The sequence below is a fragment of the Carassius gibelio genome, chromosome A17 (assembly GCF_023724105.1).
Source record: "Carassius gibelio isolate Cgi1373 ecotype wild population from Czech Republic chromosome A17, carGib1.2-hapl.c, whole genome shotgun sequence".
Classification (NCBI taxonomy): Eukaryota; Metazoa; Chordata; class Actinopteri; order Cypriniformes; family Cyprinidae; genus Carassius; species Carassius gibelio.
Genome location: NC_068387.1, coordinates 2,562,985 through 2,684,801, shown reverse-complemented (window position 1 = coordinate 2,684,801; position 121,817 = coordinate 2,562,985). Strand labels below are relative to the sequence as shown.

The 121,817-nt window shown below is 38.5% G+C and overlaps 3 protein-coding genes across 11 annotated transcripts; 2 read left to right on the top strand and 1 right to left on the bottom strand.

Moving 5' to 3' along the window:
* Positions 1 to 2,421: 2,421 nt before the first annotated feature.
* LOC127933333 (vam6/Vps39-like protein) lies at positions 2,422 to 20,711 on the bottom strand. 2 transcript variants are annotated; one of them, XM_052530252.1, is made up of 24 exons: positions 20,149 to 20,711; positions 19,240 to 19,305; positions 19,085 to 19,149; positions 18,708 to 18,750; positions 18,228 to 18,322; positions 16,267 to 16,365; positions 16,092 to 16,184; positions 15,640 to 15,823; positions 14,046 to 14,166; positions 13,597 to 13,717; positions 13,371 to 13,500; positions 12,113 to 12,255; positions 11,892 to 12,032; positions 10,837 to 10,978; positions 10,231 to 10,317; positions 9,182 to 9,255; positions 8,894 to 9,110; positions 8,397 to 8,525; positions 6,561 to 6,663; positions 6,114 to 6,159; positions 5,092 to 5,241; positions 4,787 to 4,921; positions 4,370 to 4,461; positions 2,422 to 3,749 (listed from the first exon to the last, which is right to left on the bottom strand). In XM_052530252.1, the coding sequence occupies exons 1-24, from the start codon at positions 20,219 to 20,221 to the stop codon at positions 3,671 to 3,673; spliced, it is 2,628 nt and encodes an 875-aa protein (XP_052386212.1). In that variant the 5' UTR covers positions 20,222 to 20,711; the 3' UTR covers positions 2,422 to 3,670. The 2 variants fall into 2 exon arrangements, with proteins under 2 accessions (XP_052386212.1, XP_052386213.1); XM_052530253.1 differs by having other exon boundaries at positions 16,267 to 16,362.
* Positions 20,712 to 22,625: 1,914 nt separating this feature from the next.
* Positions 22,626 to 25,129, top strand: LOC128031368 (cytochrome c oxidase subunit 7A2, mitochondrial-like). Its single transcript, XM_052619584.1, has 4 exons — positions 22,626 to 22,785; positions 23,380 to 23,469; positions 23,984 to 24,068; positions 24,916 to 25,129. Exons 1-4 carry the CDS (start codon positions 22,768 to 22,770, stop codon positions 24,972 to 24,974), a joined length of 252 nt encoding a protein of 83 aa, XP_052475544.1. The 5' UTR covers positions 22,626 to 22,767; the 3' UTR covers positions 24,975 to 25,129.
* A 992-nt stretch (positions 25,130 to 26,121) lies between these two features.
* LOC127933343 (collagen alpha-1(XII) chain-like) lies at positions 26,122 to 101,037 on the top strand. 8 transcript variants are annotated; one of them, XM_052530274.1, is made up of 66 exons: positions 26,122 to 26,253; positions 26,860 to 26,961; positions 31,010 to 31,126; positions 31,210 to 31,350; positions 31,774 to 31,824; positions 32,548 to 32,811; positions 33,156 to 33,320; positions 33,413 to 33,586; positions 33,708 to 33,998; positions 35,771 to 36,373; positions 36,978 to 37,256; positions 37,345 to 37,617; positions 37,701 to 37,970; positions 43,900 to 44,169; positions 45,885 to 46,151; positions 46,265 to 46,457; positions 47,528 to 47,652; positions 49,623 to 49,772; positions 50,247 to 50,366; positions 51,016 to 51,180; positions 51,283 to 51,429; positions 52,769 to 52,911; positions 53,242 to 53,371; positions 54,885 to 55,030; positions 56,090 to 56,219; positions 56,335 to 56,471; positions 63,722 to 63,851; positions 63,965 to 64,104; positions 65,483 to 65,615; positions 65,729 to 65,749; positions 65,844 to 65,983; positions 66,953 to 67,082; positions 67,195 to 67,334; positions 68,234 to 68,363; positions 69,980 to 70,122; positions 72,279 to 72,408; positions 72,831 to 72,973; positions 73,129 to 73,258; positions 73,444 to 73,563; positions 73,672 to 73,818; positions 73,911 to 74,027; positions 74,820 to 74,972; positions 75,048 to 75,122; positions 75,319 to 75,458; positions 75,544 to 75,667; positions 75,770 to 75,913; positions 77,529 to 77,693; positions 77,783 to 77,821; positions 77,925 to 78,063; positions 78,901 to 79,043; positions 79,362 to 79,471; positions 89,253 to 89,411; positions 89,692 to 89,769; positions 90,985 to 91,071; positions 91,521 to 91,574; positions 91,770 to 91,865; positions 92,822 to 92,875; positions 93,352 to 93,405; positions 93,564 to 93,617; positions 94,727 to 94,798; positions 94,966 to 95,001; positions 95,221 to 95,287; positions 95,391 to 95,573; positions 95,891 to 95,968; positions 98,699 to 98,869; positions 100,274 to 101,037. In XM_052530274.1, the coding sequence occupies exons 2-66, from the start codon at positions 26,892 to 26,894 to the stop codon at positions 100,417 to 100,419; spliced, it is 9,336 nt and encodes a 3,111-aa protein (XP_052386234.1). In that variant the 5' UTR covers positions 26,122 to 26,253; positions 26,860 to 26,891; the 3' UTR covers positions 100,420 to 101,037. The 8 variants fall into 8 exon arrangements, with proteins under 8 accessions (XP_052386234.1, XP_052386233.1, XP_052386235.1 ...); XM_052530273.1 differs by having other exon boundaries at positions 100,271 to 101,037; XM_052530275.1 differs by having other exon boundaries at positions 99,517 to 101,037.
* The last annotated feature ends 20,780 nt before the right edge of the window (positions 101,038 to 121,817 follow it).

Below are 121,817 nucleotides of genomic sequence, written 5' to 3'. Positions count from 1 at the left end.
GACAAAATAAGACAAAATGTCTAAAATGTAAAGAAAATATATATGCAAAAATGGGTCATATTATAGCGTTGCAAGTTTTAGCTTAATATTAAGAGTCAGTTAAAATGTTAATGATAAACTTAGATTTTTTAACATATTCTAAAATAATGGAATAATTTAATTGGTGTTTTTTTTTTCATTATGTGTACATACACTAGGCCTGCCCTGTATTAAATCCATATTAATGCCATCAAGAAACAATAAAGCTTAATAGATCAGTATTTCAAATGTACAGTAAAATTCAAGATTTTCACAGATGCTGTATTTAAGTGATACAGTAAAAACTGTACTATTATGAAATGTTATATTCTATTTAAAAAGCAGGTTGTTGTTGCGCATCAGCATCAAACTCCAGACAGCTGCTCCATGCAGGTGTCTTTAACAGCTCTGATTGTGAGCCACAGATGTTTTACAGATGAAATTAACATTGCATAATTACAAAGGCAAAACAGTAAATAAACAAATAACCAGGTATCTGAGTCAAGGAAACCTTTTAAAGAGGGATATACAATACTAATATATAAAAATGACAAGAAAAGTGGAAACACAATAAATTAAATCCCTGGAAAAATTGATTCAATGCATTTTCAAATCAAAGACAATCTGCTCCATTTGTTGCTTTTTCTACATCAGCACCATGCTCTCCAACTAACTATATTATAGCCATTAAAATATTGTGTATTTAAGCACAACTAATGCTGTATTATCAAATCAACATTCAGAAACAGAACTATTTATTTGAAATGTTAACATCTGCTAGATTAGACTGATATATGCAGTTGAAAGATTGATTATTTCAGAGCAGAATTTAGATTTTTTTTTGTGGTGATGTTGAGTCTGCTGGAGCTCATCTCTTTACATCAGCTCTGTGCATTTTTACAATGTATTCTGATGAGTGTAACATCTGTGTTTTCTCTGCTGTTCTCCACTCTTCAGAAGCTGATCCTGCAGTCTCCAGAATGAAGCGCATGAAGCTCCTACTCACTCTCAGAGCCACAGCTGACATTCACAGTCCGTCAGTGTTTCTTTCTCTTCTGCTGCCTCAAGTGTGCAGAAATTACGGTCTTCTGTTTCTGAAAAAAAAAAGCCAAGCAACCACCCACAACACCCTAGTAACCGTATCGCAATGTGCATCATTTGATGAATCAAAGTTTCATTCATCACAGAACTTTTCTACAAGCTGAAGTGAATACTAATATATGGAAGGTGCAAGGTGTCATACAAGAAATGAATGCACTATATAATATATATTCATATATACTAAGAGGAAGTGTTTTATTTTTTTTCAGTGAAAGGCCATTCATTGAAAGGTGTCATGCAGGGAATTCTGGGAATGTCAAATTACAGGTTTCAATTCAATTCACATTTATTTGTATAGTGCTTGTCATGAAACACTGTAAGTTTTATATATATATAAATATATAATTTAGTATTTACTGTAACATTTCATGAAATGTCCCATTTTTATAATATAAAGTAAGGGAAATTTACCATTAATCAGTTAAGAGGTTTTGACAGTTCCTGACTACAGTCAGCTTCTAGTATCCTAGTATTATATCTGCTGGACTTTTCTGACTGCTGCACTGCAAAGATAACATTCCTCCAAACACAATAAACACTGAGAGAGGACTTGATGGTGCAGTCAAAAGTTCACGCTCAGTAGAAGTGCCAAGGTTTGGTGTGAGATGACTGGCTCGTCCTCGGCGTGACTCGTGTAGTGAAGCAGATCTTGGGAGAGCGGAGGCTCAGAGTATCTTCTGCTGGTTCTGCTGCTCAAGCCAGTGTTGTGTTGTGAGCTTGTCCTTGGCTTCTGAGCTGAGCATGTGCCAACTGCACAACATGTTTGTCCAAATCATAATTGTTCTCAGAATCAGGGTTATTAAAGTTAACTGAAGCTAAAACTAACTACATATAACTTCAATGTACTAACAAACTTAAACAGAAATAAAAAACAATACAAATTGCACATAAACACACACACACACACACACACACATATATTTGTATGACTAAAACCTTCAAATTAAAATATAAAATATATATTTTTTCAAAATGCATAAAACTTTTGTTCCTTGAAATAAAGTATTACATTAAATTGTTTATAATATATATACATATTTCATTAAGTTGATCTACTAAAATAACTAAAACTGAAATAAGAATAAAAAACTAATTAATAACCATATTATAGGCTATATACAGTAGGTGGCCAGCCTGTCTGGGCCTTACCGCCGCGGCAGCTGTAATTCAGTTGCGTGTTCAAATTGCGTGTTTAAATCATTCGCAAAACTACCGCCAGGTGTATATACACACAGGCAATAATTCCAAAACGAAATATACCATAAAAACTAGCAGAAATAGTTTAAACAAACCTCACTTCGCTTAATAGAAGATGCATGTTTATTAGATTTGTCTTTCACCTCAGATTCAATGTACAATCTCCACATTCACATCCATATCAACCGATACACTTCAGGCCTGTTACAAAGGATTCGATGTAAGAGAGCGTGTCTTTGTTTGAGCAACAGTTCAGGTCGTGGTTTACAGTTCACTCAAAGAACAAGCATCTGACAACAGTGTTAAGTGGACAGATGGAATAGGAAGCCAGAAAAACACTGTGACATGATTGCACACATAGGTGAAACATTCCTTACAGTAAAGACATTGTGTTAATAATAAATTAAAACCACTCAAGTTACCAAGAGAGAAAAAGTGGCATGCTACAGTGATTGTAGAGTCATCGCTCCGCTCTCTGAAACCTCATACAACCCAAACCACTCGAAACATTAAACACAATGACTTTGTTAAAAAAACACACACACACATCCAGACGTCTAGCCGTAAACAAGTCATCTTAGAAACTAGAGGAAGCATTCTTCTTTCCATCTGACAGCCCATAGCAGAAAAACACAGTCAAATTTACAGTAAAACACAGGTACGCCAGAATTTGCCAGACAGTAACTAATTCAATTATTTCAGAATGCAGAAAAATGCTTTATTTAATAATTCAGTAATTTACCAGATTGCAATTTAGTGGAAAAGAATTACAGTATTGCATTGATAAATGCATTTGGTAAACTACCGGATTACTAAAAATACCGTATTTAGTTTAGAAGTAGCTTGTAATTAAATAAGACTGAGGACAAGCCTGTCCAGTATTTGACTGTAAATGATCTGCGGTGTGTGTGTGCCAGTGCTGGCCTTTCTGTAGAGGGCCCACATTAAGGTTTATATCTGGAGTCTGATTTCATCTCAGACTAACAGAGCGAAGCAGAGCAGCTCGGAGTAACAGTCCTGAGCACCTGAAGGGGCACACAAACACAGGCCTTTACTCGCCACTAAAGGCACGGGACAAAGCGTCATGTTGAATGAAAAGGTACACTGTACGCGAAGAAGAAAAGGTGGGATGTGAGGGAATAAGTGCTTCTCTGGGGCCGTGTCGTGCATCTAGATCAAGCTTTCAAAGTAATCTGAATTTAGTCTCACTGTCCAGAGTTTTCTTTTTTACTTTGGAAGTTGATTTATTTTTATCAGTCAGACGTGCCGGCTTTTCCATTCCACTGGAAAGAGTGGGAGAGAAATCGAGAGAGACTGGTTTCCTTCGGACGCTCTCTGTGCCCGGCGTGTTTGACTACTCCACCGGACACACGCTGCGGTCTTTACAGCAGAAGTAGTGGACCACCACACCGTTTGGATACCTGGCAAAGGCACTGCATATGAAGAGGACACAGAGACGTAAATATTCACACAGTGAATCCCTCAAACAGTCCCTACATCATACTAAACACTAACAGAGCGGCTTGTTTTTCAGACTTATTCTTTAATAAAGAGTGACAAGCTAGAAGAGGTGAAGATAAAAAAAAAAAAATTTAAATTCATGACTCCGTGTTATTAATTACTACCCCTATGGTAACACTATCTCTTCTCTGATTGGTGGAAACCTCTTCAGAATTACAGAAGGTAACAGTCATGGTCTGGAAGCAAAAAGCTCCATTCGTTTTATCCATAGTGAAATAGATTATTAACAATAACAATAAATCAGAGTTATTAAAAAATAATAATAATAATGTTCTGGCTCTTCCAGGCTTTATAATGGCAGTGAATGGGGGTCGAGATTTTGACTTATCTGTTATTTTCTTCTCTCAATATGGAAACATTCTCTATTAAAATGCAGTTTACTCTGTTATGTCTGTGGTATTCATGATGTGGTTATAAGGTCAGATTACTTGTACAATCTTTGGCTACACACTCGAGGATGCATGACGCAGACAGGTGAATGTGTTACAGAACAGAATACTGCAATAACGTGAGATATTAAGACGAAGCGCACCTGTTTCCGATCTTCTTCTTGCACACCCTGCAGGTTTTTTCATCTGTGATGACACACTTCACCTGCTGGTGAAAGATACGTTCCTCCTGCACCTGCACACAAGCATTAAAACATTATTAAGTTTCATTAAATTAAACATATGGGCCATTTTGGAGAGTAATTAGTTCAAATCAGTGATGCTTTTAAAGCCCAAAGTACTCTTAGCTTTATGCCATCATACAGCTTTGGCCATAATTGAACATTTTCTAGTAGGATTACAGAAGCTCAGCTGTGTTTAAACATTGCATCTTTTCAAGTAACAAGCTTCTTAATCTGACAAAATGATGCATTCACCAGAACCTTGTTTTAAAACAATGAATACAGCTTCAAAAGTAAGTCTATAGCGGACTGAGTCAAACTGTCGTGCAGTAGTCGTACCCGCAGGAACTCGGCCTGAAGGAGGCTCTTCAGGACCTGGTCGAAGCGCTTCCTCCCAGCCTTCTCCTCCAGCACACTCTCCAGAAACACCTGGATCTCTCGGATCTGAGTGTTGGCTGGCAGCAGGTTTATAGCCTTATGAGAGACAGAAAAGAAACACAATGAAAGAACACGCCATGGAATCTGTCTGCGGTCAGTATTTCACTCTCAGACAGGTGAGGAAAGGAAACGGTCACGGTTTGGTGAAAATGTCTTAAATTCCAGACTCAAATGTATATTTTCATGTGTTCTCGATGGATGCTCACTTTGGTGGTGTTTAGTTTGCTGTGGTGCAGCTGAAGGACTCTCAGGGCCGCCTGGAGGTTCGGCTGTGGCTCACATAACTCCATCTTAATGGGCCCGAGGAAGTGCACATCTGGAGGAGACAGATACATGCGCAGCAGGGACAGATACACCTACAGACAGACACAGACACACGGCAGCGCTGTTAACGGTAAACAAGGAGCTTCAGCACAAGAGGTTGACCACATTTACACAGTGTTTGGGATGGACATCTGTATTTACTAACCCTCAGACTTCAAGCCTCACGCATCTGTGTGATAGTGACTACAGTAAATATTAAAAGGCGACTTGACCGTAAAGTCTCATCACAACTGACAACACAATCTGAAAACACCTCGATTGAACGCACTGGGTCAGCTGGCCAATCAGAGCGCACTGCTCTTTTAGAAGGAGGGGCTATGTAGGAATCAATGTGTTTGCTATTAATAACCCTAATAGCTCTCTCTCTAATAACATACTCTATTACACCATGTACACAATCGATCTTTAAAAATAGCATCATATGACTCTATAATGTTTTTGCATTCAGTCTCTCCAGACAGCTTGAATGTTTATCTTAGTTCCTAATTTTAAAGATTTAAATTTAAGTAAAGATTACATTTAAATAAGTACAGCTTTTATTGGATATTTTAATATTTTGAGAGAATGCAATTACTGATAAAACTATACATAAATTTAAAAAATGCAACAACAATTTTAAAACAAATGATAATGATATAACGGTTAAAACTGTAAAAACATGAATAACATGAATAAATCATTTAAAATGTACAGTATATAATGTATCAATAACTAAATACTGTAATGATTTAGTGACAGTATGCAATCTATTATTCTGTATATTCAGCAAAGAAGAAATCCTTGTGGGACTGTAGCTTTGTAAAAGATATAGTACAAGCCAGACTGCAGTGACTACACAACTTCTACTGTACAGTTAGATTGTGACAATGAAAACAATTCAAATAAGACTGGTGAAAGCACTCACATCTTTATTGCCGTTTGCTGATGGATCATAATGACCGTGGCAGTACCTGAGGAAGATCAGAAACACAAAGATCAGAGTCATAAACATAACAGGAGAAAAGTCTAAATGTTATAAATTATGGAGTTAAACGTCAGTTTCCCTTTCATGGAACAGTTAACATGAAATGCACTGAAATTGGTTTCATACATTACATCACTGTTTACCTACCAAAGCAGCATAAAACAATGACTTAACTTTTTGGCTAATGGTAAACATAAACAACAGTGCAGCCTTGGTAGAGGAACTTATTTGACTTCCAACACAGACAAACATTTATCTTTTCGAATAATGTACACTGATGAATAAGGACAGGAATGTGTATTAAAAAAGTAAACAGTGTCCATTTTGATTTCATGCTGACTCTGTGATGGAGAGCAGGGTTAGGGATGAGTAAAGAGCGACACTCACTCTTCAGCCATACGTGTGTCTTTGAGAATGTGAACGTAGATGAAGAGAGCCTGCTCATGTTTCCCCATACGACCCAGAAGAAGAGCCCTCTCCTCCAACAGACCTGAACGAAGAAGAGAGAAGAGGAACACTAGAACAGTCTTTCTCATTGTTGTTCTAGATTTTAGTGCCCAAGCCACTAGAGGCGCAGGGGCAGGGCCCTATTGTTTTTCTAAGGACTCATTTTATTATTATTTTTTTTTTATCCAGGGCATTTTGTGGTCCTTAACATATTCAAGAAAAAAAAAAAAAATTGCACACATGTTGGAATCTACGGCCTAAAAGCGAGGCAGAAGGTCACGGAGGGGTCACCGGCAAGCTCTGTAGCACACACCATTTCACAGTCACCGAAATTAATACATATAAAGATCTTATCAGAAAATCCCAAACAACTTTCTTGCTGACAGTCAGCACTCTTCCTTACAGGAAGTCAGCCATATAACATTGTTTGTAAAATGCAGGCTCTGGATTTTGGTATACTCATCCTAGGGTTTTTATCCAATCACCCCCAAACTTGCTCAATATGGTCTAAAGACATTGAGGATGCAAAATGTTTATCTCTCAAAACAGTTTGGCCATAACGAGGCGACATATTTATTGCAAAAAAAGGGAAACAGGAAATGTTTTTGCTCAAATTTCAGAGGTGAAATCACAATGTTATTTTTACCTGATTGCATCAAACTTCATCAAAATAATGTCAAAATACGGCTGACATAAAACTGCAAAGGGCTTCTTGATATCTTTAAAATACTGTTGCCATGGCAACACTTCAAACTTTAAAATACTTATTTTTTTATACTCCTCCAAACGCTGTCATACAATTTACACCAAACTTCAGCATGATCCATGAGATGATGAGATGAGCATGAAAATCGCATTCGATTTTTTTGTACAGCCCAATTGAAATTTCATTCACCCGTGGCAGGCAAAGAAGACATTTCAGCCGATAAGAATCTCCCTTGACTTCAGTGAATTCAAACATATCCTTGAGATATGGCCATGGGTGATCCCTGTCGGGAGTCTCGGGATCGTTGCGGGCAGCAAGAGCTGCACTATCACCTATTTAAGCGGTCATCTTCCACCTCGAACTAACTGCTGCGTGAGCGTATGTTAGCAAAGAACTCGTGAAGTCGCGCATTCTTTTTTTTTAGAAAACCAAATTTTTCATTGGTTTGTAAAATCAGTGTAATAAATACTTGAAGCGGGCATGGGGAAATGTATCGGAGTAAAAAGTAAACTTTGTCTTTAATAAAGTAGTGGAGTAAGAGTGAAAGTAGATGCAAATAAAACCTACTCAAGTAAAGTACAGATCCCCGAAAAAAATACTTAAGTAAAGTAGCAAAGTATTTTTACTTCGTTACTTACCACCACTGTGGACATTTCAGCTGACAAAAGAAGGCTGTAATACAAAGACTGTCCACTACATGGAGTCACAGAATAAGAATTATTTTAACCCTCATCATTCTCCTGTCTGTTTCCATCCATTATAATAACATATAAGTGCATAGATTCAGTCGAAATGTACTGTTCTGTGAATACAGCTTTATATAATTACTTTACAAATGATACAGATCATCAGAATCATTTAAAAATTATTTTAGATCATTAAAGGTTTTATATATTCTTCCCTCTATGTGTATGTATTTGTTAAGTAACCCTTTCATTGGTGTAACTCAACATCCAGACTGCCAGAGTTTTAAATGCATATTGCCAGCTCCTTTATGCCACCGGGGGCTTGGGCCCGTCATCGCTGCTTGCAGCTATATTTGTTGTAATGTCTCTGACCTGTGGACTCACCATCAAATGGGAAATCACTGATGAGTCTCTCTGGTTCATAGCTGATGGAAACATCCAGAAATGACAGAAGCTTGTTCCTATACTCTCCCAGCTCTCCTGCCTCCTTTCCTGCAGCTACAGCTGGAACACCTGGATATAGTCAACAAAAGGTGTTCGGCCTTTATTTCATCTAGATGGAAAGTTTTAGTTTTAGACATGTTTATGGATAATTTGTGTCACAAATGTAAACTACCATTTATTTTTAGGCAAAACTGAAATGATGATACTATTCAACTACTAGTCAAAACAGATTATGGTTCAGTGTTTATGACCTCTGTATAGTTTCATAGACTGCTGCATATAGACACTGAATTTCACTTTTAATGAGAAATTGTCCCAAGACTGTTTTCCTGTTGCATCATTATTGTGTTAGTTGAGCAGGAATTATATTATTGTTACCAGCAGCACTCCAAGAGCAGCTCGGATAAAGCAGTGTGAGTGACAGCTGCGCGTCTGACCTTCAGGCAGTGAGTTGAGGTACACCTTCATGAGGCCTTGCACCTTCTCCAGGTAGAGCTGGATCAGAACATTGTGGAACTCGGGCCGTGTCTCGTCCCACATGTAAATGATGTGCTCCAGGTACGGGACGGCCAGCTCCTTGAAGCCCTCCTTCAGGAAGTTCAACACCTTATCTCTGGGCAGAGTCTCCACCTCCGTCAGGTCCTCAGTGAAGATCTGAAAACAGAAAAACCAAACTCAAGATCTTCAAAATGACAACAGAGTACATATAAATACAACCATCTCACCTTCAGTCCATCCTCTGGACAGATCTTCAGAACCCACGGTGAAAACTCAAATATGAAGTCCAGGTTCTCAACACCTGTAGAAAGAGACCAATGCATGCAAGTGGTGAGCTGGATCATTTGTCTCACAAATCAACATATTGTTGATCTAGTCAGAAAAGATGAAAGTTACTTATCAATCAGAATCAGTTGACGGGCTATGCATTTACTGCATTTTTGGGAAAATCTGTGAAATAGAAAGCTGGGTAGCACTTTATTTTACAGTCCTGTTCCTCATGTACATACCATGTACTTATTATAGTAATTACAATAACTATGTAATAACTAGGTACTAACCCTGAACCTACCCCTAAACCTAACTCTACCCCATGTAGTTACCTTGTATTACCAGTACCTTATATTACACGTACTGTAAAATAAAGTGCAACCGAAAGCTGAGAGTACTACACTTTTATTGGTAGCTGAAAGAATTTAATTGGTGAGAATATTTACTAAACAATGTTTTCTTATATATATTTTTTTTTTGTAAAAATAATTATATATCAAATAGGGCTATTCTTACTAAAAAACAATGACTAAAATAAAACATTACTACTAATACTATTGTAATATTTTGCTGTAAAACAACATACTGAAAATAAATATTTATGAAAATTATTTAATTAAAAAAAATGTACATTACATTTATAAACTTGCAATACTAGCATTTATGGATGTCTTACTTTCTTTTCTTTCCAAACATTAAACCATCAAATTTTATTTTGCCGACTGGTGCATGTTTACAGATGCATGTTATAAGGAACCCAGAATCAGAGCAGATGGATTTTGTGTGGAGCAGCATTAACCATGACGTTCTGAAATGCTGAAAACATGCATGGATCATGAGCTGAACACAGTAAAGGAACACAGCGAACATGTTTAAAATTCTGGCTCACTTCTTGACCCTCAGGCAAAAAAAATAAATCCTAAGCTTTAATGTGTGCAATCTTAATACACAGTGTGCTTATTTTATTAAATTGTATGCATGCAGTAGTAGAGTGTGGTCATCTCACCCAGCCTCTGAAGATACTGAACAGTCCTCTCATGACCCTTCAGAGGAGAGTTGGCTTTGGTGGACTGATCCAGCAGAACCTGCAGAGCTGGACAATCACACTTCTGTAAATCTACTGAACTGAATGAGGAAGATTATTAGACACAAGACTATTCAGAGAACATACAGTGCCAAACGGCATCCAATTCATTCAAATAATCATTCGGTTTGCATGGACTTCCTCAATAAGCATTCATAAGTTTTGAAATACTGTTCACAAATACTGTTTACAAATACTGTTGCTAATAAAACAACTGCATGAGAATGCTTGCATTAAATGTGTATATTCATGATAGTGATGTTTAAATAATTTAAGTTTGTTTGACTGCAGAGAGGGTTTATGAGGCAGTATGGACACGGCCTGGTCCTCATCATCTCTGCTGTCAGACATGACATCAACAAAACCAGCTCAGGACCTGATTAGAGCATCTCTGTAAACAAGAGCCCTGCTTGAGGACACCCACAGAGATTAGACTCCTAATGGAGATTACTCAAGGACGCATTAACGCTCAAATGATCAGCCTGAAGCATGTTCTCAGCGAGCAGGAGTTGAGAAGACGGAGCGCACCTTTCTGGTGAAGGCCTTTTTTCTCATAGAGGATGATGAGTTCGCTGTATTTGTGGGCTTTCTTCAGCACATACTCGCTCTCCTCTATGTGACAGTGGTTGTTCTCCAGACGCAGGAGAGGCGACACTAGAGCTACATTGGTCTGCGGATCAAAACAAAACAAAAACCATTCTCTACATTCACACCTTTACAGTAAATCGATAAAAACTAGCTGTAACTGTAGAGATCTGTCTCCTTAGACAAGAGCTTCAGGCATCACAACCAGGTGCTTATACATTCATATCTCATCTCTCTCATACAGACGTGTTTAAGTAATCATTGACTGAAATAATAACAGCGTTATGGTTATGAGAATTTACGGAGAACAATTAAAAGCAAGAAGCATTTCAAAAACAAAGAAAGAGAATTTGAAAATTGTTTGATACATTGTAATTTTTTTAAGTAAAATATTTTTTGAGTTTTGAAATCACACCTTACAATCTTTTGCTTTGGTTTATTGTAGTAAATTTTATATAAAAAATGGATAAGTAAGCTATCAGAAAACTAGCAATCTTGCAGCATCCAATTGATCACAGATATATTCTGTGATTGGGTTTATTATTTTATTTTCTGACATGTTGGTGTTATATCTTTCACTTGGATGTTATAAGTTGCACTGAATAAATCCAGCTGGATAAAACACAAACTGTGTCTGTTTTCATTTCAGGCTGCAAAGCAACAAAATGTGATTCTTTTCTATACTCACTGTATGTAACAGTTCAAGAATTTAAGGTTCGCAAGATTTTTTAATCTTTTTGAAATACAGTATCTTATGCCCACCAAGGCTGCAATTACTTGGTCAAAAAAAAGAAAGAAAGGAAAGAGAAAAATAATTAAGCATGCAAACAGTAACATTGTGTAATATAAGAATAATTACAAAAAAACTGTTTAAATATATTTTAAAATGTAATTTCTTAATGTTATAAAAAAAGCTGAATTTTCAAAAGAACGTTCAAAAGAACAGCATTTTATTTAAAAAGGAAGTATTTAGTAAGAGGACGCTCTGAAGGCCTTACGTGGAGGTAACACTTGAGCAGCGTGGTGTCGATGATCTGAAGCAGCTTCTTGCGGCTCTTGATGGTGGGGGTCCCCTCCACGAGAGGAGAGGTGGTGGAGGGGTCCGAGTCGTTCAGCTGCTTCACCAGATGACTGCGTTTCTATCAAAAACATAAGAGGGAAAACTGTAACAAGATCAATTAAAAAAACAAAAAACACTCCGTGTGAAACTGCTGAATACCTGCGTCAGGTAGTCGATGAGGGCCAGGTGGGCTTTCTCCAGCTCGGCTCCAGACAGCGCGGGCAGAGGGTTGGGGTAGTGCAGCTGTTTGCGGTAGTCAGTGGGAAGGAGGTCTGGATACAGGCCAATAACATGCGTGGGATCTAGAAAAGAGACGAGAAAAACAGCTTTTTATCATCCTGAATCAATAGGGTTTTGTTTAAATGTCTGACATGAGGTCCGTTTAGCACAAGCTCAAGATATTTTCACATTTTATTCTGACATAAAATACATCAGTAATACCAACTTGTGATTTTACTTGTGTTGAAAAGCAAGGCTGCTAACAAGTGTCTAAATGGGAGGTTGTCAGGACATTAAAACGTTACAAAACCAAACAGGTAAACTATTTAAACTACTTCAAACTCAAACCTTCAGGGAAAATGACATTTCTATCATCATTTACTCATCTCATGTTGTTCCAAACCTTCCACTGTGGAAGTCTATGGCTACCAACAACTTTGTGAGTGCAACCAATCTTTTGCGCTCAACAGAAGAAAGAATCTCATTCAGGATTGATGACAGAATTAAAAAATTTTTGGAGATAACTATACCTTTAATGGTGAAGTCATGTGACCATGGTGTAGTTCATTTATAGTCTATGTTTGGCATTTTACTTTTGGAGATTGTATTTAGTTGTGTTTGTTTGTGAAGATCATCACGATGAACAAAACATGCGAGAATCATAAACCTTTGTTGGCCACAGAGTTTATTTTCTGCAATAATCCATACACCAAAACTACTGTTTTTTTTTTTTTTTGGAAGGAATCAGGGTGATGTGATGCACACAAAGTTTGGCCTCCAAACACACATCCCCACTGCAGGACTCTCTGACGCACACTTCTTTCTTTCCTGGTCCAGTGGCACTCTCTAGTGGACTGTATGATGCACCGCAGCCTCAGACAGTTCAAGCACTTTTTAATAAAGGAAATACATTACAACTCAATTTATTTACTTGGTATGCCACTAATGAACTAAATATATATATATGATAAGAGATTGAAAATAGGTGGATTTATTGATGCAAAATATAGAAACCTTCAAAACATACTATTACAGAAATTTTACTTTTTAAATTTAAAACGGTGTAAGAAAAACGGATGGATAATGTATACGGATTTCAAAAACATAAATCTTAAATTTAGTCCTACATATGTATTTATTTATGTATTTGTTTCCACGTCCTCATTGGTGGTGCATCATCGCAGCTGTACGAACTCACCTGTGCCTAACTTAGCAAACACCTGCATGGAGTCGTCGAAGCGTTTCTGACAGAACAAGTTGAAGGCGAACAGGTTCTGAATGTGATGGATCTGCTGTCTCTTGTCTGCATCTGAATCATCCTTCATTTTCTGAGGAAAGACGAGAAAAAACCAAGGTCAGTGTATGAGCTGAGAACACAGTGTACTCTGCGCTCAGTCTTTAGGAGATGTTAAAAAGTGTCCCACCGCTAGCTGAAGCGCCAGCTCAAACTGTTTGTCCTGCAGCAGCTGTCGTATCTGGCTGGCTATAGAGATGGGCACCAGACGCCAGACAAAGTGATTGCTGGCGACGTACACCACATTTGATCTGTGGAATTACAGAGGGAAAGAAGGAAGATGTAAACATACCTTAAATAAATCCTTAACATTTCATCATTTATTTCACTTTCAAGTCGTTTCAAATTAAAGAAGATACTTAGATTTTTTCCTCCATACAATTAAAGTTATTGAGCTCAAATCTAGTTTGATAAATAATATCTTCTTTTGAGGTCCTGCAGACAAAATGCATACAGGTCTGGAACGACACAGCGGTGAGCAAACACGCTCATCCTTTAAATCAAGACCGTCTTCTCATATAGTATGCATCAGTGGGTCTAACTCATTGATAGGAAAATGTTTAGGTGTAGAGGTCTGACCCGGCGGAGGTGAGGAAGCGCGGTCTCTGCAGCTCTATGCTCTGCACCAGCAGTCTGGGCTCAAGGGTGCGGATCTCCACATAGCGGGGCAGCACTGCGATGATGTACGGCGGCTGGTGCTCTGATGAAAGACACGTCAACACAGACTCAGACATGACTTGAAAAATCAGTTTAAAAAGGAAAATGTGTTCAAAAGTGCTGACAGTGACTGTACTCTCTCGGGTGATCTTAGTTTGTGGAAATCTGTGGATTTTTCTCCAGGCACAGATTCAATAATCGATATTAAAGCAGCACTTGCTTTCATTCGTTTCTATTAATCAGTTCAGATTAACTCAATTTTGTTTGTATCATCGCTCAGAAAAGGTTTGTGGAAGTTTTGAAAATGTTTTAATGCAAATATATGTAGGTACATATTGCTGCTATTACACTGGAGTAACTTTATATCATGGTAACACAATGTACGTCATGACATTGTTATTTTTTTCGGGAAACAAGGTTATTATCTATGGAAGCCCGTTTCTGCTCCTGAATAAGAAAATAAAACAAGGTAATTGGAACTTTTTATCTCACAATTCTGACTTTTTTAACACTCAATTGCAAGTTATAAAGTCAAAATTGCGTGTACCATATTTTTCGGACTATAAGTCGCACCTGAATATAAGTCGCATCAGTCCAAAAACACGTCATGATGAGGAAAAAAACATATATAAGTCGCACTGGACTGTAAGACGCATAGCATAGAGCGCCCTCTTGTGGCTGGAGGCGGTAATGTTTTCTCTTGGTTCATTTCTCTCGGTTCATGTCAAATTAATTTTGATAAATAAGTCGCACCTGACTATAAGTCGCAGGACCAGCCAAACTATGAAAAAAGTGCGACTTACAGTCCGGAAAATATGGTAATAAAGTAAGAATTGTGTGATATAAAAACTAGCAATTTTGACATTTTGTCCTCGGAATTGCAAGTTTATATATCGAAATTCTGACTTTCTTTTTTTTCTCATAATTAAGAGTTCATATCTCATAATTTTGACTTTGTAACTTGCAACTGAGAGTTAGAAATTCAGAATTGCAAGATATAAGCTCGCATTTCAGAGAAAAAAAAGACACAATTACCTTGTTCTATTTTTTTGTTTAGTTGCAGAAAAGGGCTTCCATAGTTATGAGACCAAAATATTAGATAGCGGGGAAATTTCACAATTCTCGATTTATTTTCCTTTATTAAAAAAAGAAATGTCATTCAATCATTGAATAATTTTATTATTGCTATTATTATTATTATTATTATTATTAACAAACAGTCTATCAGGTGAAAGAAATTATATTATGTCAGGTGTGTTTTGCCACCAATTTGTTTTTGTTGAGCTGTAAATAGTAAGCTTGTGGATACTCGATTGTATGTGACATTCAAAGTAAAAGTGAATGAGATTTTCAACCTCTTTTGCTCATTATTTGAGCAGGTTGATACATTTTAACACAAATGTGAATTAAAAATAGCCATGTCGTTCACATGGTTTTATCAGAGACTGAACTCAAGAACAAACATGCTTGGCAAGCTGCTAATGAGTACCTGAGAAACATGTGCCATCATACTGACCCATAGCAACAGGAATGTCCGTCCAGTTAAGGGCACATTTCTGAGTGCAGACGCCTTCTTCGTTCAAGACAACCGTGAGGTCATCCTGACCCACTGCCACCTTCCCATCGGCCAGCGGGGCCACCAGCGGTTCCAGCTGTTTCCCTGTGGGGAACAGTTCTTTGACTGTGCCACGTCCGTCCATCTGAAGAGAAAAGACACAAGATTAATCCCCAAAAAACTCTAATGTGAGTGAATCTCCATATAATGATTCATTCGGGAGAGAATCTGGTCTCAGCATCAGATGGCTCTCCCAGTCTGCTCACTGTCCATCTGATATACATTGTAAATAAAACCAGAAAGCAGTGAGCTTCAATTTGGTTTTTATCAGTCTAAGAAGAGACAAAACTTCTGACAAAACTGCAATGCAATCTACAATATTCATGAGAAGAACTAATTTTAGTTTTACTGACCCGGATCAGATAGTAGTCTCGTTTGAAGCCCACACATATGGAGTTTTCACACCAAGCCATGGACTTGGGAACGTCTGGGGCGGTGACATCCCCCTGCAAAAGTGACCAAACATGATTTAGGCTAATATCATGGTTAGCTACCAATATTTCACTTCTGTGTTTCCAAGCTCAAGACCTGTAGTTCATGGAAATCTCTGTCCTTCCAGTAATACAGCTGGATTTTCCTCTTGACTGCGACACACATGCGCAGTTTGGCCTCGCCTGAGCTGGACTGCTGAAGAGGAACAGAAACAAAACTGGGGTTCAGAGCATTAATGGACAATTACATCCATCAAAGTGGGCCAAAAGGTTTTGGACCCCTCAAATCACACTCGGGGCCCTGATTTACTGTTCTTCAAAATCAAGGGCAATCAGAGAACATAATTAAACTAAAACATGATTCAACAAGTTCTCTCCAGCTGTTAAACACCTTCAAACTACCACTGGGGCCCGTTCTTCATACGTTGATTATCAGTTAGCTGGATTTTACTGTTGACAATTTGACAAGATCCAGGATTGTTTGGTTCTTAGTAGTAGTAGAAGAACTTTATTGTCCCCGTGGGGCAATTGGGTTTGCGGCGCAGTCTCAAGGCACTACATGACAACATATAACAAAAACAATACGATGCATTACAAAACACTAAAATACATAAATACAAATAAAAATACCATTGGGTCTAACCCTGCCAGCTGGACAGATAGCTTATTTTAATTGATTTAACGCCTTAATGGCTTGTGGTACAAAAGAAAATTTTTATCTTCGAAGCTTATCCTGGAGTTGCTGTCATTGCCACAGGTACGTAAACTTAAAATGAATTGGGAGCAGGTTTATTTCACGTAAAGAGGAACAGATTGCATCTTTTTTAGGCGGCGATGATTACTTAAAGTCTGTCTGAGCCACTACTACTTTTTTTTCTTTTCTAAGAGTACCCTATAATGATTTAAAATACTAAGTTAATTGAAAATATGTTATGTACAAACAATGTTATGTAGTCTATAATAATATAGACACAGGCAGTTTTACTCATTAAGAGATTTATTCCTGTGGGAGTGATTATTACCTTGTAATTTTATTGGAGTCTGAGCCATGCATTAATCTGAATGGAGACAGCTATTATGAGAGTGGCAAATCTGCTTCACAGGTAAAATTAAATTAATTGCTCATTACAACCTTGAAATAATAATGTAAAGCCTGTACAAAGCCTGTAGAAATCATGAAATAATGGAAATAAATGGAAATCATATTAAAAAAATATATATATATGCACATTTACATTCAACTTTATTGTCTTTGCTCATGTAAAGTACAAGGCAACGAAATGCAGTTAGGATTTAATCACTGTCTTGACACCAGCCAATCACTGCCACAATCATGGTTGAAATTAATCCTTTTTTTTTTTATTCAAATCTGTAAATTAGTTTAAAGAAGCAGATTAACCAGAGATCAGTTATCACGATTAGATCGCACATCTGTCAAATCATCTCAGATGTATTAAGCAAGGTGCAAAGAATGATTATGTCATAGGTGGGTGTGGCTCTGTGGCTCCGCCTTCTGTTCAGTCTGTCATGGTCAGACGCGAGTAAAAACATGAACTCTCTGAAGAACTGTTTTATAATACAAACTGAACTTGTAAAACTAATCGAAAGCTACATGGACACTGTTTTTCATGTTAAATACTTTTAAGCGGCTTGCTTTAAATTAATCTATTGCATAAAGTGCTATAAAAATGAATGTGAACTGACTTGACTGGAATGCTGGATTGCAGAGCTGGAGCCAAAATATCCACAACGTTTATATCCATAATATCCACTTTCTTAACTTCGGTTTTCTCACCATTGTCATTTTTGTTGTAAAAGGTTGTTGTTTATTGTGTTATTGAGAGGAGAAGTGTGCACACACACATTCATATAAACTCAGCTCAAAGCAGCATCAGTGTTGTGAAGAGTTTTTTTTTAGCTTTTTTGGGGGAATATACTTTAAGCAACTGTGTGATTTTTGGTTGATATATGAATTTCTCTTCACATTCACACAGGCATCAACATTTCCCAAACCCAAGTGCCATCAAATAAACAGGCCAGAGTGATTGTTTCACCTACCTGCAGGTCACAGGCAAACAGTGTGGCTCCTCTGGCTTTGGACAGCACAGTTATCTGCTGGAACGTGAGCAGGTCGTGAACGTGGATGTTATTCTCTGAAACAAAAGAGAGATACTACTGACACCAAAACTACACAGTTCCTTAATGATACATTACACTACACCACATCACTTTGATCTTTGATAGAAGTTCCTTAAATGCCAGCCACCAAGAAAGAATATGACAACACATAATGACAATAACTATGTTTAGGCAATACTGCGATTATCCTTATGTAAACCCAATATTGATATGATTGAGCTCAAAAATACATTATATGTGGCATATGGCGATGTCAATTACAATAAACAGGCATGTAAACACCTCCAATCAAATCTGATCAAAGTGTGTATGTGCTTGCGCTTGAATCAAACTTTGCTAAATTATTGGTGCACATGTAAAGGTAGTCATTGAATAAATAACTCTGGTAAAAACACTTACCCAACAGACTAACCAAAATCTTGTACTGTGACACCACAAAAAGCTGAGAGAGGAAACAGAAAAACCAATGTTAGAAGCAGCACATTCTAATTCTAAAATGATTCTTCCATGTACAAAAAGGACATTTCTGAAGAAGCTTCATGCAGTTTGCACATAAAATCAGTTTAATGTGACCATAGATGTCAAACTCCAAAAAGGACCCAAGAACACCATAAAATAGTCAACGAGACTTCGCCAATACATTTGAAGTCGTACAGTAGCTTTGTGTGAGAATCAGGCCTAAAGTTAAGTATTATTCATGGATGTCGCAGTGGAAAAACATAATGTTGTGTAAGTAATAACAGAGTTTGGGTCGACAAATAACCATGGACTTATACCTGCTGAATCTTCTTTGAGAAGTTCTTATTGGATTTCTCTAAAGTAACTTCAAACCTGTTTGTACCTGTGTTTAGAAAAAAAAAAGATGATCACTTAAACTTGAATAATCACTTTAATGCTAGACATAAGCAAAGTTGTAACAAAAACTACGCACATGCATCTTTCTTGATCCTGTACAGAAGGAGATGGCCTGGTTTGGTCCCCACAAGGAGCCAGTCATCTGCAAACACAGGATGATTATCACACACTGAAGACACATGGAGAAGTTTTACAAATGAGCTCTTGGAGCTAGTTTTACAGTAGAATTCAGAATTAAGAGGGTCGGTTTTATTATTTAATTTTGTGTGTTTATGTCATGGCCCACAAACAAACGTTGGTTGGACGTTAACAGAAACCTTAATATAACTAAGGACGGTCCAATCCAAGCTCTTTGGGACAAACACTGATCTCTAGAGCACATTTCAGGACATAAAAACTATTTTGCACATTCAAATGTCATGATAAAGATTGCTCAAAGTTTCACTTGAAATGGATTGACCTAAGAGACCTTAAGACAATCCTTGTTTAATCTAGACTAGAAGACATTGATTGGTTTTAAAAATCGCACACCTGCTAAATGTCATGACCTTTGTGTCATTAACACTTGGTTTAACTGTACTTCACTGATCTTTCAGTTCCCTGCTGGAATCTAAACACCTACAACGATACTATGTTTTCAACACCTTGACAGCTGCCTAATTATTAAAACATCTGTTGTTCAGACAGTGGAATAGTTGTGCTTTCGCTGGCCGTGACTCAAAACCTGATATTCTGTCAAACTAGACAGAGAAATGACATCTGACCAACAAATATTCAACAACTAGATCCATATTGCCCAATAAAATCTGTCTAGATTGAAATACTAGACGCTCATAGCATATAGGCGGCTAAAGAAAACTTGACACACAGCCAGTTTGCAACTCACAAGGTTTTGAGATACAGTCATTATGAACAAATGAAACGGTGCAAGCAGCGATACTCAATATACGAGTGTAAAAGTGTCTAAATGAGGAGCAGAACTGACCCCAGGCCGCCACACAGTCGATCTGGAGGGGTAACTTCTCCAGGATAGGAACTGGTTCGTATGCGTCATGCATACTGGAGCTCTTATGGTCGACCAAACACGCGTAGATAAATCACCCAGAATAAGACACCCTGACAACTGTATAATCTGCCGGCAGTTGACAGAACAATAGTTAACAAACCGAATATAAGAAAACCATTGCTGCACAACAGTTATTTAGATGCTCGACTCTTGTCAAATGTCCCAGAATTGTCCCACTCCATCCCTCTTGAGTCCCGTGTCCAAACTGAAACTCTTGTGTTTTGTTGTGTTGTTAAAGAGTCATGAGCAGTTGGCTAGTGTGTAGCTTTCATATCTCGCCAAACACAGATCCACGATGCTCAGATTCAAGGTGTGTTTCATCCCATTGCCCTGCGCGATGCTGTGGTCTGTTTCAGCTTTTTCTATCCGTTGTTTTGAGCTGATATCCCGCAGGATTCGGTGTTTGACAGCTAGCAGCGAGCTAGCTGCCTGTGCTGCGGGAGCTTCATGCAGCCGTGACGACTGGCGAGCACGTGACTGCGAGAGCTCGCGAGAGTTCCATAAAAACAACACACGTGAACGGGACTGCACTCGGATTCCACAGATGAATCATACTTACTTTAAAATGCTCTGAAAGGAAGTGTAATGTAAATATATTGTGTATTAATATATTTATTTAATTTAAAATATTTATTCATTTAATTTTTTAATAGGATCACAGTTTTCTCAGTTTCCCACAGTGAGTGTGTTTGGAACCCACTGGTGTAAAGTCCTCGAGTTAATGTACTTAAGCATGTTTTTGGCTGCTTTGTAGTTTTACTGTGTATCAAAGATATTCGTAGCTTTCACTTTCTAAGTCGTTGACTTCTAAGGTTGTGGGCTCGAGTCTTGGGCTGGCAATACCACGACTGAGGTGTCCTTGAGCAAGGCATCGAACCCCCAACTGCTCCCCGGACCCTCAGCATAAATGGCTGCCCACTGCTCCGGGTGTGTGTTCACAGTGTGTGTGTGTGTGTTCACTGCTGTGTGTGTGTACTTTGGATGGGTTAAATGCAGAGCACAAATTCTGAGTATGGGTCACCATACTTGGCTGTATGTCATGTCACTTTTTCTACATTTTTTAATAAGTATGTAAGCTTTACTCCACTACATTTATGATGAGTAATGCCATTACTTGACATCCAGACTGCTGTAAGCAGTAGATCACTGCAGGACAGATGAGAGTTGGCTGGAAAACTCTTGGTTTGCCATTGAAATGTAATTTACTACTATTTTTACTATTTTTTTTTTAGATTGTCAATGACTGCTCATACTGTTGTACCCACCAAAATCTGTGGACAGAATGACAAGGCAGATGTTGGGAATTTATTTTATATTTTTCAAAGATTTCAGTTACTCTAAAGACTCAGTATTTAATGAAGTGTTTTTTGAGAAAATGGTGCATTCAGAAGGAAAACATGAAAAAAAAAAAAACTCTGAACAACCCAGTGTATAAATTTATTCTTAATTTGCACTGGCATTGCAATAAAATGTGGTTTCAGTGGAAAATATTTTGTCATAAGATCTTTTTTGTAGGGCTACCTTATGTAAAACAGATTTATGAAAGGTAATGTGAAAATGAAAAATTGTGACAAAATGTATGCTGTTGGCACTAACACTGCACAAACATTCAAAGAAAAACACGACAGAAATGTTATTGCCTAAGGATTGACCAAGGGGCAAGGAACTCGACCGGAAGTTGAAGTCGGGTGAGGGCTGCCATCTTTTAGCAGAACTTCACTTGCGTTAGCATTCCCATTGACTCCCATTCATTTTGGCGTCACTTTGACAGCGAATAACTTTACATCTGAGGCGTTTAAAGACTCTGTTTGTCCATTATTTATTTCTAAAGATACACGACAATGTATAAAGGGCTCCATTACCTTCTATGTTACATTATGGCCCCATATAAACAGTTTTTGTAAAAATAGGCTAACGATTGCGTCATAACCACTCGGCTCTCTGTCACATTACCGTACAGACAGGAGGAGAAGCTCGCAGGCAAATAACTTAATATGGCGTACTGGCGTTACATTTTAAAATACTACACAAAATAATGAATCAGAATACTTACTCCTGCTCACTCACAACAAAGAACTCCCCGCTCAAGCTCGCCGTCTCTGCAAGATTAACGATGGCAGTTTGCACGCACAGCTACTAAAAGATTTACATCTGTCAGACAGGTTGCTGACGTCGTCAAGCTTCGTTTGAGTCTGCGCGTCAGAAACGGAAGTGCTATAAAACGCTAAAACTGGGCTTCATTTGTCTCAATTGAGTTCCAATGGGGTCGCTGTGTCCATTTCTTTTACTGTCTATGGGATTGACACACCAGAAAATGAATGAATTTTTTTGTCGAGTCATTTAAATGAACTTGAATCTGTCCGAACGAACCGATTCTCTGAAGAACCGGACCTCCCAAACGGTTCTGTCCGCTAGGCGGCAGTAACGCGCCTCTCGCGCCTTATTCTGCGTCAGAACTGAGCTGAAGAAGGAAGTGACATTTTCAAGTGTCCTTGTGCGGCTTCCTGAATTCAGCGGGCTAAAGAAGAAATTATCACCATGTTTAGGCACTTAAGGGTGAGATTTAAGCTCGTTATGCCTGTCATCGTTGCATTTATACGAAGAAAGCGATCGATTGTCTTTTCATAACGCAGCTTGATTAGATTTGAGCAGAATTAGCAGCTCTTTTTTTTTTTTTTTTTTTTTGCTCAGAATTAGCAGCTCGGTTAGCCTAGCAGCAGCGCTCGTGACATGACCTCCTGCTCATAACCAGGATATTGAGTGTTTATTATTTTTTTTAATGTATATTTTAGTTTAGCTGATGTAATAAATATACAAACACTCTAATAGTACATCGGTATGTAAATTCTTGTAATTATTTTAACCAATATCTTTCAAGGTCGATGCATAGCAGTTTCCAGGAAACTTTAACGTTACAGTGTTTTTTTTTTTTTTTTTTTTTTTTTTTTTTTTTTTTTTTGGCGTTTATTGACATTATTATATACGTGTAGGTTGTTTTATAGCATTTGAGGCCTTATGAAGGCATTATATATAATCGTATATAGGTCCAATGTGAACAGGTTTAATACTGCACATTAATTTCTGAATTGAGTGTTTTCTGTTATGAAGCTGAAATGTGTTAAACTCGTAGATGTGTTTTTGTGTTTGCAGACCCTGCAGCAGGTCTCCAGGAGGACCCTGTCCAGCTCTGCACCCAGACAGCTGGAGAATAAAGTCCCTGTCAAGCAGAAGATGTTTCAGGTTAGTCCTCTTCACTAGTCCAGCCACAGATCTCTCTGATTCAGTTCCTCTTTGACACTCGAATGGTGCTGTTAAAGTTAAGACTGCAGTTTGTTCCCAGGTTCTGGACTGATGGTCCAGTGTGGATGAACAGATAAGTATGAGATGATTTGCTCCTAGGGTTCACTTGAATAGTAAGCTGTAATGACTAATCTCTGCACGTGCTGTCATGCTGATCATAGATTCTGATTAAACCAGTAAAGCTTCACTTATAACTGCGATAGCACTGGCTTTGACGCTGGCACACTCTGCTCTGGCGATAAATGGAGGGTGTCTGTTATATTGTGCTATGTTTTCGTGGTCCCATCCATATGAGTAAAACTGACCCAAACAAGTGTTTGCTAAAAACATAGAGTCTGCGTACTTTTAGTCCTTTTATTATGCAAATGCAGTTTTTATGCTTTACACTTGTGGCCACCCAGAAGTGCGTTGTGTGTTGAATTAAATGCTAAGATGCTGTTTCTGTTTGTTTCAGGAGGACAATGGCATGCCGGTTCATTTGAAGGGAGGCGCCACAGATGCTCTCTTGTACAGGGCTACGATGGCTCTTACTGTCTTTGGTAAGCTAGAGATGTTTAGCTTGCCGTTTTGGCGTCCATTTATAGCATTTTTACTTTAACTGACTTTAATTTTATTTATCTGGAATCTTGGGAATGAACAGTGTGGTTCATAGTAGACTGATTAATAACTTAATACATATTATTAAATAATATTACATAACATTTGCTTTGTTAATCTCTCTTGATCTCTTTAGGGCCTTGTGAAATTGTTTAAATTAATTAAAATAACAAATAAAGTTTTAATCTTTCTCGATTGCCCCCCCCCCCTTAACTTTTCCTTGATTCTGTTTTAATTATTACATTTTAATATTAAATTTATATTATATATAAATAATATATATATTATTATTAATGGTTTTGCATTATTAAGTTGAAAAAAAAAATATATAAATATAATATTTTTTATTATTATTTTAAGAATCAAATTAAAGTTTAACAATTTTATTTTTGGAAAAGAAAGTGAATCCCAAAAAATGGAAGAAAAATTGCAATATTCCTTAAATTTGTAATGTTATTATTATAATAATTATTATTCTTGGAGAATGTTTTTGTGGGTCCTGCCATACAACTATGAACAGAAAAGAAACCCTAGAAGTAGTTCATGCATGTTGTGTGTTATATAACAAATGATACCTGTTCTCTGCAGTGCTGCTATATAGTGTACAGCTGTATTTGCAGATATAATGGAGAATGTATTTGCAGTTGCTTATAGTTACTCATCCCAGTGAATACGAGTAAATCCAAGTTAAAAGTCTTTAGGAGTGTTCAAAGGTCGTATTGTTTTCTACTCCGTACTCTTTTCAGTGTAAAGGTGTAGTGAATGTGTACTTGTCCCATCTCTCCTCAGGGTCTGGTTATGTGCTGTATACACTGATCGATGCAGCGCTGCCCAAGAAGAAGAACTGAACATGCCTCTCTATTCATGTGTCTGAGCTGTAAAGACCTCTGATCCTCAGAAAGATATCCTGCCTGTCAGTTATTTTCATTACAATGGATTCATATTTATTGATTGTAATGTAAAGCGCAATCATTGTGTAATAAAACTTTCCACTGTACTGGCAGTCTGTGTTTGAAGTTTTCTTCTTAAATGTGTTTTCATTTCATTTATTTCTATTTAAAGTCACGATTCAGCTCAGATTGTTTCCATCTTGTGCATCCAACTGAAACTTGTTATGGGAAATATGTAAAATGGATTGGTTCTATGCACTGGTTGTTGGTTGGATGTTGAAATGTGGGCGTGGCACTTGAAGGGGCGGGGCTTATGTGACCTCTACATCATCTGGTTATGACACTGATTAAACAGTTCAACAAATAAATGAACATATTTATTTAAACATGTTCATGGATGAATCAGCACAGTAAGATCTATGAAGTGCATTTAGAGTGCAGTGAATCTTCATGTTGACTTTAAAATACAAGTACCTTTCAAACCAGCATCTTGTCTTGATCATTTTCTCAACTTTTTCTTGAACTGAAGAAGGAATCCTGAGTATTTAACTGTTTCTATGTATATGAGCTCCATAATGTGGTGGATAATCGTTCAGCTGTGTGTGTGACAATTATGTTCGAAACTATTTTCTGTTTTATACCGAAGAATAGTAGCCGACAAATAGGCCAAATATTCCTAGTATTGTTAGAAATAATGAATTTTAGAAAAACTGATCTTCTCTAAAAAAAAAAAGAAGCCCCAATGTCTTTTGGAATAATTTCCCCTCAGAAATTGCTGGTACATTTTATAAACAGTTATAAAGAGACAGTATTCGTCTAAAGTGTAGCCAGCGATCAAGCGGTCACGTGTCCTACACAATAAAACTATTTTCTAATTATTTAAACACGAGGGTTTAATACCATTACGCCAAATCGTTCTTTAAAGGAACTTAGCCTGCATTTCACAAATAAGTATATTTTATTCATTCTAATCATTCCTCGAGTTAGTAATTTTGCCAATCTTTTCTAAACACAATCGATCTCGTGTAAAAGAGTATTAAATCTAATCGCCACAGCGCATCTGCATCCTCTGATTTAAAAGAGGGAGCTCCATTCTTGAGGAGTTTCGTAAGGGTGTAGGGATTGGGAACAACCCCCTATTTAGAGTCAGGTTGAGCTCCGATTCCTCCCATTCACACCGAGGTTCCCTCACTGCTGGCTCCGTCGGTCTGCGGGGGACACTGACGGACTGTTACAGGTCTGAATAAGATTTCTGCACTTCCCTCAAACATTCAGAAGATTTATTTAGATTTTGTGCATGTTTTTGATGAACGTGTTCTGGGAGCTAAATCCACGTTAAATTAATAGCTATTACTCGGGAAGTTTTAATGTCTGAAATTTCTCTCTTGAGTTTGAGGTGATGTATATATGACGTTTAGAGGATTTCATCACAATTTTGTGATTTATTAATGCATGTTTCTTTAGCTGTGCCAGATCTTTTCTTTTTATAGTTTTGATAAATACAACGTTTTTTTAGACGTTTTGTTTATGTCTAGCAGAAATCACACTGAACTGATGATTAGGTTGGTCTATAGATGAATGGTTAGCATTTTGACTGCGCTTGTATCAGACTGCACGAGGAGGCGCTCGCGAGCCGTCACGCGGATCACCGAGAACTTATTGTAGATATTAATTTTGTTAAGTATCTAAGTGCCATTTACATGTTCAGTTGTTAAAATGATTTACACGTATTGAGTACAAAAAAAAAAAAAAAAAAAAAACGGCACACCATGAATGCATTGGCATACTATGCAATTAGGCCTACTTCAGAAATAATGTTTTTTTCTTTCTTTTCTCTATGTAGATTTATTAATGAAGTGCTGACTGTCTGTAAACATGAAGATCAGGCTGTCTTTGGCTGCCGCTGCACTCTTTGCTATATTACTGAGTTCAGTAGAGGCTCAAGGTATAGTCCATTCTGTCTGTCTCTCTTTTATTCTTAAAATGTACAATTATTATTATTATTTTTAATATGTTGTTATTAATTGGACACCAATTATTTCATCATTTATTTTTTGAATATCTTATATTAAACCGTGTTTACTACTTCTAGGCTAGCTCAACTTATAATTGACTTCTACAGTCTTTATAATTATGGAAAGTATGAAATAGTTCTAATAAGTTGTTAAATTAAAATGATGTGCTCTGTTTTTGTATAAATGTTACTGTTCACTTTGTTTGTGATTCCATAGAGGTGTGTGCTTCTGCACATTCAGAGAATTACAAAAGACAAATCTATTCATACTTAAAACGTTTAGCATGAAAAGCAGTCACACAATCTGCCATTTGTTGCGAGGCATGCCTCAGCAGCTCTGCAGACATGAGACACAGCTGTCTGGGACAGTCATCGCCTCTTCTATGAGTCAGTTATTGCCTAATGAATACCATTAGTGCTGGTTTATTACAGGAGCCGGAATGAAAACTTTGTTACAAAGACATCAAAAAAAGGTTAAACTGCAAATTTTGCAGTAAGTTAATTAAATTTTTTTCCTGCTCATAAGTGTTCTTGCAGGGATTTAATCTCTCAAGTTAAACTCAATTGTGCAGTTATCAAGAGTCAAAAGACATGCAACAGAACCACTGAGTTTGCAACCTTTTTGAGTTGCTAGATCAGGGTTGCCAGATTGCATTTTTTTTCTATTCAGCTGGAAGCAGACTCAAAACCCACACAGAGGGAACTAAATCTAGCCTAATTGTTCCCCACGTCCAATCATAGTTGACAGCTGCTGGATTAAAACACTTAAATGCATATTGTCATACATGAATTACATGAAATTAAATCTCTGATATTCTCATTCAAGATGTATTATCAAAACAACCTTGGCAACCCTGAGCTAGATATACACACATAAAACATTCTTAAAATATAAAAAAATACTTAAAAAATGTATTTTATAATTAACTAAATGGGTTCCACTAGTAAAACGGCTTAGTGTTTCCTACCACATGATATAAAGTTGTCTTAGTTTAAGACGGATCTGTAATTAAAGTCCCCACACAGCATCAGTTTAACCCACCGACAGCTGTCTCGAGCGAAAGGGATGTGATGTGAGAACGTGAGGATGGAGCTTGATTCAACTGCAAAACCAAATGGAAACACTCATTTTTTTCTTTGTTTTGCGTGTTGTAACAGAATGGAAAGATGTAACACGAGAGGGCTAAATTAATGTAGTCCGCAGACAGCACAAAGACAAAGAGCCTTTTTAGGTTTCACGAAAACGCTGAGTTGCAATCCATACGGAAAGTTCATCTGCAGTAATGTTTAATGTCAGCACATGTTGTGGAATTACTTTGGCATCTGCTCGGCTTCTCCGGGAGACTCCAACCTCTTTTCCCAACTGCCTGGCAACGGCGCTAGCCAGAACGAATGCCTGACTGGCTGGAGGTTATTGACACGGGGCAGACTTCTCTCCGGGGGATGAGAGAAGTGCTCTCCTGATGGGCCTCCTCATCCTGAAGTTTCCAGAATCTCAACACGAGCCGACGTTTGTGTCACTTTCGTTATTAAACTGTCAACAGAGTCAACAAAGCTGTCAGGCTCCATTATTATAACATTATTATAACTGAGCTCAGTGGTAGGTAGCGTTTCACACATGGTTTGCGTGCGCTGGGGCCGTGACACAAGATGAAGACTCATGGGTCAGGCCTGTTCGGACACATGAAGGGAATCGGCTCAGACCACTTGAGTTTGACGCGTCAGGTTGGTGAGCAATCTTTCTCCAGCAGGTCGTGTTGTGTGTCGTCTTCCTGGTGTGCTTCCTCCACCGTTTATTTTTGAATGATATACTGCTGCTCTGGCCTCCACTCGATCCACTCACACTTCTTTCCACCCAAAACTTTCCTTTTCCTAAGCGCATGTGACATTTTGCCACGTCCTCGTTATTTATCTGGCCCATCTATAGAATTAAGAACAGTAGTGCATGGAAAAAGATGATCAAGGTTTCTTCAGTGAAGATCTGCTCTTATAGATGATCATAAATCTATAGCAGACACTGTGGATCTTCATCGCCTTGTTGATAAAGAGAAGTAATACATATTCTAGTTTAAAAAACTCTTAAAAATAAAGGTTTGATTTCTTGATGAAAATTCATATTCTGATGCTCAAACCACACAAAATACTGATTCGGAGAACCTGGAATGTATCGTAGCATCAAGAACTTTTTAAATCAAGAGAACGACAAAGTTTCAAGTGACCTTGACTTTTAATAGTGTGCTTAACACTATCTGAACTCTTAAACATAAAGGTTATTTATTGGCATTGATGATTCAACATTCTTGGAACTTTTTTTAATTGCACAAAAGGTTCTTTTTTGTGGAAAAAGTGTTCTTTAAATCAAATGCAAATTTGATTTAAATTTAAATTCAAAGTAAATAAATCGGTTCCTTTAAGAACTGTTCACTGCAAGGTTCTTTGGGGAACCAGATATGGTGGTTCTATGGGCATTTAGGAACCCTTATATTTAAGAGAGTAATATTGCGGTCGCCTTGATTTTGAAATGTGTTTTTTTTCTTCTGATGATCCTGGATCAACATTATTGTCCAAAAATATAGACTTAACCCAATCCCTACCCCTAAACCTAACCCTACTCATAATTTATTCCTAAAATCAGTGGAAAATGATGGCTGATTAACAAGAGTGTAGAAGCACCTAACTCTGATTTTAAGCCTAAAAAATATATTTTGTCTGTGTTCTGATTGGTTGATTGGAATGTTGTTCCAGGATGAACAAGGAAGTTGATCCAGGAACATGATGTACTTGGTGAAATCACGCTCGCCTAATATTGCTTGCTGCATTCTGCTGGTTAAATATTCTAATTCATTTCTGTAATATTACACATGTTTAATATCATCTCCATTCTGGATGACGTTTCCTGTTTTTCCTATCCATTCTTTGCATTCAAGACATTATTCTGACAGCAGAGATTTACATCAGTCATCAGCATTCATGCATGCAGATGTAACATGGATGTTGAGTAGGTTAGTGGACATCTTATCATCTTAGATCCCGCCTTCTGAGATGTGATCCACGACGGTTCGATGTAGATTGCGTGTCAGGAATGTCTATGACAGAATATCATTTAGAAATACATTTGTTGTGTTGTCCTTTGTGTTGTACATGGAAACAGTGTAAGAAGTTGTTCACCCATGTACATGTGCATGACACTTTGACAACCAGACGAATGTGAATCGGTTTCCTCATATACATGCGTGATTTAAAAAAAAAAAAATATTATTTATTTTGAGTGTGTGTGTGTGTGTTGTACATTTTCCTTCATACCTCTTAATTAGAAGTTTTGTCTTGTCACATACACCTTCTGTGTGAAAAGGAACTACACAAAAGTCTGTCACGACAAGTTGTGTATTCTTTTTTTGAGATTTGCAATGGATACGTGCCTTCAGTAAAACTTGTTAGTGCTCAAGCCTCGTTGGAATATATGCATATATACAAAGCGTATATATAACATATATGTATTTTTCTCTACTCCGGACAGAGCCATCTGGACATCGAAAACTTGATTCCATTGTATAATCAATATTTTGGGAATGGAAACATATGATTTATTTTTGTCACCAGACTTCCAGTGACCGGGCATGCCTTGTATTGAACACATTCAGCATGTATTGGATGGTTTGTCGATGACATTTTGTGTGTGATAGGTCTTGAAATGCATTTAGTTCTGTGCTTGAGCTGCAGACCGTGAGATTCCAGGTTTTGCAACTCAAGAAAGGGCCATTTGAACCGAAATGGCTTCCGTCACTCTCTTACGTCGTGTTTTGTCACCTTTACTGTTGGATCTGTTTGTCTCGCCCAACAATAAACAACTAAACTTCAGTCCTGAAGTGTTTGTCGTTGGGGTTGTTGAAAATCATCTAACGATTCTTTGCTAAATTTACTATTAATTCAAATATTGCCATTTCTGGTGATCGTGACTCTATTAACCCTTTGTTTGCAGTGGAGCCTCCTTCAGACTTGAAATTTAAAATCCTGAATGAAAACACAGTGCATATGTCATGGAGGAGGCCTTCGTCTCAGATACAGGGCTACAGAATACAAGTCATATCAGACACAGGTGCGTGATGTCAACAGCTGCATGTGTTTTGAGCGGCTTCGAGGGACTTATCTTCTGACTCGATATGTTGTTATCTGTTCCAGATGATTTGAAAGATTTCAGTCTCCCTTCCTCGGCCTCAGACACATCAATCACAGATTTAACTCCAGATGTAGACTATTCAGTGTCAATCAGTTCATACGATGGGGCTGAAGAAAGTATCCCTATCCTTGGACAAATAACAAGCAAGTGCACACAAGACATCCTCAATGTCTTTTTTTATTATTAGTTTTGTATTTTAAAACAAGCAACTATTAGCACTGCAAGTATGCATGGTAAGGGGTTTGTTCATGTATTCAATTTTGGCATGAAACTTGGACACAAGTGAAATATCGAATCATGTGACTTATGTGATAAAGAAAAGATACAGACTTTTAGGAATGTAATTTTGCTTTTGAATGCACTTTCAAAAAATGTTTACATTTAATGTCTTAAAAAGATCAACTGGTTTAGCTATCAAGTAAAAACTAGTAACGTGTTCCTTTGTGATCTTCTGAGCAAAATTACAATACATTAGGTGTTGTTTGATTATCAGTTTTGATAAATCCATTTGCCAAAAGCAGCTGTGAGCTTCCAAGACATAGGCCTAATTTATTCTCCTGTTACAGTTCAATCCAGCAACACAAGTGGAACAAGGAAGACCCCGTCAGAGGCTATCAGTGAGTACTGTATATTCATCAAACCATTTCTTCTTCATTCCAGATATTAAATTTTTCTTGCTGTTTGTCATCTGTGAAATGAAATTTAATTTTCAGTGTATTAGATCAAATTCATCCTTTTAAACTTTCTTTGCCTGACCACTGTAGACTTGTTATTAGTTGCAAAAAGAAAGAACACTCAAGGTTGTGATTGTCAATGTAAAAATTGCCTTATTAAAAATTGCCTAATTAAAAGCATTAAAATAGAATCAGAGCTCATAAAACATTAACTTTGTACTGATAGAAGTGGCTGGTATAATACAAAGAGAGGGCTCAGGGGTCTTTTCTGTCCTCATTCATTGACCCTCATACACTCAGACATCACATTTTAAACTAGTGGACCTGATACACTTTCACTTCTTGTGAATCCAAATAGTGAGTAGCGCTGCCAAAACAAATCCAATTGAAATTCCAGAAAACCAGTTCTCAAGATATTCATTTCACAATAAAGTTTTGGAGTCATCTAAAGACACGGAAATAAGTTTATTGAAGGTTTCAATTGCTTTTGGACTTTTTTGTGTAGTTGCAAAATAAACAAATGCATAAATAGTCTATTTTTTTTTTTAAAAATGTCCATTAATGTGTCAAAACAAATAAGTAAAATGACAAAGACTGTAGTAGATCATATGCTGTCGTACTATTATATGACTTTCTCTAATGCTTCTTCATTTCCTCGTCATGCAGAGTGTTCAGTGAGTGCTATAGCGGATCTGGTTTTCCTGGTGGATGGCTCTTGGAGCGTGGGAAGAGAAAACTTTAAATACATCCGGAGTTTCATCTGGGCTATGGCGGGAGCTTTTGACATAGAAGAGGATAAGACCAGAGTGGCTGTGGTACAGTACAGCTCAGATACCAGGACAGAGTTCAACCTGAACCAGTATTACAGACGGCCTGATGTCCTGCGAGCCATTAAAAATCTGCCCTACAAGGGGGGTAATACCATGACAGGTGTGTAAAAGATTTACGATTTACCATACCATAATTTGGACTTGTTTCTGTATCGACATCCTTGTTGGTCCCGGAAGAACCCTACTCAACATTACACATCCAATCAGAGTTTGGCCATTGTGAAAGTTGTATGGATATGGTTTGGCTTGGAACCAAATAGTGTGAACAACATTCTTATCAATCTATCATGCAGTAACATGAAGACGATATAGGAACATGTCCTACTTGAAAAAAAAACTGCTCAGAAATAGCTAATTACCTAATTAAACATAAAAATTACAATAACACCAACACTTCCAAAATAATCGCTTCTTTGAATCTTGGACTCTTACATGCTCAAGCAGGTGATGCAATGGACTATCTGGTGAAAAACACTTTCACTGCGTCGGCTGGAGCCAGGGAAGGGTACCCAAAAGTAGCCATGATCATCACTGATGGAAAATCACAAGACCCAGTTGGGGAGTACGCCGAACGGCTGAGAAACACTGGAGTAGAGATCTTTGTCCTGGGTAAATGTCTACACATCTGTTGAACATGTTTTTGATATTTGTAATCGTAAACTGCATGGGACACTATTTCAAGCCACCCTTCATGTCTTCAGGTATCAAAGGAGCAGATGAGGATGAGTTAAAGGAGATGGCCTCCGCTCCCCACAGCAAGCATGTCTATAATGTCCCAAACTTTGACATGATCAATCAGGTGCAGAAGGAGCTCATCACTCAGGTGTGCTCCGGTGTGGAGGAGCAGCTCAATTTCCTTGCAAGCGGTCAGGAAGGTACTGTCCATGCACACATTATCCCACTAAATTCACAGAGAATTGACCAGTTATTGGAAGATTTATAAATCATCAATATCTTTAAATGATAAGTATCTTTTATGTCCTTTTTTTACCCCAGTTGTTGAGCCAGCTACAGAACTCAGAGTAACTGACATCTCCTCCAAATCCATGAGGATCACGTGGCATTCGTCTCCTGGGGACATCACAGGCTATAAGCTGCAGGTCTTCCCCATGATTACTGCGGCTAAGAAGCAGGAGCTCTACATGGGGCCCACATTCACCGTGGCCAACGTCAGGGACCTGTCTCCTGAGACAGAGTATGAGATCAGTCTGTTTGCCCTCAAAGGTCTGACCCCTAGTAAGCCACAAGTGGTCAATGAGAAAACACAGCCTGTGAAGGTGTCTACAGGTAAGATGCTACTGTAACAACTCATTTCGAACATGTTTCCAAGGCCCTGTCTATACCTGGTATTTAGAAGCATTCTGGTCAGTTTGATCGCAAGTAGATAAGGGAAACACATTCCCATTTACACCTGGGTCCCTATTTTAACGATCTGAAACGCAAGTGTCAAAGCGCGAAGCGCGAATCACAAGTAACTTTGTGGGCGGGTCTCGGCGCTGTTGCTATTTTCCCGGCGGGATAAATGGCTCTTGCGCCCGGCGCAAATCTAAAATGGGTTGGTCTGAAGTAGCTTCATTATTCATAGGTGTGGTTTGGGCGTAACGTGAAATAAACCAATCAGAGCGTCATCCAACATTCCCTTTAAAAGCAGGTGCGCAAGTTCCATTATGGATTGCTATTATTATGGCGTATTTACCAGGTGCACACCAGGAGCGGTTCACAGCCGAGGGGAGCAGTGAAAGACAGAGAAGTTGTGTTGTATGGGGATGGGAGAAACCCACCCAAAATAGCGTCGGTTAAACAGGCGTGGGAGGAAATAGCCACAATTGTTTCATCAGCTGGCATCCCCAGGACGTCGCACCAGTGCCGCAAGCGCTACAATGACATCAGAAGACGGGGAAAGTCCAAGCTTGCCAGCATCAATCGGCATCAATGTGCACGCTATACATTATGGTCAAGCATGCGCCCTAAAAATAGCATAATGAACAACGCGCAACGCGCCACTGACTTTAGACTAGGTTTTTTCTGGTCAGTGGCGCAATTGTTTAATGGAACAGCAAAATAGCACCAGGGATTGTTTGCGCTGGAACACGCCTCCTTTTTTGGGCTGAACCGCCCAGGGAGCGCAAGTTCATCCACTAGTTTAGCGACGTGCTTCTGTGGAGGGAAAAGCGCGCTTTGCGCGGGTGCAAAATAGGAATGACACATGCGTCGGTGTACAAAGTCAATTGCGCTGGGTGCAAGATAGGGCCCCTGGTGTTTTAATCCAAAACTTTTTTCCTCTTTCAACCATTCCTGTCCTGATTTTGAGGGGAGGATTATGGGCAAGTGCATATATATTGTCTTTCTCTGATCTTTTGATCTAATATTGTGTAGTAAACTTGCACAATTTACAAAAGAACTCCAAAGATCAACAGCTTTAAAATCACTACTGGTACGACAGCATTGAGCTTTTGTTGCCTTAAAACCAAACGTATGATTTCAGATGTCAAAGTTATATCCTGTCTGGCTAACACATCCTGCAGTGTTGTAGAAATTAGGTCAGCAGGCAGAGAAGACAGTCTTTTGTGGCTGTTTGATGGTATTCGACCAAATAAGTGTCCAGTATAAGACCAATCCCGTCTAATGTGCTTTTTACTACCTCTGGAAGTGGTCAAAAGTTGACAAGCTCAAAACAATAAGTTTGAGTGCAGAGAGGAATGAAAGAGATCTGAGCACTACAAGATATTCCTTGAATTGTGTTGATCAAGGATGTAATTGTTCATGTATCACCTTCTTATGGGGACTGAATCAACAACCTTTGTGTTGCCAGCCTAAATCTGTAGCGATCTTATTATAGGTTGGAATATACTACATGACTTATCTGAGTTAGTGTTGAGTCCCCCAGACTGTAAACTGTTGCAAAAATAATGGCAAAAGTTGTGTAGTGTGTCACCGTATCCATAGTTTATCTATGTACTGGTACTTGTTGATATCTGTTTACCCTCAAAATGTAAAATAATCACATTTTAAATTTCCAAACAGACAGGATGTTAAGTCTCGTGCTTTCTTCCCTATAGAGTGCTCCCTAGAGGTCGAGGTCCAAGCTGATATTGTCCTCCTGGTTGATGGCTCGTACAGTATAGGACTGGCTAACTTTGCTAAAGTTAGATCCTTCCTTGAAGTGCTCGTCAATTCTTTTGACATTGGACTCGACAAAGTGCAGATCAGCTTGGTTCAGTACAGCCGGGATCCTCACACTGAGTTCGCCCTGAACAAGCACCGTGACAATGCAGCTGTGCTCAGTGCGGTCCGCACCTTCCCCTACCGTGGGGGCTCCACCAACACTGGCAAGGCCATGTCCTACGTAAGGGAAAAGATCTTCATTCCGGCCCGTGGCGCTCGTGATAACGTGCCCCGAGTCATGGTGCTCATCACAGACGGCAAGTCCTCTGATTCCTTCAAAAACCCTGCCAACAAACTTAGGGATGCAGATGTGGAGATTTTCGCCGTGGGAGTCAAGGATGCTGTGCGCTCCGAGCTGGAGGCGATTGCCAACGCTCCTGCTGATAGCCATGTGTTTGAGGTGGAAGACTTTGACTCTTTTCAGCGGATCTCCAAGGAACTAACCACATCCATCTGCCTAAGAATTGAGCAGGAGCTCCATAACATCAAGAAAAGAAGTATGTGCTAGCTTCAATTATATTCTTTTATTGCATTTTCTGTCATTTCTCTTCATTTTTATGTGAGGGAGATTTATGGATAGCTTAAAATGCTTTCCAAGTAGGACATGTTTCTGGATCAAGAGCCTTGATGGACCTGGAATCCAGCAATAACATTTTATGAATGAAGAAAGGTTAGGGCCAGGGTTAGGAACTTTAACAAGTTCAGTCTTATCAGCCCATCTATTCCCTATGATAAGCAGTTTACTCTGGGTAGTTAGTTAAGGATAGGGTTCAGACTATGTTTTATTTGATGGGAATGTTGTTCCAGGATCAACAAAAATTCATATCACACACAGGCTCTGGAAGCATCTGTTGAGGACAGATTATATATAATAAACAATAAATATCAACATCATCATAATCAATACTAAATTGTTGGTATACACCACATATTTCAATTGTATTATTGTGTTAACTCCTGTATATTTAGAATGTATTGCTAAAGGTTCTCTTGGAGCAAATCTGCAAGCAAGATCAAACATCTTTATTGAAAGCCAGATGATACACTTTCAAGAAAATAAACATTGGAAATGTGATTATAGTGATGTGTTCTGTAATACAGGTTTGGTTCCCCCAAAGTCGCTAAGCTTCTCTGAGGTCACCTCCAGAAGCTTCAGGACCTCGTGGATTTCTGACGGAGAGGATATCCTGTCTTTTCTGGTGCGTTTCAGGCCAGCGGCTGACATAACTGGAGACTACATCTCTTTGGTGGTTCCTCATGACACCTCCTCTACGATTTTGCCCAATCTCACGCCCCTGACCACTTATGAGGTTAATGTCATCGCCCAGTATGATAAAGGAGACAGTTTTCCCTTAACAGGGGAGGAGACGACTTTAGAAGGTATTTAATCATAGTCAAAGTTGATTATCAGTGAGAAGTGCAGCTTTTTTGCATGCGGCTGATAACACTCACTGCTCTCGCATTTCAGAATTAGGCTCTGTCCGTAACCTCGTGGTGAGTGAAGAGACCGTAGACAGTTTCCGTGTGTCGTGGAGAGCCGCTCCAGGAGCAGTGCTGAGGTACAGACTGTTGTATGAGCCAGTGGGTGGAGGAGATAAACTGGAAGCACAGACTGATGGGAGTCAGGTCACCATTGTGCTCCATGAACTGCTTCCCGTCACAACCTACCATGTCACAGTTTACCCTGAGTATGCCAGCGGAGCGGGTTCCTCCATGGACACTGAGGGCACCACCAAAGAAGGTCAGCACTGTCGGCAGGCACTGTTTTGTTGTTTTTACTTCAAAAACGAGTTAATTAATGGCATATTTATTATTCTTTCTAAGTTCGGGGCTCTCCACGTGACCTGAGGGTCTTCAACGAGACCGTGTCCAGCATGAGGGTCTCATGGCAGGCAGCTCCAGGCAATGTGCTTCAATATCATGTGGCCTACAAACCTGATGGTGGGGAAAGGAAAGAAATGTTTGTTAAAGGAGACACAACAACTGCTTTGCTGAGAAATCTGTCACCGGACACCGAGTATGAGCTCTTCGTTAGTGCTCGTTACACCTCTGGACTTGGAGCGCCACTGATGGGAACAGGCACCACTCTGGAAGGTAAGAGAATACTGTATTACAGTCGTTTTTAACCTGTGGTGGTATTGCAGGTGGGCCGCCAATTACTATAAAAAGAAATATTGTTAATTTATGTAAAAATGTCTAAGTCATAACATAATAGCATCATTTCATATATATATATATATATATATATATATATATATATATATATATATATATATTTTTTTTTTTTTTTTTTTTTTTTTCACAAACAACGCATAACATTTATATTCTCAAAAACACAATCATGTACATACCTGCTCACATATTATTATAGCCAAGTTTGTGCTGATTACAGTGAGATTAGACTTTTAGCCATTTAGATGTGTATAAGAAACTGAAAAAAGCACAAATATAAGGGCATGACAAAACTTCTCCAGGTCCCAAAATACCCTTAGACTCCAGAGGGTTAAGAATAAACCACCAATTTATATTTTTGCTGCATATGCTATAGAAGAACAAGTTCAAACATGCATAAATGGCTGTCAACAAGGTCAACAAAGATTTGCGCTCATGCATTATTTTAATGTGCTTTCGCGTTACATTAATGTGCTCTTGCTGCGGCTTCTGCACTGCAAACATACTGTATACACACTGCAAACGGAGTAGGCCTATGTGTGAACCTGTATAATGTATAACAAATCTATTTCAACCTGAGGCACCACTACAATTAATGAGCTCTTTGAACAATGGATGGCAAAAAAGAAAAAAAGTCCCTGCACAAGGCATTTATTTATTTATATTTTTTTTCCCATAAGTCTAGAAATTGTTACACCGTTACTATAGTGATTATTTTGACTTATGTCTGTTCTAGAGACGTTACAACTTTTTGATAAAGCTCTAATTGGTTTTCTTTTGAAAATATGTTTCAAATTCAGCTAAATGAATAAATGTAATCTACATGTAAATTCATCCTGAATGCATTTATGACTGTAAAGTATATCTGTGTATGTCAATATCATGATTAAAATCGAAATCGCTAAATTGATCAAAGAAATCGCGATAGGTTTATTTATTTTTTGTCCATATCACACAGCCCTATTCATTCAATAAATACAGTTAACAGTCTAGCTTCTGATTAATAAGTTATTAACCCAACAATAGCGGGGTCAGTTAATTTTTTTGCAGTGGGCCGCATAAACATATGTGTTTGGTTGTGTGGGCCGCGAGTTGAAAAAGGTTGGGAACTACTGCTGTATTACATTTGAAGTTTTCTACAAAGGAATTCATTTGTCTGCAGTACATTGTGTAATATGAAAATACAAACTAATGGGTGATGGGTGGTTTAAGACACAATGATGGCAGTCTGGAGCAGTGGTTGACCTACTGTACACTGCTTTTTCAATAATAGATGCAGATAACCTAAAGGCAGTTTGGCTACTATGAGAATGCCGATCTGTATAATATAATACACATATTGCTGACACAATATTTTATCAAAAGTCACTCAAAATGGTTTAAAAAAAAAGGGCTGTCAGAAAATGCTATTAAACTCTCAAAATATGATCATTCACAAATATTGTCAGATACAGAACTTTATGGCAAAGTGTTAAAGGGAAACCCTAATACTAACTGCTACCCTAATTGTTTTCTGCACACTTCTATAACACACTCTTAACAGAGTACAGACATACCTAAAATACTTGATGTCGTCAGTGTGAAGTGAACTCTGTAAGTTTAGGGACCAAATGGATGACCTTCTGGATGTGTCATCTAATGACTGATCTCACTGTGTGGATTCCCACATGCTCTGGGTTTATACATTTGGTGTGTGGGCAGCAGACAAATCAGCTGAGTTTGTACAAATGTCCTCACTCATGCTTGGCATTGCAAGAAGAGTGAATGGAAACAAAACCTTGAAAGATATTGGTTTGGATTCATCTTTTCTAGTGTCTAATTGTGGTCTAGTAATCAGAATTTGGGGTTTTAAACTTAAATCATAGAGTGTATAGTTCTGTTCTGTTCTAACTTTTCTAAAGTTACTAATTTAAAAACCACATCATGTCGATATATAGATTATATACTCTTTGGAGACTGTGCTGGATTTTTAGTGATTGCTAGTTATTTGTGTCCTGTTGCTGTCTGGCTTACACAAACCACTAAGAGACAATTTCTTTAACATAAAAAAATGCTTCCTTTTTTGTGAAGTGCATGTCTCTCTCAGTATTCTCTTGATAAAAAGCATATCAGAACTATCATTAACGTGTGGGCTTGTTGAATATTAGCCACCGCCAGACAATTTCATCCAAGATTTTTAGCTTGAAAATAAATGCCCAAAACTTACTGCACGTCTTTCTTCGGAAGTATTTCAAGCAGTGTCGTATTAAAATGACCGATTACAGCATCTAACCGGGACCGCTAATGACTGTCCTCCTCTCATTATACAAAAGCACATATTTCAGAGGCTTGTCATTATGTATGCTGACTCAAGCCGCCTTTTGATGAAGAGTTAAAGGAAACGTGACACATTTTTGGCCGATGACAAGGAGTTTCCAAACTGAGCTGCGTTAAACTCCATATCCTGGAGCATAACACAGCTTTCTTTGTTTTAGCCCCCAGAAAAGTGCACTGTGGGGCCAAACTCAGTCAAGGCAATTAGGAAGTGACCTTAAACGAGGGCTTTAGGGACCGACCAGCTCACACTGCATCTCCTCTTTAGCCTATTAAACGGAATTGTTAAAAATGCTATTACAAATGTTGGCTCACATATCTTCTTAATTCAAAAATGTAAACTTATTTTTCTAAATCTGCCAGTTTTGTCTGGGGGTCTCACAGCGTCTTTGTGTTTTAACATCTGGTGAATGTGGTTGCAGTCAGCATGAGTTTTGTCTCATGATAGTTTTTGTGGAAAAATGGGCTTGGGCTGTGAGATCTTTGTCAGCACCAGATTAAGTCTCTCAACCAAGACTTCTGCCCTGTTTTACTGAATATGAGCTGAATTCTGTGAGAAGAGAGAGAACAGACCTCATTTTCTCATCAAGCGCTGTCAAGTTAGATCCCAGGCAAATTTAGCAAATCTTAATCAGTGTGCTATTTGACATTATCCAAGTGTTAGTCATGCAAGATAGTTTGAGATGTTTTCGTCCATTCTGTATGGCAGCTGTTGAAAAGGACGTTCAAAATGTTCGTTACAAATGTATTCTCAGTTTTTGACCACCCCACTGGTTCATTACCTCTTAAAGATTGATTTCTTAGACTGTTTGCTTTTTCTGAATGTGGCCACGGATGAGAAGATCCAGAAATTAGCTCTACATGAAGTCCATACGAAACAGATACAAAGAAGAAATCAATAGAAATTGGTGCTAAATTGTTTGCCCTTGCAGGCAAGTGGGCAAGTTCAAGTCACAGCTCTTTTCCTGACCCTGTTCTCCCCTGTCTACTGTGTAGCCTGGCATCCCTCTAAAAAATAGGTAGGTAGTCAGACCTTCTGTCAAGAGAATGTGAATGTGCAGAAGGACATAGCATTGGAGAATTTGTCTTGCTTCCAGGCACTCCAAACTTTTCCAAAGTGAAATAATTCAGGATGACAGTCGCCTTAGTGCTAAAACTCCTTTTCCCAGTTAACATCAACATTTTGCTTGGATGGAATGCTAAAACAAGGATCAAAGAAGGAAAAATAGCATGTGTGAAGGTCCGAAAGAAGTCTGGGATTAATCTAGCCTCAACATATAACAATATCAGGACAGCATTAAAAAACTCATTCATGGTACTGCACTGTTGCATCTCTGTTTAGTGGCTTTATTTTTTTTTTATCAGTGCAAAACCACAAATGAATAGCCATTAAAAGCATGTGTTTTCTGAGTAGAGGTGCACTTGGCATTGGCAGTTAATCTGCATTTTAACAATCAAAACCAGCCTGCAGAATACATTAACATACGATCTGCTCTTTTCTGTGCTCTGTCAGTGAAATCAGACCTCTATGGTGGACGTAGAAACAAGTTCAGATCCAGTCAACCTGGCACAGACTCCTAAATTCTCTGTCTAATTCATCTTGAATTAGTTGTTGTAACAATGAGTCAGAGGCGTTCGGATCCATGTGCAGAATTTTATTAAGAGAATGGTCATACAGGCAGAAATCAGGAACGGCGTCAGGTGTGTTAGGGATATCCAGAATCATTAACGGTAACAGATCGGGGCAGGCAGCAGAGAATCAGAGTCGTTTACACAATCCAAGATCAGACACGGGAAAAACAAACACAAGGGAAACCGCTCGGAAATGCTAGACAGGCTAAACAAGACTTCGCATTGAGTGAGAGTGATTGTGCTGCTTTTATGTGTGTGTAAATGAGGTGCAGGTGTGGCAAGGAAATTGGCTGATGAATGAGGTGCAGGTGTGGCAGGGTGATTGTGATGCAGTGACTCATGGGGAATGTAGTGGTGCAACAGATGAGAGGTGCTAGAGTCCAAGTGACATCTGGTGGTTGATGGGTGGAATGGTCCTGAGTGGAGTGCCCTCTACTGAAGTTCATGGGCACTCCATCTAATGATTGTGACAGTTGTAGGTGTTTGCTAAGGCATGCATCATTGTTGACTTAGTGATTTAAACAAGCACTTTTCACAAATTTCAGTCCATAAATTGGTGTTACAAATATGAAAGTGTGTGTTGCTGCTTTACTAAGTAATTATGTTTTTCTCCTGGTGGGTAATAAAATGACCGAACCAATCATTGGCAAACACCTCTCGCATATAACTGGAACATTAAAAAATCTAGCTTTTTTTTATTGTCCCTTTTTAACCCTTTTCTGAACTGTCTAAAATATTCCAACGTAAAACAAAAACCTGTACAGATATTTAAGAAGAATTCGATTTCAGAGCACCTCTCCGGAAAGAAACTGGGATATAATTTTCCTCAGTAGTTATCCTCCTGTCATTGCAGTCCCTAACCTCCCATGTCTATGAGCTATCTAGTCCCTGTTTGAGATATGACCAAGAGCCTGGTAATTGCCCTTTTACTTGGGCTGTTGTTCTAGATTAAAAAATGGCCTGTTTAGTTTGTTTTAGACCAGCAGAGCTCAATGTCTGGGAGACAGGTGACTATCCAAAAGTCAGAAGAACCTGAGGCTGGGTGGTGAGAGAGAGAGAGAGGTATTCCCGTGGAAGTTTTACACTGCAGTTTATTCTAGTTCACTATGCTGTCAGCAAAATAGCATATCATTTCAAGTCCCTCTCCTCTCTTTTGCATCGGGCCATTCAATTTAGAACTGAGAGAAAGGGAGAGAAGATAGGTAGGTGGTATGGCACAGAACAAAAAGCGAGCTACATCTGCAGTTTTAGCAGTCTGTGTTTAATGGATCGGGTTTCGTGTTCAATGGAAAGTAGATGTGATGACAGATGTGTGGCAGCAGGGAGATAGATTATTTTTGCAGAGCTGTTTTCCAGGCTATGCATTACTTACAGAGTAAATCAAAGCAATCGCAAGCTACCCGCGTTTTTATACAGAAGATCAATTTAACCAAAGAGTTCACTCAAATTTCTCAGATTTATTTTGTTCTAAACTATATAGTTTTCTTACTTTCGGGGAACACTGAAAGAGACCACTGCTCTTTTTTCATCTTCAGTGAAAGTAAACTGTCAACCTCCAAAAAGTACAAAAGCCTTTTGTCCATTTTCCAATCCAGTTCCAAATCAAATTCAAAAAGTGCTATTGTAAAATTATGTCAAGCAGTTTTTAATAACCCCCAAAATCTGGTCTTATTTGGTCTAATCAGTCTCTAAACTTGGCCAAACTGGTGTTAAATGTTTTAGGTGATTAGTAAGTCCTTTCTGAAAATCCAGCACTGGTGGTCACAAGCATAGGTATGTTTTGCATGCTGCGACCATCATGGGATGCTGATTTTTGGTTTACTAGTCCCAAGTAAGGGAAGCAGGAGTGCTGGTGAATCAGCTACTCAGTCTCTGTTTTACTTGTCTTTTTTTCTCAATCATTCAGAGCTTGGTTCACCTACGAATCTGGTTACTTCAGATGTCACTGAGAATAGTTTCGTAGCATCCTGGACTGCTGCCCCTGGCAATGTCCGCCTTTATCGGGTCACCTGGAAATCCCTCTTTTCGGAGGAAGCTGGCGAGAAGACCGTCTCCGGGGACATAACCACCACTGTTCTGGATGGACTGACACCGGAGACCCGCTACAAGGTTTCTGTCCACGCTGCCTACAGCAGTAAGGAGGGGGAGCCGCTGCATGGAGAGGAGACCACAGATGGTAAGACCATTCCCACCTGCGAAATGAATGCCGCATATGACCAAACGCTCTTTACCTCACTCTGTTTGTCTGAAGTAGGCCTCTCGTCCAGAGGTAACCTATCCCAGAGAGGGAAAACAAACTTGAAATGCTGTATATAATATCAGCATATTTCACGGACATGCACATAAACCGCAGTGAAGTATTTGCTGAACTTATCCAAATCTGAATAAGTCCGCGGAAGGTTTGAAATTAATTTAAAATAAAAGAAATGTGTTGTGCTTGGTAAACTGCGTAAAGTGTTCAGCCATTTTTTTTCAGAATTGGATGCCTTAACAATGAATGAACACATTTTTTACCTAAATGATGACAAAATCCAAAGACTTAACCCAAGCCAACAAGCAACCACTTAAGGTGCAGTCAAATCGAAGATTGCTTATCGAAATTCCTTAGGCGAAATTTAGTAATGATCAAAAGAAATCTATGTGTGAGGGTTAAAAGTTTACCCAAGCAAATTTCACTCATGTTCAAGTTGGTCCATGAGCTGGTGAAACAGAAAGCTGCATGGTTAGACTTCTTTGGCTGTGTATCATACATTGCTAGACAATACACACAAAGGCACTTTTCTGTCTGTTAAATTATGCCAACATTTTGCAAATGACTCTGCGCCTTTACAACACCCAAGCAATCATACAGAAATATGCAACGTGGGCATCTGCTCTCCCAGTTTGCCTTCAACCTAGTTTTGGATTTTGGGGAAAGCATCACTTACATTTTCTTCAGAAAATGACAAAATCATTTCTTGAATTTAATGTCTGTTTTAAGAACACTCTGCAACTTAATGACATGCTCCCAGAAGTATGCTGGAGACAAAAGCTCTATAACAGAAACGTCTCAGTGTTCATTCTGATGTGGAAAAAGTGAAAGAGTGACCTCCATATCCTTTCATGAGCTCAACACCAGGCGCGGACAGGACGTCATTGCCATAGGTTTGCGTCATTGCCACTGTTTCCTCTAAAATACCTTCGCTGTGGGCTATTGTAACAAATGGTGTAGTGTATGGAGTGTGTGTAGTGGTGGATTTAATCATTTACACATGCTCGTTATTATCAAGTGATGCAGGATTTCAACACAATCTACAGCACTTGCTTCACCCTCTTACTTATTCAGTGGGACAACTCACTATTTAGAACTGGTTAAGCGTGCTGTAAATCTGTAATTGGTTTATCTTGCTGTCTGGTGCTTTATTTATTGTCTGTCATCTAAAAAGTTCAGCATTTGAGCTGTTAACAGTCTTCTGTTTTAGGCGGCTCCATTTTATGTGTGTTGCTATCACTCTTTATTGTACCTCCTTAAATACCAACATTAACACACATTCTGCTTTTGGACCAGGGATTCTTTGTGTCATTTTCCATCCATAAAACTCCTAATTTCTAAAAGGTCTCTCCATCTGAAAGTGTTCTGTAGGCCTGTTAAAAGCAGACAATTCATTCCTTTCCCTCTTGCGTAAAAACACTCCTGTCACCGCAGAACATTACAGACAGTCTGCGTTATGCATCACGTACAACATGTCTGGATTCACCCGGTTTGGAGATCTGCGGTCTGTGTTGGATCAAGATTATCTTGGCAGACAAACTTTCATTATTTAGTTGGTTTGCTTTCCCTGAACCCTAGGGAATGTGGTTGAATCAATCCAACATTTAATGGACATTGCCATTCATTTATCTCCCCGACAGTGTCCGCCGCTGCCAGAGTTGTTACGGTTTCAGAAGAAACAGAGAGGACCATGCGAGTGACATGGCAGCCAGCACCCGGCAATGTTGTCAATTACAGGGTATCATATAAACCTCAGGGTGAGACACGCCAGTTGGTCTCCAAAGCACCAGGGGGCACTAACACTTTAGTCCTGAGACGACTGCAGCCACGAACCCCTTACGATATCACAGTGGTTCCCGTATACAAGTTTGGTGATGGAAGACAAAGACAAGGAGAAGGCACCACGTGTAAGTTAATAGCAGATATGTGACAACTTGAGCTGAGCTAGAAGTTGTTATTTGACTGTGAACAGGTTCATCCTCTTTGCTGTCTAATTTGACACCCTTTATTTTCTCTGTAGTGTCTCAGTATAAAGCTCCCAGAAACCTGCAAACTTCAGAGCCCACTAAAACCAGTTTCAGGGTGACCTGGGATCATGCACCTGGGGATGTGAAGGGCTACAAGGTCACCTTCCATCCCACCGGGGAGGAAAGGGACCTGGGAGAGTTGCTAGTTGGCCCCTATGACAACACAGTGGTTCTGGAGGAGCTAAGGTACGAGACGCCAATGTAGACACATGAAAAACTTAACAGACATCTGTTGAACACTGAAGATATGCCCTATAAACACCTTCAAAGTCAGTGTGAAATCAAGTGGACAACATGTACCTTCTTAAAACATGTCAATGCTAGTTTTCAGTCACAAAGACCTGTAGGGATAAACATACAAAGAACAAAGCACAGGCCTATACATTTTCCATCTGTTTCAAACCACAGATATTTAGATTGAACACTGGAAAAGCTGCAATATCCACACTGTTATTGAACTATCAACAATTATCTCAATTGAGCTCAACAATGACACTACTGCTGAATTACAGTAAATTTATTACAGTAAATTTGTTTCATATTTAAAAAAAAGTAATACAGTGATATTAAAATATCAAATTGCAGTTGAGCTCTGAATAGGAATGCAATGCACTAAATTGCACATTTTTTATATTTTCTATGGGAAAATGCTTAACATGTAACTTTGTTGCTTTTATATTCTGCTTTTAATTACCGTATTTTTCGGCCTATAAGTCGCACCTGAGTATAAGTCGCATCAGTCCAAAAATATGTCATGATGAGGAAAAAAACATATATAAGCCGCACTGGACTATAAGTCGCATTTATTTAGAACCAAGAACCAAGAGAAAACATTACCGTCTCCAGCTGCGAGAGGGCGCTCTGTGTCTTCAGTGTAGACTACAGGAGAACTGAGCAGCATAGAGCGCCCTCTCGCGGCTGGAGACGGTAATGTTTTCTCTTGGTTCATTTCTCTCGGTTCATGTCAAATTAATTTTGATAAATAAGTCGCACCTGACTATAAGTCGCAGGACCAGTCAAACTATGAAAAAAAGTGTGATTTATAGTCCGGAAAACACGGTAATAAACTGTATACTTTGGTCCTCTAATATAACTGACTTAATGCATTAAGCTACATAAAGTATTTCCTTTATAAAAGTTTTCTATCGATGAATACTAAGGGTGTGATTTCATGTGAAAACCATGAAATGTGATCTATTAGCCTTTTAAGGTTGATGAATAAGATCGTTGACTGTTTTGTGTTCCTCTCATCTCAGGGCCGGCACAAAGTATACAGTGAGTGTGCTTGGTATGTTTGATGGAGGAGAGAGTATGCCACTGGCTGGAGAGGAGAAGACCACCCTCTCTGACGCTCCTGAACCCCCAACCTTTGAAACTCAAGGTGTGTTTAATAACAAAACAAAAAGACTTCTCTTTCTGAGAAACCCACCAATCAGATCTCGTGTTACTGCAGAGTATTCAGCTCAGTAGAGAGTTACTTGAGTTCCAAAACAATGAGCATACAGAGGATAGATGGAACAAATCCACTGCGTCTGCTCTCCATCCATATATAACAAAGCGTAGGTCAGTCTTGAATTGGAAAAGTAGGCTGCAGTCTAGTGCTTTGAGTAATGGGAAATATCTTTCAGCACAGCTAATTGTGTTGTGAAAGAGCAGACAGGGTGACTGCACCACATGGTAGCCATGTCTCTGCCTTTGCATGGAAGGACTCTTGAATTTCAAGAGTGAGAAAGATTATCTGCTCACAATTACTAATGCTTTACAACTTGGTTGAATGAAAGCTCTCATGGTCGGTTGACCTTGGTCTGGTATGTTGCTCCTAATTGGAAACAGGTCCGATGATGAGGGTCGGCCGACTGACATCGACAGGAGAGGGAAAAGCATATATTCCCAGACTAGAGCTCTGAGGTGTAACACTCAGCTTGTAATTTGCATGCGATGCACTAACAAGAAAATAAAATACATAAATAACATAACAACCCAACAATACAGACTTTTTGGACTAGTTTTATGGAAATATTGGTACATAGTTTACAGTTGTTCCCAAAGTCATGGATAAAATGCTTCTCTCTTGCATTTTTCTCATTATATATATATATATATATATATATATATATATATATATATATATATATATATATATAAATTTGAATTGTTTAATTTCTAAGATATTCAGGTTATTTTCTAAAGCAGATTTTCAGTATTATATTTTGGCTCCAAAATATGTATAAACACATAAGCTAGCATTCAAAGTTTGGGGTCAGTATTATTCTTTTTTTATTATTATTAAATGAATAATTTTATTTAGCAAATGCACATTAAATTGATTAAAATATATTTATAATATTACATACGATTTATATTTCTTTTTGACTTTGTATCATGAAAATAGTCTATCACAAACATTTGATACATACCATATTGAACCATATTAGAATGATTTCTGAAGAATCATGTGACACTGAATACTTGATACCTTTCAGTTATTCACAGATATTTTATTCATCTTGCATTACAAAGAGCATTTCATTGTATCTTTATAATAATACAGAGAGGGGAGTTTGCTGGATATTGATTGATATCATTAGCTGTTAAAAGTGAAGTCTTTATTTTAAGGAACATTTTTAATTACCTAGTATTTTATTTTGCCGTGTGACGATGAATGACCGATTTGCATTGGTATTTGCTGACTTGCCTAAGGTATGTTCCTGGCTTCAGTGTTTAGGAAACAAGGGGTCATAATTTAGATGTGAGAATTCCATATTACAACTGAGAATGAGCACCTGTTTGGCTAATAAATCTCTTTTAAATCCTTAGATAATTAATTTTATTACTATTAAGCAATTTCCACACAGATATGTCTAGATAACACATTTTATAAACATAATAACCACAGCGTTTTAAAATATTAGCTGGCTGTATCCATTAAACATATCTTTTTTTTTCTTTTTCGCTTTAGGGAATGATCTATAAATCTGACAATTATGCAACATGTTCTTTTTGAGCAGGGCCAGATGGGCGGCACTTTCCCCTCTTTTCCCTTCATTCAGGTTTCTGGAGAGACAGCAAGATGGGACGCAGACAAAGACATATCTTGAAATGGATTTTATGGTTTAAAATATGTTATTTTAGACTAAAATGTAAAAAAAAAAACTGTCTTTCCAAAATGCCAAATAAATGGTTTTGTCCTGCTTTGCATGACTGTGTGAATGTCTTGTGTGTTGAAGTATGTCTAATCTCTACATCCTTTATTGCAAATCACAATCAATTATGATGTTTACATCTGCTTGCAAGTTTTAATTATTTGTATCACTTTATGATAACTGACTGAATTGTTCTCTGGTCAAATAGATATAATGTGCAAAACCACAGCCCAGGCTGATATTGTCCTGCTTGTTGATGGATCTTGGAGCATTGGTCGTCTGAACTTCAAGACCATAAGGTCTTTCATCGGTCGCATGGTGGGTGCCTTTGACATCGGGCCGGATCGTGTCCAGATTGGTAAGAGAAATTTATCCTGTATCCAAAGTGAGAAGATCCACAACTAAGTGCCATGCACAGGAGAGAAAAATCACAAAACATCTTGATTCTCAGTCTACGTCTCAGTTTTCTCAGATGTTATTTCTCCTGAGAAAAAGATCCATATGTGTGATTTAGAAGTTCAGAAAACATCTAAAAAATTTCGAAATCTGTGATTGAGTAATCAGGATACTACATTCTGTGATCAAAATGAGATCTCAGTAGATCCTCCAAAATCAAATGGTCTGCCAAATGATATATTATAGCTGTGTACTCATACTGGATGTCAAATATTCTCTCTTTTGTTTCTTATAAATGTTTTACTCTTCTACAAACATTTTAGGATAAATATCTGAGAACAAAATATATATTAGGTCTTTTAAACTATAAAAGAGAAACTTGTGAGGAATGGCATCTTCTCATGTGTTTAATTACACTGTATTTGTCCGTTTGTAGGTCTGGCCCAGTACAGTGGAGACCCAAAGACTGAGTGGCACCTGAACTCTCACAGAACCAGAGAAGACCTTCTGGAAGCCGTGGCCAGTCTACCCTACAAAGGAGGAAACACTCTGACTGGTACATCATCTCTATCTCAGACCAAACACACTTGATTTGAGGTCAAATCCTCCAGTTTGTGTGGAATCTTTGTTTAAAAGTTTGACCAATTTAAAAAAATGGAGCAGTTTATTGAATCTTTAGAAAATATCTATAGAAAAAAAAAACTTAGCATTTATTTTGTTGAGTATTATATTGGATACATCAAGATTTATGGCTCTCGAAGTAAAATAGAATGAGAATAATGGAGCTCAAACTTGTGATGGAAAAACACTTATTCAGAGACACAAACTGAGCATGTGATCAAAAAATAAGATGAATTGAAAGCTTGTATGTAAATCAATGAGATCTTTATAACAGTAGAGTAGACTACTGACAATGATACAATGATGATTGAGAGATGAAACAAATGTCCACCAAGTTATTCTTATGTGTGCTTTATAAAAATTTGCAAAGATTTCACAGCAACATGACAAGTGAAGCACAAGCCAAAGGTGGAAGGCATTTTTTTTTCAGTAAGGTTTTTATGATGTCAATCCTTTAGAGGCCATAGAAATTTGCATATCAATCATGATACAGTAGCTTTATAGGGTTAATACTGGTCTGCAGTAGGTTTGCTGCTTGTGTCGTGTATTTAGACTAATATTACCACTATTCTCCTATCTCACAGGCCTTGCTTTAAACTACATCCTTCAGAACAATTTCAAGGCTAATGTTGGAATGCGTCCGAACTCTCGGAAGATCGGCGTCCTGGTTACTGACGGCAAGTCCCAGGATGACATCACGGTCAACTCTCAGAACCTACGCGATCAGGGCATTGAGCTGTATGCCATTGGTAGGAACTGTTTTCCCTTTTTGGTCAATAAGACTTGGTCTGATAGGAATAGTCAGTGTTTTTGGGCATTAACATGACTTTTTTTGTGGTTTTGATCTCCAGGTGTGAAGAACGCAGACGAGAATGAGCTGAGAACCATTGCTTCCGATCCCGATGAGATCCACATGTACAACGTGGCTGACTTCTCCTTCCTGCTGGACATCGTGGACGACCTGACAAACAACCTGTGTAACAGTGTCAAGGGTCCAGGTATTACTGAAGTCACACTCGAAAAAAGTGGGTGATCTATATGAGAATGAAGGTATAATGCCTAATAATTTACACTGCTAATAATGCATTTAAGAGTTTCTGATGTGGCATTTAGGCATCTTAAAAAAAAAGATTGTTTAATGCTTCTCAGAGGTGGCATGAATGCATTTACACAAACATTACAGTTGGATACTTTAATACTAGAGGTGGAACTGGGTCAGAGCAGGCATAATTGAATCTGGCATTTATGTTGCCTTACATCTGTATATTATATTACATTACATCAGACAGTTTGCTAATATTCTATTGTTTGCAAAGTTACTTACTGTTGGTAGAATGTCTAAATTGTACTATCCAAATAAATTGTTACCTGTATTTTTGATCAACCTCGTTTTAGGCCTTAGGCTAAAAATACACACTATTGAAATGAGGTGAATGGTGGATAAATGCATTGTCATTATGTCAGCGATGGGGTTGATGGGGTGCCATCCAAAGCTACGTCCTAAAAGGTTCCAGAATTAGTTTTACCTTTACTCTTCCTTTTCGTGAAATGTAAATACCTGAAGGCTTCGACCTTTCCTTGATGAAAGTTTAACATGCTGAAACTCGATCAATGCACAGACAAAACGTTCCAGGCTCCACCAAAAAAAAAAAAAAAAAAAAAAAAAAAACCCTAGAGGTTGCCCAGTCTAGAAATAAGCTGGAATAAAAGACATGAGAATGTTAATATTCTCCATACTTGAACTTTAGACTTATTCGTTTTATCTTCAGCCGTTTCAAGACACATTAGAGCATTGTTAGAGCTGCTACAATGACTTGGCTCCGGTATCTCTTGAGGACATTCTTCTCCTCTTCTTTCAGTGTAGCAAAGTTAAATATGAGTCCTGCCATGAGCCAAAACAACCAGCTCTGAGATGATCATAATATTACAAAATTCCGAATTTGATTTGAAGCAAAAAAGTTTTTGACAATCAGAAAAAAGGACAAAGGTGTCTGGAAAATCAGCAAAAAAGACCCAAACTCTCAGAGCAACAGTCTCATTGTGAATGTAAGTGTAAAAAAAAAAAAAAAAAAACATTTACAAAACAAAAACCTTATTAAAAATAAATTCTTACTCGATCTACACAAATATAACTTAAATTAAATGTATCACAATCAACTCTGTGTTCTGTGTAATGCTGCATTGTGCTCTTCATGGTAACACTGACTTCTGTTAGCTGTGTTGTGTATGTTTACCAAATTTCAATTTGCTCAGAAACAGCCCTGATGTGACAGTCTAATGTTGGAGTATGTGAAGGGTCAAAGGTTAAACTCTAATCACCATCATTACCCTTTACAGGAGCAGGCCCCGAGCCACCCACTGATCTAACGACCTCAGACGTGACCCATTACTCCTTCCGTGTCAGCTGGGTCGGCCCCGATGGCCCCGTGGAGAAGTACAGCATAGAGTATGTGAGCACTGCAGGAGGAGAGCCACAAAACGTAGGAACACTTCACTTGTTTGAAAAGCATCATGATTACTATTGCTTATTATTAGGCTTAGCCTAAGGATTTGAACCAACCCTAAGTATTAAACTTTATTGTGCAACTCATCTAAGGCTCTTAATGCAATGCACATTAACAAAAAGAAAGAGCAAAGAAAGACAAAGTGAGGCTTTATGCATGTCATGTTGAGCCAGAACTATTTCTTCAGAAATCTGGAAGTCCAGAGATAAGTTGGAAAGGCTAACATTAATTAACGTGTCTTCTTTGCAAACACAGTCATGTTCTATTCTTGTGAGCTCTCACATGTATTCTGTTCCTCTGTTGCAGTTGTTTGTCGACGGGACGGTGACGACCGTGGTCTTGGAGAATCTCACTCCGCTGACGGAGTACATCGTGAAGGTTCACTCAGTGGTGGGAGAGGACAGCAGTGACCCCCTCAAAGGATCAGAGACCACATGTAAGTGTGCATTTACCCACAATTCACTCAACACCACAACAGACAGAGCCAATTCCTCAACAATATGTTTCTGAACACCAAAAAAGGCTGAAAATCATTCATTATTTGCAAAATTGACAAATGCAATTGTTGTTTTAGAAGTACATATTAATGAGGATGTGGTTCTGCACTTCTATTACCATGGTAATATAGTTTACTGCATTGTAATACCTTGTTTTTGTACATTTTACACAGAAATACTATGATATTCTTAAAAGTAGCTTGGAGTACCATGGGAATACCATGACAATTGAATGCAGTAATCATTCAATATTACAGTCTCACACCATTACTTTACCATGGTACTGCCACAAAACAAAGATAGACACTTTGATATGTATTATATCATAAAATACTTGGGCGAATAATAAAATAATAATTATAAATTAAGTGATACTTTTACTCAGCAAGGATGCATTAAATTGATCAAAAGTGACAGTAAAGACATTCATAATTTTTCTATTTAAAATATTTATATTTCCAATAAATGCTGTTCTTTTGAAATATCTATTCATCACAGAATCCTGAAAAATAAAATAAATGTGTCATGACTTCTACAAAAATATGAAGCAGCACGTTTTTCAACACTGATTATACGAAAGTTTCTGAAACATCAAATCAGCATATTCTAATGAATTCTGAAGATCAAGTGACACAGAAGACTGAAGTAGTGATGCTGAGAATACAGCTTTGATCACAGGAATAAACTACATTTTAAAATATTGTAGTATTTCACAATATTTCTGTTTTACTGTGTTTTCGATGTTTTTAATGCAGCCTTGGTTAGTATCAGACTCTTCTTTGAAAAACATGAAACAATCTTACCAACAAATGAAACTGTGATTAGTAATATGTCAATACCAGAACAGTAATGGAACTGAAAATGCTCTTATTTTTTATCTGCAAAGTGTAATTTCCTATATATTTTTTTTCAATGTAAGTCAGTTCTTGTCAGGTTTTGTGAGATATTTATATTTTAGAAGCATCTTTGCTGTTTAAAAATGATTTTGTGATGTTTAGCCAGTTACTGCAGATACAATGCTATTCATTGTATATGTGCTTATATTGCTGTATCCTTTTTTGCAACATTAATTTTTTTTTTTACATTTACATTATGACTTAACCCATGCGTCATCATTCCTTTCACAGCGCTCTGAATGTAACCATGTTTCATACGGCATGATGCTGCTTTGCACCGCAAAGTGTCAGGGAATTATTTCATTTCTTGTCTGTGTATCATCATTTGCATATCTGTTTGTCTGTCCTTCTGTCATTCATTTCCATCACATGAGTATCCCATGATTGTTCTCATACAATCATTGTCTCTCATGGCATTCCATTCCACCTTGTCACACATCCATCATTCCATCCGGAATGCTTCCATGTTGTCATTTAAGCTTCATTCCGCTTATATGGATAGTCAGGGATCAAATTGCACAAGAGAAAGAAAGAAAAGTCATGTCCCCTTCTATAGTGCCTCTCAGTGCTGTGAGGAACATGAACATCTACAAAGTGCGCTCCACCACCATGAATGTGAGATGGGACGCGGCCGAAGGGGCCACAGGCTACATGCTTCTCTACAGCGCCCTTAATGCCACTGAGCCCTCTGTGGAGCAGGAGGTACGGTGACGCCACACATTTCAACCACTGCCCAGTCTGCTGTCCCGTCACATCTAGTCAGCCAGCCTTTTGGAAAGTCCAGTCTTGAAGCTGAATATAAAAAAATAATATAAAAAAAATAAACACATAACGTGCTAATAACTTTCATCAGGACTTACTGGAACAGACTTAATGTTCTAATGGGAACCCAATGGTGCTATGTAGCTCAAATCTGTCAACAACTGTGACATACTGTAGCAGAAAGAGGAAATGCGAAGCATTTTTGGAGATATTATAGATACCACAGGTAGTGGGTCTACATTTATTGGGTTCAGAAACATCTTTTATATTGCAACATTTAGAAAATAATGGCTCATTAGTGCCTTTTGGGCTTGTTAGCACAGTTTCTCTTTCAAGTATTTCTCATATTGAGAAGATCCAGAAGTCTCAATGTCAGTTCTGTCTTGGATCTGATGTCCTCAGGGCCTCAGGGTTGGGTTACACATTCTTAGAGTTTTGTTCTAGTTTGTAGACATAGAGACAAAATTAAGTCCAAAAGTTGCTTTAGAACCAGAACAAATGTCTGCCAGTAGGGTATGGACAACTAAGTTTTAATAGCAAAAAACAACTAAGTTTTAATATATAAAATATATTTGGATATTTATCGCCTGCATTTCTGCACCCGTGTCTTGAATAGCTTTACCTCAACATGAAATCAAAATGAAGCCTATTCACTTTTTGCTTATTTTTCTTCATGGTAACTTTATAACTCTTTGTTAAAATGTAACTTTCTTCTTCTCTGAAATGATTTTTTGAATTTTGGTTGACATCATCATGGCTACTAGAACTGAGTTCAGCCTGTTAGTTATTTTAGTACAGCTGATATTTGTTTGTAATAGTTGTAGTTTTAGTTAGTGGTAATAACCCTGCTTCAGCATCCATATCGATTCATAATCTTACTTAGAAATTCATACTGGTTCAACCTGGTCTTTTCAAACATTGGTGTAAATCATTTTTCCATCATGTTCCCTTGAACAAGTTCACCATCCCTTTCATGTGTGATGTGATTAACATTCACAGATACGTGTGAAAGGGACAGTTACTGACGTCCAGCTGAAGAAGCTTCGTCCCAACACAGCCTACAGCGTTTCGGTCTTCAGCCTGTTCGGCGATTACGCCAGTGACCCCCTCTCTGATCAGGGGGTGACCCGTAGGTGGCACTAGGGCTGTCTTCCCCTCAGCAGGGATGTTTAGCTGGCCTGTCTGTTTCTCATCGTTTGTTTGTCTGTTTTTTTTTTTTTTTTGTATCTCACCCTTCTCTTCAGTGCCTGTTCCTCCATCTGGTGAGTTGAGGATCACAGATATTACCCACAGCACCATGATGCTGGACTGGGATGCTGCACCCGGGGCCGTTCGTAAATACATCATCACTTACAAGCCAGAGGACGGAGAGGCGAAAGAGGTTAGGACAAACATGTCAGCTTTCTAAGAAATGTGTCCTTTCTGACATTAAAAAGGCCATATACGTGATTTGCGAATTAATATCTTACTGGTTTAACAAATGTTTCAATAGCTTTTTCTTTAAAATGAGTTTTTATAAGTGAAGCGCTGCTTTACGTATGATGCATTTCTGCTTTTCCAAAATCACCACTTAGATTTGCGTTTTCATTCAGCCCATCTTTAGTTTTTGTTCAGACCAATTACATCTAGCATACATAATCGCTGATTAGGCAAAAATGACGTTTATCATTTCATAAAACTGTCAAGTCTTATATTACTTGAACTGTAAAGTTGTTGGAATAAAAGCTCTAAATGATTTTATACATTTTTAAGAGTTTTTCCACAAGATTTAGTTATATTCTAATATCAGAATCATCCTAATTGACTGCTGATTCCAGTACATTTTTAGAAAATTTGCTGGTCTGGACTTTGACCGTATAGTATAATGACCACTGAAAGATCTCAAAGCATAATACGATCACAAGAGAGTGTGGTAGGTCTAATAGAAAAAGGAATTTGATCACGTAATATTTACATTTGTCCACATGTTGAGTTTGCTGCACTTAAGATTAATTGAAAATGAAAGTGATGTGTGGCCAAGTATTGTGACCAATACTCAGAATTTGTGCCCATCAAAGTGCATAGACAGAAGTGAACACACCTGGAGCAGTGGGCAGCCATATTGAGCAGTTGGGGGTTCGTGTCTTGCTCAAGGGTCTCACCTCAGTCATGGTATTGAGGGTGGAAAAGAGCACTGGTTATTCACCCCCCCAATCCCTGCCAGACATGAGACTCAAACCCACAACCTTCAGGTTACAAGTCCGACTCTCTAACCATTAGGCCACGACTGCCCAATGGCCAGTAGCAATGACTTCTGTGTGCACATCTTATCAGCTGTTGAACAACAGTCTTGTTTTCAAATGTGCAAAGCCTTCCTGGGTCACTGTGGAAGCCTTCCTGTGGAAAGATTCCTGTCTGTTTATACAAAGCATTCAGGCAGAAAACCAAGAAGAGACACATGTTGATGAATTTGGGACCTTTTAACATATCAGCAATTAGATTGCACAAGTAAGTGGAGACAGCAGCTGCCGAAAGAGAATACAGCTGCTCTCCAGAGCTTTGGCTACGGCGATCTACCAAAGATAGCAAGAACAGACAGACGATAAAAAAAGATGGAGTTTTGAGTGGCACTCAGCAATCCAGTGCTTTGGGATGTGTTTTTTATGGGTGGGATTTTTTTCCCTATGATCCTATGAGTCTCAGTGGCAGTTTTGGCCTCAGCTGTGCTCCACATCCTGAGACATTAATCATAACACAGTGCTGCTCATAACTCTTCGTTATGGGATGAAAAGATGAAACAAACAGGTGGATGTAAGCCTGAGAAGCCCGACAGATGGCAGCAGCGCCTGTTACCTGACACTAGATCAACGATCAGGTTATATTCTATAGGAACTTAAAGTTATTTTATATATATATATTGAGGCTCCATTGCTCCAATCAATTTCAACCTTTCTCTAGCAAAAATAAAAAATAAAAAATAAAAAAAAAGCTTCATAAGGTTGCTGTCACTCTGATTTTAAGTAGAACTGTCTAGTTTTTATATATCATGTTTCGTCCTGAATTATTGTGGCGATCGTGCACCAGAGAGACACAGGGAGATAGAGAGATCCAAATGCAGATGTCTTTAATGAGGGATAATCCAAATCGTAGTCAACACGCCAAGGTCAAAAGGTTATTTAAAACCAAAAACACAAAGAGACCAGGAGGGAGGTGGACCGGCGGAGGATCAGGGGGAGGGATGGAGGGCCAGGTCCTTAGAGGGAAACAGAACGACATACACAGACAAGAAACCCAGGAGGGAGGTGGACCGGCGGAGGATAAGGGGGAGGGACGGAGGGCCAGGTCCATAGGAGGAAACAGAAAGAAAGACACAGACAGAAGTACCCAAAAAATAAAAATAAACACAAAAACACAAGTCCAAGAAGGACATCACGTGACGCCCACCAGGGCGGAGCAGAAGACCATCACATCCGTGCGACTTTAAGCAGACAGAAGGTCAATGGTGACTAGCCCTGATTCTGGAAGGTCAAAGGTGACTAACCCTGACTCTGGAAGGTCAACGGTGACTAACCCTGACTCTGGAGGGTCCACGAGCACCTGACTCGACTCTGGAGGATCCACGAGCACCTGACTCGACTCTGGAAGGTCAACAGGAACTAACCCTGACTCTGGAAGGTCAACAGTGACTGACCCTGTCTCTGGAAAGTCGATGGTGACTAGCCCTGACTCTGGAAGGTCGACGGTGACTAACCCTGACTCTGGAGGGTCCAGGAGCATCTGACTCAACTTTGGAGGGTCAACCGGAAACTTACTCAACTCTGGAAATTCAATGGGCACCTGACTCGACTCTGGAAGGTCAACAGGAATCTGACTTGATTCTGGAGGATCAACTGGAATGTGACTCGACTCTGGATAGTCAACTGGAACCTCACTCAACTCTGGAGGGTCAACTGGAACCTGACTCAACTCTAGAGGGTCAACTGGAACCTGACTCAACTCTGGATGATCGACGGAAATACGACTCGACTCTGGAGGGTCCTGAGAAGCCCGACAGATGGCAGCAGCGCCTGTTACCTGACACTAGATCAACGATCAGGTTATATTCTATAGGAACTTAAAGTGATTTTATATATATATATATTGAGGCTCCATTGCTCCAATCAATTTCAACCTTTCTCTAGCAAAAAAAAAAAAAAAAAAAAAAGAAAAAAAGCTTCATAAGGTTGCTGTCACTCTGATTTTAAGTAGAACTGTCTAGTTTTTATATATCATGTTTCGTCCTGAATTATTGTGGCGATCGTGCACCAGAGAGACACAGGGAGATAGAGAGATCCAAATGCAGATGTCTTTAATGAGGGATAATCCAAATCGTAGTCAACACGCCAAGGTCAAAAGGTTATTTAAAACCAAAAACACAAAGAGACCAGGAGGGAGGTGGACCGGCGGAGGATCAGGGGGAGGGATGGAGGGCCAGGTCCTTAGAGGGAAACAGAACGACATACACAGACAAGAAACCCAGGAGGGAGGTGGACCGGCGGAGGATCAGGGGGAGGGACGGAGGGCCAGGTCCATAGGAGGAAACAGAAAGAAAGACACAGACAGAAGTACCCAAAAAATAAAAATAAACACAAAAACACAAGTCCAAGAAGGACATCACGTGACGCCCACCAGGGCGGAGCAGAAGACCATCACATCCGTGCGACTTTAAGCAGACAGAAGGTCAATGGTGACTAGCCCTGATTCTGGAAGGTCAAAGGTGACTAACCCTGACTCTGGAAGGTCAACGGTGACTAACCCTGACTCTGGAGGGTCCACGAGCACCTGACTCGACTCTGGAGGATCCACGAGCACCTGACTCGACTCTGGAGGATCCACGAGCACCTGACTCGACTCTGGAAGGTCAACAGGAACTAACCCTGACTCTGGAAGGTCAACAGTGACTGACCCTGTCTCTGGAAAGTCGATGGTGACTAGCCCTGACTCTGGAAGGTCGACGGTGACTAACCCTGACTCTGGAGGGTCCAGGAGCATCTGACTCAACTTTGGAGGGTCAACCGGAAACTTACTCAACTCTGGAAATTCAATGGGCACCTGACTCGACTCTGGAAGGTCAACAGGAATCTGACTTGACTCTGGATAGTCAACTGGAACCTGACTCAACTCTGGAGGGTCAACTGGAACCTGACTCAACTCTAGAGGGTCAACTGGAACCTGACTCAACTCTGGATGATCGACGGAAATACGACTCGACTCTGGAGGGTCAACCGGAACCTGACTCAACTTTGGAGGGTCAATGGGAACCTGAGTCAACTCTGGAGGGTCAACGGGAATATGACTTGACTCTGGAAGGTCAACCGGAACCTGACTCAACTCTGGAAAGCCCACTGTAGCTGCTATCCTCTGCAGTGGCGCTGGGTTTGTGGCCATCTTGTACTGTAGTGCTGGCTCAGCAGACGTGACGTGAACAGTCTCTGGATCAGCAGACGTGACGTGTACACTCCTGGGAATCTCTAGGATCTTTGACAGCATGGAGAAATAATCCAAAAACGTCTCAGCGGCCATCTTGGGTGTTGGCACTGAGCTGGCGGCCATCTTGCACCATGGCGCTGGGCTGGTGACCACTTTGTGCTGTGGCGCTGTGCTGGCGTCCATCTTGCCTCGTGGCGCTGGGCTGACGGTCCTCTTGTGCAGTGTCGCTGGACCTGCGGCCATCATGGGCAGTGGCTCTGGGCTGGCGGCCATCTTGTGCTGTGGTGCTGGGCTGGCGTCCACCTTGCCTCATGGTGCTGAGCTGGCGGCCATCTTGTGCTGTGGTGCTGTGCTGGCGTCCATCTTGCCTCGTGGCGCTGGGCTGACGGTCCTCTTGTGCAGTGTCGCTGGACCTGCGGCCATCATGGGCAGTGGCTCTGGGCTGGCGGCCATCTTGTGCTGTGGTGCTGGGCTGGCGTCCACCTTGCCTCATGGTGCTGAGCTGGCGGCCATCTTGTGCTGTGGTGTTGGGCTGGCTTCCATCTTGCCTCGTGGTGCTGGCTTGGCGGCCATCCCGTGCAATGGTGCTGGGTCGGCGCCCATTCTGCGCGGCGGCGCTGGGCTGGCGGCCATCTTGTGCAGCGGCACTGGGTTGGCGGCCATCTTGTGCATCGGCGCTGTCTCGGCAGACTTGCGCCTCCTTTCCCCTCTCCGTACACAATGGTGAGACGGCGTCTCCCATCCGTTTCTCCCGAACCCAGGGTCGAAGGGGGACCATAGTGGAGAGTGATGCCGGACCTCCTCTCGACCACTCACTCCTGAGTGACCTCCCCTGGTCCAACGAAACACGACCAGGCGAGTACCCTCGAAACCATTCCTCTCCCGCTCGGTGACTGGGGAGGAAATATGAACAGACATACTGCTGGATCTTTTGGATGGAGTCCTTCTGTGACGATCGTGCACCAGAGAGACACAGGGAGATAGAGAGATCCAAAGGCAGATGTCTTTAATGAGGGACAATCCAAATCGTAGTCAACAAGCCAAGGTCAAAACCAAACAATCAGTCCAAAACAAAACAAACAAAGGAAAGGGACAGGAAAAGGGACTCGGAATATGAGAGGACTCGGAATATGAGAGGACGAGCAGACAGGAAGAATCTCGGGGGACGAGAATGCTGGATACACGAAGGGTAAGGACGCCATACAAACAACAGGAAAAGACTGGTATGTATAGGGAGGCTATGACAATAAAGTGACTGCACCTGGTGCAATTAACAGGAGTGCAATTACTGTGATGACAGGACAAGACTAGAGGAATTCTAGGGCCTACGGTGAAGTGCCTAAGGGGAAGTGAGCCCACTAGTGTACACCCAGGGAAACAGAGACTAAACAGCATGACAATGATTCAGCATTTCTGAATGAATCAGACAAGTCAATAATTCAATAAGCCATTAATAAAGACAGCTGCATAGTAGTATACTGATCTCAGAGTTACATTAACCCTCTTGGCGCCACGGTCGAGTTTACTCGACAAGATGCAGCACTGAATAAAACGGCCGATTTTGTCAAATAGGGTGTCAAATTTCATGCAACCTCCCCTGCACTAGATAGCAGACATGTAATACTTCATCTCTGACTGAAAAAAACGTCATGCTCCTATACAAAATCTTCGAGCTAGAGCGCATTGAATCAGTGCAAAAAAAAGCGGAGCTTGTGTGAGAGTGAGCCATTTTATCTGACCAATATTGTCACGTCAGCGAGTATTGGCATTAGATTATTATTATTTTCATTATTATTATTATCTAGTGGCATCAATAAAGCTTCAATAAAGCCGCAATGAGGTGTTGGAACTTTTATTCGCGGACACTGATTCTGAAAGGGAATATCTGCCTTCAGAAGATGACGGGGATACTGAAAGTGAAAGTATAGCCCTACACCAAGCACAGATGGTGAATCCTTTGCCCAATGTAAATAAATGGTCCTTTGCCAAATGTCAGAGGTGTGAACAATGTTTGCCAGGGTCGGAGTGTTCATTGCGAAATTAGCAGGCATGTTTTTGTTGCGGGGACGAAGTGAGAGATTTTTACCGCGCTAGACATGTATATTTGTCTTCTGACCGCACCTCTCCGCGATCGCGGCAACAGTATTGTAGTGTAGACTTTGTCTAATGCCACTGGGTATGTTAGATGAGGTTGAAGTATTCATAGGACAGTTAGGAGGCAAGGTGGAGAGTAGCAATGACACTGACAGTAGTCCGAGCTGTGTACACTCGGCGCGTGCGCGAGGCAGATCTGGCCGCGCTGCTCATCGCAGAAGCAGAGGCGATGTGACACGGGGCATAGCTTTTGAACTAATCAGGTCTTGTCTACTTGTGTTTGTGTGTCATATGAATAATATATATCTGCCCCATACATGGAATCAGAGTGCCTGCTGCATGTAGTAAATTGAAAATCCCAACCGCTACATGCAATCGGTTTGTTTCTACCATTTATTAGTAATGATTTACACAGTTTGTTTACTGATTACTATTTACCTGAGCATTCAGTATTGTGCAATATAGCACACAGAAGGTGAGGGACATTTTTTGGGGGAAAGAAGTGCTCCATTTTATCATTTAAACATGTGACTTTTCATGAAAATTCTATAATTCAAGATGACCACCCCATATGACGTCATAATATGCAAATTAGATGGGAAAATAAAATCCCTACATAAACAATTGGGTCATCCTTAATATTTTTATAATTGACAGAAAGTCTCTATCTTTTATAAATTTTAAGATATAGCCTTTTGAAATTAAGATGTCAAAATCGAACGTTTTAGGAAAAAACCTCTGGCGCCTAAAGGGTTAAACATTCTAAGTACATCTAAATGCCACTTCAAATGCAGTTTGTGCGTCGCTTCAGGATTTTGCATTTACTGAATACACAAAATATGACACAAATTATAAAATTGTTGTAGGATTTACAATTTTCATTCAAAAATTTATAATAATTACACAAATATTTACAAAGAAATGGCACGTGATACATTGAATTAAATGTGACATTTTGAAACACACATTTTTATTTTTAACCTCTGAAAAATATATAAATTAGTCTCTTTTTTCAATGTAGTAAACCATTACATGTGATCTGGATGTGGATTTTGTGGCCATAACTGAACTTCTCATGTTTAAATTTAGCTTGAAGTTGACGGAGATGTGACGTCTAGAGGACTGGATAATCTCATTTCCCAAACGGAATATGATGTGGCTGTGACTCCTGTGTATGATTCTGGAACTGCAAACCCAATGCTTAACCAAGCCATTACAGGTAACAGGCTCCATTATCTATAACTAACCTCAAAACTGAATTAATATCTGACTGCTAAATGTTTCAAATGCTTAATTGTAACCTCAAACTCTGTATCATCCTGTCCTTTCTAGATGTTGTCCCCGCTCCGAAGAACTTGAGGTTCTCTGAAGTGACCCAGACCAGTTTCAGGGCTCACTGGGAGCACGGCGCTCCTGATGTCTCGCTCTACCGTGTCGGCTGGACCAAGAGTGGAGAGAACAACTTTCGCTATGTAAGACATCAGAGACTAAACTTGAGTTCTGATTCATCAAGTTGAAGCTCTGAAGATTTGACCCTGACTGGGTATTTGAGTAACTGAGCTTTACTTGAAATGTCTATTTGTACTTTAACTCAGTTACATTTACAAAGTAAAAATAACACGTTTTAATCAATTTCAGTTTCGTGTAGATTTAGAAGTACAAAGTACACTCTATGACTTTTTTCTAGATATTTAAAAATGAAATCACATTTTTGTGTGGAATGAACTCTTTTCAGACCCAGTCTGAGCTACAGTAATATGATGTTTTATAATAACCATAATAACCATTGCTGTAGATAGATGAATTTGAGTCAACTGGGAATGCTGTTCATGATTAGGTTTGATTATTTGTCTAAAAACCGCTATTTTCAAGTGTCACTGTATTATAATGTTCTGCAAATTTTTAGCAGATTTTCACATGACAAATAACATAATAAAAAAACCACCTATAAACCACCTATATAAATCTTAAAAATACTACAGTGAGAAAATCTGTTGTTTTCAAAAATCAATTAAAAAAAGAATGTTTAAGTGTTCAAAGTGTTTAATTTCTCAGCTCTTAAATATTTAAATAGAATTATGTATGGATACTTTGAATAAAAAATAGACTTGGTGTTATTTTAGCATAATTGAGAGACTGGTAACTACCGTATTTTTCATATATATATTCCAATTTCCTTTTAATTTAATTTAAAGTTTTTTGCCATTTTTTATGTCTGTAATAATGTAAACTCCATAATCATCGGGAAGAAGGAGGCTGGAACCGGCGCACAATCAAATGAAACTTTAATAATCACAAAATAAACAAAACAGCGCACCAGCGCAAATAAAAAGCAAAACATCAAATAAAGCCCAGGCCTGGTCCTCTCTCGCCCTTCACTGTCGTCGCTCCAGTTTTATATCCTTCCATCTCCTGCGTGGGACTCGAGACCGGCGGTGGGTCGCGGGTGTCGTTGATTTCCCAATCATTCCACCGGCCTCACTCCTTGTTCCCACGTCCCTCGGCCCCGCCCCACTCATCACAATGTCTATATAGATTTTATTTAGTTTTAGTTTCCAGTTTTAACTGTTTTAGTTCTTCAACAGAAACAGAAATGTTTTGGCAACAAACTGAAATAAAACAAGTTTATCTTTTTATTTAAATATATATTTTATTTCACCTAATGATTTTTTTTTGAGTACTTAGTAAAGACTTTTAATTAAATCAAAAATCTGAGTTTCTCAGTATTTTTTTTTTTTTTTTTTTTTTACATCCCTGCATGTAATAGTTTGCTTGTTAGTATCCAGCAGTAGTAGTATTAGCTCCTTTAGCTGTTGTTCAGTATGTGGCTAATAGCACTGTCTTCTTCAGGATATCCTGAACAGCGAGGACACCACTCTCTTTCTGGAAGACCTGGAGCCAGACACTCTCTATGATGTTTCTGTCACTGCCATTTACCCTGATGAGTCTGAGAGCGAAGATCTTCTGGGCAGCCAACGTACATGTAAGAAACCACAAAATCCAAATGATAAACTTTTTCCATCTACTGCACTTTTAGACACTACATGTGCATTTGACAAACTCTCACTCTTCTTCTCTGCACCTTTCTGACTGCAGTGTCCAAGGTTATTACTCCCGGTGAGTCTTTTGTTTTCAAGCTATATGACCTTTGATATCAGGATTGCATATGGACATGAGGATGTGTTAAAACACAATGTTGTTCCCTTCTTAGCTCCTAGTGGACCTCCTCAGAACCTCCAGGTGTTCAATGCGACTACCACCTCCCTCAACGCCAAGTGGGATCATGCTCCTGGAAAAGTGCAGAACTACAGGATCACCTACATACCGGTTGCAGGAGGAAGATCACAATCCGTAAAGAACATTTCAATATTTTTTATGTCGACAAGATGACTGCCTGATAACAGTATTACAGTATCCACTAGCGGCCAACCACAAACAGCATCTGTATTGAATTAAACCAACATTCATTCATTTGGCAAACAAGATTTTGACTTCTTCCAAATGTGATTTGAATGATTATCACAAAATGTTTTGGATCCCCAAATTGTTTTGGACCAAGAATTGTGCACATCACCTTTAATTTACTGATTCAGTGCAACACAACCATTAAATAATCTGTTGGCTTCATCTTGTTCATGCAAGTACTGTGTAGTATTCTTAGCTTATCTGTAGTTTGTATAATGTCTTTAGATTAATGCATATTTAATAATTCCTACAGGTTGCTGTTTTTCAGTTGCATGCTGGTCCAACGAAAACTTTAAGGCGAATCTTGAGTTGTTTTACAATGTTTTTGTCAGCAGGACTACTATCATGTTTTCATGCTATCTGAATGGGTGCAGAGGTGTTGTTTTTCTATACTACAGTCATTGCAGTGACTTTTCCAGCATCTGTTTTCTTCATCTAGAAGACAGAGGATTTACACTGGCAGAAGTCATAGGAATAACAGCATAAAACTGCACATTGTTTTTTGTCCTATCGGCAGTCATATTTGTGATGTGGCTTGCCTTTCCTGACATTATCCAGCATTGCTGAAAATTGCTTAAGCTTATTTAAAGGAATATTTTGGTCTAAAAAAGCTCCATTGATTACCACAGAAAATGAATATAACTCGTCCAAAAAATCTTGTGAAAATGAAAATCAGATTTAGAAAAATATGAATGCGTGGCTATAAATATGTTTGTTTTATCATGAGGAATGAGTCAAAATAATTCTGTCACAATTTTGTGGTTGCCAACATTACGTCAGATACTGCTATAGATACAATGAGTGGAGCTGATCCTTTGACTCGTTTGACAACACAATTCCTTCTCTCCGTCACAGACACAGATCGGAGGGAAGAAAAACACAGTTATTCTGCAGAAACTGACTCCAGACACTCCCTACTACATCACGGTTGCTGCAGTCTATGCGAATGGAGATGCCGAAGACATTTCTGGCCAAGGAAAGACATGTGCGTCACATGATTTTTTTATGTTTTCATGTATCATTTTCGGATAGTATGTCCATTTACATACATTAGGCCTTTGTCAACAAGTTGAAGAGTGTTTGATGTGTTCCTAAAGTACCACTGGGCAGTGTGAGAAACCTCCAGGTCACGGACCCCACGGTCAGCACTCTGAATGTACGCTGGGAGCCGGCTGAAGGGAGTGTACGGCAATACAGGATTTACTACCAGACCGTCACAGGGGGCGCAGAAGACATGGTACATAGCATGGCACCTCTTAAGACTTATATTACATTCCGGGTCAATTTGACCCATGTTTTAGAGTTGTCTTCATGTTTTTCTTGAAATTGTGTGACGTTTTTCATTAAGGGCCATAAACTTGCCTACGAAGTTTTGACATGCTGAGGTGTTGTAGAATGTGTGTTTGAAATTTCTTATTACAGTTGTGATGTTGGAGTTTCAGTTTGATTGTCTGACATGGTTAAAGGCAGGGGCACCGATCCAAAATTAAGAAAAAGTTATTTTATTGTGTCAGTTTCTCAAGTGCACTATAATGGGTATTTACAGTTATGAATTTGACAGACCCCCCACCCCCTTTTTTAAGAAATGTGCACTACATTGAAGGCGTACATTTTTATTATAGTTTATAACATGTATTTTGCTGAAAATCAAACCCATGGTCTTGGTGCCTTCTTGTGCAATGCTTTACTGTTTGACCTTCAGGAAGGCACACACACATACATACATAACACACACACACACACACAAACACACACACACACACACACACACACACACACACACACACACACACACACACACACACACACACACACACACACACACACACACACACACACACACACACACACACACACACACACACATATGAATTACTGTTTATAATATTCAAATTTTGTGTAAAAAAACATTTAATCAATACTGCAAAACTCCCATATACCTATATATTGAAGGCCATAATATTATAATAATATAGCAATCATAGAGACTTGGCTTGGACCAGTAAGCAACCACTCAGACAAGTGCATAGAAATGTACTAAATGCACATACCGTATAACAGTTTAGCTACCACACAGCCACACTCTTTCAACCATCCCAAGCACTGTGTGTTTTTGCACTCTTTTCTTGCTCTTAGATCCAGGTTCCTGGAAGCTCCACCAGTACAGTTCTGAAGAACCTGCAGTCTGATACCGAGTACACAGTAACAGTGGTGCCAGTATACGCTCCTGGAGAGGGCAAGCGCATGTCAGAGAACGGAAAAACCTGTGAGTTGATGCAGCCTTTTCTTATTTTAGCATTATTGGAAAGCAACAAATTCCCATACTCAATGCAAAGTACAGTCTTCTGGCTTTAACGTTAACGTTGTGCACTTATACATAGAATCTCAGAGACTTGTCCAAAGATTGAATTAGCTTTATTGGACTGATCACTAAAGGAGGAATGCCAATGTGCTGGCAACCCCATAAATGCTACTCCAGTCTGGGCTTAATGAGCCCTCTTTATGGGGTGTAATAACTGGAGATGCTTGTGTGAGGCTTACGAACAATCCATTTCACCAAATGGAAAGCCCAGGGAGGTGCAAGGACATAAAAGCAGCCTTATTTACCGCTGTCAGTTCAATGCTCCTCTTTCAGAGTCAAACTAACAGCTTTTTGTTGGCGTCATTGTTTTTCACCAGGGAATAACGTGGTGCTTTGCTTCCCATCATCTGAGCTACTTTGGCCTCCAGTTTGTGTGCCACATTAATGCAAATGTTTGTTTTGGTTTAAATCTGGTATAATCTGGTTTTTGCTGGTGGAAATCTAAAGCTTATTCTGTTCCGCTTTTTGTTTTCATGTACGATGTGTGTTATCGAAAGATGTGCACATTCACTGTTAAGGCAAGACACCGCAGTTGAATAGGGTAAACTATTTCAATAATAGATATCATCTTACATCTACAGTTGATTGGTTTCATTAAGAATCGCAAACAATTGTTAGTATACAAATTTTCTGAAATGTTATGGTTAAATATGCAAATTTTATGAATTATTTAAATCAAAATGAATTAGTTTCCATATATTTCCAGAGCAGAACTGTTTCATTTTGTCGACATGTTAGTCAAAGGTTTGTAAAATGTTTTGGATATCTAATTTACATCAGAAAATACTGTCAACAACTAGAAAAATGTTTTTAGGAATAAAATGTTTAAGTTGCGTAAGATCAGGTGAATGGCATATTACCAAACCTCTCTGGAAATAAATAAATAATAAAAGCTACAAATGCAAACAGATAAAGTTCACAAAAAAAACTTCTATCGGCATCGATAGCCTTATGGACAGTGTGCCAACATACAGCGCCGTTGTATTACGGGACGTCCCGACTCCAGACTTTCCCAATCTCACTCCCCTTTCTCTCTCTCCACTTTGCTTCCTGTCAGTTATGATCTGTCCTATCATTTTTCATTTTATTTTTAATAACAAAAATAAACATTTACCCATGTGTCTTCCCATTAAATCTGAGACAACACTTGAAAATTGACTAGTGTACTGTATAATAAAAAAACAAAACTTCAATTTATTGTTGATGAAAAAGCTGAACATGTCTTTCTTTTGATTTAAGGGTGAAATCCCTAAAAGCTGCAATATTTCTTAAGACTAACCCACAAGCTGACACAGGTGTTTACATTGGTTTTAGTTTAAAGGCCATTTTAATCAAAAATGTGACGTCTCTTTTCACCCTTTTGAAATGTTGTGACTGTGGTAGTTGATATTGAAACTATTATTGTGTTTAGACCTGCATGTGTCGTTTTAGTGGTTGTAAATTTCTGTTCAAGATTAACCACTCACCCCTTTTACTGTCTTTGTTTTTTATAATGCTGCTCCCACTCCTGTCTGAAACAGTGGTGCGGACCCCTGCCAAGAACATCCGTGTTTATAACCCCAGCACAAACACCCTGAATGTGCGCTGGGAGCCGGCCACCGGAGATGTGCTGCAGTACCGCGTCGCCTACACCCCTCTCTCTGGAACACGTCCCCCTCAGTCTGTAAGTCCTTGTCTTTAGGCTCACACCAGAGGTTGTTCAGGAAAATGTCACAACAAATGTCAGTCTCTTAACCTTTTGAGCACAACGGTCTGTTCGCAGTCTGCCCCCCTGCAACGATGTTTGTGTTTTTAATATCGTGCAACCTCGTTCTCACATGAACTTTATTGCCTGAGAGGAATTTTCGCAAAGCTCTGAAATCCATAAATGACTTTTATTGTCGTCAGATCCTTGCATAAAGAAAGCAGCTGTGGGAAATCTTGAGCCCAAACCCGTTTTATTTCAGCACTTAGGAAAACAGAGTTTAAACATTCAGTCTTACGTCTTAACAGAACGAGCTTATTATCTGCAGCCACAAAGCTTTGTGGAATATTGTTTTGGACGCACAACCTTTTCCGTTATTATAGCCAGTTTTCCAAATTCTCTACGCTTTCATTTTAACCTCCGAACTATGATACATTTTTTACCTTTTCAACTGGAACCTTGAAAAACTCCAGAAGCATAATGAATCGTCCCCTGGACAGTGATGTCAGGAATGCAAAAAGGGAGTTTCCCGTGTTATTAATTAGGAAGTCAGTGACCCCCTGACCTGGTGTTGTGAAGGGCAGTGAAAGGAGGTGATTGCACGACACTGTCAGCACATCATTCACTCCAGTTGCTACACTATTAACACATCAAAAGAATGTTTCCACTGCACTGGTGGAGTAAGTGATCGCTAATGGTTGGGTTGGAAATCAGTGGTGACACAAACATCAGTAAGTGCAAGAGGTCATCTGTGGAAAAGAGAGACAAACGTCTTTCTCAAGGTGTAATATATCAGAGAGATTTGAAAACCAGCAGTTGTGCGGTGTGGGATCGTAGGAGATGAAATGTTGAATTCGCATAAAGATTTTCTTTCTTTTTTTCCCCCTTTTTCCTTATATGTAGCACTCCTCTCAAATACAACACTGTAGTATTTGTTGTAAAACATTGTCTTCCCGAGATTTACCAAATATGACTCCGATAAGAATAAGTGGTAGACTTCGGTGAACAGTATCATTTGTAGTAAAATGTGCTCATTTAGTTGTATTTTTATTGCCTCAACTGTGAACTTAATCCTTATGTAAATGAATTAAGATTATTTAAACAGTTACACTTTATTTTTAGGACTGATTCTCACTATGAACTAGTTGGTAATTATCATATACATTACTAACGTATTGGCTGTTTATTACTGCTTATAAAGCACATATTAATGACTTATTCTGCATGAGCATATTGTAGATCTTATACCTTACCCCTTACCTAAACTTAACAACTACATTAATAAATATTAATAAGCAGCAATTACTGAGATAGAAGTCTTAAGCTCCTTTCACACTGCACGTCGGGATTGATTACCGCATTGAACCCTGGTCGGGGACCTAGTAACATTGCGGGGTTCGACCCTGAACGAGCGCTGTGTGAACAAAAGCCAGATCTAATTCCGTATCGAAGTGATGACGCGTGTTATCGCGCGACTCTTTTTCTGGCTGTTTTGTAGGAAGATCAACATTCACGACGAAAACATATGTGCAAACTGTAATGAAGCAGAGATCAGTTAGTTCCTCACTTTCCGCGCTGACGCCGAGATCGTTTGCTTGCTTCAGTGAAAGTATAACGTGCCTAGCTTTGTCGACTCGTACATTACACATCATGCGCTGATGTCACGTGTCGTTACGGGATCTTCAAGGGTTGTGTGTGTGTGAAAGCACGCACATATACCGGGTCATCACTGGCAGTGTGAAAGTGCAAAAACTAGCGACCCGGGAACAATTGCAGGAACACTTTACCCCTGTATTTGCCGGAATGGCAGTGTGAAAAGGGGCTATAGTTAAATAGTTGGTTAATAGTTAGAATTGGTCCTTAAACTGAAGTGTGACCAATTAAACATGGAGCAAATGTACAGTATGTGTTCTGGCTGATGATCCTAAAATAAGCTTATTTTTGTAATAATGTATTATAATCATTAATTTTCCTTTTGATTTTATGCTCAGATGTGACCTGCATATTCTCTTTGTGAGCTTCACCCATTATTTAAAAAAGTATTTAAAGTATCATAAATATCGCTAGTTAACAAAGGCAGCCTGTGTGTCCCTGCTGGTTAATTATTAGTGGTTGTTGTTGTTGTTGTGGGTTAGGTGCTGGTTCCAGGGAACACCCACACTGCCTTGCTGGAGCAGCTGGATTCAGACACAGACTACGCTGTGAGTGTGGTGGCTCTGTATGCTGACGGCGAGGGCTCCTCTGCATCTGATAATGGGAAAACACGTGAGTCTGACCGCAGGACGCCTCTGTCAGAGTTGTGGCACATTCTCAGTGACATTGGCCAATGAAATGTCAGCATTTATATTTGTTATTTAATCACTTCAGATGTAAAGGTAACTGATGAAATCTCGGGAAATCTCATTTTCCAACTTAACCCAAATTATGAGGGTTGTGATTTGTCATCATATTTGTTTTCATATTCAAAAAACTAAATGTTTCGTCCCGTTTTTGAGTTACTACCCCCAATCTAAAATATGGAGTTGTGGCCTTAAAGTACAAATAGTTATTTATCGTTATGAATCCTAACCCTGCTACATTATTTCAACTTCATCACATGGGTTTACTAGCCAATGGCATTCCACCACCATACATTTGTGTTTCTGTTGATAATGCTTTTGAGAGAATTTCTGTTGATGTGATTGCAGTGCCCCGCGGTGGCCCCAGAAACCTGCGTGTGTATGATCCGACCACCAGCACGCTGACCGTCAGCTGGGAGCATGCAGAAGGACCCGTGCTGCAGTACCGCATCGTCTATGCACCCACCACTGGAGATCCCATCGAGGAGTTTGTGAGTGCTGTTGTATTTTATAGTAGTTATTATGAAGGAGAGCAGCGTTATATGTTCATATCACGTATTTAGAAACCTGATTTTATGAGCCCATGGAAGTTATTTGACTGAATGCATGCTAGAAAGCTGATCTTGTCCTGCTGTTTTTCACATAGACAAGTGTCCCTGGCAACAGAAACTCTGTCATCTTGCAAAACCTGCAGCCAGACACTCCTTACAACATCAACGTGGAGGCCATTTATCAAGATGGGCCTGGAGGAGGTCTCTCTGGAGATGGAAAAACATGTAAGGATGGTTACACAATCACTTTACAGTTTCATAGATAGATAGATATAGATGGATGGATGGATGGACGGATGGACGGATTATGACTGTAGCAAAAAATCTGTGCTGGAAATCAGTGCACACTGGGAAAATACACTAGTTTTTTTTTTCCTTTCTGTTTTTTCATTTCCTTTCTTCTCCTTCAGTGGGTCTGCTGGAGCCTCGTAACCTGCGTGTTTCTGATGAGTGGTACACTCGTTTCCGTGTGTCCTGGGACTCTGTACCTGCACGGGTCAATGGTTATAATCTGGTCTATACCCCAGTGGGTAAGAGACAGTTTTAGATGATTTTACCATGTTGTCATAATCTGGGCATCTTGTTGTAGATCATGCTGATACATGCTCTAGTAAGTTCTGTTCCACGTGTTGTTGCAGGCACGGATAACACCATGGAAGTGTTTGTTGGAGATGTTACTACACACGTCCTGCACAACCTGCAGCCGGGCACCACCTATGACCTGAAGGTTTATGCTCAGTATGACGCAGGCGTGAGCGGCGCTCTGGTCGGACAGGGAACCACCTGTACGTGCTTGTTTCTTTGACTGAGAAAGTGTACAGACATGTCACGAGATTGTTTTAAAGCGCCTGCTTTAACTGTGGAATGCTGTTTGCAGTGTACCTCAATGTGACTGACCTCAACACATACAACGTCGGCTATGACTCCTTCTGCATCAGATGGACGCCTCACCGAGCCGCCACCTCTTACAGACTCAAACTCAATCCTTTCAATCGTAAGAAATAAACGCTGCATTTTATTCATGTTCCACCTACGGGTGTTTTACATACAGTACAAAAAATATTTAGGCCTAATTTTAGGAGTTAAGTATTTGCATTGCATATATATAATATATATATATATATATATATATATATATATATATATATATATATATATATATATATAGTTTTTTTTTTTTTTTTTTGGTGTCTATTGTGCTAATGTGATGCATATTTATTTAGTAATTAATAAATGAAACAGGTCAGATTTCTGTAATAGTACTAATTCATTTAATGTGTTTAAACAATAACCAAGTTTATATATTTATTAACAATAAATCAAATAAGCTTAAATCTCATACATTTTTAACTGGATATTAATTGAATATTGCTTATTTCACATCAAGTCATATTTTAACCATGTTCATGCTTTACAACTGAAGAAATGCAATTGTGAACAGATTTATGCTGATTCTAAACTATTTTAATTTGTTTTATTTTAATATCCTGTTAGATTTTCTTGATATTTAGAATGAGAGTTATTAATATTTTGTTTTCATTAAAAAAAAAGATTTTTATTTTATTATAATATGTCTTAGTGTTATATGTTGTATAGTTTTAATTTTAGTTAATAGTTAAAATAGTTAATAACAAATTGTGCACTTATTTATTTTTTATATTTGTTTACTGTATATATTTATTGCATCACATAAACAATATATTTTTTATATGTTTGAAATTTAAATGCAATTCAAGTACATAAATCTCGATGTTTGTATAAGCTTTGAGTTCTCTCTTATCATTAGCGGCTAACCGTGGGGCTCAGGAGGTCACTATCACTGCCGCTGAGAGCCAGTACTGTTTAGACGGGCTGACACCAGATGCACTGTACAACGCCACAGTCTACACACAGACCCCCAACCAGGAGGGCCCCGGAGTCAGTGTCAAAGAGCGCACACGTAAGTCACCACGCATTCAGAAGACTTCAGTCTCACAGTTCAGTTTTACTCATGGTTTCTTTGTCTGTTCTGTAGTGGTGAAGCCCACCGTAGCCCCAACACCACCTCCAACTCCTCCACCACCACCCACCATCCCTGGCGCACTCGAGGGTAAAGACACAAGATCCAAACAATGCAATCCTCTGAAACTTTTATTACACTGTAGAGCTGGCTGGAATTTCAGATCCAGTAAACATTTAATGCACAGTGCTCACAACAGTGGAGTAACTAAAAGAGCATTTGACAGGGGTGATATGATGTATTAATATCCGTGCATTACTCATTATACTTTGTTCTGTAATGCCAGTGTGCAAAGGAGCCAAGGCTGACCTGGTGTTCCTGATCGACGGCTCGTGGAGTATTGGAGATGAGAGCTTCATTAAAGTCCGTCAGTTTGTCTTCAGCATGATTGGAGCGTTTGATGTCATCAGCCGTGATGGGATGCAGGTAACAGACCTGTCTGTAGTCATGTGATTGATCTGTCTGACTGTGCTGTGATTCATTTGCTCTTTTTTCTCATTCTGTGAAACAGGTGTCTTTTGTGCAGTACAGCGATGAAGCTAAAACAGAGTTCAAACTGAACACCTACCACGACAAGGGGATGGTGCTGTCCGCCCTTCAGATGGTCAGATACAGAGGAGGAAACACCAAAACGGGTTTGTGAAACATTGTTTCATGTTCCCTACCTAAATGTGTCAAAAGAAGAAACAAAATGGCTATGAACTGATGCTTTGTTTTAATGCGTGTGAATGCTTTAGGTGTTGCGCTGAAGCATATCGGAGAGAAAGTGTTCACATCAGAGAGTGGGATGAGGAGAAACGTTCCCAAGGTTCTGGTCGTAGTAACTGACGGACGTTCTCAAGATGAAGTGAAGAAGAGTGCTACTAAACTACAGCATGCAGGTAACACTGAGTAAAATAAACACACAAACAAACAAACAATAACATTAAGAAATTGTTTACTGGACAGAGTATCTGTAGAGTTTTTCAAATAAAGTTCAAAACTTTTTAAGGCCTTTTTTAATACCTGCACCATACCATATGTCCATGTAGAGCAAATTAGGGCTGGAAATGGCAAAAAACAAAAACGGTCATGATATTTCTCTCAAAGGCATATTTTCGCTCCTATGTGAAAGATGATAAAGTGAAAGTAAAAGTGACGTGACATTCAGCCGTGACCCATACTCAGAATTTATGCTCTGCATTTAACCCATCCAAAGTGCACACACACACACACACACAGCAGTGAACACACACACACTGTGAACACACACCCGGAGCAGTGGACAGCAATTTATGCTCCCACATGGAAAAAACCCATGAAAACATATATGTTTCAATATAGGTTTTGATATAGTTTTTAATATATGTGACATATATAAAATTGGCCCTTTCCTATATTATATGTACATATATGCACACATATATATTTACACATATATGCTCACATATATTTATACATATGTGTACATATATGCACACATATATATGTGCATACATACACCTATATAGGTACATATATGCACCTATATATGTATCTATATGTTCACCTATAATAGTAAAATTAAAATCCATAGCTGCTAGGCAACATAAATAAAAGTCCAAAATGTAGAAATGTACATTATATATGACAGTCAAAATAGAGATATGAGCTACAAAATGACCAGATCCTGCCATTAGCTATATAGAAGACATATCTTGTATGTATAGGGCTTATATGTGGATATGAAGAAGCAATACAGGAGACCTATATTTCCTGTATATGCACATATGCACCTCAATTTTGCCTATATGTGCCATATATACGCATATATGCAGCATATATTTGCATATATTTGCATATACACTGGATATAGGTTTCATATATGATCATATATCCACATATAGGTTCTTTCAATGTGGGCTGCAGCACCCAGGGAGCATTTGGGGGCTCGGGTACCTCAGTCGTGGTGTTGAAGGTGGAAGGGAGCGCTGTACATTAACTCCCTCCACTTACAATTCCTGCTGGACTAAGACTTGAACTTGCAACCTTTGGATTATGAGTCTGAATCTCTAACCAGTAGGCCATGACTTCCCCACATTAAGACTTTTGTTATATAATTTAAAATGTTTACGATTTTGAATGGCCTTAAATTTAATCAAACTGAATTTAAGACTCTTAGGGAATATTTAAGACTGTTTAGCATTAAGAAAATAAAGCCTTTTTGGACCTTGAACTTGACTATGGCTGTTCTGATTAAATTCTTTAAAGTACTGTAGTATAAAAGAATCGTCCTGCCCAGACATCATTGATTTGTTTGTTTATTTATTTATTTGTATTAAAAATAAGCATTAATTGCTGATCTCAGTGGTCATGGAAATAGACCTTATTTTCTTTATGCAAACATCATTTTTAACCTTTGGGTGAAATACAACCCCGGAAAAGTTCTTGACAGGTTTTGACAGACAATGTATCTCAAATTACTTCAGACAAGTGACTCTACATGTTCCAAAGTCCTCAGTGTTGTCTTTTCCTCAGGCTACAGTGTGTTTGTGGTGGGGGTCGCAGACGTAGACACCGCTGAACTCAGGAACATCGGAAGCAAGCCCAGCGAGAGACACGTCTTCATCGTTGATGACTTTGACGCGTTTACTAAGATCCAAGACAACCTCATTACGTTCATCTGTGAAACAGCAACATCCAGTAGGACGTCACTCTTTATAGTCTGCATTGTATTTTTCATCTTATCGCTAACATGAAAGAGTGAAACTATTTCCTGAATTCTTTTACAGCTTGTCCTTTGATTTACCTCGACGGATTCACATCCCCAGGTCAGAACCTGACTGAAGTCCATATCCGAAGACCTTCTATCATCATAGTCTTATTACACACTGTTATGCACCTTGTGATTCATGCTTTGATGAAAACTTGCAGGCTTCAGGATGCTGGAAGCCTTTAACATCACTGACAAGACATTTGCTGGCATGAACGGCGTCTCCATGGAACCTGGCTCCTTCAACAGTTACATTGCATACAGACTCCACAAGGATGCATTCATTTCCCAGCCCACAAAGTAGGTTGAAGTGCAGTGCATGTGTTTTGCATGTTTACTGAGCTGCTCCCCTACAGACTATAATGGGAGTCAAGGGATCACAATTGTTGTAACTGTCTTCAAAAGGCTTGCCGTCTCTGATGTCTCTTTAAGGAACATTTCTTGTTTGTTGTAGCAGTTTGAGTGAATGAGGTGTCAGATATTGCAGACAATTCCAGTGTGAACTCATAAAAAACATTCTCATGATTGACCTTCTCGAAACGGGAAAAGTAATGCAAAAAGTAATGCAAATGATTACTAAATTACTAATTATGACATAGAAATCTCAGGCTTTTTTTATATTGTTCCAATTGTCAAATATGCTGGAGTGACTGTCTGTACACTCTTAGATCAAGAAGTGTACAGTGCTAAGCCTAAAGATTGGCTATGAATGTCTCTGGCCAAGGCACGCTTGATTAATTTAACTTTAATGATTTGTATTTGTGCGTGGCCTGCAGCTTTTCAAATGGAAACATTCTGAGCACCAGAGGAGAAAAAAACAAAACAAAAAAAAACCTTCTGTATGTTGTCTTTACTCAAGGCTGCAAATCTGTTTGCATTTTTCTCAGAGGAAACTACATGAATCTGTTCTGCACTTTTTGGTTTATGTCTGGTTTCACTGCACAACATACACAATATACTGCACAACTGTATAAAGCTTTTAATTATTTTCTTGTCGTCAGACACATGCAATATTCCCACGAAACCCATTATATGCTGTCATATTTTGCAATATGTCATGATTTTATGAAGATTTAATCTGTGGGCTGCCTGGTGAAGTTCTTTGCTTTGATAAATGAGCTGTGTTTTTCTTTGAAGGGAAATCCATCCAGATGGTCTTTCTTCTTCCTACACTCTGATTCTCCTCTTCCGTCTTCTTCCCGACACCGGCAAGGATGCGTTTGATATTTGGCAAATAACAAATAAGAACAACAACCCTGAGGTCGGGCTCACCATTGATCGTAAGGAACATATGTTCATCTTCCATGTCTCCTGTGTGTGTGTGTGTGTGTGTTTGTATGTGTGTGCATGCAGTAAACTTTGTGGTATCTGCTAAAACTTATTTAGAAACAGAAACCCTCTAAATAGCTTCCAGATTTCAGGCTTGCAGTGATTTATAGCAGTAATTATTCAGAAATGCATACTCAGCCCTTTTAGAGCTTCAAGGTCAGATTTAGATGGAAATCCTTTGTTTGGTTGTTGGTGTATTTATTTATTTTTGTCATTTTTGTCCAGGCATTCAGTGCATTGCCATTTGTAAGTGTGTGTTTTGTTCTCAGCCTCCAGTAGAAGCATCTCATTCTACAATAAGGACTCCAGAGGTGAAATTCAGAGAGTCTCCTTTGATAACGACCTAGTGAAGAAAGTTTTCCACGGCAGTTTCCACAAGGTAGAATGATTTTCTTACTTACTTCGGTTGACTACTTGGACATTTAAAATTGCTCTTAAAAATAAGGTTTCCAAAAGGGGGTTTTCACTGTGATGCCGCAGAACAACCACTTTATCTTGACCTTCTTATCTTGTCTTGTAAATATGAATCGGCTGATGGATTTGAACTTGGGAGCGATCTTTTGGATATTAACTCTTGGCGGATATGTTTCCAATTAATGACACGGTTTTATTTCTTGGAGCTCTATGAAAGATTTGCCACTTATTTTGCCTAAACAACCAGCCGTCATTCTAGCTGCAGGTTTGTGCAAGAGCAGCTCCACACTGCTCATGGTGATGTGGTTCATGAGAGTTGGAAACATCAATTATTACTACTGAACATGTTGTAAAAGAGGACATTAATGATGTTATTTTTATATAAAGGGTTTTGCTTTCTCAGAGGTTATTCTAAGCCCAGTGCACACGCCGTAGTCTCTTTAAAGCTAAACATGTCAGCATTTTGTCATGTGTGGGCCAACAGACCACATACATAGTTTAATTGCTGATGCCAAAAACGCCTGAAAACCAGGAGACTGTAATTTATACTGGCTGGGATTTGGCAGTTTTGGTCTAGTAAGTGCATATTGGCGAATCAGATTTCAAGATGTGCTAATTTTACAACCACACATGAAAGATTTTCCCAGTCTGTGTGGGAAATTTGAAAGCACAGCACAATCGGGGTGAATCTCACGAAGACCACTGAAGAGTCAAAGAAAAATAATTATGATGCTTAAAGAAAATGAAGCCTTTTTCCACCCAATGTTCATTACTTGTAATAGTAAAAAAAAAAATTGTATGATTTAAATTGTAAAGCATTTAAACATCATATTTTTGGTATTTTAATGTAAAAAAATATCATTACTGTATTATAATCAGAGGTGGGTAGAGTACCCAAAAACTTTACTCAAGTAAAAGTAAAAGTAATTCTAGAAATATTTACTCAAGTAAAAGTAAAAGTACTAGTCTTGAATAGTTACTTGAGTAAGAGTAAAAGAGTATCGGATAAAAAATCTACTCAAGTAGTTAGTAACTAGTTACTTTGGGCCATATATACGGAGCCTATTTTTATATAGATATATAGATAAAATGTATGCAATGTATGTGTGTGTGTGTGTGTGTGTGTGTGTGTGTATATTTCATCAGCCTTTACTCCAATTTATGTAATTTATTATAAAACCCTGTCTGTTTACTTAAGTAACAGAGATGTCATGCCATAACATATTTTTAATACAACTGACTTTATATTAAATGTGAATTTAACATTGAAAGTTAATGTGATATAAATATTGCTACTAATCTTTCATTGTTCAGAAAGAGAGCAAATAACATTTACATTATTAAAGATCATTTTCACTGACAGTCTAGAGTTCAATCACTCTCAGAAACTCCCATTAAAATCACTGAAACTGTTAACACTGTGAAATCAATATCTTAATTATAGATTCGTACACACATCTGCACTTTGTTGTTTCTGACGAGAGAATTAGCCAGGAAGAGGTATTCAGTAAGTGAGCGAGTGAAGGAAGCACCGGCATTTCAGTGATGACTCATCGGAACACCTCTGATTGGCCATTGCATTCAAAAGCTCAACAGAACCGTGTGTGATTGGTTAATGTGCAGCGCTGTAAAAACGCGTCTGTCTCTGGCTCAGCGCCAGCAAGCGATCACAGATCTGAATTTAGCGGCTGATGATATGACTCGCTGAACATACACCGGTGTGATTGTATTAAAATTAATAAAATCTTAATCGGCTATTTTTTGTCTTTTGGAAGATGCATTCAACTTGAATCCCCTATGTTATAAGCCACACACGTACAACAAACTAATTTAACAGTGGTATCATGTACTGTAATCGAATGTAGCCCAAGTTATTACCTGTTAAACAGTAGACAGCACACACGTTCATCTAATAAGGATCTCCATCGCAAGCAAATAATGGCTTTTGCAGATTTGCTTTCAATTCAGTGCAGTTCCATAGCCCCGTTTTCAACGCTGCTGATATTCTTAAACGTTACAACTCTCTGAGTGAACCGCTTCAGACGCTCAGCGCGTGCGGCAGGGAACTGAACGACTCATTCAAACTGATTCACGAACCAATTCACTCGTTTGCCAATTGGTTTCATCAAGCCTTTGAACAGAATTGACTCAAAAGAATGAATCATTCGCGAATGGGCATCGCTCATTGCCCAGAGAAAAGTAGACGGCGCGTTTGGAATAAACTGAAGCATTTATAACATTTATTGCATGAAGATAAAGTAACGAGAGGGGCGTCGCCCACAGTAACGAAGTAAAAGTACAGATTTTTCCCCAAAAATTTACTCAAGTAAGAGTATAAAGTACCCATCTTTAAATATACTCCGAAAAGTATTAGTTACCATGAAAAATTACTCAAGTAAATGTAACGAAGTAAATGTAACTCGTTACTACCCACCTCTGATTATAATAATGTAATTGAATCATTGGTGATAATAATAATAGCCATTTTTAATTTCTTTTGATTGCGTTCTTGAGATTGACCCATTGACATCATTACAATGACAGTGATGTCATATTAGTCTGGATTGTGACTGCGGGCAGATTTTTGGTCCAGGCTTCATTAAAAAGTATAATTTACCACTGTTGCCTACTGTATGTTCAGCAACCACTGGCACTGCAGGAGACGTGAGCAAAGAACAGCAATTCTGAGCTAAGGTGGTGATTAGCTGACCATCTTGGTTACAAGATTACAGACTGGTTACACGAAAAGGAAATCTTTTGGGTTTAACATGCTTTGGAGAGTTGAAAAAAATTGAAAGACTTTTCTCTTTCTTCCCGCTTAGGTTTGTTTGTGCTTACTAAGGCAATTATTATTATTGCAATTGCTCAAATTTTGGTTATGTATTTAAACCAACCCTAACAATAAATATTAAACTGCACTGTTTACCTCATCATGTACCATTTCCACTACAGACTTAAATGATACTTCATATCATGCAGTTTATGTATTTTTAAGTAACTGGACGTATCGGGCAATCTTTAAAATGAACCAAAAACTCCCACAGACTTGGAGGAACATGAGACTAGAATATCATAGACACTTTGCACCCTAGCATCAAGGTGGAGAGTTTTGCATGGGAAATTATTGAGTGAAACTTGTGAAATCTCTCAGGATTATCGGAAAGTCAATACAAATAATATTGCTTAAAGGAAACGAGGCGTATTTGATTCCTTGTTTTGCTTAAATGTCATTGGCCAGAATCTTACCACTGCCAATTCAGATGAACACTCAAGGCCCGATGGATTTGTAATTGATATTTTTGTGTAGTAGTTAATAACAACCTACAAGCCATTATTATTGGAATTAAAAGTGTCTACAAAAGTGTGTACACTGTGCCATTATTATGTTTAACAAGACTGCTTCGAGATCCAAGGGAAAAGAAATCAGCAGTTAAGTGGATTCTGTGGTCAGCCACACAATAACACACAGAACACTGGCCCTTTCTTCATGTCATTTCCTTTCTTTTATTAAATCCCAGAGATTATAAAGTTAGTAGCCAAAATCAAGCCATGAAGAAAAGCTTTCCGAGTTAGATTAGACGGTCATTTCATGTGAATGGTTTGGAAGCACTGTTCACATGAAGCTCGTGTGAGACAAGACTCATAATTGCTTTTTAGTATTAACCCCTGAGGTCTAATGGTATTTTTGGGGCCTGGAGAAGTTTTGTCATGCCCTGACATTTGTGCTTTTTTCAGTTACTTATAAACATCTAATGGCTAAAGTCTAATCTCAATGTAATCATCACATACTGGGCTATAATAATATGTGAGCAGTATGTATGTATGTACATTGACTGTGTTTAAAAAAAAAAAAAAAAAAAAAAATGTTATGCGTGGTTAGTGAAAAACTAAAAATACACATACAGAAGACTGGTTCCCGGGACTTTTGAGAACTGGATCTTGTAGTCTAGAATATTTTATTTCTAAATGATGTGAAAATCATCTTGTTTACTCACTCACAGAAAACAATATATCGATTTAAATTTTCTAAGACACTTTTGTTTGTAAAAGTCATATGCGAGTAGGCATCAACTAACATGAATATCATTGTGATTTACACCTGAGAAGACAAAGGCCCGCATAATGAGCTGCATAATGAGCCATTCAGTCAGGTTTGTGACTGAGAAGGAAGAATTACAAGGAAGAATGTAAGGACAAAATAAATCTATATAATTTTATGTTTGTAGTTTATTTAGAATATATTTAATTATCCAACAACATAATTTAATATTCACTTGCGAGTGCAGTTAAACAGTTTATTAGGAACAATCAAAGGTGACTTTCAAAGCTGCTTTTTTTTTTCATTTCTCCAGTCACACAATCCTTCAGAAATCCTTTTAACAATCAGATTTTCTACAAAACAATTATCATTATTATTATTATTAATATTGAAAAGAGCTGAGAATATTTGTTTTCAGTTTTTTGGGGGGGATAAATTAAAAAAACAGCATTGTTTGTTACATTTACATTTATTTGTTAAATTTATATTATTTACATCAAGCTTTTGAATGTTATAGTAGTTTATATTGTTATTGAAACTTCATAATGTTTCACTTGACTATGCATTTAGTCAGGAATTATAGTTTGGAAAAAGTCTAACTAGTAAAATGTTTACACGTTGTGTGAAAACTAGTACAAGTATATAAAATAAATAAAAAGAGATTTACTCATGTCTATGATCAATGCTGAATAAAGTGCTTAATTCTTTTTTCGGTGAAATCCAAATGTCAAATCCTGAGGTAATCCACATCACATCTTTTTGGGGTGAATTATGTCTTATTCCCCTCATCGCAAAGCAAACAGTAAAATAACAGTAAAATGTCTTCTGTTATGGGCGTATTCAAGCCGCGTGCTTCAGTGAAACATTATAATCTGAATAGAGCTTTCAGCGCGTGGGCGTGGTCTCATTAGAAGATAATGACGAGAGACATGAAAAAGGGACATTGCGTTGTTTTCATATGGATTACTTTATCACAGAATATCTGTTTTCAGTGGCAAAAGTAGACATGTCAAGCTTTCTATAGATAACTCTCTCATGACTCTTCGTTGAGTATTCACGGAGTTACAGTTCATTTTAATGACGTGTTTGTAAATGAAGATCAGCGCAGATAAAGGCTGAAGATAGCACACCTTGTTTGTTATCTTTATTTTATAAGTGCACAAAGTTTTGTTGTTATTGTATATGTATATTGTATATGTCTGTATCAAAAAAAAGTAGACCCTTTACAGATTCGATTGATGTATTGCTCTTATCTGTACGATTATCAGAAGAAAATGACTCCATAATAATCGACTCCAGAGGGTTAACTCTAGGCATGAATCGTCAACCAAAAATGCATGCAGGTCCCCTATCCTCTTGATGGAGGCCAGTGCAAGCAGGAGCAAAGTTTTCAATCAAATAAATTTAGCTCCACTCAATGCAAAGGCTTGAATGGGCCCTGCTGTAGTGATTTCAGCACTAGAGTCAGGTCCCAAGAGGGTATAGAGGGGGTTCGGGAAGGATTTAACCTCCTGGCCCCTCTAAGGAACCTAATGATGAGGTCATGCTTACCCAAAGACTTACCATTCACAGGGAAATGGTATGCAGCAATAGCAGCAACCTGGACTTTGAGGGTGGAGGGAGACAGCCTTTACTCCAGCACTTGCTGCAGAAAGGAAAGCACAACCGCAATCAGGTATCTCCAGGGGTCTTCTCAGCGAGAAGTACAACACCCGACCAACAGGTTCCACCACAAGGCTTATAGATGATGCTCTCACCGAAGTGATGGTGTTCACTACCTTCTGGGGTAGACATTGAGTTTCCAAAGGTCTGGACGTGAGTGCCAAATGGTGCCCCGTCTCTGAGTCAGTAGATTCTTCCTCAGAGGAATCGGCCAAGGAGGGGCTGTTGCAAGGAGCACTAGTTCTGGGAACCAGGTCTGAGTGGGCCAATACGGCGCCACTAGCAAGACTGCTCCTCATCCTCCTGGACTTTGCACAGGTTCTGTGCGAGAAGGCTAACTGGGGAAAAGGCATATTTGCTTAGGCATTCGGTCCATTCGGACCAGCACGTGCTTGCCCCATAAGCGCCCTTTTGAGGCAGTTCGAGGCAAGACACACTGCTAACAACTCTTGGCAACTGATGTGCAAATGCAGCTGCGGGCCTGTCCAAACTCCTGAGATTGCATGCCTGGAGATCTGTCCTAGGAGCACCCCTGCCCGGAGGAACTTAAGATCTGAGACCTGGTTAGTGCTGCGCTTCCATGCCCACCTCGGAACATGGCCATAAAGCCAGTGCTGGAGCGGTCTCACATGTAACTGGCCAAGCTGTATTAGTGCCGCTGCGGCCATTATATGCCCCAGGAGCCTCTGAAAGAGTTTCAGTGGGACCGCTGTCCTGACCTTAAATGTATTCAAGCAGGCTTGCACCGACTGCGCACGTTCCTCTGTGAGGTGCGCCGTCTGTTCGACCGAATCCCACTCCATACCAAGAAAAGAGAACCTGCATCGGGACACCCGAAGGTCCAACAGTCCCTGTGCTCGCACAACTGGTTTCAAGACTGTGCTATAATAAGCCAATCATCATAATGCAAACAACTAACTCTCTGAGGGGAACCAGACTCCCCTCATGACTTGTAGACACCGGTAGACAGGAAAAGCCCCAAGGGCAAGACTTTGCACAGATATAAACGCCCCTCGAATGTGTGTACTGTGGCATGGAAGGATTGACACATGAAAGTACACATCCTTCAGCTTGATCGCTGCAAACCAATCTTGGGGACGGACGCACCCCAAAGATGTGTTTCTGCATCAGCATCTTAAACGGTAACTGATGAAGGGCCCAGTTCAAGATTCACAGATCAAAGATTGGCTGTAACCCACCACCTTTCTTGGGTACAATAAAGTAATGGTTGTAAAACCCCAAATTCATAATGGCTGGAGGGACCGGCTCTATCGCATCCTCCACAAGTAGGACTGCGATCTCTACCCACAGAATAGGAACATCGGCTACAGTTAAGCAGATGCCATTGAACTTGGGGGGACACTGGGCGAACTGAATCGCATAGCCGAGGCTGATGACCCTCTCGGTGGCCTGGGAAAGTAAGCTGCCTTCTCTATATGATTCAGGCTTTGCCACCGTCCCGGAGGGATGTTGATCTCACAATGCTGAGATCGACATCTGGTTGGGGGGGAAGTTCCACTGGATACCGCTCGTAGGCTCATTGAAGAGGGCCCACAATTCCGTGGGTTCCGTGTTACTGAGGGTTGGTTCCCTGAGGGGTTTGCCACCACTGTATCCTCAAACAGCCTGTGCTGCTGCTGGAAGTGGTTCTCGTCTCTCAGCCGCCAGAAAAAGGCAAGATCACGGAATCAGCAATGGGACTCTGCCCCCTTGGAGGTAGCAGAGCCTGGTTCGCAGCTGAGATGATCATCTTTCCGCAGTGTGAACATGACTCATCCACGAACACCACCTCAGCGTGCTTAATGCCCAGACATGTGAGGCAGTGATTGTGACTATCACCCGGTGTCAGGTAACGGCCGCACCCAAAGATCTCAACCGTCTGGCTGAGGCCAGTCTAAAAAGACGCTCAGGACAGTTGACAGAACGCTGTTGCATGTCGTCACGAAAGTGTATAATTTTCACATGTTATTAAGCCTTGCCACTCTCCAATTTAACCATTCAAAAGACTTTAAAGCATTCAAACATAAGACACGGAAAAGCTGAACTGAGTAGCTGGTAACTCGAGCGCTGTGCATGTGGAGAGAGTGCCGCGTCTCACAGACAAACTTTGCAAAGTTCCCCCTGCACCTGAATGAACAAAAACCATTTGCAGTTTAAACAAACAGAAAAGGATGTGTAAGAGCCCACTTCAGCACCGCGGTGTTCTGGTGTTCAGGGCTCACGCAGAGAGAGGCGTCTCAAAACACTTGAACAACAAATTTGTCTATATTTGCTCTTATAAAGACAAAAACATACAAAATATGTGAAAATACCCATTTTGGATAGTATGTTTGAAAACGTTGTCGGTTATGTCTTAAGTGAAAGTAAACTGTTGAGAAAAAAAAATCGCATGTGTATTATATTGGATGCATTCATTGTCTCTTAAAGTGACCGCGCCTAATTTAGCGAGCTGAACAAGTCTGAACAAAATTAGTCACAAACTCACATCAAACTCACATCAAAATGAAACACTGTAATACACGCATTGCCTCGGCAGTGCACATGTCTTTTTCTTTTTTTTGCCACTCAGTCACACAAACAACATCAGTCTCCTCAGAGAAAAATAAATGCTGCAGCGAGCTCTGCCTCAGAGGGCGAAGAAACCGCAGCGCCGGGCTTCCAGGCCTTGAGAACGAGCTCTAGATCTAGTGAACACAGGTGGAGATAGGACGAACCGTCTCCAACCCAATCCAGAAATCATTATTTTGAGAAAATCACCTTGTCCAAAATTAAGATCTTAGCAATGGAACTTAAAAATTAAGTTTTATTATATTTACTGTAGGAAATGTACAAAATATCTTCATGGAACATGATCTTTACTTAAGACTTTTGGCATAAAGCAAAAATAAATAATTTTGACCCATAAAGTGTATTTTTAGCTATTGCTACAAATATACCCCAGCGACTTAAGACTGGCTTTGTGGTCCAGGGTCACAAATGTAAATTTACTAATTTACTAATTAATGAATTCCTAGATGGCTAGCCAAGCGTGCAACTGGAGGGCAACAGATATAAAGAAAGTCTAACAGGATAGAGGGGAAGACTAGAGCAGAGCAAAATGAAACCACATGGTGGGCATATTCAGACAGCCACAGTAGCCAGAACTGGAGGATTCGAGACAGTGTACACCAAACAAGCGAATGAGATGAAAACATTTCAGTTTTTCTGCTATGACACTTACCCATTTATCAAAAAAGGTCTCCCTGCATATATTTTTAGAATTGATAACTATTGCATTCTCAGCTTCCCATGAGCTTTTGAACACACTATTTGGTTGAGCTTCTTAAACTTTCCATCTAAAGCCAGAACTTCAGACCCCTTCTCCTTGTGGGAAGCCAAAAGCTGGTTGCCAAAGATGTTGACTTTGTTGTGGCAAGAAATATGACCTTGCCTATGGAGTACTGATCTACAAAAAATGAATATCAGATGTATGGGCTGGTCAGACTTCTTGACTGAAAAAAGCAACTGCTCAAGTCAGGGGAATGAGTGCATTAGACGGTCACCCGCAAAATGACATAATAGCAACATGTGGTGATGCTACATAAAGAAAACGTTGTATTCCCTCAAAAAAAAAAAAAAAAAAAGGATGGAAAAAGCATTTTGGTGGTTGCTTCCGAGTCGGTTGGTGAATGCAGTGGAAATTACAGTTGGTAAACCAGTTAATATTATCTGCTGACATAAAGATTCGTATTTGTTTGGCGACTGGCATGTCTTCACATAATGAACTAATTAAACTCATTATGGTTGGATAGAACTGTTATTGGAAGAATTGAGAGCGTAACTCTAAACATAGTTTACAGGCCATAGGGTTAATGTTCTCAGGGATCATGGGAAAGGTTTTGGAAAGGATGGTTTTTGCAAATTTTTGTCAATCTGGAAGTTTTGTGAATCCCTTTCATGAAGATTTATGAAGCAAACCAAGATGTCCAGAATAGTGAGTAATAATTAACTGATGCTTGGATTGCACCACTGAGGTATTCGCAATAATGCTGTTTTATTTTTGCAGCTTCACATTTCTGTTTCACCGAAAAATGTCAAACTCAACATTGACTGCCAAGAGGTGGCTGAGAAAGAGATCAAAGAGGCCAGCAACATATCCACAGATGGCTATGAAGTCCTTGGAAAAATGGCAAAGGCTGGAGGGTCAAGGAAGCAGTCAGCCACAGTAAGTAAAGATTACTCTTTCCCTTCAATACACCAAAAGATTTAAACACACACTAAATGATTAATCTAAGGAACCTACCCTGCTGTTCCTGTTGTCCCCTCATACTCAATCAAGTGCATGTCCTCCCACCCATTCAAGCCTGAACGGATTCGATTCTGTCTGTTTTGCTTTTCAACACACTGTTTGGTACATGTGAACATGTTTTTTCTATTTTCGAGTCCCGGCGCTCAATGCAAGCCATCTGTAACATCCGTTTGTGTTCCATTTTTCTCTCCCTCAGTTCCAGCTCCAGATGTTTGATATTGTCTGCAGTTTGGGCTGGACAAGTCGAGACAAATGTTGTGATATTCCAGCAATGGTAAGTAGGGATTGTATGTAGATTGTCATCTTATGTTTTCTTACTCTTTCGAAGTTTTGTTTACTGTTCAGTCAGTACGTTGAAAGCTTTTAGTGAAAGGACACTTAACCCCTGCTAAGAAAATGTCATTGAGTTTTGCAGACTTCAGAAGATGCTTGTAATCAGAGAAGGGACACTAAATACAGCTGTCAAGCTTTTGAGCAATTCCCAGTTTTCACGGCCATTTCCATTTCCTCAGTGTATCTTTAGGGAGTCCCTTTGTAGCAATATGTCTCTGTCTTGTTCTAAAGCACTGAAAGAGCTCTCAGTTCAAGGTCCATCTTTCTCAAATGACATAACGCATCAACAAATGTTTTGGATTATATTAATGATGAGTAAATCAACACATAACATTATGTCAGACTATGTACTGTGTATGATATTATGTATATATCGATGAAAAATACAAATAAAACAGTGTAATTTAGCATAATTAAAAAATCAATGTACACAAAATTGCTGAATTTAAATGAACACTTACAAAGTGTTTAATCAAAAGTCAAAAATAAAGTTCCCCAACAATTGACTCTAATAAAATTTGACCTTGAAATTAATGATAATATGTTAAATATAGAAAAAACTGGATAATATGGAAAAAATAACTGGACTAAAAATCTAAAGATTATATAAATTTTATACATTTCTAGTACATTTCACAAAGAAATAAAAAGGAACATTAACCCATATGCCTTTCCAAACGTTGAAACACATGGATTTTTGTTTTCCTTTAGCATTTGTCTTCACACGAATTAAAGAGCTTAGCCAAACCCGCTCATTAGAAGGGAGTGTGCACATACTTTAGGCCATGAAGAGTAGCTGAAGGGCAGGTAGACGTGTTCCTTCTGTGGCCAGTGCAGCATTTAGTTTTTTATCTTTATTGAAACATACTTGATAAGATGAAACATAAAACCCATAAAAAAACTAAAAAGAAACATTTATTTAACTGAAAAACAACAACAACAGTATTTTACGGTAAAAGTTAATTATGTGTCCTATTAGATATATAGTATTACAGTTATCACTGTATACAGTAAGGCAACTAATTAACAGGTTTAACCTTTGAAATGACATCATCATTCAAGCTGTCCTCAATATTGCAGTTCTTTTCTCGTTTTTTTAAAACTGTCGAGTCTTAAACATTTTCAGGAGGTTTGATTTGTATCTTCATTTCTGTAGCGCGACGAAGCCAAATGTCCCGCTCTTCCTCACTCCTGCACCTGTGCTCAGGACAGCATTGGTCCTCAAGGCCCCGCGGGCCCTCAGGTAAGATCATTAGAGTCCCACGACATTTCCCCAGTCTCTGAAGTCATCGTACTGCCGCTGCAAATCTAGCTTCTCATGATGAGGATGAAAAGGTCCAGAGTTCAGGGGCGGTGGGATATTTTCCCCTAAAGCCCCAGTGCGGTAAATTCAGTTCTGCTCTTTGCATTAAGCACAGGACTATGATTATGGGGGCTCTTCTCTCCACACTGTTATGCATTGAACATCTGGAGTTTAGCGATGGTTAACAGCACAGAGTGAGCTAATGACTAGAGACTTACTTGCGGACATTACGGGAATACGCTTAAAGGTCAGGAAGCAGAAGTGAAGACTATTAGGCAAACCGTTAGGTGTGAACTTGAAAACATCACTCTCTTTAGAGACTTTTGACAGTTTGTCTTATAAAACAACAAATCCTCTGAAATTCTTTTCTCTGTTCCTTGTGTTTCCAGGGCAGCCCTGGTACAAAAGGCCCACGAGGTGAGAGGGGAGAGTCTGGCCCCAGGGTAAGCTTATCTTCCTCCTCCATCTCTAGTTTATAAATTACCTGCTGAAGAATGACAAATGGTCAGATAGTGAAGTAGACGTTGAACAGGTTCCTCCATCGATACCATCAAGAAACCATTTCACTCTGCACTTCTTCCTAGAGTGCTGAAACTGGGTAATTGAACAGGATTTAAAGCTGGTCATTGCAATTGCAGGGTTCAATGGGCCCACGTGGGGAGCAGGGTCAACCTGGACAAATGGGACCACCAGGCCCACAGGGCCCTAATGGATTGTCTATTGCTGGTGCACCAGTAAGTAAATCACACAACTGTCCATTTCCATCTGTGAAATTTTAGTATTGCCGCTCATAGAAATGAATTAGTAAATATTAAGACCTTTCTTGAGTCTGAAACTGCATTTGAAATAGTGTTGGTATTGTTCACTAAAACTCAAACTATTAAAATAGTTTTAGTTAATTAAAATGAAGCTGAAATAAAGTAAAATAAAATAAAATATAAACGTTAACGTTAATAATAAACTTAACCAGCAATTATAAAAGCTGCTTTGGCAACTAACTGAAATAAAATAAGTTTAAGTACTAGAATTACTAACCTTAAAAACAGAAAAAAATTAATACATAAATAAATAAATCTAAATATAGAAATATAGAAACAAATTTATAACATTTAATATTAAACATTTGAACTAAAATGAAAACTGAAAGTACGGTAGAAAAATAAAAGCTAATTCAAGCAAAAATATTAATAAATGATATATACGTTTATTGAAAATCAGTAGATGTTTACCTTTTAAGAAAATGTTCTCAGAAGGTCAACATAATTTTTCCTAACTGAAAATTCACAATGTTCTAAAAACGTGCCAAGGTTTTTATAGACTGATTTGAATGTCAGATGAACACATTTAGGACGGGTCAGGCATTGAATGTGTTTAAAACTGGGTATGTTTCATGTATGTCTGTTTTATGTTATGTAATATTTCCTTCATTTTTGTTTTTAAACAAGTTATGAGACACCAATGCCTTCTATTTCATCTTCTATGGGACATTAAATCTTACTCCTGTCTGGCTACAGTACTGCATAGTGTTGCTGTAATTTATGACTAAAAGACTCAGACCCGTTTATTTAACGGAGCCAGCACTTACTCGCCCCCTTAACCCTCATCCACATACGGCTGAGATGTAAATTCTATTCAGTGTCATGTAACAGAGGATTGAGGTGAAAGCTTGCTTCATTTCTTCCATTTACAGGGGCGGCCCGGACCTAAGGGAGACCCCGGAGACCCAGGTTTATCTGGACAGCGGGTAAGTGCCTTTTTGTTTGAGCTGTTTTTAAGTGCTTCGTGTGTTGTATTGGATCCTGGCAGGTCTGTGCAGTGTGGGGTCAGAAGATTTAATGTGTTTATCAGATAAATGGCTTTATGATTGCATTCAAGCTTAAAAAACAATCGGCAAACACAACCCACATCCTCACAAGCAGTCAGATTTACAGCAGGGCAACAAAACAGGGTGGGATGATTGCTAACACCTTCATCATGACGTAATTTGATTTTTGACTTCCAAAAGAAATACACAGATAGAAGCACAAATGTCTGTACTTATTTCTGTACAGGATGAAGACGTTTATTTGTACACGTATTCATATGGTTTAGAAAAACCTTTCCTTTCTTCCATGGAAAGGTTGAATTTAGTCATATCCTGAGAATATTTGAAATTGCTCAGCTTTGATCCATGAACCACCGGTGTGATGAATGAAATTAAGTATTTTTCCTTCTTTCAAGGGCCTGATTGGTGCTCCAGGTCCAGTCGGCCCTGTTGGACCTTCTGGAGCAAGGGTAAGATTGCAACTTGTCTCTTCTGTTTTGTCAGACATATTCAGGGGGTTGTGTTAGGCCCATCTCAATGGCATCCTTAAATGTTCTCCAGATTTAATTAATATTCGCTATTAGTTAAAGATCTTGTACAGTTCATGATGGCATATGTTTTTGTTCAGGGTCCACCAGGAAATGAAGGCCCGTCTGGACCAAGAGGTCCATCGGGACCAATGGTATGTAATGTGCAAGCTTTTGAATATTTGATGAGAGTGAGACTTTCACGTCAGTTAAAAAATTCAGCAATATAGCATGTGCATTACATTTTTTGTTCTTCTTTAATACAGTTCACATTTCTTTCACAAATACAGTGAATTACAAGGACTTATAATATAATGGAATTATATCCGATTACACACACAAACACACACACAAACAAATTAATTATATAATTTAGTAATATAATGCAAAGACATTTACTTTTTTTTATTATTGCTTGAATGTCTAACTGCTTTTGAGGTAACACTTATTTTAAAGTGACATAGTTGCACACATTACTTGTTGTAATAACAACCAAACCCAAGCTTTAACCGTATAGTAAGTACTTCACATTATTCAGTACTCATTTGTGTAATTATACTATTACAGCATCACCTTAAAATTAAGTGTAAGCATTTTTGGAGCCACTGGAATTGACACTTTAAGAGTTATTCACCCAGTAGGAATTTAATTAATTTAATTAATTAAATGTGTGTATGGTTTTTACCGCAACTATCCAAGCTGTCATGTCTAATAGGACATGTGCTGTTCATAAGGCTAATTTTAGTTTACTTATAGTTTACTTAAAGTAAATGTTGAAATAAAAAAGTTAGTTCCAAAGGAAAATTTAGTTTAGCTTAATGTATTAAATCAGCACACACACACACACACACACACACACACATACACATTTTATAATTTTATATATATATATATATATATATATATATATATATATATATATATATATATATATATATATATATATATATATATATAAAAATGACAATTACAAAATGCACACAATTACTAAAACTATAAAATAAAATTATATTAAAACAAAACTAGAAAATCTAAAAAAAAAAAAAAAAAAGTTATACTATGAATAAAAACTTAGAGTTTAACTCTTAAAAGTATCTCAGTGATACTAAAATAACACTGCTGTTTATTTCAAGGCGACCTTGCTGCTGGTTCTCTGTGTTAGTGATTGTGAATGAGCTGGTATTGTGAGCTCAGGCTATTTTTCAGTAACTAAATGGCAATTATAATTAATATGAGTAATGCTTAACGAGATTAATATGTTTAGGGACCACCAGGATCACCTGGAATGCCAGGAAATACAGGAAACCCAGGGAAACCTGGAGACACTGGCATGGCCGTATGTACATTTGGCTCATTCTAAATATTTTGTTCTAAAGATATTTATATAAATTAATGCTATACAACTTTCGCTTGTGTGCCAATCAACCTAACCAAACATATGGTCACTAGCTATAGGCAATTTGAGAGATTTCTGACTCATCTTTTCTCATCTGTCAATCCCAGGGACCTGTTGGCATGAAAGGAGAGAAGGGTGAAAGGGTATGTGTCGCTTTCATACAATTTGCATTTTAAGTCATGCATTGTACACCCTAGCAAACGCTAACAAAACCTTAGCAACCACTCTGCAATGCCCTAGTAGTAACCATGAAGAACACTCTTGCAACTGCACAGCAACACCTAATAAAATCCTAGCAACCACCTAGCAATGCTTTTGCTTGAGCAAGAACAGTCTGGATTATTGTATTTTCTGTTTTCCAGGGAGACACCGCGTCACAGAATATGATGCGCTCTGTAGCAAGACAAGTCTGTGAACAATTAGTCGGCAGTAAGGCACTTCAAAATAATAACAAAAAACAGCAAAATATTCCAGCCACTGCTGTATCAAGTTTTGTACATGTTAAAACAGAAAACGTTTCATTTGCTTGTAGGACAAATGAGTAGAATTGATATGATGCTGAACCAGATCCCCAGTAACTACAGGAGTAATAGTCCTGGTGCTTCTGGACCTCCGGGCCCACCTGGCGACCAGGGACCCCGTGGAGAGCAAGGTCAGCCCGGACCCAACGGGTTCCCAGGAAATCCAGGATCGCCTGGGTCTCCAGGAGAAAGAGGTATGCAGTTACCTCACATGGAAAGAAGTCTTTTCAAGATGGCAAATTAAGGCATCTTTATGTGTCATAGTCATATAGATTTGAGGGTGGGCTCAAACACCTTGAATGTATTTGTGTATTCATTGGTTTGTTTAAAAAAAGGGGGTTTCACTATTGAGATTTGTCTCAAAAACTGAAACAAATGTTTGATGCACATGATTGTAATAGAAGGCATTTTCCCCTAAAATCATCCTCATGTATATACTTGCCATTTGATGTTACTGCCAAACAGACGCATATGGTTTACAATTTATATGCATTTACCCATAACATCCTAGGATCGCCCGGAGAGAAGGGTGAAAGAGGAAGTCCAGGCATTGGCACTCGAGGACAGAGAGGATTACCTGGACCTCCTGGTATGTCTTTGTGCAACTGTACGCCACCTCAGCCTAACCGGTCCATTTCACTGCTAATTATTGCCAGAATTTGTACACACACTTGCCTTTCCAAGGCTTCCAGACATAGACTATCTAAAATCTCCTGATTAATGGAACCAATTCTTAGTTTCGTTAACGTGTATTTAACAACTGTGATTTCTACGTTGTTATTCCACATCACAATGTTTCTCATTCTGGGACTATTTAGACATGATAGATGACCATTAGCACAAATTGATGAATCATTAAGACATGATTGGCCTGTTACACAACTGCGGTCAGGAACAGCTTTTCCCCATGGATTGTTTGGATAGGTTGGCTCAAACGAGTGCTGACCCCTCATCAAACCATGTTGTGACAGCTGGTATTAAGAGGGAGCACCTAGCACACCTAGATTCCTAACTGATGACGAGGAATTAACAGAGCAGCCATCAAGTGTTAGACAGTGTTTTAGGTTATTACATGCGGTTTTTGGTCCAATAATGAACACTTCTGTTTTGCATTCTGTTAGTTTTGCATAGTTTGCACGGCAACTATGCATTCTGAATATATATTCTTTAAGAATTTTTTTGAAAAATAATAACAGTAGTGTTTGCCAAATTGGCAAAGCACTCGAATTGAACCTGAAATTCTCTGAATATCAAATCTGAATATTCATAAATATTAATTGTCTTTTAGGGATGTTAATTTCGGTTATTTTTCCTAATCGACAACTGACACTCGTTAATGGATTATTAACTGTTAACCGACAAGATTATTGTAAATTAGAATTTAATAAATTTAGAAAGGATAAGTGTCTGTGACCCATTCGAAATAATAACATTTGTTCCCAGGGGGTATTTTACATGCACAAAAAGCAGCAAACAATGAATAAATAGGCCTGTACGAGAACAAAATTTTTACTTTAAAAAAAAATAAGAAAATGAATAAAAAACTGTGCAACAAGTAGCCTAGTATGCAGAGTTTCAGTTCATTTTGTGCTGCGCGAAAGAAAACCAAGCGGCAGAAATTGGCATCCAATTTTTCTTTAGGCTTATTTTACAAAAGCACGAAGATTTGTTTTTATTCTGAATGTACACAAATAAAGACAAACCTTTTACAATTCCAAATATCTCTACGACTAAAAGGAGTAGTTGCTTCCAATGTTAGATGGAAAATATTTAAGTGCATTGCTACCTTGACAATGCAGCCTGTTCATTATCATAATAAAATACAGTCAGCCGAACATTTGAAAAAAAGAAAGAAAAAATAAAAAAACAATAATCAGTTTAAATATTTAGCTAGTAAAATCTGTGCTATTAAGTGTTATCACCATACCGTCGTGATGTTATGCAAAACATCTTGTTTGACATAGATATTGGAATGCAAGTGAGGTAGGCTAGGCTACATAATAAATAATAATTTGGCATTCAAACACATGACGAATATGGAGTCATTTGATTTTGTGTTGAAAGAGATTCCCAACGTTTGTTTCAGTTTTGTTTTAGAATTTATATTGCTATAGCTTTTTATATTTTTAAGTCTTGTTCTTTTGTAAATACTGTTAATTGAAAGGAGATGTTGTGGAGTAAGTGGAACTAAAATAGCCTAGTTATATTTACAGTGGTTATAATAATGTTTCTAAACATTTTGAGTCAGCCTATTTCTGAAAGAAATAATAAAATGCGACTCGTACATACTTTTCTTCTTATTTATTTATTTGTTTTTACAACTTTTTATAACCTACGCATAGCATATTTTAACCATGCAGCAAACCTTTTTTAATATTTTGATAAATTACTGAAAATATATAAATTACTTTTTAAACTGTTTAACTGATTGTATTAATTGGTCAAAATTCTTAACAGTGGGTTAATGGTTAACCGGTTAAAATGAACATCTGTATTGTCTTTAAATCCTCTTGCCTGTTCAGGGCCAATGCAGAAGATGTCACAGATGTTATAACAGTAATAATCTGCACCCAGGCCTCCTGCTACACAAAAACCTGGAAACAATTTTCCTTTGAGTCAACAAGGCACTTCCATTATCATAAGAAGTAAAGCTGGCCAAAGTGGTAGCTTCCAAGCTGAGCCATGATCACAAGGTCGCAGTAATCCAGTTATTATTGGAGAGAATTTGTACAGACATGCTTAGCATTCTGAACGCAGTCACTCCTGATACACTCATCCCACATCCCATCACAGAGGCTCTAAATGAATTATTCGCTCCATGGTAACTACAACAAACACAACTCTGCACTTTCTCCAGGGGACGCATTTAATTACTATCCAGTCTGCTAATGTTAAACCGCACATTTCCAGGAGCTAGAAAACTATGAAGAAAGGGAAACATCTCCCTCGTGCAAACTATGCCAAGACGTCTCTGTGAATTGAATACATGGCGATTGTATACGTACAGTGGGAGGAAGCTTGCGGTGACTCACTGTTTGTAGTTTGACTTGTGTTTTCAGCGGAGGCTTTATTGGCAACACATGTGCTGACTTCAGAGTTCATGAGAGCGAGAGTCAAGGGACAGCATTCCAGTTTGGTTTACACCGTCTAGACAGAAAATGGTTGGGGTGGGGGATTTACCCCTTCTTCCTTTTAATTAAGAAGTCAAAATATTTAAATTACAGTGCTCAAAATCACTTTTCCCCATCCCTATCCAGTGAAAACCTAGAAGCGAAGTAAAGGGTGCTTTCTTATACCTCCTCTCTCTGCTTTTTTCCAGGGCCACCAGGGCAGTCTCAGATAGGACCCCCTGGTCCCTCAGGCTCAGCAGGGCCCCGTGGCCCACCAGGGCGGCAGGGTGGACCTGGAGTCAGCGGACCACCTGGGCCTACAGGATACTGTGACTCCTCTCACTGTGTCGGCATCCCTTACAATGGACAGGGTTATCCAGGTGAGCACAGTATGAGTACGGTTGATTCAAAACTAGTCTTAAGCTCTGTCCCCAAACCTAGTGAGCTGTCTTGCTGTGGTGTGTTGAGCTTTTCTTAAATTAAACCGAAGCCTCATATAATTTGAAAACAACAGTTCCACCTTGTTTTTCTATTTAAAATTAACACGTAATGCATTATACGAGCATTAGACATTTATTTTTACATTTTTATTATTTTTGATAGAATTGAAAAGAAAATGTATTGTCTTGCTACATCTACCTAAACACTTTAATGTGTCCAAAACAAAACAACATAATATAATATCACAGATTATAGAGACATAATTAGATCAGTTAACCTAAAAACTGCTTTGACTGAGATCTTGATATTCAGATGAAATGACAGAATGAAGAAGATCATATCTATTAATGCAATGTGTCGAGGTCAGATTTTGACAAATCAAGGTCTTTTAGAAGGCAGCATAAACCCATCTAGCTATGTAGCTCAGCAGGGTTTGGAAAAGATCTTGAGAGTAAGTGGCTTATCATATGATTGCTGTGTCTTTGCTTAACATAATAGCTAATCGATGAAGAACGGCATGTTTATTCTTTTGAAAGTAGCGGTTTTGCCACTGAGATGAACTAACACAATCTTTAACCCATTTCAGGTTTTGCGTAGTATGCTATCTAGACTGCCTGATCCCTTACACACCCCGCGCCAGCGAGATTAGCACTCGCTCTGAGCTAAATAAGGATAACCACCATGGATATGATTGCTGAATGATAACCAACTCTTAAAAAACAACCAAACCAAAGAAAGGACTGGACTGCCACTAACACCAGCTGTGCGCTACTATATCATACTGGAGCTAGTGATGGTTATATACACGTGGCCTGTTTGTATCTAGATCAGCTGAGAACGCATGTGAAACTACTAACAATGAGCGTTTAACAGTGTTCAACAGTGGTGGCTCTTCATAAGGGTGAGATGACTGTAAATAAACAAGGTTTTCAGTGTAAATGTTAACAGGTTAACAGCAGTGATCAAGCTTGCGACTGATAACTTGCTTCTTGCTGACGTTTCATTTTAAATTGTGGTTTTTATATTTGATGATACATGTAGGCAACGCTCAGGTTAAAAATGCAGTGTGTGCCATTTGCATATGCAACCAGCAAAGTTTTCGAATATGTTTGCAGAGTACTACGGTTTGATATTGTGATTTATATAATTGTATGATACCTCACAGCCAGTTTTCACAAATGCATTCTTTTATACACAAATGTTAGATTAGTGATAGTTTTGGGGGAGGGGGATAGTTTTTTTGTTAATAAAGGAATTATTTTTCTATTAACACTATGTATGAATGAAGAGTTGAAATGACCCAAAAACACATGCTCAGCTGGCCAAATAATATTTCCAAGCAGGCCCCTACCAGCCAGAACCTGAAACCTATGTAGTGCCCATACCAGCCCAGCCCTTGGAAGATATCCAGACAGAGTCACCAGGTTTACGATACCAGCGTGGAAAGAGATCCCTATCAAGAAAGGAAGCTAAAAGTATAGAAACATAGAGTGAACGTGTATCTCATGTACTGTCAAAAACTGCATTTAAGTCCAGATCTAGCCTCGTTTACATGCAAATTTAACACAGTCAAGCGGAGAGGCTCGTAAGAAATCTGTGTGCCTGCCGATGGTTCCACAATGTGTCTTTGCTTGTAACATAACTGCATTTTGTATTTGTAAGAAAGTCATGTTTAGCACTATGTCCTGTAAACACTACGAACTGACTCCCTGCACATATGAAAGTTTGCAAAGTGTAAACGTTCTTGCTGCAGTGCATTGTGATGTTCTTTCTCTCTCAAGGAAAATGACAAACTTCTCTTAATTCTTAGACCTGGCTTTTGTTTTGTTATCCTAAACTGAATATTTATCTGTTGTATACCAATTCACATCAAAAGAGGAATTGCATGCCTGTGTTGTATATTTAGTAAGGACGTTTACAATCAGAATATAGTTGTTTTTTTCCAATGATATCAGTTGAAATGCAGTTGGAATTTGTTGCAAGTCTATGGACATAGAATTGTTTTCTTCATGTCTGAATTGCACATTGTGAATTCCACAGCCTTATGTTCTAATTTATTTCTGAATCAGAAGAGGCATTTTTCAATAAAACTACTGAAAATGTTTAAGTGCTATTGTCACTTGTTCTCTTTTTAATAAACTGCATTTGAAATTACACTCAGTTCCTAAAAATGGGATTCCGAATTGTGAATTGAAATTCTAAGAAACAGGCTAAAAGTCTTGCTTTTAACATAAACGTTTTACAGTGAAATAAAGCACTTTAGGTGAGCTCTATACAGCAGTGGAGTGTGTATTTCCAAAGAGAGCAAAAGTATAGAGGAGATCAGATGTTCTTGTGAATGCCAAAGATGTTCATTGAGATATATTTTGTTCTGCTACATTGGAATTGTATCTGAGATGTATTTGACACATTAAAGGCAAACAGTCGTTATTTGAAGTTTTCCTCGAAACATTCTCTCAGTCTATTTCAGTGACTATTTTCAAGACCTTTTGATCGAAGGAACATAGAGGAGATCTGAATAAATGAAAAGAGTCTGGAATGCTGGATTATATAACCCTCAGTTTCTGATATTATACTTGGGGCCGGGTCACAAAAGTGTACAGACACTGTTTAATGCAGAATCTTTCACTTTCATTTAAACTCTTTGATACTGTTGTTCACCACAGGAGCAAATGTTTTCAAGCCATATTTTTAACCATTTAGGGTGAAACATTACATCCAATCCACCATGGGTGTTTCTTAACCATAATCCATTTTTCTGACATCTTTTGACTTTTTTTTTCTTTTCCCAACATGAAAAGTTCCAACTTCTAGAACATCATCCTTTCTTTTATTCAAGGAATGGTTAAGAGCCATCAGTCATTGAAAAGTCTTTTTATAACCAGCCTATAACAAAGCTACAGGAGCCCAATACAAAGCTGTCTGTTTCTGGGAATTAGTCCAGTTCACATCTCCTTCACAGTTAACCTTTGTTCATACAGTTTTCATCAGAAACTCTAGCAACATCCTCAGTTTGTTGGCTTGTTAGCGGCTGCAAAGCCCCTCAAGGGCTCTCTTTTTTTCATGGTGTTTCCTCAAAATACATGTGCTCTCAATTAGAGCTGATTGTTTTATGTGGACTGTTTTCCTGCATCTTAAGCCTAAAGTGAAAAAAAATCCTTTAAAGGCATTTGCCACAAATGGTCTATACCTCTGTGCACTTCCTCATCTCTTTCATCTGTTTCAAAGGAAAGCTGTTAACGTTAATCGTTTCACCTACTGCTTTTTTTTATTCTAACTCATAAAATAAAAGCAGGGTACATCATGTATTTACAGTACTTTCAAAACCCAGGTAGGAAATGTTTTGTCATACTGGAGATTACGGCATAGAAGATGATTATCAAATCAATTTTACAATGACTACATCTCAGTTTATGCATCCACACTATAGTATAATACACCCCATAGTTGTGTGTTTAAGTTGCAGGATAATTGCAGGGTTCTGTGTTCACGTGCAGAACAACATGCATGTGTAACAGATATTTAGGCTAAACATCTAGTTCAGTCATGAAACTCCAGGGTTCAATTAATTTTCACCAGGGGTCGAATTCTGCAAACGATACCAATTCATTCTGTCAAGTCGACCTATGCTATATATATATATATATATATATATATATATATATATATATATATATATATATATATATATATATATATATATATATTTGATATATATAATCAAAAGATGGTCACAAGATAAATATTCAGATTTTTCCCCCAGTAGTCTGTTTTATTCAAACATTAGGTAACACTTTAGAATAAGGTTCCATTAGTTAATGTTAGTTAATGTATTAATTAACATGAACAAACAATGAATAATACATTAATTACTGTATTTATTCATCTTCGTTAATATTAGTTAATGAAAATACAGTTATTCATTGTTAGTTCATGGTAATTCACAGTGCATTAACTAATGTTAACAAGCACAACTTTTGATTTAAATAATGCATTAGTAAATGTTGAAATTAACATGAACTAAGACTTATAAATTCTGTAGAAGGATTGTTCTTGCTTAGTTCATGTTAACGAAAGTAGTTAACTAACATTAACTAATGGAACCTTATTCTAAAGTGTTACCAAACATTATTCAAACAATTATGAACATTTTAGCATTTAGATACTGAAGAACTTTACCCGTTGAATATTAAAAAACAAAAAATCTGCATCTCCATGTCTGCCATGCAAATCTACTGTTCCTGCTCATCTCCTGACTGGATCTCGTCTCTCCACTTTCCCTAATTGCAGTTTCAATTGTTAGATCTGTCAGCATTTATATTTTCTTACTTAAAGAAAATAAGTAAGGGGGTCAAACTGTAACACCGTGTGTCCCAACCAGACGTGACGCAATGCGATAAAATTTATCTTTTCTTGTAGTTTTTGTCCTAACCACACAGAATTCTATTTTAGAAATGCTTTTTTTTTTTTTCGCGACGTCGTGGCAGGAACAACATACAAAATATGACAGTGATAATCTTAGGAAATGATTATTTACTTTATTCAGTGATAAAATGGTATAATATGAGTTTAAATATTATTTTGTGTTGTCTTTATAGCCCTAGTGAAAGCAACAATATATATTTTACCTCAGATTTTTTTTTATAAAAGTGTTAAATAAAACACTTTGTTAAATAAAAGTTTAACTTTTTATTTTTTTATAAAAGTTCTCAGGAACCACACTTCAATGGTTTGAGTCTTACCTATCAGATAGGTCCTTCAAAGTATCTTGGAGAGGTGAGGTTTCCAAGTCACAACATCTAACTACTGGGGTGCCTCAGGGCTCAGTTCTTGGACCACTTCTCTTCTCTGTCTACATGGCATCATTGGGTTTTGTCATTCAGAAACATGGCTTTTCATACCACTGCTATGCTGATGACACTCAACTTTACGTCTCATTCCATCCTGATGATCCGATGGTAGCTATTCGCATCTCAGCTTGTCTAACAGACATTTCTTCCTGGATGATCGACCATCACCTTGAACTCAGCCTTGCCAAGACAGAACTGCTTGTGATTCCAACAAACCCATCGTTTTATCACAATTTCACCTTCAAGTTAGGCACATCAACAATAAGTCCTTCAAAAACAGCTAGAAGCCTTGGAGTAATGATTGATGATCAGCTGACTTTCTCAGACCACATTGCTAAAACTGTCCGATCCTGCAGATTTGCTTTATTCAACATCAAGAAGATCAAGCCCTTTCTTTCGGAACATGCTGCACAACTCCTTGTTCAAGCTCTTGTTCTGTCCAGGCTGGACTATTGCAATGCCCTCTTGGCAGGTCTTCCAGCTAATTCTATCAAACTTTTATAATTAATTCATAACGCAGCAGCAATATTAATTTTTAATGAGCCAAAAAGAATACACGTCACACCTATGTTTATCAATTTACACTGGCTTCCAATAGCTGCTCGCATAAAATTCAAGGCATTGATGTTTGCCTACAAAACTACCACTGGCTCTGCACCCATTTACCTAAATTCGTTACTTCAGACTTATGTGCCCTCTAGAAGCTTGCGTTCTGCAAGTGAACGTCGCTTGATTGTGCCATCCCAAAGAAGTCGCTTTTACGGACTTTTAAATTAAATGTTCCCTCCTGGTGGAATGAACACCCCAACTCAATCCAAGCAGCTGAGTCCTTAGCCATGTTCAAGAATCAGCTTAAAACACATCTCTTCCATCTTTATTTGACCCTCTAACTTTAACACTCACTATTCTAATTCTATTCTTAAACAAAAAAAATCTAACTACCTTTCTAATCTTTTTGTATTCTATTTTCTTTTCATTTATTATGCAATTGTATGTGTGTGTGGGTGTATGTGTAAAGACCTCTATCTAGCTTGCCCTATTCTTTTTTAAATTATATCTGTTTTCTTTTTCTTTTTTATATTATTTAAAATCTCATGCTACGTGTACTGTGTTAACCTAACTGAGACTTGTTATAGCACTTATATATCATTGCTCTTTTTGTTGTTTTTGATTGCTTCCATTGTCCTCATCTATAAGTCACTTTGGATAAAAGCGTCTGCTAAATGAATAAATGCAAATGTAAATAAATTATGCTAAAGCAAACAAACTGTGAACACACTGTGAACCAGCATCCATAACAAAGATGGTACCACTAACTCAAAACTTGTCAGTCCATTCACATCAGAATCATCTATTTTCAGTGTCCACTTTTCTTTACTTAACAACACTCATCATGATTTTTTTTTTAAGTGACAGTGACGTGACATTCAGCCAAGTATGGTGACCCATACTCAGAATTTGTGCTCTGCATTTAACCCATCCAAAGTGCACACACGCAGAGCAGTGAACACACACACTGTGAACACACACCCGGAGCAGTGGGCAGCCATTTATGCTGCGGCGCCAAGGGAGCAGTTGGGGGTTCGGTGCCTTGCTCAAGGGCACCTAAGTCGTGTTATTGAAGGTGGAGAGAGAACTGTACATGCACTCCCTCCACCCACAATTCCTGCCGTCCCGGGACCTTTCGATTGGGAGTCCGACTCGCTAAGCATTAGGCCACGACTTCCCAATTTTGTTATCACATTGTATATTTACACTGGATGTGACAAAGCATTGCAAATCACTTGAACTCTGTGTCACTGCATCATAAATATAACGATTTAGCAGGGGATTTTTCACGCATCACCCCGCTGCATCCAGTGCAGACAGCATCACGGATTATAAGTTCTGTTGTACTTTGTTGCGTTGCACGCATCCGTTGTGGACACGATGTAAGTTAATGTCGCTTTCTGATGCTGTGTTTTAATTTTTATGACACTTTATTTGAAATTAGCACGGGCCAAACATTTTATCTGCCAGACATTTTTCTTGGAATTTCTTTTCTATTGAGGAATCCTGCTCTAGTCCTTTACATATAATCTGAGAAACAATCACATCATTTACTTTATGGCACAAGCTGTTTAGCCTCTGCTGATTCTGCAGCCAATGAGAATAAATGGTTTTCCTCTGAAACCCTCCACCTCCCCAGCACCACCTGTCTAGATCTGCTATGGTAATTATGATTGCCTTTTGATGCAGCAGCATGTGAAGCAGATCTACGCCACCAAGACTAGATACATTACCATTTTCATATCTGTTACAATGCTAAAACTATTCTGAATGTTGTCATGAATAAAAGGTGTTATTAATGTGTTATGTGTTATTCATCTTTTGACTCAGATGTTGTACTACTGATTGGAATTGGAATTGGCACTGCAACCAATCAGAAGATATAGGAAAACTGGACAATGTTTATGTTAGGGAATCTATGTTTGAAACAATAGCTCAGATGAAGAACAGCCAGGTGAAACAGTTACTATTTTTGTGTTCTTTATGTGCTATTGCTTTTCTTGTAGTAGGTCAGATTTCATTTGGCAGACAATAAATTGAGTAAAAAATATCACAAACATTTATAATGACCAAATAGGGACCACAGTATCATACGCAACCAGCAACCTAGATGCTGCATAGCAACACACCCAAAACCTCAACACAAGCAAACACTGCTCATTTATTCTTTTCAGAAAATAAACAAATCTAGTTGTATAACAACAATCAGTTCGGGCTCAGCAGACATGACCGCTGCTTTCCATTTCTGGTGACATTTCACGCAGCTTGTTGCTGTGGAACTTTTCAACTATAGCAGTAAAGTAGAAGCTGTATGGTCATGTCATGGCAATTTTGACCCATAAGCTGGCAGACTGTGAAAAATTCCTATGACTTTAATCATGGCATCATGGATAAATCATGGAAAAGCATGAGGGTAGTATCCCACTATCTAAAAACAGCATTTGATATATTTAGATTTGACAGAGATATAATTTTTTTTTTTCTTTATTGTGTTACACAGTAAGAAAAAAGAATCTGTAATTATACATTATACAGACATTTCCTTGAACCCTAAAACACAACATACAAGCAACATATAATTCAAAATATGGGTAACCAGCAAAAGCATAAAATATCATTTAATTAATAAGCCATTAAAGGTACAATAACTTTTAGCTGCTAGAAGTCACATTTTCAAAACAATAACAAAGTCCAAGAATGCTCAACACTGTAAAAACGTGGAACAAGAATCATGGTGCAACATTGAGCAGATTTAAATTTAAAGCTGCAGTCAACACTTTTCATTTAATTTTTATTTTACTTGATACCCGTAGTGGATAAGTTTAACTCAACAGCAGCATTTTTGTCAACATTTCAAAAGTATAGAGGGTCAAATTGATTGCTATGAGGGAACATGGTTCTCAATTGTTTTGATAAATTAACAATTATTTTCTTTAAAAGTAGATTTTTCTCCTGTTGATGTATTATTCAATAATAACCTTAATGATAGTATATTATATAATGATTATATAATGATATAATACCTTTAATGATATAGTTTACATATAAGTGTTGAGGCAATAAGAACATGCTTTGCACCCAAATTACAATGTGTGCAATGTCTTTAGCAAGCATTTAGCTAAACTTAACTAACCACTCTTTACACAAACAATGTTACAAAAGTCCAATGCCCATAAAGATACTAAACAATTAGTAAACATTTATAAACATCTATAAATGATGAATGATTAACGTCAGGTACTGCAAAAAGAAAAAAAAACACATGAACAAATGATTAATAGATTATCAGTTAAGATGAATTCAGGTCATTTGAGACACATTTTGCCATTGAAATGACTGCTCATAAAGGTACTATTAGTAAACATTTATAAACATTTACAAATGATGAATAGTTTCCATTTTAGATTGGACACTGCAAAAACATGAACAAATAATCAATAAATGATTTGTTGAGACGTGTAAATAGTAAAGTCTACACAACAAATGCAGACCAAATATGTGACACAGACTTTGATTAATAAATGCATTTATTTATTTTTCTTTCCCAAAGCATTTGTAAATGTAAAATGAGCATTATAAAAAGTACTTTATCAGGTAAACTTGTAATTATTGTATACTTTCTGCTGAAGTAATTTGTAGATTTTTTAAAAGTACATGATCATATGAATTGAAAGTTTAATGACATGTACAAGCATTTCAAATTACATTAAATATTGATCTGTTAATTATAAGGCAATGTTTAATAATTAGATTAGTAAACATTAACTAGTGTTATCTCACATTTCTTGCTATGTGAATGTATATCAAATAATGATCCGTTAAGCATTATATGTTTGTTAATAATTTATTAATGAAAGTTATTATAAAGTGTTACCAAAAATTTCTTCAGCAATTTTTTCCCCTAATTTCCCCTACAGAGATTTCTTATCTGATCCCAGTCATTGAATTCAATCTCATTGTCTAATATGTAAATGTAAACCTCCTCTAATCATTGTACAGCTGCTGCTCATATTGAGAAACCTCTACTTTGTTTGATTTAGACATGATATGCCTTTTGGGAGGCCTGCACCATTCATGTGAGAAACTTGTAACTCATTGGTCAAGGGCAAACATGGAAAATATACTTCACTAAAATATTATTATTTTTTGGTGGTGGTGGGATCTTTTTACTTCCCATGAAAGATGTTATGCTGTCTTAGTGACTAATATTGTTGTTGAACACATTGTAAAATAAACATCTCTTTGGAGTGGACTTTGAGATGTGTATGTGAATAAGCATAATAGGACCTCATTAAGAATATCTGCTTGTTATGTCTGACATCAAACAGCAGTCCTTACGTCATACTTAACAAGAGGATTCTCCTATACTATAATATGTATTGACTTTCCCAGTGTATTGACTTGCATGGTTCAACTATTTGCTACAGGACTAGTACTGTGCACTAAAAAAGCAAGTAGGATTATTTTTTAAATTTTATGATGTACAATCTTTTTAAATACCATTGGCAAAACTAGCACATACTGTATAGTGCCATATACCTAAGATATATATATATTTTGTCCATCCATTTTTTCAAGGCACTCATTATTTCAAGCTTTGAAATTGGTTTAATCAAAGTCTTCTAAAAAGACACAATCACTTTATATGATGAATAGATTTTACATAGGCTTTTATTCACATATATATAAATATCATGCCCCCAATTACCATTACAAAAATCGCAATCTCAAACATTTGCTCATTCTTTGTATGTGTCTTTAAAATAGGGTGACTCTGTTGCAAAAGCTTACAGGACAAGGAAGCTTGATTTCAAATTTGATTTCAAACCGAATTGAATTTACAAAAAAAAAAAAAAAAAAAAAGAAATTATAAAACAAATGACCTCAATTCAGTTTGAGGTATTCAAAATATGACAACACTGAATTTTTATAAGCAAAGATTTATGAGCCATATACAGTATGTTAGGACTATTTATGTAGATAAATGGAACATCAGATGGCTTTGACCTGTAATGACTGTGAAATGTAGTGACGTAGATATTTGTACAAATCAGAAAAAATATCCCAATCCAAAACATTTTTAGAATAAATTTACATTGTAAATATATTTAAGTTCCATCTTTGATTGTTGAAAGACTTTCTGGTGCATTTCACTTGCAACCAATAAAACGTCTAGAAGGATTTTCATCGGTCAGGTCTGGATCTATTCTAAATGGTTGATAACTTTTGACAAAATTTAATCCAGGAGCAAAGATAAATTATTTCTACCTTAAAAGCACATAGAGATTGCGACTGCGACTGCACACAGTCTGCACACAAGCAGTCCATTTGTATAAATTAGGCCTATATGAGAGCTTGCATTGAGTTTTCTGTGATTACATGACAGCGTTATCATTTGCACAGGAATTATTATAATTATGCGGAATACCCACAATCCCCTGCACGGACACTCAGACTGTAATTGAAAGGAGACGGATGATTGTCAAATTCACTCGGAGAGGAGAGAGATGCAGATTGCATCGGTGAGTCCATAAATGATGCTGAGCTCCATCTCTGTCTGATCAGGTCTTCACCTGCTGCAGCGGTTCAGATGTCAGCGGTCCCTTTTATTGGTCCCTTCATGATCAGATATTTTCATTGGCTACTGAAGTGCTGTCAAAAATCTGAATATCAATTCAAATTGCGGGCGTACTCAGTAACGAACTATGATTTAAAAGTAACAAAGTAGATTATTTTGCTTAATTTGTATTTAAGTACAAGTAAAAAGTACAAGTACCTAAAAAACTACTTAATTACAGTAACGTGAGTAGTTGTAATTCGTTATCTACCACCACTGTTCAGTTTTTCCCTGGTGCCCATTAGTTTGTTATGGTTATGATCTGTTTTGTTTTTGCTTTATGTGATTCTCTTTCCCCTGCTTTGTTTATTTATATGGTTTTTGATTAATTTGCTCATTGGTCATTATGTTAAATTCCTCCACCTGTTTTCCCCTCTTTTTTCTGCCTTATTTAAAGTCTTCTTCCTTTTTGGTATTTTGTTGGTTATTAGTTAATTTTTGATGTTACTACCTGTATTGTTTCCTTGCCTGATTTTTATGTGGATTACTTTTATATTAGGTGGCCTTAACTACTATGTACATAAAAAAAAATAAGTACAATGTACTTACTGTGTTCACATTGTATTGTAAAACACTTTTGCTGCTATTGAGGTGGGATAGGGTAAGGTTAGGGAGAGGGTTGGAGGTATGGGTAAGTTTAAGGGTGGGTTAAGGTGTAAAGTATGGGTCAACAGTGTAATTATAAATGTAATTACAGAAATGAAATACAGATGTAATTACATGTTGTTGTTTTTTAAATATAAGTACAATGTAAAAACATGTACGTACACAATAAGTACATTGTACTAAATTATTATATAAAATGTAAGTACATAGTAGTTAAGGCCACTTAATATAAAGTGGGTCCAAGACTTCTTGTTGTGGATTATTCTCATCTTCCTTGCCTTCCTCTGAGAGACTGTAACAACGTTATCTAGTAGGCTAAGATTTTATGTTTGTGCACTGATAAGTCTGAATCATAACAACATTACCCATAACAGCTTCCCTCATCTTTGTGCCAAATGGAAACTTTTACAGTGTGGTTCCGGTGCTGGTCATTTTGTGGCTGCCGCCCTGTTGGTCAGCCTTTGAATGCTGATGGAGCTGTGAGATAACTGAGGGAGTAATTGGGAGTCAATTACCAGGCAATGGCAAACAGTCAAAGAACTCTAAAGTAGGACTTTTCCTTTTCTCCCCTTTCTTGTTACGTTTTTTAAGTTTCACATCCAGAATCTGAACCATGTTGCTTGACATTAAGAGGTCAGCACAAACTTTTCCCTTGACAGGTTTTGGCCTCCTGTAACTTGCGTACTGCATGAGCTCAGTTTTTGGAGCGCTCTCGTGTAGCTGCTCCCAAGAAGTACAACTTACTGAATCACAATCTCAGAGGAAAGTGTTTTTATTCCCTTGGCATAATTCAAAGAAGGTCATTTGTTTCATTTTAACAATATTTGCAATCAGCTTAGGTCTGATTTTATGAAATTGCGTAGATTTCATGGCAGTGGCCTCATTTATTCAATGTTCTCCAAAAAGCGCTGATGGATCTGTTGATGGGTTGAATTTGGAAATTTAGCATAATAAAGGCACTGAAAGAAGACATCCTATAAAAGTGTGCCAAAAGTAGTGCTGATTTTTTATTTGATCCTTAGAAATCATATAAGCATAGACACAATCTACATTATGTTGTATATCAGATGACATAAATGGATTTATGAATGAATCCCTTCTGGTGCCATCAGCCAATCAACACTGTCAGCCACAAAGGAAATATTCTGTCACATGGCATTTTTGCCTAATTTGAATGGCTCAAAATAACCTGGCTGCATAACCGAGCACCACTGAACTGCAGTTTTTAGTTAATAACAACATATGGCCAAGCCTTTGATTCATTGGCTTCATTAATGACACATTTAGAGGGAAGCTTTTGAAGGCATGGTCACTATTAACTATTTAAATAAGTCAAGTTTAATAAAGATTCCATGAGTTTTTATTTAAATTAAAAAGCTATAAGTCTGCAGAAATGATTTGCTGCATACAGTAAGCCAACAGGTTGTGACTGAACACAAAAGTTTTGATTGTTTCAACACAGTATGACTGAATCAGCTGTGATTCCTCCATCTGAACATTAGCCATCTTGGCCCCTGTTCATGCTGTTCGGTCCACTGGGCCAAGTTTACAACTCAACAAATGTAGTGCTGTGCCATGAGAGCTGAATTGCCCTCCCTGTGTTGGCTGAACTACTCAGTTGAGTGTTGACCGATTTCAAGGGTCTTTGTACAGTGAGTTTAGTGGCAACAACCTTTCTGAAGGTTTTTCGAAACCCACTCAAAAGGAATGGAAACTAGCCTATAGGTTTTCAGTGTCCAATCACAATTGAGAGCAGCGGGATTTTATTTTTTTTTCAATAATTTTAGCTCATTGCTCAAATGAGTTTTTCCCCTCAATTTCCCCTCAGATGTCTGAACAAGCAGTACTGTATAAATACATTTGTATTAGTAAAGTACATTTATCAAATGTGTTACATGCAAACTGAAAATTCAGTTGCTTGTTGTGGAAGAGGAATAAAAGAGACATATAAGAAGTATAGTGTAAGATTATCCCATTGGAAAGAAAAATCAAAAGTGGGATCTCTTTAACATCTCAAATATTTATCCTAGACAGAAATTAGGTTACTCTAAGATTGAATGGAGATTTTAGCTTGAGTCTCCTGCTTCTCAAACTTGTCTCCTGAGACAAAAACTCTAACAATCTAACAATGGTCTCCTTTAAACATTTAAAAGAGATCTCAACAATATCACAAACTGTGCTCAGATATTTCTCCTAGTCTAAAGACTCTGGTGGTCTCATACAGTATGTCTCTCTTTTAAAGCTTCAGGAGAGATCACAACAAAATCTCACACTGCTCAGATATTTCTCCTTAACACGAGACTCTGGATCTCTACCATTGATCTTCTCAGTAGTTTAGATTCGAGATCTCAAGAACAACACACACTCTTTAGTTAAGTAATCTGGGGGTCTCATATTTCTCTCCTGTAATGCTTTAGAAGAGATCCCAACAACTTTACAAAGTGTGCATCAAGTCAAGTACTTGAAAGGCACTAAATAAAAAGGGTGGGTGGGAGGGGTGCATAATAAATTCAGAGTTAAAGGCTATAGTGAGAGAGAAATTATGCAGACATAAGGATAATGTTACTTTTCATAGGACAATGTTTATGTACTTAGGCACATCATTCGTTGTTAGAAATAGTAATGTACCGGGTGCTTTAATCAAAACTGATCTACAGAAAATGTAACCCTGGAGCTTTCTTAGCTGAAAGGCACATAAATTGCTTATGACTCAGTATTGATTAATTTACTAATTTGATTATTATTACATATTAAATGGAAGAAATGTTTGAGCTCATATTGAGGCATTTGACTTGGTGCACACTTTGTAAAGTTATTGAAATCAATTCTGAAATTTAGAAGAGACAAATGTGAGAGTTCTCCTGTCTTTAGTGTAGGAGAAAAGTCTGAGCACAGTGTGTGATGTTGTTAAGACCTCTTGTAAACTTTTGAGGAGACAAATGTGAGAGACCCAGAGTCTCTAACTAAGGAGAAATATCTGACCACAGTGTGTTAAGTTGTTGAGATATTTTCTAAAGCTTTAAAAGACACAAATATGGGAGCTCTCGAGTCTTTAGCTAAAGAGAAAAATCTGAGCACAGTGTGTAAAGTTGTCGAGATCTCTTCTAAAGCTTTAAAGAAGACCATTTTAGGTTTTGTTCTAAAGAGACAAGTTTGAGAAGCAGGAGACTCAAGCTAAATTTCCTTTCAATCTTAAGGTAACTTAATTTCTGTCTAGGATAAATATTTGAAATGGTAAAGAGAAAGAGAGATTTCTTTTTTTATTTTTCTTCCCTCTGGTTAGCTTCAATGTCATTTGTCTACACCATTTCAATCAAAGACAATACATGCATTGTCATATTTAAAGTTGTTTCATGCAGACAGTGTTTTAACAGAGGAAACCATAACGTCTCTGTTATGTATGGTAACCCTTGTTATCTGAAGGAGGGAACAGAGATGCCACGTCGGTGATTTAATAATTACATCCACTGCCGCTGATCACTGTGTGAGTATAAGAAGGCAGCATGTGCAATGCATACCAGGTCTTCGCTGAGGAGCCAAGCCGGAGACCCGGCAGCTCAGCGGTGGTACAGCAATCATGGCAACCTGAACGGGCAGGGCACACCCTGAGCCTGATAAGCCAGGGTTATGGCATCCACAATCCAGTGGGCAATCCTCTGCTTAGAGACGGCATTCCCCTTCTGCCAGCCTCCATAACAGACAAAGAGCTGGTCTGAGGTCCTGAAGCTTTGAGTCTGGTCTACGTAGCATCTCAATGCTCGGACAGGACAGAGCAAAGCCAGGGCTGGGTCTACCTCCTCCAGGGGCAGCGCTTGCAGGTTCACCACTTGGTCTTTGAAGGGTGTAGTGGGAACCTTGGCTAGGCCGGGGCCTCAGAATTACCTGGGAGTCAGCCGGCCCAAACTCTAGACGCGAATTGTTGACCAAAAATGCATGCAGATCCCCTACCCTCTTGATGGAGGCCAGTACAACAAGGAGCAGAGTTTTAAATGAAAGAAACTTGAGCTCCACTCAATGCAAAGGCTTGAATGGACCCTGCTCTAGTGATTTAAGCACTAGAGTCAGGCCCCAAGAGTGTATAGATGGGGGTCGGGAAGGATTTAACCTTCTGGCCCCTCTAAGGAACCTGATGATGAGGCCATGCTTACCCAAAGACTTCCCATTCACGGGGTCATGGTCATGGTATGTAGCAATAGCAGCAACCTGGACTTTGAGAGTGGAGGGAGACAGCTTTCGCTCCAGCCCTTGCTGCAGAAAGGAAAGCACGACCGCAATCTGGCATTTTTGGGGGTCTTCTCGGAGAGAAGAACTCTACTCAATGAACAGGTACCACTTCAAGGCGTAAGCGTGTCTCGTAGATGGTGCTCTTGCTGAAGTAATGGTGTTCACTACCTCTTGGTGTAGGTCACCTAGAACCTCCACATCCCGTCCAGGACCAGACATGGAGTTTCCAAAGGTCTGGATGCGGGTGCCAAATGGTGCCCCGTCTCTGAGTCAGTAGATCCTTCCTCAGAGGAATCGGCCAAGGAGGGGCTGTCATGAGGAGCATTAGCTCGGAGAACCAGGTCCGATAGGGCCAATACGGCACTACTAGCAAGACTTGCTCCTCGTCCTCCCAGACTTTGCACATTGTTTATGCTAGAAGGCTCACTGGGGGAAACGCATATTTGCGTAGGCCCCACGGCCAGCTGTGTACCATTGTGTCCATGCCAAGAGATCCCTCGGTAAGGAAGTAGAACAACTGGCAGTGAGCAGTCTCTGGTGAAGCAAACAGGTCTACCTGAGCTGCTCCGAACCGTCTCCAAATCAGCTGGACCATCAGTGTAAGTGATGCTGCGGCTGCCATATGCCATTGCATCTGCTTACTTCTTATACTCACACAGTGATTAGCAGCAGCTGCATGCAATAATTGACCACGCATTGCATTTGCATTGGCTCGTTTAGTTTACACTCAAAGTAGATTGGTCTATCGAAGCGATATCCCATTTTGCGTCGGTCACCGACGTGGCGTTGAGAGTGACCGACTGAAAGGGAATCTATATTTACATACATGTAAAAATGGTCAGTAGAAAGCTAAATTTTAATACAAAAAAAAACAACAACAAAAAACACTGGGACACTAGTGTTACATTTGTTAAAAAAGGAATTTCTATTATACTGAACATCTTGCTCTAGCAAGTCCTTTCTATTATGTTTGGAAAATGTGGTGTATACAAAGCGGACACTGAAGATAGATTTTAACTGGTAACCTTTGATATTCCAAAATGTTTAATGCTGTTTAAATGATAATTTTAGTATTTACAATATTAGTAAAAATGTATAGTTTCTCCTAAAATAAAACTAGTATCCTCAGTATAGAGTATCCACTGTCAAGAGCCATAACCTTGTGGGCATTGCATCGATCTAAAGGCACAAATATAAATACAATATAAATTGTGTCAATGCAGCTTCACAGTGTTAAACAGGAAAAATGTGCTGATAAGAGGACATTAGAAAACAGCCAGATTATCAGTTAAAGACTGTTCATTCTTGATTCAGTGATGTCTTTGTCCAGCTCAGTTCAGTTCAAAGTCTGCATTATTGTCAATTCTTCCACATGTACAACACATACTGTGCATGCAGAGAATTTAAATTGCGTTATTCTCAGACCCTTGGTGCATACAGAAAACACTAATAGTAGAGCATAAAATACAGATATATACAGATAAAATATAAAATACAACTATACAAATAAGGGCATTTAAGTCAGAGTTCATTGGTGCCTGGGGCAAAAGAGGGGAGGGCGGGCAAGGTCGGGAGAGAGTTCAGCTTCCTGACAGCCTGATGTGTGAACCTGTCCTTCAGTCATCCCTGATGGCAGCAGACTGAAGAAGCTGTGTGATGGGTGGGTGGGATCACCTGCAATGCAGAGGGCTTTGAGGATGAGTCAAGTTCTGTAAATGTCCTGGAGGGAGGGAAGAGAGACAACAACGATCTTCTTAGGTCTGAGGCAACGATTTCTGATGTGAACAGGGAACTTCAGAACCTTCTAATGAAGCCCAGCTCACTCTCCTCCTCCTGTGAGTGCTCTTCGGCCTCTGCCACAAATACAGGGTCCACACCCTCCTCCATCTACTGTGGGTGAACCAAAAAAAATAAAACACCTGATAACAACCCTGTGTGCCTGTAGCTTATATTTCTGTTTTTTTTTTTTTTTTTCATATGATAGAAGGACTTCTCAAGCTGTATGGCAAATGTATCTAACCTGTAGCCTATTATGGATCAAACTAAGGGCGTTTACACTTGATGTCTGTTTTGACAAGAAAAATTTGACAAGGGTGGTTTTTTAGTAAAAGAAAAAAAGAAAAAAAAAGTTGGCAGAGTTTTGGTTTCAAATATCAGCCGAGGGCATCTTTTGTTGTAATGTTGTAATCATAATAAAAGCTGCAACAATAGTCTAGTGCTGTGTGGTGCAGAATTGTTGAAAAACAAGATGTTGGCTCTGGTTCACAACAACATTTGTGGGTGCACAACATTATATGGGGAAGGAAACAGTATGGTGCTTACTACAATAATAGTCCAGGAGCTCCGGTTGGAAGATGCACAGTTTACGGCATATTTTAGACTAAACAAAAGTCTAAAGTAGTACGATAAGTCTATCTACTGGCACCTTATCCATTAATTCTTGTTGTTCCTGTTGTTATGGAAATGACTGGTCTCGCTCATTTATTTTTAGAAGTCTGTTTACTCGATATGATTCTAATTAGGGGTGTAACGGTTCACAAAATTCACGGTTCGGTTCGATACGATACACTGATGTCACGGTTCGGTTCGGTTCGGTTCGATACGTTTTAGATACAGCAAAATGTAAAAACATCTCAACTTTTCAGAATGCCGCAAGCGCACCGCGGGTCATGTGACAAGAACTAACCAATCAGCTTCATCCTTTCCCGTAACAACGTTGAGAGCTCAGCCAAGATGAAGGATCAGCTGATCATAGTTGTATATGGATTGCAATTTTGAAATAAATTTAGTAGCAGAGCTACTGCAAGCGATTTTTAGAGCTTCAAATCCATTTATCCTTCGCTGAAATTTCCGCGTCTCATGGAGAGAGCACGTCATTGTTGCTTAGCAAAGACAGACGCCTCATGAGCGCTTCTGCCCAAGCGCTTTGGAAAGGAGGAGAAAGACGCGCTTAGCGTTTTCCACGCGTTTTTAGGCACGATATGTGAACGGCCCCTAAGGCGCTCGCTCACTCAGCACGCGCTGAAGGCTCGTTGCAAAATGTCTAATGCATTTAACAGACCAGAAATATAAGATCCTAAAATAACCAACAGGTCTGGTGTTTGGGTTGGATTCCCTGTAAGCTATAGTTTCTAAATGCTGCAGGGATAGTTTGCTGCGTGCATGTTTCTCCTTTTTTTCGTCTTTTCCCAGATAGTACTGACGCATATATCCCAGATATTCCCGCTGTTTTTTTTTTTTGTTTTGTTTTTTATTCCCGCTGGTGTACCCTGTCATGTTGCAGATGCGACATACCGTTGTTTTTTTATCCACCACTCTCTTGCCATCACCATTATAGCTTAAAGGGAATCCAAAGTGCACCCAAACACCAGACCTGTTGGTTATTGGAGGATCTTCTCATTTCTAGTCTGTTAAACGCATTGGCTATTTTGCAACGAGCCTTCAGCGCGTACTGAGTGAGCGAGCGCCTGCTGATTAGACTAACATAAACATATAAGATGGTGTTTTTTTCTTCTTCGGGAGTGTCAGGGGCGTTGCCTGTTACGTTGTTTGGGTTATTGGGCTACCTTGTTGAACGCATATCATTATATTTCTCTCTCTCTCTTTTTTTTTTTTTTTCAAATATAATTAATTACTCCAACGAACCGTTCGGTATACATAATGCGTACCGCGTACCGAACCGAAAGCGTCGTACCGAACGGTTCAATACGAATACGCGTATCGTTACACCCCTAATTCTAATGTAAGCAGACTCTTGGCAGCTTCAAAAAAGACGGCAAGTGTGAACATAGCCTAAGACTGCTGTGGGGAGGAAAATAAATGGCGGCAATTAAGCATTTTTAAACAATTTTTTATCTGATTTCCAACCACATCACAGCAGAGAGACAGTGCTCATAAAAATAATAAATTATACAGTATTTGCGTAAATACTGATTCTGGTAAAATATAAGAGCTGGTACTACTCGATCTCAGTGCTGTGTTTGACACTGTCAATCATAACATAATTCAAGAGGGAGAGATTATTATGTGAGTAAAGGAGACCATAAGTCTAACTGGATGCCCATGACATGCGGAGTCCCTCAAGGATCAATTCTTACGCAACTCTTGTTCAACCTAAATATGCTTCCACTGAGTCAAATAATGATAAAGAACCAAATTGCATGTCACAGCGATGCAGACAATACCAAGGTTTACCTAGTATCATTGCCAAATGACTACAGCCCCATTGACTCCCTCTGCCAATGCATTGATGAAAAGTTGGATGTGCCAAAACTTTATTCAGTTAAAAAAAGAGAAAACTGAAAACAAAAGTCATTGCATTTGGAAACACAGATTAAGTTCTCATGGAGAATGCATTCCTTGTCTCTAGTGGCCAAACAACTAAAAATTAAGTCAAGAATCTTGGTGAAATTCTGGAGTCAGACCTTAGATTCAGTAATATCTAACCAGCATACTATCATCTCAAAAACATTGCAAGAATTAGATGGGGCTTTTTTTCCAGTCAAGAACTGGCGAAACTCGTTCATCCCTTTATTAGCAGCAAGGTGGACTATTCTAATGGTCTTCTCACAGCCTTCCAAAAATGAGCATTAGACAGCTGTAGCTCATCCAGAACGCTGCTGCCAGAATTCTGACTAGAACCAGAAAAGCTGAGCATATCACACCAGTATTACTCGTTTATGAATCACTAAATTGCCTAGGACCTCAATACATTGTAGATATGCTCAATTAATATAAATCTAGCAGACCACTCAGACCATTAGGTTCATGTAAGGTAGAAATACCAAGGGATTACTCAAAACAAGGGGAGTCAGCTTTTAGCTATCATGTCACCCACAGTTAAAACCAGCTTCCAGAAGAAATCAGATGTGCTAAATCCGTAACCATATTTAACCCACACTCAAAACACATCTGTTCAACTCTGCATTTACTAAATGAGCACTGTGCTATGTCCAAACTAGTTGCAGTGTATTTTTTTTTAACTTTTATTCTTAGGCTAACTGTTTTAAATAATTTTAAATCCATTTTTAATTCTTTGCTTTTATTTTTATGATTATTTTAATTGCTTTTATGTTAAGCCCTTTGAATTACCATTGTGTATGAAATATGTCATGTACATTTACCATTTACTGTAATAAATTAACCTGTCTTAAAAGTCCAGATGTTGGCATAATTTATGTGAAGTTATGTTAAATGACTGCTGTCTCTCTTTGACTGCGGTCTTTTTATTCATTTTTCATTTTTCTAAACCATGTGAAATTCTGATGAGTGAAAATCCTCCAAATTTTTTAATATTTAAACCTTGAATCTTTCACAGCATGTCATTCTTATGTGTACAGCTCTTGTTTAAAGGAAAACCATTTAGAAAAAGTTAATATAGCCAAGAAGTGACAACATTTTTGATAGTTGTCTTTGGCGGTGCTTTGTCAGACTTACGCACGGTTACTTTCATCATGATGAGGAGATGATGTCACGTGGATGGCATAGGACTTTTTTTAGACTTGGTGCCTGCTGTCGGTTCCCAGAATATCTCCTCACTTTCTCATGGAGAGAATGACCATATATGAGTGTTCTTTATCGGTAAGACTGATTCATCCAATAGCAATGAAAATGAAACTTGTTCCCTGCTAAAAATAGATGTTTTATTATATATAATATAAAAAAAAGTTCAACCCAAACTTTGATGTTGGATTGACAAATCCTTAAAAAGTCATTTGAGACAGACAGACGGACAGATGTTTATACCACACATACCACAATCACTCTCTGCTGCTTCTTCCCAAAAGACAGCAACTCACTCTTCTGACTTTGAAAATTCAGCATGCAGATCTGAGGCTTCAACATGTTTAGGGTACTTCACCATCTCCTGTCTCATGATTCCCACTTTTATCACTGCTGTGAAATGTACTCATCTTCATGTTTACAGGAAACGGCCTCCGACCCCCTTCAATAACAATCTCTGTTAAACCTCTCTACATTTCCATTCACTTTCTTTCCCGTTCCTCCCACTCATCCACACTTACAGCCAGAATAGATTTCCACCTCTTCTCATATTCTCCTTTCACCCCTCAGTTCTTACCTTGCTAAGGCTTTTTCCTGTATAATATATCTGCTGACACAGATGATTCACGAAAACACTCTTGTGCTCTTCCATATAGTTTTGAAACCAATGCGCAAATGAGAAACCAGCCAATCGTTTTGTGGAAATATATATAATTTTGCCACCCATTATGCAACAGACTGCTTCACGATACTTTTCTCTTTTTCATCTCTGACCCTCTCTTTCTTCTCTGCACTGTCAACAATATATCTAACAATATATCCAATAGCAACTGTAGCATTTTATGTTTATATATATATATATATATATATATATATATATATTATCAGTCTTGTTTCCCTGTTTGTTTATTTGCTATTTTGTTTGCCTTAATTTTAGTCAGGTCTTGTGTTTTTTTTTTTTTTTTTTTTTAAGCTGGTATTTCAGTTAGTCATAGTTCTTAATTTCATAGGTTTAATTGGTTTGGTTTGGTTAAGTGAAAAGCTGCACTAAGATCTTAAACTCTAAGATCTTTCTGAGACTCAGACACACACACACGCACGCACACACATACACACACACACACACATTGACATTATAGATAAATTCTATTCTATAGTTATTCTATAGCTTTTATACATCCACTTATTATGACCTACATAGGGGGTTAGTAACTACAAGGAATGTTTGTATTTGGGAAAAGAAAGAAAGAAAGAAAGAAAGAAAGAAAGAAAGAAAGAAAGAAAGAAAGAAAGAAAGAAAGAAAGAAAGAAAGAAAGATTATATCAAATGTATTACTCAACACCAGTACAGAAAAGCTTTAAATGATGTGTATCATTCAATGGAAAAGGAGAAACATTTATGATTAGGATGACAAGCTGTAATGCGATGCTTGTTTAGATTATTACAAAATTACTGAGTCATTATTGCTCAATGCTGTAAACAGTCTGGTTTATGTCTTGGTGAGTTTATTTGGGACTCAATGAATGTCCCACAGCTAC

What these genes read in the sequence shown, in the direction of transcription:
- LOC127933333 (XM_052530252.1), bottom strand. Translation starts at nt 20,221, where the DNA reads ATGCATGACGCATACGAACCAGTTCCTATCCTGGAGAAGTTACCCCTC. An exon ending in TGTTTGCCTGTGACCTGCAG is followed by an intron (nt 16,366 to 18,227) that starts GTAGGTGAAACA and finishes GTTCCTCTTCAG; the next exon opens with CAGTCCAGCTCAGGCGAGGC. An exon ending in TCAGTATCTTCAGAGGCTGG is followed by an intron (nt 9,256 to 10,230) that starts GTGAGATGACCA and finishes CTCTTTCTACAG; the next exon opens with GTGTTGAGAACCTGGACTTC.
- LOC128031368 (XM_052619584.1), top strand. An exon ending in TCAAGCAGAAGATGTTTCAG is followed by an intron (nt 23,470 to 23,983) that starts GTTAGTCCTCTT and finishes TGTTTGTTTCAG; the next exon opens with GAGGACAATGGCATGCCGGT. An exon ending in GATGGCTCTTACTGTCTTTG is followed by an intron (nt 24,069 to 24,915) that starts GTAAGCTAGAGA and finishes ATCTCTCCTCAG; the next exon opens with GGTCTGGTTATGTGCTGTAT.
- LOC127933343 (XM_052530273.1), top strand. Translation starts at nt 26,892, where the DNA reads ATGAAGATCAGGCTGTCTTTGGCTGCCGCTGCACTCTTTGCTATATTA. An exon ending in GTCCAAGGTTATTACTCCCG is followed by an intron (nt 65,750 to 65,843) that starts GTGAGTCTTTTG and finishes TTCCCTTCTTAG; the next exon opens with CTCCTAGTGGACCTCCTCAG. An exon ending in GTTGTGATATTCCAGCAATG is followed by an intron (nt 89,770 to 90,984) that starts GTAAGTAGGGAT and finishes TCATTTCTGTAG; the next exon opens with CGCGACGAAGCCAAATGTCC.